This window comes from Vipera berus (genome assembly GCF_964194415.1).
Source record: "Vipera berus genome assembly, chromosome: 11".
NCBI classification, from domain to species: Eukaryota; Metazoa; Chordata; class Lepidosauria; order Squamata; family Viperidae; genus Vipera; species Vipera berus.
In genome coordinates, this window is record NC_138214.1 from 11,996,534 (window position 1) to 12,132,826 (window position 136,293).

Sequence of the window (136,293 nt, forward strand, 5' to 3'; positions counted from 1 at the left end):
AAGATAGGATCTAGAAAAGGATCTTAACTGTGTTCGGTCAGACTCGGACCGACTGGCTCTCCAAATGCTCTCTAGGCCCCTTCTCTGGCGCTTCATCTCCCGCAGGTCCTTGGAGAACCAAGGAGCGAGTCGGGATTTTCATGGTTATCGCCAATCTGGGGTTAAAATAATGACCTATTAACAGTAAGCTCATCTAAATAACCCCCTGTATGAATACTGTTGCGCTGTCCCCATGATTGAAAGTCTTAGTGTAGATCTTCCATCATGAGGAACAATGGTATCTTTTGATCCCATAACCGCAGTGTTCAGGAGAACAGCCCTGTGTTCAGAACCACCTCTACCTCCTCATTATGTTTTTCTTAACAAAGCCCTTGAGTTTCTTTCCCCCATCTTTTTAATTCCTCTGCAAACATTTCAAGAAAAAAACACCAATCCCTTACATTGAACGGTGGTGAGTCTTGACGTTCCCGAATTACTTGCAAAAGTGAGCGGAAATTTATCCTGCCAGCATTTGCAATGGAAATATCTACCCATTGTTGTTGGCTGTAATTGTCCTCTTTGCATTCAGAACCAGAAATAGAGGTTGAGTGGGAGAAAGATGACTACACATTAAGCAAAAGCGATAGCATATCCTGCTCCTTAGTTCTTTCTAAACACACCCTGGTCCTAAGCTAGCTTGACAAGTGCCTCCGATATGACTAACATTCTACTCCTCGTTCAGATATTTATACATTCAAATTCTACCCACAAAAGGAAGTTCCATGTTGGGTTACATTCCTTGTTCATTTCAGAAGGGAAACGGGGGGGGGAATTCACGAGAGGGAGGAACCACTCTCCAGATTGGGGCAAGAGAACTGGGAGAACAAATTTACTTCTCCCCCCCTCAGATTTGGGGGGAAAGGCCATTGCTCAACAATTACACAGAAGACTAGCAATAGTGGCGAATATCTGTAGCTCAGGTGTAGGATGAGGGTGAAGGTTCATTCTCTGACCTTGTGGGGTGGTTTCCAAATGTTTCATTACCAGTCTAGGTAACATCTTCAGTGGAGGGTTTGGCCTGGCACTTAAGGCATTGGGCTTGTTTGAGACCCAAGCACTGTGTGACAGGGTGAGCTCCCATTCTTGCCTCAGTTCCTGCCAACCTAGCAGTTCAAAAGCATGCAAACGCAAGTAGATAAATAGGTACCACTTAGGAGGGGAGGCAACAGCGTTCCATCTGCCTCAGCATATAGTCATGCCGGCCACATGACCATGGAAGAGTCTTCAGACAATGCTGGCTCCCTCAGCTAGGAAATGGAGATGAAACACCTCCCCCCCCCTGAGTTGGTCATAACTAGAGAGGGGAAACCTTTACCTTTTTTTTACAGTAATCAGCAGGGGAGGGAATAAATAGGAACAAGATGAAATATTTTATTTTTCGGATGCTTCCAAAGCCAAAATGTACATACAGGCAACGTTACTGGAGTTAAAACATGAGGATGTGTTTTCAGAAGGAAGAGCATCTGCTTGACTTTTCATACATATATATGTTCTACATAATTCCCACCTACTGGGTTAATACCAAGTTCTCTGCAGTTCAGTGCCTATCCTACTGTTAGTGCAGACAAGCTTCAGGGTTAAAAATTGGATTCACAGGTCAGGTCTCCTCCATTCGTAATAGTCTGGTCACTCATCTCCTCCTGTATTGGTGGCAGAGGAACTTTTGTTAGAGGGGTTTCGGTTTTAAAAAGGGAATCTGTTTTGAGATGAGGAATGACATAGAATGATTTCTGGAAGGATTCTGAAGTGAAGTAATAGACGAAAGGATCAAAGCAACAGTTGAGAGTGGCAATACACAGGGTGATGGGGTAGAAGGTTTTGGCGAATGTCTCCAGAGAACAGTTGGCTACGGCTTGAGAACGTACAAGGGCATAAAGGAAAAGGATGGAATTGTAAGGGACAAAGCACACCACAAAGATGGTGACATGCACAACTATCATCTTGAGCACTTTTTCTTTGTTTGTGCCAATCTGGGAGAGGGTGGCTGGTTTCCTGAGAGTCCTCAGAAGTAGCGATGAACATGTAAGGTTGAGCAGAAGGGGAATGATGAAGCCAACCACTTCAATAAATATTGTAATCTTGGATAAGTAGGTCTTCCATACGTCTTTGGGAAACCCTTCAAAGCATGTTGTTATGCCATTGGTGGTATTAGTTGTGGAAAACAAGGATGCCAGGATCCCTCCACTGAGTACTAAAACCCATACTCCTGCGCACACAATGGCTGAATTACGTCTTGTCCTGACCAAACGAGACCGGAAAGGGTAGACAATCGCGAGGAAGCGGTCCACACTGATGCAGGTGAGGAACAGCATACTTCCGTAGATGTTGGTCAAGAAGGCTGTTCCTGAGATCTTGCACAGAGGGTCTCCGAAGGGCCAGTTCCTGTTGAAATTGTAGAAGATCTTGAATGGGAGAGTGAACACAAAAAGCAAGTCTGAGACTGCCAGGTTGGTCATGAAAATGGTTGTCTCGCTCCGCATTTTGATGCGGAACCAGAAGACAAACAACGAGGCACAGTTGGTGATTAAGCCAAGGATGAAGACCACACTGTAGACAGCTCCATAGAGGTTGTACTTGAAGGAATCATCAATCACACAGGTATGGTTGTTGCTGTGATTTCCCATTCCAGCACTGCACTTGGCGAGGCAAAATTAAGTGGCATCCATGTACTGTAATTCAGGAATCCCCCACGGCTTCAAGAAGCACCTTCTGTGGGTTGAAAGCTTGCGGCCACAGAGTCATGATGTGAGCCTTTCTCCTGAAGAACACAAGAAGGTTGGGAAAGAGGTGAGACCTCAGAGACTCTATTTAGTCCTACACAACTAAACAAAAAAACCCATTTTTTAAAAAAATTCCATTTATATCCCGCCCTTCTCCGAAGACTCAGGGCGGCTTACAAGCTTAGCAGTAGCCCTCATTCTATGTATATGCCTGCTTATTAGGGCTTTCACACACACCCCCAAGCGGCATTATTACAAAGTCAGCTTAATTGCCCCCAACAATCTGGGTCCTCATTTTACCTACCTCGGAAGGATGGAAGGCTGAGTCAACCTTGAGCCTGGTGGGATGCGAACCTGCACTAATTGCAGGCAGCTGGTGTTACTTAAGGAGGCATTAGCCCACTGCTCCACCAAGGCTCTTTGATAGAAGAGAACATTTGTAGTTTAAGGTTGAACTGTTGGGTCCTTGGTGCTTTCTGGACATGGTTGTTTTCTTGCAGATGTTTCATTACCAACCTAGGTAACATTCACCTAGCACTGAGGACATTACCTGGCTTGGCAATGAAACATCTGCAAGAAATCAACCAAGTTCAGAGAACACCAAGGACCTCATAGAAAACGCATTCCCTGATGTTCAGTTACAACGTCCAGATTAAATGAACATTATTTTTTCTCTTATCCCTTCCTGCCTGTAAGGAACAGACACTTGAGTTGATGTAGTGGAGGAATTCAAACCCTCATTGACATTTCATTTCTGCTACAAGAGTAACTCTCAGAAGTATTTCTTTTAGACAAAACTTTACTTTTTTGTAAGTTTTTTATGGTTTTTTTTACTTGTAAACTGCTCAGAGTCGTTTAGACTCTGAGATGAGTGGTGTATAAATTTGATAAATGAATAAATATAAAGCTAAGTTCACATAACAAACCAACTTTAAAATGTCGTTGATTAAAATGTGTTGGTTCAACTGATGGTATAGAAACCCAGCTATGGGCTTAAGCATGCTGTGTGAATCAAACCATCGCATTAACCCACTGTACTTGTTTACTAGTTATGTAAACAGAGCAACTGTGTTTTATTAACAGATATCTAGTTGAACTCAGCCAGACCCTCAAGGTAGGCCAAACCCTCAATTGCAGCCAGACTGTAGCCAGTTCGTGTTTGCTATAGAAAATGTGCATGGACATTTTGAAAGTATTTGAACAGAATCAGTCCAGACTTTTGCACAGTGGTGTTCTGGACTCAAGTTTCTTATTGCAATGTTATTTGCTATAGAGCCTAACTGAGACTGAGCAATCTCTCTTAGAATATCTGAAGAACTGAAGAAGCTTCTTGGATGAGAAGCGAAATGTTTTCAAGAGGAAGTCCAGTTGCCTTTTGAAAAGCTCCTTTGGGATTCCATTAGGATAAGAAAACGTCTCATCTTTTTATCCTATTGCTAGATAATCATCTGGATCGGAACTGAAGGAATCAGCTTTTTTTTTTCTTCTTCTTCTGGGGAAACAGACCCTCCCACTCACCAAGATTGCAGAATTTATTCTCCTATTTGGCAGATAACCCCCACGTAATTTTCCTCCCCGTGTCAAGGACGAAAATGCTTCAAGCATCTGAAGGCAACGCTAGCAAAAGAGTTGGGTGACTGGAAGAAGGGAAACAAACATCTGGCGCACAAGAGCAGAACAGACATTCCAGCTGCTTGTTTCCTGTTGTAAGACAGGCTCTAACATCTGACCCAGTATGTAAAGCAGCAGAAGGGAGGGGGGGGGGAAAGAACCACGTCAATTGCCATCTGGAGGGATTTGAGGAGCAAATGTTAAGACAATGCAAGGCACCCAATATCTCCCAAAGAATTTGAATCATGAAAGGTTTGTTTGTAGTATTTAAACCCAGGAAGAAGCAAAACAACAACAAAAAAAAAAACCAACCCCACAACTAAGATGTATTCAGTTAAATCTGACATACCGGGAATCATTTTAACTTTATTTAAAAGCGGTATTAGAATAAGTGACTCTCAAAACCTGTGTATTGTTTAATTATTTCTTTTTTTATGCTTCTATGATCCTCTTATTCATGGCGTTTTGATGATTGTGAGTATTGCTTTTTAAAAATATGCCAGTTTAGTTTGCATGATGGATGGATGGATGGATAGACAGACAGACAGATAAGATAGATTAGATAGGTAGGTAGGTAGGTAGATAGATTCAGACAGTGCTTTTTTTGTAAAAGAAAAAGGTGCCGGAACTCACACAAGTCCTACAACCTGCCTTGCCTACCCTACAAGGTTCCATCCAAAAAAGGTGCCGGAACTCCGTTCTGAGCGTTCTATGAGAAAAAAAGCCCTCTATCTATCTATCTATCTATCTATCTATCTATCTATCTATCTATCTATCTATCTATCTATCTATCTATCTATCATCTATCTATCTATCTATCTATCTATCTATCTATCTATCTATCTATCATCTATCTATCTATCTATCATCCATCTCTGTCTGTCTGTCTGTCTGTCTGTCTGTCTGTCTGTCTGTCTGTCTATCTATCTATCTATCTATCTATCTATCTATCTATCTATCTATCTATACAGATAGCTGGATGGATGTAAATAGGTACATAGACAGACATAGATAGAGATAATGATAGATAATCTTGTATTTATAACTTTCACAAAAAAGGAAAAGACTTTTAGATTCTGGAGCAAAGGCGAACCATTTCTATCCCAAACCACATGGGGGTACAGAACTCTCTTTTATAAACTAAATCATGACCTCCGGCTGCAGTGACACCACTGAGTCTCTAGAGAAACGTTAAAAAAATACATTCTGTAGGCTGAAAATAGCTTTAATATAATTCCTGCCTAGGCAAGAACCAAGGTGAAAGTTTCTTTTCCTCTTAAGTACATCTCACCCCACTCTTGAGCTCTGAGCAAGAGACAAACATTTCTGTGTTCCATTGTTTTAGCACCGTTGATGTTGTTCATACCTTACTGTTGAGTTTTATTTTTTTGGAAAATATACCAGAACTCAAAGGCTTCCTTGTGCTTTTGCAATCTTTTGTTGTTGTTATTAAATTTATATATCCCACCTTTCTGCATGTACACGTACTCAGAGAGATTCACAAAAACACAATATATAACAATAATGATAAAATGCATCTAAAATTACTTTTTAAATAGTCCCCATAAAAAAAGCAGAGATATTTCCGATGGCCCAATAAAGCTAGGTATGTTAAGTCACGTTTTAAAAAATGCTTTTCAACTTGGCAGCCGATACATCTAAATCTGATGTCTGGAGAATGCTGGAATTAATTAATCATTTCTCCTTTTTTATTACATTGTTGTAATTTTTGATGCATCACATTGTTTTAATACAGTGTTTATATTGAAATTTGAAGTTTCAATTGTTGAAATTGTTTACATTCTATTATTTAGATAGCTTAAAGTATTGAAAATAGAGAAAGAAAAGTAAAAATTCTGTCAATATTAATTACAATTCAGGATGCCAATATTCCAAGCCCCAAAATACTTGCGTTTTCATCCAAAATTAAAAACAGCCAAAAAAAAAACCTGCTAAAATTCACATCAAATATTGTTATACAGTAATGTTTTTGATCTTAAGCTAATTACTTAATATTAAATTCTCCAATGTATTATGCTTGGTTGATTGTTCAATCGATCGATATACAGGTAGACAAAGAAGACAGATGAAACAAATTTAACAAATTAAAATATCTAAATATATTTGAACAAGGAAAAGAAGAACATTGGAAAAAAGGAGGAGAATTAATTTTTTATTTCCCTTTTTATATATTTGCTAATGCAAAATATTTGTAGCCACACATGTCTCCTTAAAAGCCAGACAATAACTGATGGCATTTACATTTCTACATTTTGGGAACAATTCTTGCTTAAATTTAGTTAAATCGATAGTTTTGCCACTGCTGCAGATTCTCTAAGTTTAACTTCCCAATCAACTGTTGTGTCTTTCTTCCAGTGTTTTGTAAAGTTTTTTTTATAGAACAGAAAGATAAAAACTAACAAACATAAATAGTTAGAGGGACAGATAGAAAGAATAAAAAGAAGAGAGAGGATAGCAGAAAACAAAAACTACAGGAAAAAACCCAGAAATATAAAAAAGTGACTTCCAACTTTTTTTTACAAAAGGTATAAATAAAGCTTAAATTATTTATTTTATTATTTTATTTATTTTATTTTTATTAATTTATTTTAAATTCAACCCTTAGTCTCTAAGACTACACTATAATTAATATACACTTTTCAAATGGACAACAGTTTTTATCAATCACTGAAACCTTCGGTTATAATTTGATTCCCCCCCCCCCTTTCTTGCAAAAAGTCCACCAAAAGCTTCCATTTAAAGTTCAGTTTTGCCAGCGCCTTTTCTCTAACGAGAACCGTTAATTTTACCATTTCTGCCAGTTCCATCACTTCTGTATCTTTCTTCCAAAATTTATTCTCACTGCTGTAAGCGCAGACCTCATTAAATTAGGATATTTATGGTTGAGCATTCCAAATCAACTTCACACTTATTGTGTTTCACAATAAATAAAGATGTCCCTTAATTACATATAGCATTCCAAGTTGAATCCACAGGGCTAAAGATTTTCTGGTTTCTATATAGTCAACCCCAGACGGGGTTCAAGTAAAAATGTTGGTTAGCAAGTCCTGCCTTTCTGTTTACAAACTACTTTATATGTGCTACCTAAAGACATACAAAAAGCCTATTCTTTCATTTTGGGTTCCTTTTGTTAGGGAGCTAGCACAATAACTGTCCCTTGTCTGTAGGCCTGTGTCGCTTTTTCTCTGTTGCCCCAGCAACGGAAAACATTCACAAAGAAATTCAGTGGCGATGGTAAACCACAAATGGGCACCCTATTAGAACTCAATTCGTCCGCTCTCTCTGTATATAAGTTCAGTGTGGCGGTTTTCAGGGACTTTGTACTTAAACTCGGGCAAAAAAACATATTTGTGCAATATTTTTGGTTTGCTGGTTGCGCATCTACAGCTCTATTTTTTAAGCATGAAAGTGGAATTATCACCCAAGACTTATCAGATAGCCTCTTCTGATTGCCATGCACGAAGCCTCCAAGAGTTGATTTGTCTTCCAATTGCCTGTGGAAAGGAAGACCAAAGGAAGATTATGTATGTATGTATGTATGTCTATGTCTATATATATGTATGTGTATATGTATGTGTGTATGTGTATGTGTGTGTGTGTATATATATGTGTGTGTGTGTGTGTGTGTGTGTGTGTATGTATATGTGTGTATATATATGTATATATCTTGAGTGTTTTGAGCACCTCGTCGACCCAAATATGGGTGAAATCTTTTGCCTGTATCAGCCCAAACTAGGGCCATCCACAGGCGGCAGTCACAACTGCGACAATTGTTTGTATTAAATACATTTGGATTGCTGACAAAGAATGAAAGGGGGAGACTGATATATCTATATCAGTCTCCCTTTAATTCTTTGTCAGCAATCCAAATTTATTTAATGTGTGTGTGTGTGTATATGTGTGTATGATTTTGCCAACAAAGAATTAAAGGGAGACTGACATAGCTGTTTCAAGCTTTTTTGCTCTCATCAGTCAGCCACACCCTTCTGAGATTCGAACCTGGGCTGTCAGAAGGGCGTGGCTGACTGGTGAGAGCTAAAAAGTTTGAAATAGCTATATCAGTCTCCCTTTAATTCTTTGTTGGCAAAATCCAAACTTTGGCACAAAAAGATTGTCGCAGTTGTGACTGCCGCCTGTGGACGGCCCTAGTTTGGGGGCTGATACAGGCAAAAGAAGAAAAAAGACCCATATTTGAGTCGACACAGGGTGTTTAAAAAAACCCACTTAAGACATATATCTATATAAAATAGCGACCCCCATGGACAATGTTCCTCCAGGCCTTCCCGTCCTCTACCATCTTGTAGAGTCCATTTAAGCTCACGCCTACGGCTTCTGTGACTCCATCCAGCCACCTCATTCTCTGTCGTCCCCTTCTTCTCTTGCCCTCAACCTTTCCCAGCATGAGGCTCTTCTCCAGTGAGTCCTTCCTTCTCCTTAGGTGGCCAAAGTATTTGAGTTTCCGCTTTAGGATCTGGCCTTCTCAAGAGCAGGGTAGGGCTACAGCTCCCTAACAAATATCCGATTCTGCATGGAGATGGTCCCAGATTCATTCCTCGGCTTTTCTGACAAGGATGGAAAAGCCAGGTCATGAAACTTGAACTCCACTACAATTAGTCCTCAACTTACGACCATTTCTTTAACCACCATTCAAAATTATGACAGCGTTGAAAAAAGTGACTTACGATGGATCCTTACCAGCCCATCTAGAAACACAACTCCAGACAGCTCACAATAAACAGACAAAAGACACAAAACTTTATTTCAGTCATTGACCCGTAAAAATACCACCAATACAACGAGAAACACAAAACTATCCCCTAACAATGGGAACTATAAGCAACCATTTGTGGGTGACCCTGAGACATAATGTAGCAGCATTTTGCTACCTTTGGAGAAATCAATTTATCTTGATTATTTCACAGGTAAAAGTTATTGGAAACTTAAAAAAAAGAGGGGTAATTAACTCTTGCCGAATGTTCCTGGCTCTGCAGATGAACACGGGCTATGTTCACAACAGCACAAGCAAAAAACAAACAGTGAAAACTATAAAACCAAAAACACCAACCACCTTTTGGGATACACCCAATGGAACCATCCACAAGTTCCCACTTTACTCTAAACCAGCATCTGGGAGGAGAAGAACCATCTCTTTATGGAGATCTAGTGGTTTGGGTACCTGCCGGATCAGGAATAAGGCTGTCCCACAGGGCAGGGACTGTTACGAAAAAAGTACACACTGTCTCTTCTACTCCAGCACCAAACGTGGTGGCCACTGTTGACTTTTTCTTTTTAGAATTCAGGGAAACCTTCCTGTCTAGTAAGGAGATCAAGCGACCCCCACAGTCAAATAGCCTGGGAATGTTATTTGTCGAAATACATGCAATCTGAAATTTAACGCTGCCCAAAACAACTAATTCCATGTCCTTAAATTTGTCTAAGAGGGCAGAGTTATCTTGTTTTCCAGCTAGAAAATAAGGTGAGAGAGCTGGCCCCTTCTGGTGAATGTTCTTCCTTTCGTGGAGTCTAGCAAAAAGAAAAGAGCATACTCACAAAATAATATAGCATTTTGCTACTTGTGTAAGAACCGTCTCTCCTTTTTTTCCCCTTACTCATGACAGCTTCCAATCTTTCACTTGAAAAGCAGTTGCAGGTAAATTGATTGTATGACGTAGAGCAGGGACCGGTTCCGTGTAGAGAGGTTTTTCCGCAGACCGGAGGGGGCGTGGTTTTGGGTGCTGCCTGCATCCCGCGGATGGGGCTTCGCTTGTTTGTGCGGACCAGCTGCTGACGGGCCGTGGCCCAGTACTGGTCCACTGTCTGGAGTTGGGGACCCGCGATGTAGAACTCCAGAGAGACCTCTGCTTTTGCAGTCAAAACAAACATAGATGGTCCTTGACTTACAATAGTTCATTTAGTGATCGTTCGAAGTTACAACAGCTCTGAAAAAAAGTGACTTATGCATCCCCAAAGTCATGTGTTCAAAATTCAGAGAATTGGCAACCATAACTAGGACGGTTGCAGTGCCCCGGGGTCATGTGATCCCCTTTTGTGACCTTCTGACAAGCAGATTCAAGAGGGAAGCCAGATTCACTTTAACAATTGTGTTACTAATTTAACAACTGCAGTGATCTACTTAACAACTGTTGGAAGAAGGGTCGTAAAAATGGGGCAAAATTCATTGAACAAAAGTTTCATTTAGCAACAGAAATGTTGGGCTAAATTGTGGTCATAAGTCAAGGATACTTGTGTATTCTTTATTTTTTCAGTCCCTTTGGCCAGCTTCAACATTTTCAGAGCTGTTCATTCCCTTCCTGCTTAACTCCCTGCAGAAATCATTGCAATGAGCAAAAAATGTTATTCAGCCTACCAAGCTCTTGTAAGATCCTGAACAGATCTGGCATTCTGGATCATAGGTCTCCTTTGGATTCAATAAACAATAAAATGCATAAACAATAAAATGCATTTGTTTTTAAAAGACTAGCTATAGCTGTCTCTTGGGAAATAAGACCCAATAAAATAAACTTGGGCAGACAAAAATCCTTTAGTTACACAGGAATGTGGAACATTAAGGCATTCTGTGTTTTGATATCAAAGCACTTTAGCATAATAACAATGAATTCCTGCGTAGCCTTTGGTTCCTCTTTTATTCTCAGGTTTATCGAGGGTGTTATTTTATTGTCTGAATTACTTCTTCCTAATGTTTTCAACGATCTGTTGTAAGTACAAGGACTTTCTAGAAGAGGTAGAGATTTTTACACATCCCTACATGCAAAACATTTAAATTCAGAGTGTCTCTTTAGAAACTGAACCAAATCTTTCCAGCTGCCCCAATAGCTAGGACTAAACCTGAAGGATGATGGCAGTTGTAAATACAGTAACATCTGGAAAGTGCAGGTGCTATGCTCCTGGATGATAGTATCCTGTACTTTAATGGTACTCAATAAATTCTTAAATATGATGAACAGCTGTGATCACTGCTACCCTCAGAAGAAATAGAAAGTCATGTGGCAGGACAAGAAGCAACGGATGGAAACTAGTCAAGGAGAGAAGCAACCTAGAACTAAGGAGAAACTTCCTGACAGTGAGAACAACTAACCAGTGGAACAACCTGCCTCCAGAGGTGGTGAATGCTCCAACACTGGAAGTTTTTAAGAAGAGACTGGTCTGAAATGGTATAGGGTTTCCTGCCTTAGCAGGGGGTTGGATTAGATGACCTCCAAGGTCCCTTCCATCTTCTTCTTCTTCTTCTTCTTCTTCTTTTTCTTCTTCTTCTTCTTCTTCTTCTTCTTCTTCTTCTTCTTCTTCTTCCTTCTTCTTCTTCTTATTATTATTATTGTAAAAGTGATAATAATAATAAAAGTAAAAGTAAATTTGTATTTACAGCAGGAACAAGCCATGTTGAATTGGCTGCAGAAGCTGGAGATGATACAAGCGGATTCAAGTTCTTTGCTTAACTTCTACAAGTAATCCTCGACTTATAAGTTTGTTTAGTGACCGTTTGAAGTTACAACGGCACTGGAAAAACGTACGCCTTATGACCATTTTTCACACTTAGGACCATTGTACCATCCCCCCAGTTACCTGATTTACAGTTACCGTGCTAATAATTCAATAACCGCAGTGATTCGCTTATCAAATGCGGCGAGAAAAGCCGTTAAAAGGGGCAAAACTCACTTAACAAACTTCTCTCTTAACAACATTAGTTTTGGGCTCAGTTGTGGCTGTAAGTTGAGGACCACCTGTATTAAAGGGTATGGTCACCTGAACATCTGCGTTGGTTTAAATCTGAAAAGATGGCAATTATTCTCAGATGGTTTGGTGTACGTGAGAAAAGCTGGCTCTGCTATACAGGCAGTCCTCGACTTACATGGAGGCCAACATTTCTGTTGTTAAGCGAAACAATTTTCAAACTCTTTCCTTCAGAGAGGGATGGTCTATGCCAGGGGTAGGCAACCTTGGCTCTTTTAGGACTCGTGGACTTCAACTCCCAGAATTCCTCAACCAGCATGCCTGGCTGAGGAATTCTGGGAGTTGAAGTCCATCAGTCATAAAAGGGCTGAGTTTGAAGACCCATGGTTTATGCCAGGGGTAGGCAACCTTGGCTCTTTTATGACTCGTGGACTTCAACTCCCAGAATTCCTGAGCCAGCCATGCTGAGGGGAAAGGGAGAGTTTCCAAACGGAGCCAGGCTGGCTCAGGAATTCTGGGAGTTGAAGTCCACGAGTCGTAAAAGAGCCAAGGTTGCCTACCCCTGGTCTATGCCAAATTTGAATGGAATCCAATACAGGTAGTCCTCAACGTACAACTATTCGTTTAGCGACCGTTCAAAGTTACAATGGCACTGGAAAAAAGTGACTTTTGACTGTTTTTGGCACTTAACTATTGCAGCATCCCCATGGTCACAGGATCGGAATTCAGATTCTTGGCAACTGGCTCCTATTTACAATAACAATAATAGAGTTAGAAGGGACCTTGGAGGTCATCTAGTCCAACCCCCTGCTCAGACAGGAAACCCTGCACCATTTCAGACAAATGGCTGTCCAGTCTCTTTTTAAAAACTTCCAGTCTTGGAGCATTCACAGTTTCTGGAGGCAAGCTGTTTCACTGGTTAATTGTTCTGACTCTCAGGAAGTCTCTCCTTAGTTCTAGGTTGCTTCTCTCCTGGATTATGACGTGTCCCAGGGTCATGTGATTTCCCTCTGACAAGCAAAATCTAGGGGAAAGCCAGATTCACTGAAGAGACTTGACAACTGCAGTCGTTAACAACTCTGGCAAGAAAGTCATAAAATGGGGCATTAACAACTGTCTCACTTAGCAACAGAAATTTCAGGCTCAGTTGTGGTTAGAAGTTGAGGATTCCTGAATTTATTAAGTCTTGCTTCTCCTTTGATCAGGCACATTGCTAGCAGACGCAACCTTAACTTGATTCCCACGGTACATCAATTCTCTTTTACTAGCCAGGAAACAGTCACTATTCTACTTTGTCCCAACTCTTATTATAACCCCGAGGCATGGGATGTTGCTTCTTCACGCATTACCACACTGAGGAATCCACTGGATTCCAGATCCCAGAGCCCCTGTCCAAACTTTTATGGCCAGTATGTTGGATGCTCCCTTAAAACTTCAGAGAAGTTAGACCCTTAGTGATTTGCCAGCTCTGGCCCTTGGCAGGCTAATGATGTTGTTAGCTGCGAAGTCGTGTCCGACCCATCGCGACCCTATGGACAACGTTCCTCCAGGCCTTCCTGTCCTCTACCATCTGCTGAAGTCCATTTAAGCTCACACCTACTGCTTCAGTAACTCCATCCAGCCACCTCATTCTCTGTTGTCCCCTTCTTCTATTGCCCTCAATCTTTCCCAGCATTAGGCTCTTCTCCAGTGAGTCCTTCCTTCTCATTAGGTGTCCAAAGTATTTGAGTTTCAGCTTCAGGATCTGGCCTTCTAAAGAGCAGTCAGGGTTGGTCTCCTCTAGGACTGACCAGTTTGATCGCCTTGCAGTCCAAGGCTAATGATAGTAATATCAATAACAGTAGAAAGTGAGTGTGGTCTCTTCAAAACATCTGCATGTATAGAATTTTCTTGAAAGACAAATGCCCCAAATCAGTCAATCAATCAGCATGGCCAGGAGCTGGCAAAACTGAAGCATTTAAGGCTGTAATCCTAAACACAGGGATTAGGAATCAAGTCCCATGGATTAATGGGAATTAATTGTGAGTAAACCTTTAATAAATATTTAGCTTTCTTCAGCTGGAATAAAAAAAACCAAAGCCTTAAGACCGATGCGTATCTTCTATATTTCAGTGGGAAAACAGATTGAAATGAACAGGGCCTTGTTTGAACTAACTAGACTATGACCCAGTATTAGATTACAAAACATCCAATTTTAGCCTCCACTCATTTTATTTGACCTTTCAAAAATGGCAGAAGATCAGTAGCTTTTACCTATACACAGATCATAAACAACAACAACAATAACAAAATAATAATAATAATAATAATAATAATAATAATAATAATAATAATAATAATAATAATAATAATAATAATAATAATAATAAAAAACCTGGTTGATACCTAGGATGCTGGCAGCATCCTTAGTGCCAGTCAATTTGAATGTCCAGTTGACTGAGGTTCATGTTTAATGAATAAAAGTTTTATAATAGCCAAGAAGTGTTTAGTTTGCCTCAGCAAAGTCTCATGAATACACACAAAAAGCTACTTAAGGAAAACAAAAGTTTCACTCAACTTTGCTTCTTTTTTCTAGTTGTTTGGGTTTGTTCGTTTGTTTTAAAATAGAACGTTAGGTTGCACAGGGCGATTTCTGTGCTGCAAAAACCTCCCTGTTCTTATGAAGCTACCGTAGGAACTTAAAAATTAGCATTTAAAGACTTTGGGAGGGGCGCTTCAGCAGGGGAGAGAGGCTAACCAGTGCAAGGCCTTCTGCAAAAACGGGATCCTGCCATTATTATTTGGATTTGCCATGGTGATAAATAGGAGGGGGGGGGAAGGAAAGGAGCAGCCTTAGATCAGCGTTTCCCAACCTTAGGAACTTGAAGATGCGTGGACTTCAACTCCCAGAATTCCCCAGCCAGCATAGCTGGCTGGGGAATTCTGGGAGTTGAAGTCCACACATCTTCAAGTTCCTAAGGTTGGGAAACGCTGCCTTAGATGACTATCCATCGTGGCTGAAATTGGATTTCAAGAATAGGGCGCTTAAGGAGATGAGATGGCCACTATTCTGTTTTCTAAAACTAACCAGCTTCAGAAAAAATATACAGTATTTTCTTGGGGGGGGGGGAATGAAGAAAAAAAAAAGCTGTTTTGCAGATGTGCCTTCCTTTTGCAAACACGAGAGCCCTTTTTTCCGATCACGATCCCCAACCCTTCCACATTCCGGGACGAGCGCGGGGACCCCCCCCCCCCGCAGTCGATCGAAGGGACCGCGGGGCTAGGAAAAAGCGCAGCTGAGTTTTTTTTTGGGGGGGTGTTTTTTTTTTTTTAGGAGAAATCTCGGGAAGAGCAGGAGAGGCCAAAGGAGTCGCTACCCTCCTCCTCCTCCACCACGGTTTTGTGTTTTTTTTTGAGGAGGGGGGAGAAAAAGCGGACTTCTCCAAGGAAGCCCCCACCAAGGCTTTTTCCCCAAAGGGTCTCCCCGGGAATCCGGCTGCGAGGCTCCCCCGCGCGCCCCAGCAGATGGCCCGATCGCCTTCCTTACCCAAACAAAGGGAAGCCGCTCCAGACGGGATCGCGGGACCCTGGCGGCCGCCCCTCCTCGCTCCGGATCGGCTGCAAAAAGAGGTTTCATGCCGGGCAGCGCCACCCATCCATCCGTCGCCGGGTTCCCACCCCTCCCCAGCTCGCGTCTCCGGCCAGGCCAGCGACTCTCCGGCCCCGTCCCGCTCGCCGCGGCTAGGAAGGGGAGACCTCCTTCATCCCGCTCTCCGGCCCGGAGGCAACCAGCCCGAGTTCGGTTCCTTTGTTCCGACCGGGAGGTGGGGGGGGCAAGGAGTTCCCCCGCCCACCCAACCACTCAACTCGCGGGAAACGGAGGCAGGCAGGCGAGGGGGCTGCAGCCGGGCTCGGAGGAGGGGAGGTGGGGGGGGGGGTGGGGAACGGACGGGGTCTTCGACGGGGATTGGATGGCGAGCGGGTCGTCTCGCAGGATCCGGGGTGGGGGGAGGGGAACCGCTGGCCAGTCCTTTCGGTTTTGCCTTCTTGCCCCCGCCCCCCGATCGGGGCTGAGCTGGGGGGGAGGGCTCGCGGAGGAGGAGGAGGAGGAGGAGGATCGACTTTCTCTCTTTCTCTCTCTCCTCCTCCTCCTTCCCCCCCCCGTCGGATAGTTTACTCCGAGGTTTCGTTGAGTTGCCCGTTGAGCGGGGAACCGACCCGGGGGGGGGGGAAGCGCAGTAGGCCAGATCGATCGCTTCGGGGAAGGGAAACGGGAGGGCGCTGCGGACTTGATGGGGCTCCGGTTTGCTTGATTGAAGAGCGATCGGCTGTTCGGGATCGGTCTAGCCCAGGGGTAGGCAACCTGGGCTCTTTTATGACTCGTGGACTTCAACTCCCAGAATTCCTGAGCTCAGGAATTCTGGGAGTTGAAGTCCACGAGTCATAAAAGAGACCAGGTTGCCTACCCCTGGGCTAGCCCAGTGCTTTTTCAACCCTTGGGAACTCAACCTGGGATCTTTTAAGTTGGGTGGACTTCAGCTCCCAGAATTCCCCAGCCGGCTGGGCTAGTTGGGGAATGCTGGGAGTTGAAGTCCACCCATGTAAAAGTTGCCAAGGTTGAGAAAGTCTGCTCTGTCCACTGAAACATACATACATACATACATTTCCTTGCTTCCTTCCCTGATCCAGAGGGGGATCCCCAGGGGGAGGGCGTTCTCTGTGGGCGCGCCTGCCCTATGGAATCAACTGCCAACGGAACTCCGGACTGCCCCCGACCTTCGTTCATTTCGCCGGGACCTAAAAACCTGGCTCTTTGAGCTATCTGGTCTGGACTGAGGGGTTTAATGTTTTTAAATTGTGATTTTAATTTTTGCAGCTAGACTTAATTTTAATTTACTTTTAATTTTATATTGTATTGTTTTTAAATTTTGCCTTGTAAACCGCACTGAGTCCTTTGGGAATAGGGCGGTATATAAACCGAATAAATAAATAAATAAAATAAATAAATCTTCATTTTTTCACCTGAACCCGCAAAGCAGTTACCCTTCCTTTCTCTTGAGGACTGGGTTAGAAGCACCAAGCGGGTCTGGGGCTGGCATGGCCCAAAGCCAATTGGCCTCCCCCCTTAAACATTCAGGGTGGTGGTGAGGAGTGTATTTCCCGTCTTCTTTCCTAGGACAGTCAGTCCCTCCTTAACGCGGGAGTGTTGAGGGTGTGCAGGAGAGTTGCCTGGCTCCACAGGCAATTTTTAGGTTGCCCAGTTCCGTACAGAGTCATCTCTCGCCTACTAGACCACAACACGCTAAACTGTGGTTAACAATCCATGTTGGGTGGCTTCAGGCATCTCACTAAGTCATTCTGATCCAAAACTGGATCTTCTCTAGACCCCTTTTCTCCAGTCCCTTCAGGTGTAAACAACCTACAGGAGGTAGGGCTGTGTGTGTGTGTACTGTATGTGTGTGGCGGGGGGGGGGGGGGGGAGCAAAAGACTCCAGACATGCAAACAAGCTCTCCTTTCTGCTTGTCCTCAGCAGCCTTTGTGTGCCTTTTCCTCAAGCAGCTGCCTCGCTGTTCTCCAGCAGCACCAAGTAATTTCCTAATTCTGTTTTACAGGAATAGCTTTGCTCTTTCCTGTACCTCCCCATCCTGTAAGGCCGGCTTCTTAAATGGAAGCAAATCGTGGACTGGTTTGTTTCTGTACAATAAAGGTGTATATTTCTATACAGTGTACAGTAACGTGAGTCTTATCCCTTTAATAGAATCTTTAATAAAATTATCCGGAGGAGCAAAAAAAAAGAGAGAGAGTTCCCTCAAGCCGAAGAATGTTAAGAGACTAATAAAGGAGAATATTTGTAGCTCAGGGTTGAAATGAGGAGTCCTTGGTGCTCTCTGAGCTTGCTGGTTTTCTTGCAGACGTTTCACTACCCAAACTAGGTAACATCGTCAGTGCTAGAAGAGAGGGAGGTTTTCAGAGAGGAGGAGGAGGAGGAGGAGGAGGAGAACTGTAGGGTCCTTGCTGCTCTCTGACCCTAGTTCTTTGTTTGCAGATGTTTCATGACCTAACTAGGTAACATCATCATTGCTAGAAGAGAGGGGGATTTGCAGAGTGGAGAAGAAGGAAAGGAGGAGGAGGAGGACTGTAAGATCCTTGGTGCTCTCTGAGCTTGGTTATTTTCCTGCAGATGTTTCATTACCCAAACTAGGTAACATCATCAGTGGTAGAAGGGAGGAGGGTTTGTAGGGTGGAGGAGGAGGACGACGACGACTGTGGGACCCTTGGTGTTCTCTGCGCTTAGTTGTTTCTTGCAGATCTTTCATTACCCAAACTAGGTAACATCATCAGTGCTAGAAGGGAACAGGGTTTGTGGGGAGGAGGAGGAAGAGGAGGAGGAGGAGGACTGTGGGGCCCTTGGTGCTTTCTGCGCTTAGTTGTTTTCTTGCAGATGTTTCATTACCCTGATAATGCTCTTGACGATGTTACCTAGGTTGGGTAATGACATTTTAAGAGACTCATGAAGGACATTGGACCAATGGGGTGACATCAGACGCATTGGGAGACATGGATTAATGCACGCCTTCCCAAGGAGAAGCTTGCTAGACAATTGTCTCCTAACCACAGGACCATTCCCCCACCCTACCCCACCCTTTCTCTTTAGCTTTGGCACCATTTGCCAGCTGTTCCAACCTTTGTTGAATTGGGGGGAATCTATGTGGGAAGTAGAATCCATGGTAAAGAAGTAAAGCCTTGCTGAGTTTGGGTTAGCCTTCATGCACTCATTTCCTTTTCAGATTAGTGAAGAGTTAGACTAGTCTTGCTCACGCTAAAGGGGTATGATCTACGTATCTATATACCGAGCAAGGTCAAAATAGGATTATATCACAGGTGATCCAAAAGGAAGAGATCATTTGCTGTACTGGTTGGTTCCTTCTTGGCTCTCAGTCATGTGTTTCTCTTCATCAACTCAAGGAGGGAGACTCAAGATACTTCGTAGGTCAGAGTGGGACAGAAAGCAAGGTTGCTTCTTTCCAACTTTTACAAATCCAAGCAGGAGGATTGATTGTGATGATGGGGAGTACTGTTTTCTGTATGGCAGATTAATTACCCCCCCCTTTCCAAAATGCAGCTTGGAAGGGTCTTGTTAAGCTTCTTATTCCTAAGAATATGACATGCCAAGCCTGAGCTTATAGTCTCATCATGTGCTTAACTTGAGTGTTAAAGATTATCAGGTTGTATAATCCAATAAAGGAGAATATTTGTAGCTCAGGGTTGAAATGAGGGGGTCCTTGGTGCTCTCTGAGCCTTTTTGTCTTGCCAAAGTTTTGTTACCCAAACTAGGTAAGACCCTCAGTGCTATCATTGACGACGTTACCTAGAATGGGCAATGAAACGTTTGCAAGAAAACAAAGCTCAGAGAGCACCAAGGGGTTGTATAATCCTTTAATTCTTCTATGCCCATCACAACAGCGCAGCCATGTTTTTCTGACAATGTTGCGCCGCACTGCAGAATAAGAAAAATATTAGTATATCTTGACTCTTGGGAGTTTTCTTTGTATGGAGCAAACAGCTGGCAGCTGAATTTGGTTCAAACACAGTTTGCCAGGATGCGACACTGGGTGGCAATAACCCTTTGTTTTATTGATCCTGCGTTTCATATGGTTTATTTTAGAAACTTCAGATGTTTTGCATAAACAGCCTTGGCAGGGCCCTCTTTTGTGAAATCTTTAGTCCTACTGATGCAACCAGGAGGGTGTCGGTCAAAAAAAATATGTCTCCAGCGCAGTTGCATTTATTAAACATGATGCTCAACCGCAATGGGGCACGTTCCTTGCTTTGTAATGGGGGGGAAAATGGTTTTCTTTTTTTTTAAAAAAAAGGACAAACAAATGGCAGATTTTTTCCCCCTCTATTGTTCCCTACTTCTCTCTGTAGCTTTCATCTGGGACCTTTGTCACTGAGTTGGGCAAAATTGGAAACTTGTGGACCTCATTAGTTCTTCAAATGTTAGTTGTATTCCTTTTGAAAATAAGGGAAAAATAATCATGAGACTAAATTTGCTTAGCCACAAAGTTTCCAGGGCCAAGAATACAGTCTGAAGTTGCAGTCCTGATGGTTTTTTTTTTAAAGCACTATAGCCTTTGATGACAACTGTAAATCAAAAAGAGATTGGCAACCATTTGCTTGAAATTGTATAGGGTCTCCTGCTTGATTTGGGGGGGGGGATTAGAAGACCTCCAAGATCCCTTCCAACTCTGCTCTTCTGTTAGTCTGAAATTTGGCAATGTCGATGGAGATTCTCAGTCATAGTTATCCCAAAGGTGCTTTTTCACGAGGCAACTGGACTTTCTTGTTTTTCTTTGAAGACGTTTTTGCTTCTCATCCAAGAAGCTTCTTTACCTCTTCTTGGATGAGAAGCAAAACGTCTTCGAAGAAAAACAAGAAAATCCAGTTGCCTCGTGAAAAAGCACCTTTGGGAATTTTGCCAATGTGATTGTCCCAAACTGCAGGGATTTTCCAATTTTTTTTGTAATGCATTATTTGTTATTACGAGTTTTATGTTCCCCCCCCCTAGATTGTCTGAGCAGTAAGGTGGGATCCCACAAAATCTATATACAAAGCCCAACCTAAAACTTGAAAAAAATTAATCAGATGTGGGTTAGTGCTGGAAAAAACGACCCAGAGACCTCAGCACTTGGAGGCTAAACTGGGAAATTCAAGCTAATTCTGAATAATCCACTTCTGTATTGTGGCTAAGAAAAATACATGGCTCTATTTTGTGAGTTCACTAGGAATAGAGGCCAATTCAAAGAAACTTTAAGTGGCTTAAAGAACTTCCCACTTCTTTATAGTATCTTCCAGAAGTCTGTGAGGAAACACATCCAAAATTCTAAGGCTGATTGGTATCAATAAGCTGTTGGCATCCAAAACTTTTATCTTTTCTTTCAAATGATACCAAGGAAACTATAACTGTTCCTTGCTTGAAAACAATGACAAGGCAGGAACACTTAGTAATTATGGTTTGAATGTACAGTGTGTTCTACACAGAGTTGCATTCCTTCTAAGGAAACAGATGAAGTCCTTCTGGATCCAGCATTGTTCCTAAAGATGCCAGATGGTTGTTGTGGCCAGGAGTGACTAATGCTAGATATGAGTAGTGTGTTAATTGTGTCTCTTGTTAGGAAAAACAAATCCAAGAGCATATACTCTCTGGCCCTATGGAGACAACCATATTGGCCCAGCTACTCCTTGCTTTAGATCAGGGGTCTTCAAACTTGGCAACTTTAAGACTTGTGGACTTCAACTCCCAGATATCCCTCAGTCAGCCCATTTGGTAGGGGGCTGTAGCCCCACCAGTTTGCCTTCTGTATCTTCCTTGTTCCTCTCCTGTTAGGGGATGGTTTTATTGTTCATTTTATTGGTTGTGTTTTTGTTGGTCAAGGACTAAGATAAAGTTTGGCCTGGCTGATTAAAGACAGTTACGGCTTCAGAATGGACATTCTTGTCCATGTACAATTTCTAGGACAAAAGAAAGGTAATGATTTTGCTATTTGCCTGGTATCTTTATATTCAACTTGTAGATCTCCCATTCTCAGTGGTGGGTCAAAGAGCAGCCCCTCCTTAGAATTATTTGCTTTCCCTTCCCCAGAACAAACCAGGAATCCACTCTCTTTAGGTCCAAAGACCAAGGATCCCCAGACCTACAGTGATTTCAATCTCAGCTAGACTTCAGCTGAGTCCTTTCTGCAAGCAGCTTTCAATGAAAAGTCTGCCAGTGGTGCAGGTTTCTTGCCTACATGCCTTCCTCCATCCACCAATGTCCAGACCATTGCATTGGGGTTGCCAACTGTGATATAAGAGTTTTCTGCTTGAGCAGGGGGTTGGACTAGAAGGCCTCCAAGGTCCCTCCCAACTCTGTTATTCTGATACTTTGCTCACAAATCATCAATAGAGAAAAGTCAGGAGCTTGAATCGGATTCAGAAATGAATTGACAAGTAATGTGATTGATAGCTGGGCCAGAAATTTCACTATTAAGTCCATTGTGAGGGATAGTGTAGGTAAGGATTCTATTCTGTTCTCTTCTGTTCTATTGTGTTCTATTATGTTCTATTATTTAAAAATCCGACTCTATTCTCAATAAAGATTCTATTCTATTCTATTCTATTCTATTCTATTCTATTCTATTCTATTCTATTCTATTCTATTCTATTCTATTCTATTCTATTCTATTCTATTCTATTCTATTCTATTCTATTCTATTTATTCCATTCCATTCCATTCCATTCCATTCCATATTTTCTATTCTATTCTATTCTATTCTATTCTATTCTATTCTATTCTATTCTATTCTATTCTATTCTATTCTATTCTATTCTACTCTTCTATTCTATTCTATTCTATTCTATTCTATTCTATTCTATTCTATTCTATTCTATTCTATTCTACTCTTCTATTCTATTCTATTCTATTCTATTCTATTCTATTCTATTCTATTCTATTCTATTCTATTCTATTCTATTCTATTCTATTCTATTCTATTCTATTCTATTCTATTCTATTCTATTCTATTCTTTAAAAATCCAACTCTATTCTCAATAAAAATTCTCTTCTCTTCTCTTCTCTTCTCTTCTCTTCTCTTCTCTTCTCTTCTCTTCTCTTCTCTTCTCTTCTCTTCTCTTCTCTTCTAAACAAATAGCTGAAAATCCCAACCCCACCCACTCCAAGATGTTGGTGGAGTATTTATGGCCATGTCTCCTATGGACTTTAGCGTTTGAGAATCACGGCTCTTAAAAGTGTGTTTCAGCTACTCCCCTCCCCATTCCTGGATACCAGCATTAGCCTTGACTTCTGGACCCTTTTTCCCCCTAAGCTGTTTTTTTACGAGGGTTTTAAAAAGCAGTGGTTGATTTTTGCAGCTGCTGAGCCTAACAGCAGATAGGTTGGCTGACCACCCTCCATCCTCCTTTGTTTACAATAAACAGCAAATCTGTTGCCTTGCTGGAGAACCTCTCTTCTTAAAAAAAAATAACCCAAATGGACAATCATGCTTCTGTTGGCATCGGCAGGATTTTATCCATTGAAAAATAGCAAAATGAACACTCATTAAGAAGTATAGAAAACTTAAATGGCATGATATAAAAACACAAATTCTATTGAATGTAACACAAGTAGTCCTTGACTTACAACCTTTCATTCAGTGATCAGCTGAATTTACAACAACACTGAACAATGTGACTTACGATTGTTTTTCACACCGTTGCAGCATTCCCATGATCACGTGATCAGAATTTGGACAGCTTGGCAACTGTCTCATATTTATGACGGTTGCAGGGTCCCGGGGTCACGTGATCCCCTCTTTGACAAGCAATGTCAATGCGGAAGCCAGATTCGCTTTAACACCCATGTTACTACTTTCTCTTTAGAATTCAATTTCAAAAAAGCTAACTCTATCCAAGTGTGTCTATGGATGGATTCTCCATCATCCAGGTCATGGTTTGTCCCAAAGGTGCTTTTTCCAAATGGCAAGTGGACTTTCTTAGGGTTTTTTTTTTATTTCTTCAAAACATTTCGCTTCTCATCCAAGAAGCTTCTTCACTTCTGAGAAGCAAAACCTTTTCAAAGCAAAGATACCAAGAAAATCCAATTGCCTTTTGTGGAAAAAAATACCTTTGGTCTCTAAGGGCGTATGAAGAACTCCTTCTTGTTTGTTGAAAAATATCCTGCAACCTGATCCCCATAGTTTAATTCCCATATAAACACTAGACCCGTGGCTTCGCTTCAGGATGGGTGGGACTTCTTGAAAACACTGTCGGTTTAGTCAGCTAGCAAGCTTAATTTCACTGCTGGGTTGTAGTTTAATTCCAGATCACATTTTCCACAGCAGAAACAATTGTCAGTGGTTTGTTGAACCCGTTTATAGATTACACTGTTGGAGCCGGTAAAAGATGGTTAGGAACTAGAAAATCAAAGAAAGTAAGGAGGGGAGAAAAGGAAATAATAAAATTAGTTCCAAATCTCAGGGGCTGCCACAAAGAAGAGGAAGCCAAGCTATTCTCCAAAGCATCTGAAGGCAGGACAAGAAGCAACGGATGGAAACTAGTCAAGGAGAGAAGCAACCTAGAACTAAGGAGAAACTTCCTGACAGTTAGAACAATTAACCAGTGGAACAACTTGCTTCCAGAAACGGTGAATGCTCCAATTCTGGAGGTTTTTAAGAAGAGATTGGACAACCATTTGTCTGAAATGGCATAGAGTTTTTTGCCTAAGCAGGAGGGTGGACTAGAAGACCTCCAAGGTCCCTTCCAGCTCTATTCTATTCTATTCTATTCTATTCTACCTTACCATATTCTATTCTATTCTATTCTATTCTATTCTATTCTATTCTATTCTATTCTATTCTATTCTATTCTATTCTATTCTATTCTATTCTATTCTATTCTATTCTATTCTATTCTATTCTATTCTATTCTATTCTATTCTTTGATCCTTGTCTATACAAGTCTTATGTTCTTAGCTGTGGAGAAAGAAGTGGACAGATAGTTCTCAAACCATGACCAGTGGTGGGATTCAAATATGTGAAAAACTGGTTCTCTGTGTGGATGCCGCTTCCACAAGTCCATTCTGGGCCTGGGCAACAAAAAATTAGCTAATGGTTCTGCCAAAGTGGTGTGAACCGGCTGAATCCCACCACTGACCACGACCAATAGTTTAACAATGGTTCAAAGTTACAATGACCTCAGAAAAAGTAACTTAATAGCCTGCCTTTGGAGTTATGACTGTCATACCACCCCATGGTCATGTAATTGCAAATCACGGCTTAGCAATCATCTCACAATTACAATGGTTGCAACGTCTGGCAGCCACTTGATTAAGATTTGTGAATTTCTCAGCTGGCTTCTAATAAGCAAAGTCAACTGGGTCAGCCAGGATCACCACAGTGGTTTGCTTAACGATTGCAGCAAAAATAGTAATAAAATCTGGTCATGGGATGACTCATTTTACGACTGCATCGATCTACGAGAGGAATTCTGGTCCCAATTGCAGATGCAAGTCAACTTGTCTATGAGCTGATTAGAATAAAAGTTGTATCAGGAGCTATAGGAAAATTATTGGGAAAAATAAACAAGCAAATAATTTGTAAGCTTCTCCATCTGTAAATATGCACATTCCAGCTGTTAGAGTCAAAATCACTGTGTACATATGGAACAACAGAAGGAAAACCAGCTAGGCTGGCATGCTTTATATCAGGGGTCCCCAGGCCATGGACCGATACTGGTTCCTATTGGGCCGCAGAAGTTTCATGCACAGGATCTAGGTGGTGTGCGAAACCACTCCACACGCACACACCCCCAGTTTTCCATGGAACTGGTCCCTGGTGTCCAAAAGATTGGGGTCTGCTGCTTTGAATTTGAAGATTTTAGCTCCACAAAGTGGTGGCTAAGATTACACAGTCAAAAACCCCCTCCCCTTTTTACTCATGAAAAAAGGGAGGGGCTTCAAATTGGCCACTCCCAGCAAGCCATCTTGAGTCTCTTTACTCAATGTAGATGCTTCTATTCACATTATTTATAATACGTGTTGGACTAATTCATATCGCACTAAATAGCAAATGTTACACAACGACAAAATAGGCGTGCTTAATAAAGGCAAGGAAGGTGTCTTCCAACATGGTATAAATCAGGCACAGCTGACTTTTCCCCCACCCTGTGGCTTCTCTTTAGTCTATTTTTTGTTCGTTTTATGATGTCTGACAGAGTGTGCTTATCATGTTGCGGCGTCATTAGAGAAGGCAAGACTAATATTTTCAGCCTTTTTCTTCATTGAAGGGGGGTTGGGGAGTTCGAACGAAAGGTTTCAAGAAACAGAAGTCTTCATACACCCGTTTCCAACATTTTTTTCTTTTTAAAACAAGCCAACAATTCCACTGCCAGATTTTCCTGATGATGTGAGGAGACTGCAAAGTGTGGGAAACCAATGTGATTCGCAACCCTGATTTGCCCACCAAAGCACTAAAACTTTTCTTGGCTCCCTCCAAAAATGTATTGCCTCTATGGATTTTGAAACTTCCATCCCATTGAACAGTACAGTGGCTTTTGTTATTAAACCCTGTCTTGTGTTAGGTCCGGCACTGTCATAATAATAATATAGTACATTTAACCCGCTGAATAAATGGAGCAGGTGTTTTTCCTGCAAAGTTTGCGGATTGTTGTGCTTTTGATGCAGACTTTGGCTTGCGTACGCACCTTCTCCATACATGATCTAGGAGACGCTAAAATAGCATCCATTGTTCTCTGCAAAGAAGGAAACTCATTTACCAAAGACGTGCCAGATCCCAAAGAGAGTTCAACTGCATATTTGTGCCAAGCTTATTCCTCATATTTCCTACAAAAGGGATTTAATCTCCTGAATGCCTTTATGCTCCTTTTAAGGAAGAATGACAGTATAACGGGGAATTCCTTTTCGAGAGGAAAACAACAGCCCACGATTCTTTGTCTCTGTTTTCCAAAGTTTGCGGGGTGGTGGTGGTTAAATTGAGGCAGGACAATTGTGTCTAAAATTATCCCTCAAAAGATTAAACTTTGAGACCATATGCATCTTATTAATCTCCCAAACTTTTTTTAAGGGAATACACACAGATTATTGGCTACAAAGAACACTTAACCAGGTGAAATGAAATCCTGAAAGTGGCATTTAGATTTTAAATTTAGATTTTATTAGATTTATATACCGCCCTTTCCCGAAGGACTCAGGGCGGTTTACAGGGCATTTTAAAATCATACCAACACAAAATACAAAGTCATTACCAGCACCTTGAATCTCACCCAGAGGGCAACCGGAAGCCAATGCAGCTCACGGATTAGAGGTGTTACATGGGAGTATCGGGAGACCCCCATCACAACTCGCGCGGCCGCATTCTGCACCAGTTGAAGCCTCCGAGTGGTCCTCAAGGGCAGCCCCATGTAGAGAGCGTTGCAGTAGTCTAAACGGGAGGTCACGAGCGCATGAGTGACTGTGCGTAGGGCATCTCGGTCCAGGTAGGGTTGCAACTGGCGCACCAGGCGAACCTGGGCAAAAGCTCCCCTGGTCACGGCTCCTATATGATCTTCAAAGTTGAGCTGTGAGTCCAGGAGGACGCCCAAGTTGCGAGCCCTATCAACGGGGGGTAACACCTCTCCTCCCATCATTAAAGGTGGAATAGTTTGGTTAGCCCGAGATGCCGATATGTAAAGCCACTCAGTCTTGGCAGGATTGAGACGAAGCCTGTTTCTCCCCATCCAGACCTGGACCGCCTCCAGGCAACGGGACATCACGGCGAGGGCATCGCTGGGTTGGTTCGGGGTGGAGAGAAAAAGTTGGGTATCATCAGCATACTGATGATACCCCACCCCGAAACCACGAATGATCTCGCCCAGCGGCTTCATATAGATGTTGAACAGGAGGGGTGAGAGAACTGACCCCTGAGGGACTCCACAAGTGAGAGGCCTCGGGGTGGATCTCTGCCCTCCCGTCAACACCGACTGCGAGCGCCACAAGAGATAGGAGGAGAACCATTTAGTTCCTATCATGGTTAATTTTGTGTGGGTTTATGTGTCATATGAACTGAGCCCTTTTCATTAGCTTGAGACTCCAGGCATCTCCCAAACCCAGAAAACAGGTTGGCGTAGATACTAGCAAAGGCATGTTGTCTGAATGCAGTCTGTGGTCTCCCACTGTTGAAGAACTGTGTAGCTTTTCTTGAGTCAACAGAAAACTAAGCTGGTGTGACTTGCGCTGTAACCATTGTTGATCCTTCTTCTTCCTCAATTTCAATGCTTTTCAAACTTAGCAACTTAAAGACGTGGGAACTTCAAGTTCCAGAATCCCACAGTTAGCATATATTTGAGGATGCCCTGGGAAAATTCTACTTTAAAACTGGTATAGCTCAGAGAAATGTAAGCCTGCCCCATTGAGGAATCAGGGACAATATGCAGGCAATGTCATGAGGACAGAGTAGATCTTTGAATTCGCCACAGCACGCTTGTGTAACAGTTATTGTAAGTGAGTAAAAGTCCTGAAGCAGAGGGGGAGAGTCTATGAAAATCAGAAATGTAGCATAAACAGAGATGGGTAAATCTTCTCTCCTGTCTTTTCAAGGTAAATCTTGTGATCTTTCATGAGCATCAGTCAATCAGCCTTTTATTACAGTCACAGACCAGAATTAAAAATTAAAGCATTAAATAAATATAACAAACAGAACAAGACATAATAGTACATTACAATTGGAGGCGAGTTCATTGATGGGCAGCCAAAATCTGCTTAATCTTACAGGTAGTATAGCAGAATTTAGCCACATACAGTACAAGGTGACAGTATTATACTGTTGCCAAGAGTAACAACTGTACATAAAAAGGATCATAATTTCCCAGATACTTTACCAGGAAAGAAGTTCTTGAAATGAGCCCACGAACCCTTTGTAGAAGGTGCAATAGAACAAGACAGAAGCTGAGGACCACAATCTCATGATCAAGTCTGGTGAGGTGACAGTTATGGTCTTGGGCTTGATTGGAAGAGAATTAGCTTCAAACGTTCTCTTTTTCTTCTGACTCCTGGCTGACCTTAATCAGCCCCTGGCTTTCAACCAAATCTGTCATAAGAGATGGTTATGTAAAGAATTTGGTGACAGGAACATGCATAATCTCCATTAACTGCTTGATTTACACCGTAAAGCTAGTGTCACAATTCAAATGGATGTGTGGGTAGGTGAAGTTGGTGATGATAACAGAATTGTATAACAATTAGGGCAATATATCCAACCCCATCCCTTAAGTTCTGCTATGCTGCCTCATTGGGGTGGGGTAAGGATGTTCCTGGGAGGAATGTATGAAGAAGGTTGGGTGGGTGTGCCCAGACTATATTTTCCTAGCAGGGTCAAGCCAATTGTTCAGGGAAATGAAGCATGCATAGGCCAGCAATGATATAGGAAGATGCTAGAAGTAGACCGTCACAGAGACAGTAGCAAAGGTATCATTTCATGCTGCGTGGAAGAAAGCAATGGTAAACTATTCCTGTATTTATCAATACAATCAAATGGATAGATAATATAAAGTGATTGATTATATAATGCTGAATGATGGGCCCCTTAAGACAGACAACATTCAACATGTCTTTAGAGTTGCTCAGTCACGAAAGGTTTGCATTACTTGAATTAATTTAGACCGACATCTGTCTATAATCCTATGTTTTGTGGAATTGTTTACATATGATGGCTCTTGCTCAAGAAAAATGGGCAAATATTTTTAAGTTTCATTTCAATTTGGCTCCGTGCAAACTACATGGCCTGAGATTACATATGCAAGCTTCCCATAACTCCATGAAGGAAAGGTGAATTATCCAATTTATACATCATTTAATATAGCAGTCTATGATTCTATGATGTGGTTATAAATAATCAATGTAATTGGAACATTTAAACTTTCATTAAAAAATCACCATGCTTTTCTTGGTATCTCAAGATATTTGTGGTTTTAACACTTTGGTGTCAACATCCTACAAGGCTTATAGTTTCCATTTTGTCACTTGGTTTGTAAAGGATGTTGTGGGGTTAAAAAGAACAGCAAGTACCGTGCTTTGATGCTAAAGTAGAAAGAACGTAATTACATAATTAGAGAAATGGAATTATAATCCCCCTTAAATACAGCATATCAGAGGAAGGAAATATGAGCAGTCCTAATGCCTGGAATAAAGATGGCAGTGAGTGCAATCTCTGAATTGTATTTGTGTTATAAATCTTCCATGTTTCCATACATATTTCCATACATATTTCTGTGGAAAGCAGGAAATTAAGGACCTCTTCAGTGCCAGGGAACTTTTTAGAACTTAAGCAAGTCCCCCCAGGAACAATTAAACAGAATTAATTTAAGCAATGTCTGGACAAAATAATTAACCATGTGTTTCAGGAAGTAATTGGAAATCCATGAATGGCAATACGACCCAGATTTGTCCAATAAAAGGAAGCCGAACAGTTGCTCAAAATCCCGCTGTCCTCCATCACAGTGTTTTGCAGGTAGACTCTAGAAACCTTAACTTACAATTTACAATACTGTAACCGTGAACTTTGCTCTGTCAATAAATTTAATTGTACACCCAGAAGACTATTCGGAGTGGATCACTAATTGTTTCTGATAAGCCCCCTAGGTTTACTTCCTGCTTCATTGCAAGTGCTTATTATAAACACAAAAGAGATTTTGTAACTGAGAAATGATTGTTGGAAAGCTACTTTATACCAGATGGATTTCAGGATTTTATGATCTTCTATAGGGATACAGTTTGGGAAATCCGCAAGGCAATTTTATTTCTCCATTTTGAAAGATACGCAGTTATCTGCAGGTTCACCAGTCATTCTACTGAACAGATATTTTGTAAAATAACTTCAGGTAGAATAAGGACAGAGCCCCAACAGGGTGATTCATATCAGGGTCTGGATTTAATTAATCTGATCTAATATTATGCAATAACAAAGTTCTGTGGACGGTATTTTATTTTCTCAAAATAAAACAATACAGGGTTAGCAACCACGAAATCAAGGATTGAAGGGTGTCATTAGCTTGCAGAACTAGGACCAATCTTATGCAAAACAAAAACAAAACCTCCACAGTCATATGATTAAAAAAAAGATTTGATTTGATGAAAAATAACCTGGACAAGGACTTATTACTGGATCTGTAAAGGAACGTTTGTAGACCCCTGAATGGATCTTTGAGATATGTATATAAAGTCAATGTATTTGATCAGGGTTAAAATAAGAACTATCTTTTCAAAAATTCTGGAAACCCTTTTGGACTTTTTGCTAATATTTGGACAGAAATGACAATGATTTTTGGAAATGTGATTGGATAATAGGATGGGGGTTTATGAGTAGAAGGGAATTATATATTTAATTGCTTGGGAGTGGGAAAATATTAATTTGTTTATACCTGTTGCAAGGAAGGTCAGGAGTCATTTTTTTAAATATTCCTTTTTTCTACCCTTTCTCTTTTTTTCTGTTCTTTTTCTGATATTTTTATTTGCATTTTGTATTTGTTCTCTTCTCTTTTTTAATTTCAAACTTTAGTTTGCATTTTAGTATTGTAAAATTTTTCAATAAAAGGTATTTTTAAAAACTAGATTTAATAGTACAAGCGACAAATGTTTAAATAGTTCTAAAAAAATACAATACCAAATGAATGTATTCATTTATTGTAATGTGTTTTAGTTATTCTTGTATCACAGTCACACAGGTTTAACCTGTTACATACCAACAAAAAAGGTAGATATTTTATAAACCATGGTTTATAGTAGTATCACATTTTAATCAGGTTTATGCAAAAAAACTCTTTATTAAACAAATGGTAGCATAAGCCATGTTTTTGAATGCCTTTCATGTCCTTTTTCTTCCTTTGGTAAACTTACTATGTCTTTGATGGAATAAATTGAGGCCAAATAACGAATTCAGAAGAATTTATCAAAATCCAAAATCCTCTTTCAGTATTAGTGTTCCTTCAGATGCAGAAATAGATTTCAAGTTAAACATATTACGGATGATTTATTAATTTCTTTGTCAGAATATAGCGGAAGGCAAGTTTAGCAGGACAGCTGCACAATGTTGCAGCTGCCAAACAAGGCCGTTCAAGTTATCATGGGAAGTTGCTGGCTTAATGATAGTAATTTAAGCAAATATAGAATTCTCAAGGTAGGAAATTGTTTTATAGGGGAGGGGTGGCTGAGTCACTTGATCAGAGATTACCAGATGTTCATAAGCTGGAGAGAAAGAATTTGGAAAATAAGGAACATGAATGTAGGAAGACAGAGAAGCCAAGATATTAATTCATATTAATTCTTTATTCTATTCTATTCCATCCTGTCCTATCCTGTCCTGTCCTGTTCTACCCTACCCTACCCTACCCTACCCTACCCTACCCTACCCTATCCTATCCCTTGTTCTGTTCTCTTCCTTATTCTATTCTATTCTATTCTATCCTACTCTACTCTACTCTACTCTACTCTACTCTACTCTACTCTACTCTACTCTACTCTATTCCACTCCACTCCACTCCACTCCATTGCATTCCATTCCATTGTTTGATCCTTGTCTTTAATAGAATCTCCACATTCAGAGATGATGTGGAACTGGCTCAAGCATGTCATGCCTGTGGTGATAATTTCATGAAACTGGTGGGAGGATCATAGCACTCCAGAATCTAGACTGGAGGTCCTATTCAATTCCAGTTGACCGATTCTTCATCTGGTTCTGTCTTAAGCTCAAGAATGGTTCCCAGACCCCTGTCCTTGAAGAGTGGCCTGACCAATGCAGAATAAACTAAATTATTCCCCCTGATTTAAGAATTTTACATTTGTTAACGCAACCTAGATTAGTAATGTCTCTAGCAATGTTATGTTGTTGACTTACATTCAACTTACAAGCCGTTCCAGAACCATGTTCTGTGCCGCTAGTACTTGCGGTTTTAAGACATGCTATAATATTTTTGCTAGCAGATGCCAAATTTGCTAAAGCAATAAATGTTTTGGGTGGTTATGGCTTTCACAGCAGTGGTTTTAATTAAAAACCTCTCCTGGAGGAGGCTGCATTGTAATCCATTTGGGGAGGAAAAAAACATGTCAAAAGCTCTTCTGAAATGGTTGTTTGATGCTGTTGAATGTTTTCTGGAACAAAAATGTTTGTAAGGAATTAAGCTGCAGCTTTTGACAAGTCTTTTTTCTCAATCCCTCAACCGTTCTTTGGTTCTTGGATTGTTTTTCAGTGATGAATAGGCAGCTGGTTGCCCAGCCTCTCTTGACACCATTCCCACAAACAGGCAGAGGAGCCTCCAAACTAAATTGAACCTTGCCCTCCATTACACCCTCCCTGTCGCACCCAGCTGATCTGACCCACAACCCTTGTTGTTCAGAATGTGTGTTGACCCACTGGCTGAGGTGGGGAAACCTCTAAGGGGCAATTTATGCTAGGCAACCTTGGCCAGCTCCACTCATTTCTTTTTCTTTGTTAAAAATATTTCATAACTAGTGTGTGGTATACCCATTAAAAAAATGTCTTTCCAGTTTTGGGGTTGTTCACTGTTTGAGACCCGGGCTGTGAAAACTCCATCCATTAAATTTATTTCCTTGGAATTTCTCTTGATCCCTTTCTCACTACTTGGAACAAGGTGGGAATTTATTCAGTAGGCTGGCTGCCATTCCAACAGAATTGGAAAATTTCCTATAATTCTAGCAGAAAGCTGCTGTGGCCTTCATTAGACTGATAAAGAAAGAATTCTCAATCTGACAGTTATCTAAGGACATGCAAAAGTCATTCACCCAATGAAAAGACACACCAGCATGACAATGGTAACATCTACTTAGTCTCCCACAAGTATCATGAGTTTTTCAGTGAAAATAACAGGAAGAGGAATAAGAAGAAACGTAATTCCTCTAGTTATTTTTCTTCTTCTAAATAGCTGTAGTTGGTCATCATCTGCCTTCTTGAGTAGCTTTGTCTCATGGCGATGAATAGTTCTTAGTCAACTCAGTCCATCATGAAATAGCATTGACCCAGGGCCAATCCACCTCAATTGACAACTTCAGTGTGCATGCAGGAATGTCAGGATCACTCTGAACCAGTAAATAGAGCAGGAAGCTGTTTTGCAGCATAGCTTCAATGAAACTCTTCAATCAAATCGACAAAGGAAAGAGTCCCTTTGATGATCTACACAGCTACAGTCATTGCAATTCTTAAATGAAAGGATCTATTTTTTTCCCTTTTCCTTTTTTTTTGTCCTTCAGATGTGGGTGTGATTCAGCCCTCCTCTTTTGCCATCAGGCTGCTGAAATATATGGACAGAAGAATCAGCAGTTAAGGCAAAAGTCACTGTGGCTTTTCCAAAGCCTTTGGAGCCTGTCCCTCAGCAAGGTCTCCTAGAAATACTTAGCAATCATAAAGGTAAAGTTAAAGGTTCCCCCGCACATGCGTGCTAGTCGTTTCCAACTCTAGGGGCTGGTGCTTATCTCTGTTTCAAAGCCGAAGAGCCAGCGCTTATCCGAGGATGGTCATGTGGCCGGCATGAGTAAACGCCAAAGGCGCACGGAACGCTGTTACCTTCCCACCGTAGTGGTCCCTATTTTACTACTTGCATTTTTACGTGCTTTTGAACTGCTAGGTTGGCAGAAGCTGGGACGAGTAACAGGCGCTCACTCTGTTACGCGGCACTCGGGATTCGACCCGCCAAACTGCTGACCTTATGATCGACAAGCTCAGCGTCCTAACCCACTGAGCCACCGCAATCATAGATCAGAATAAAAGGAACATTTGGAAGTTTGGGTCCACTTTATTGTATAACTTTGCCTATTTAATGGCATTGCAGTGACTCTATCAAAAGTCAGAATAACTAGAATGATGGCCCTTAGGAATAAGAAGATGTCCAGGGAATGAAATTATGGTTCTTCCATAGCATTTGGTGGACCTTGATGGAAAATAAATAATGGTTGACACAGTAGAGAAAATAAAAATGCCCATTTTATAACTAGGTGTTCATTGGAGAAAAAATAAAGACTTTGCTTGTTTACTACCATCCTTACATAAGGAAAGGATAAAACACAGAGAAATTGTCACAAGACATGAGGACAATTATGAATAAATTATAGTAATAACTAGATGGGACCTCCCCAAGACTTGTTCCATGTTGAATTCTACTCCAGTGCCCAATTCTAACTAGTTTAATACTAAAATTTAGTGCTCTGTAATTTAAAGATTGCATTTATGTCTTGTAGTTTTCAGTCTTTCCTTACCACCCCAGGCTATCTTCCTACCCTTTCCTCCAGTGTCTCTGCCCTAGGATCACAATAAGCAACAAGGGAGACCAACTGCTCTTGACCTCCTGCCCATCGATCCAGTTTTAGATAAGCATTCCAAACAAAAAATGGTTTCTCACTTAGCTTTCGAATTACTGATGTCCCTGGTGTATCCAGCACGGTACATTTCTTTCCCTCCCTTTCCTTCAAACTTGTTTGTTTCATTTGGCTGAATTTTCGTTCCAAGAACATGTGCACAACAATAGCCCAAACGTTGCTTTTCCTCAAAAAAAGAATATTTCTCCAGGTCAAAGTATTTCCCCTTTTAACGCAATCGGCTCCATTCCAACCTCCAGTAATTCGGGGTTCTCCAGGTGTATTAGTAGCCCAATTCCCATTACATGTGGAATTAGAGGGAGCATCCATCTGGGGGGGGGTCAGTTCTGGGCATCAAACGATGGATGATTTCTAGAAGACAGCAAAAAAGATGTAGAAACTCAAGCTCTTTCTTTGGTCAGGTGTGTTTGCTTGGATGTTTTGTAGAATGTAAGTGATCCCAAGTGATTCTACCTGGCAAAAGCCTTTTCCATCACTCATTCCTTAAGAACATAAGAAGAACGTTGTGGGATCAGGAAAACCCATCTTAACCCATCTTAATTCTGCAATGACCAACTAGAGTCCTCTGGGTGCTATTAGACAAGAGGCTCTTCTATCATTATTGCTCCTCTGCAATTACTATTTGAAGGCATGTCACAGAGATGGGACATTGTGTCTTCTAGGCCAAGAGTCCTTGTGGACCTGCTAAGGTAGTTAAGCAAAAACTACCTGTAGACCATTGTTTTTAGGATAAACAATTTAGATATATGTACTTTGAGAAAATACATCTAGAACAGGATTCCCCAACCCCCGGTCCGTGGACTGGCACTAGTCCACGGCATGCCAAAAAACGGGCCACACAATCAAGCAAAGCCCCATCCATGGGATGCAGGCAGCACACAAAACCACACCCCCTCTGGTCCACAGAAAAACCTCTCTCCACGGAACCGGTCCCTGTTGCCCAAAAGATTGGGGACCTCTGATCTAGAAGTTGTGTGTGTTTGTGTGTGTGTGTGTGTGAGAGAGAGAGAGAGAGAGACAGAGACAGAGACAGAGACAGAGAAAGAAAGGAAGGAAGGAAGGGAGGGAGGGAGGGAGGGAGGGAGGGAGGGAAGGAAAGAAAGAAAGAAAAGAAGGAAGGAAGGAAGGAAGGAAGGAAGGAAGGAAGGAAGGAAGGAAGGAAGGAAGGAAGGAAGGAAGGAAGGCCTATTTTGAATAGCTTCATTCGTATCCTTCATGTTTTTTCCTTTCAAGATTAACAACGCTAAATGTAGCTTGCAAAAGGGGTAAGAAGTAGTAAGTCAATGGTCTCTTGTGTTTAAATTTTGTTTTGAAATTAGAGACTAATATTGAAATGGGATGGAACACATAAGGAACTGGCCCAACTGTTCTGCTAAATTCCATCCTCTTATCTGTTGTTGCTTCTCTCTTCTGAATCAAGCAGTTCATCCTAATTCTTAATTCAGTTTATTGGTATCCATAGCTGGGTTTATTATACTTGGTAAACCCTAAATGAGGATTAAGGGGACGACAATGGGATTAAGAACACAGGTGTTACAGTATGTTCACGTAGCATGCTAATGATGATCTAGTTCACGCAACGTATTAAGAAAATGGCTAGGTTTCTTCCATTTACTTCATTTTAGCCCATGTGGTAGAAGTGAGCACATATTTGCAAAATGGAGATAGTCTCCATTTAGGACACAGGTCTGCAACCCGCGGCTCCGGAGCCGCATGCGGCTCTTTCAGCCATCTCCTGCAGCTCCCAGTCCTCTGCCATGTGCAGTTCAAAAAAAAAAGTGGGACTAAAAAAGTTAAACCAATCAATTCAAATATGCAGGGTAGGTGCATATCTCGCCTTGGCTCCACTCTTCAGTCACATTTTTTTGCGGCTCCCAGTTTTTCCTTTTGTGAGGGAACCGGTTCCGAGTGGCTCTTTCACTGTTTCAGGTTGCTGACCCCTGATTTAGGACAACAGCCGAGCTCCAAATTTATGTTGATCAGTTTTAGGTGAATTTTGCCCTATTTTATGACCTGTCTTGCCACAGCTGTTAAGTGACTCCCTGCAGTTCTTCAGTTAGTATGATGCTTGTTCAGTGGATCTGGTTTCTCCATTGACTTTGCTTGTCAAAGGTCACAAAAGGGGATCCCATGACCCTGGGACACAGCAACGGTCATAAATACGAGTCAGTTGCCATGCGTCTGAATTGTGATCGCATGACCCTGGGGCTGCTGCTGTGGTCATAAGTGTGAAAAACGGCCGTAAGTCACTTTTTTTCCAGTGCTGCTGGAACTTTGATTGGTCACTAAATGATCTGTTGTATGTTGAGAACTACCTGTATAACCCATGGATAAAACCTGGGCTGAGTACAGCTCGGAGAAGGACATTTAGAGCAGAGGGGCGATAAGCTATTCTCTCCTCCATCTCTCTTTTCTCTTGAACTTACTTTCTCATCTTGCCTCCAAGCCAGCTTGTTTGCTGCCTAAACCTCTCCCTCTTTGCTAGTGACACATGGTTTCACTTAAGGCGGGCTAAAAGAATTGCAAGTGGTAAGGCTTGCACTTATGCCTGCCAGAATAAGTAACCTCCGCTGTGAACATTAACACTCAGCACTCACAGTTTTATTTGTTTTCCTGGGCATCAGTTTTCCAGCCGCTGCCTTCCAATGTTGATGTTTCCTCTCCGGTAATTAAGAAATTATTTCCTTGTTTAACCTGTCATTCTGCTTCCCAGCCGGGAGGAGTTAACTCTGTGTTATTCCAACTGATAATTGCTTTCATACTGTACTTAATGGGTCGTGGCAAGAATATCATGGCACCCATAGCGATCAACCACCATCAAAAGGGGTCTTCATGCTTTTCCTTCGATATATTTGGATTCTTGGCTTTGCACCCAAGTCAGCTCATTATATTTCCCAGGCACAAACTATTGCCTCTACTACCAGGTTTACCATATGGTTCTTACCAAATGCTCTCCTGAGGGATCTAAAGTTCTGCCCATAAAACCCTAGCATTGGAGCACAAGTTAGATGCTCATGATTGGAAATTCCTTACGGACTTTTCACTACTAAAAAAAAAAAGTGATTTACGGATCTGATCATCAGGGTAGATTATCAAAAGAAGGAAATTATGATGTAATCTGAGAGAGAGAAGGAACATATAAGTGCATTAATTATTTAAATGTAAGAGAGGTGTGCAAAAATAAAGAACTCAGCTTGGAGGAATCACCTTGTGTCATTCTTGGTTTTGGACCCGACATCTCCCTTTCTCTGACCCTGTAATCCCTTAATTCGGGATAGAGTTTGGACCTGACATTAGTCTTGCCAAGTGGAGCATTTTACTCTCTGCATTTACAGTATATTCTGGGGTCTGTTAGGAAGGGGCTGTCTTCACCCTCTTTCTCTCACACGTAATATCTGGGCTGAGTTGCCTCTTGCTCCTCTGGAATGCAGCCTCTCCTTCCTGAGAATCAACTTCCTTACTGCATTCCATCACACACATCTTGGTCTTCCTGGCCGTTGAGTGGGTTGTGTCCTAATAAGGTTCAATAGGTGGCAATGGTCCTGATCCTGTCTGTACCAGTACTCTCTGCCTTATTTGGGAGGAAGACACACAAGCACAATGTCACGTTGGGCTTTCCTGATTTGCAAACTTTCCACAAAGGTTTTACTGTTCTTCTATGATCATTTCTGACTGTTCGACTGTTCTCAGCACTAGGCAGTTTGGACATGTCAAAGTGGAACAGCTGGAAGATATTGGGGCCGTTTATGATTCCAAACAAGAAGTTTCCATAAACTCTACACTCAGGAATGCCAAATCTTTTCTGCAATAAAATATTGCCATGATCGTTTGTTGGCAAGAGCTTCACACGAAAGGTTAAATGATCAGCCAAAGAGGAAAACTGGCTGTCAGATTGTCACACTGCTACTGGATCATCCTGAATAAAAGTGATCTTTGTGTTGCAATCTCACTCACGGAAACGATCCATGGGAAACGTGCAAGGCTAGATCAGGTTGGTTGTTTTTTTTTTTGTTGTTTTTTTTGAGGGGGCTGGGTGGAGTGAGAGAGAGAGCATGCAGCTGTAGGATGGAATAGCCAGGGATTGTTGACCTTGTATACTAAACATCAAGGCTTTAGCCAAATGGAACACTTGTTGAAAATTCGTTTCTGAGATTTAGACTGGCCCACTCTAAAAAGAAAGAATTTTGCCCCAGGCGAGCCAAGCTACTAATTCAGGGGATGGATCTAGCAGAACATTATGGAAACTGCACCCTTTTTTTAAATGATCCTGTCTCTTATTCAGGTTTGCTATCCAAAGAAATATCAGGAGTTAACTCAAAGCAGATCAGATGGTTTGGCTATCTAGCTCAGTATTTTTGATTTCTTAGAGTTTCAGAGAGAGGTCTACCCCACCAACTGCTTCTACTCATATTTTGGAAGGAGGGAGAGAGGAAAAGAACCATCGGGCTGTTCCAACAAACTTGAAGTTTTCTAAATGAAAAACATACTACCGCGCAGGAAAAGTCAGGCATCCATGAGCAGCTTCTTCTTCTTCTTCTTCTTCTTCTTCTTCTTCTTCTTCTTCTTCTTCTTCTTCTTCTTCTTCTTCTTCTTCTTCTTCTTCTTCTTCTTCTTCTTCTTCTTCTTCTTCTTCTTCTTCTCCTTCTCCTTCTCCTCCTCCTCCTCCTCTCCTTCTTCCTTTTCTCCTCCTCCTCCTCCTCCTCTTCTCCTCCTCCTCCTCCTCTTCTCCTCCTCCTCCTCCTCCTCCTCCTCCTCCTCCTCCTCCTTCTTCTTCTTCCTTTTCTCCTCCTCCTCCTCCTCCTCCTCCTCCTCCTCCTCCTCCTCCTCCTCCTCCTCCTCTATTGAAATAGTTTATCGGTCTTGATCAGTGTCTCTCTGTTGACTGCCCCAAGGCAAGATGTGATTTTTCCAAGTGTAAAATTTTTATCTACAATGCTCCTGAAGAAGAGCTCATTCAGGCTGATGTGCCCCATCTTCCTTTCTTCTCAGTCAGTCTGGTCCACAGTAGTACAAATCTATTGTTTCACTTTTTTGGACAAGAGAATTATCAGGGGTCCTTCGTGCTCTCAGAGCTTGGTTGTTTTCTCGCAAACATTTCATTACCCAAGTACTGTAGGTGACACCATCAGTGCTTAGCTAGTTTGGGAATGAAATGTCTGCAAGAAAACGACCAAGCTCAGTGAGTTCCAAGCACCCCTCCTTTCAACCCTGAGATACAAATATTCTCCTTTATTAGGATTATCAGGAGTATTCCTTTTAGCCCTGGTATAAATTCAGAGTAACATAAATGGAGGTTTCTTCCTGAACAGAATTTATTTTGACTGGTCATTCCAAATGGAAGTTACTGTATTAAGAACTGAGGGTCAGTTCAGGGTCATCTGTGTGTTGACTCAATGTCAACAGTCCCTCGTTTGAGAAGAGAAAAACTAACAGCGTAGGACATTTCACAAATGACAGTGCATCACAGGATTTTAAAAGAGGGAGCCAGGAACATGCCAGCCACTGACAGAGAAGGAACTTGCGTGGAAACAGCATTTGTAAAAGGTGAAACGGGCTCGGGTGTTTATGAATGGCCGTCATTTGGCCTTGGAACAGCTTTGCCAATTACCTTGCTGAGAGTGAATCTCTTCATGAGAAAATGCCTTGCAATGAAAGATCTCTTCAGAGTGTAAAACCCAAACCTTCTGCCTTATCCCCACTCCCCCTTCCTTCTTCCCCCCCCACAAGAGTCAGGTTATAAAAGGAAATATACTTTAGGACTGTTGGCTAGATTGCAAAGGGAAAGAAAGGAAAGGAAAGGAAAGGAAAGGAAAGGAAAGGAAAGAAAGAAAGAAAGAAAGAAAGAAAGAAAGAAAGAAAGAGAGAGAGAGAGAGAGGAAGGGAGGGAGGAAGGGACAGAGGGAGGGAGGGAGGAAGAAAAGGAAGGGAAAGGAAAGGAAACAGGAAGGAAGGAAGGAAGGAAGGAAGGAAGGAAGGAAGGAAGGAAGGAAGGAAGGAAGGAAGGATACACCACGTAATGGCATCAAGGAAAGTTTTTATGAAGATGCCAGAAGTTTTGCTTGAAAGAGGCTTTATTTAGTGTGATACAAGCGTTTGTAGTGTGATACAAACTGAATAGTCCCCTCAGACAAGTGCTCTGATTAAATAATGCTCACTGCTTTTCCCTGATTTCCTACAGAAATGTATCAGAAAGGGAAGTATGATCCTGAAGGTTGCGTGCCAAGGCTAGTAATTTTCTTTTACAAGCTTGCTGTGAGCTTATTTGTGTTTCTGCACTAAAAATTGTGCCAGAGAATAGAAACAGGGTGATTGCATTAAAAATATCAGGCAATGTATGCTACATAGTTATGTAAATGAAGGGAAGATGTATGGAAAGCGTCCATACGTTCTCAGATGGCGGAAATGTAATCAGTTACTAACATTTCCACGTTGGGGGGAAAAAATGCAGTAGGGAAAAAATGAACAAGTCCTGCTCTACTAAGTAAAACAATTGAAATAGGCAGGGTTGTGGTTTTTTTTAAATCTATTTGCATTTTAGCTCTAAATATAGCAAAAACACAACAAGAGATTTTATGGAAAGCAGATTTGCATTGTGAAAATTTCAGTCTTCTCTTGCCTTGAAGGCTATAAAAAGTGTGTGTGTGCTTTCCTCATGAAATGTTGAAAATTAGAGTTTGGGGTCTGGGTGAGACCAGTTCTCCCAGCTTAAAACTCAACAGTGCCCGAGGTGGTCTGGTAGAAAAAAGGGAAGAAAGAGAAACTCACATGAATTGGAAATCTATCAATCTCTGGTTAAGCAAGTAATCTTGAATGCTGTCAAGATTATTATTTCTGGAGGTTTTTGGGGTTTTTTGCTGTGGGGGGGGGCTGGATATGAAAAAATAAGCTTAGGCTCAATTTTAGAACAGAATAACAGAATTGGAAGGGACCTTGGAGATCCTCTAGTCCAACCCCCTGCTCAAACAGGAAACACCATATCATTTCAGACAAACAGTTGTCCAATCTCTTCTTAAAAACCTCCAGTGTTGGAGCACCCACAACTTCTGAAGGCAAGTCATTTCTCTGATTAATTGGTGTCACTGTTAAGAAATTTCTCTTTCTTTCTAGGTTGCTTCTCTCCTTGATTAGTTTCCACCCATTGCTTCTTGTCCTGCCTTCTGGTGCTTTGGAAAATAGATTGATCCCCTCTTCTTTGGGGCAGCCCCACAAATATTGGAACGCTGTTGTCATGTCATCTCTAGTCCTTTTTTCCCCACTAGAACAGACAAACCCAATTCCTGCAACCGTTCTTCGTATGTTTTAGCCTCCAGCCCCCTAATTATCTTCTCTGCTCTTCTCTGCACTCTTTCCAGAGTCTCTACATCTTTTTTATTATGTGTTCACCAAAATTGGACGCAGTGTTCCGAATGTGGTCTTACGAAGGCTTTATCAAGTGGTACTCATACTTCATGTGATCTTGATTCCATCTCTCTGTTAGTGCAACCTTAATATCAGAAAGCAACCTCAGATGGTTCTGCCTTTAGATCTCCCCAGATTCGGGGTTTTTCCAATCTTCGGGTTTTGAAGAGGTTGCGCTGGCCAGACAGATCTGGAGCAGAGTTTGGAGATCCCACTAGACCTGGGGGTCTTCAAAAGTGGCCCTTTTATGACTTGTGGACTTCAACTCCCAGAATTCCTCAGCCAGGCAGCGCACTAGACTATCGCCGCCTACTTAAAGAGCAGGTCACAGCTGTGGTTAGGCTTTTGTACAAATACATCTTGTGTGTTTTCATCTCTCTCTGTCCCTCTCCGTCTCTGTCTCTGTCTCTCTCTGTCTCTCTCTGTCACACACACACACACACACACACACACACACACACACACACACACAAAAACACCATAGTGGGGGAGTGTTGCAGAACAACTTTTACCAAAGTTCAGGGCTATCATATTGAGGCTATTAAAAAAAACTAGATGACTACTAAACGCAGCACATAGTTACAAGATGCTTTAACCAGAAAAAGAAAGAAGAGAAACCAATTTTTTCCACCCCTAAAGCAAATGGAAATTTTCTTGCAACCCAGAGTTTTCATTCCTCCTCTACAGCTGTTGTTTGCTGCATTTATTTACAAAGCGGTACAAATTTACTCAGCTATTATCCCATTCTGGGAACCAATTCAGTTCTCCCATAATGCTTTCATTTTTGGAGGGAAGTCAATAAGCAAAGAAGAAAATACTGAAAGTTCCAGATGAGTTTCTTATAAGCACTTTTATAAATACATCCTGACAAAGCCCAGAAAGTAATGATATTTAAATTAAAAATGGGGTCATGTCCTGCTAAGATGTAGAAGGCACGGATGTGTCTTCTGAAATGGGGAAAAGAATCTGAGGGATCCTTGGTGCTCTCTGAGCTTTGGTTATTTTCTTGCAGGCGTTTCATTACCAAACTAGGTAACATCATCAGGGCTAGAAGGGAATGAGGTTGCAGAGAGAAGGAGGAGGAGGAGGAGGAGGAGGAGGAGGAGGAGGAGGAGGAGGAGGAGGTGGAGGAGGAGGAGGAGGAGAACAACGACTGTGGGGTCCTTGTTGCTCTGACCTTGGTTGTTTTCTTGCAGACATTTCATTACCCAAATAGGTAACATCATCAGTACTAGAAGGTAGTGGAGCTTGTGGAAAGGAGGAGGAGGACTGTGGGGCCCTTGGTGCTCTCTGAGCTTGGTTGTTTTCTTGCAGACGTTTCATTACCAAACTAGGTAACATCATCAGGGCTAGAAGGGAATGAGGTTTGCAGAGAGGAGGAGGAGGAGGAGGAGGAGGAGGAGGAGGAGGAGGACGACGACGACGACGACTGTGGGCTCCTTGGTGCTCTCTGAGCTTGGTTGTTTTCTTGCAGACGTTTCATTACCAAACTAGGTAACATCATCAGGGCTAGAAGGGAATGAGGTTTGCAGAGAGGAGGAGGAGGAGGAGGAGGAGGAGGACGACGACGACGACGACGACGACTGTGGGCTCCTTGGTGCTCTCTGAGCTTGGTTGTTTTCTTGCAGACGTTTCATTACCAAACTAGGTAACATCATCAGGGCTAGAAGGGAATGAGGTTTGCAGAGAGGAGGAGGAGGAGGAGGAGGAGGAGGAGGAGGAGGAGGAGGAGGAGGAGGAGGAGGACGACGACGACGACGACTGTGGGCTCCTTGGTGCTCTCTGAGTTTGGTTGTTTTCTTGCAGGCGTTTCATTACCAAACTAGGTAACATCATCAGGGCTAGTGTTATGCGCTGGTTATGTTACCTAGTTGGGTCATGGAATGTCTGCAAGGAAACAATCTCTCATTTCAACCCTGTTCCAAATAGTCTCCTTTTTTTGGAAAAGAATCTTCTTTCTGAGCTCTCTCCAACTAACAATGATCTAAGTAGAAAATTGAAAATATCAGTGTCAGTGGCATAGAATAAACATGGTCAAATAAATATAATTTCATGTTTAGCATGTATTTCAAGGATCTTAGTGTTAATTCCACATGGATACTTTGGAGATTGACAAATTAATGATTAATTTTATTATGGAATATTCAAAACCGAAACAGCTTTCTGTCCATGATCTGACTCCTTTATGAACTTGGGGGCTTTAATTTTTCAGATTTTCAATATCATTGGATTTACCTATTAATTTGGAGGGGGGGAATAGAATTTTTATTTATTCGGTCAACAGATGTATTCTCAAGAACAACTTAAGGCAGCACCCAATTAAAATAAGAACACACTGAAACAGAAACAACAATAAAATATAACAGAACATGAATCATTCTTTCAAAGGCAGTTTAACAATAGAGTCAATCGTGGTGGATAAGTTCACAAATCCTTTGGACCTGGTGCAGGGGCAGAGGGAAAAAAAATCAATTCTTCGAAGTCTTATGAAAGAAAGGTAGGATCAGATCTGGATCAGATCTGAATCTCAGGAAGATTGCTATTCCATAAGATAGGCAAAACAACACAGAAGATACCTCTCTTGGACTCTATTATGCATTGGGATCTGGAGCATGTTCAGATGGCTAGAGATCATTAGATACAGGTGATCCCACAAATAATTTGTCTCTCTTCCTTAAAAGTTCCTAATGGGGAGTTTTGAATGGAAAGCACCTTGAATGGAAAGGAAGCCATTAAGAACAGAATAGAATGGGTGCAATTTGGAGATAACTACAGAGGAACTATTTGGATTTCCTCAAACCTTGGCAGGTATTTTATTCTAATTATGGTTGGAATCCTATTGTATTTCCTGGATTTAAGGCAACCAGATTTAATTGGCTGTTTAAAGTTGCTTCCTATGCCTTGGAAAGATTTAGTGTTTGGAATAATCCTTGTTTTAAAGTTTGTAAATAAAAATGATGGTAAAGGGTTTTTTGGGAGAAGTTGGGCTGAAGACAGACATAGTCCTTTCATTCTTCCTGAATTTTGGCTGGCTTATCACATCTCTATATGTTATTGCTGAGTTTGCATCAAACATGGAACTATAATTTAGCCAACTGCTTTTTTTTTTACTTATGGTGGTGTGCTAGCTATCCTATTTGGTTATGACTGAAGTCATGAGAAAATTGATTTAATTCCATAAGCCATGGTTCCAGTCCAACTACACCCTAGACTCTAGGGCCTAGAGCGTCAGGAATAGCATTATGAAAGAGCTCATGGCTAACTAGTTTCTTGGATTCCTGATTGGGAATATTGTATGCTAGAATATTTTATTGCACTGTCCGTTGGTATATCTTAATTTCATTAGTAGACCTTAAGCTGTATTTTTAGTTGTGAAGTCAAACACCATGACTCAGTTTTCTTCTGGGGCTAAGGACTAGAGGCTAGAGCCAGGGGTAGGCAACCTTGGCTCTCTTATGACTCGTGGACTTCAACTCCCAGAATTCTGGCTCAGGAATTCTGGCAGTTGAAGTCCACGAGTCATAAAAGAGCCAAGGTTGCCTACCCCTGGGCTAGACAGTCACTTGTCACTTCTCATGCTTAAGCGGGGGGCTGGACTAGAAAACCCCCAAGGTCCCTTCCAGCTCTATTCTATTATTACTATGGTTGCCTATATGATCTCTCACCGGTCCAATTGCAATTTTTAACTGTACTTGTTATATACTTTGTTTTGCATTTGTGGGTTTTCAGACATTCTTCTCAAAGGCAAACGCTACTCAGAAAAGCTGTGTCTAGTGTGAAAAAGTCCAAGCCTACTTGATTGGTTTGGTTTGGGTTTGGGTTTGGCTTGCATGCTATTCTACTTCAATTGATTCTGGGAGGCTCAGAGACTAAAGAACAACAAAGAAATAATAAAATACAATAAATTGGACCCAAACAAATGACAAAATTATAAGGTAGCAATCTAGACCACACATCAAAACCTTAAGAATATCACACTAGGGAAGTCTCATCGACCCTATCCCAAGATCTGGGACAGGGGTCTTCAAACCTGGCCCTTTTATGACTTGTGGACGTCAACTCCCAGAATTCCTCAGCCAGTGTGCCTGGCTCAGGAATTCTGGCAGTTGAAGTCCAGAAGTCATAAAAGGGCCAAGTTTGAAGACCCCTGATCTAGGAGAACAGACAGGTTTTCAGTTGTTGACATCCTTTGGGATGTTATTTTTCATTCTGGAGAATAGGTTGCGTAGCTACGTTGGTTTCTTGACATGGTTTCTGCTCATCAGCTTTTGCTACGTTCTTGTTTGGTTGTAATTTGGAATGGCGCTTTGTCACACTTGCTGTCTTTCATTGATCATATTGTAATTTTTTTTGTCACTTGGTCTCAATGAATTCTCATAAAATGTGCCTATCCCCAGGTCCTTGGTTAAGGGCTCAGTAGGTGGATAAAAATGCCCCATCCAGGCTAAACATGTAACTGACTGTAATTTGTGATTTCACCTTGTTGCTTATACAACAATGATACATGAATAGTGTCTGGTGTTACGTTATTTTGTGTTTCAGTCTAAAACTTTTGGGGGGAATTTCTTGATCGGCTCCTCTCCTCGCAAATTGCAACGTACCTCCCCATTTATGTCAAAGAGAAGTCTAGACAGTTAGTCCTGAGACTAAGGTGGTGCAGACCATTATTTGGGTTAAGGGGGAAAGAGCACCACAGACAATTTCAGAACCACACCAATAGCAGGATAGTTTATGCCCTCTCCTCTCTTTTTTAAAGGAACTAAGTTGCCACCCGTAAGGATTTTGTTCAAGTTGAAGAATTACATAACCCTCATTACAGTAAGGAAGAAAATGTGTTTTTAAATGTCTTTTGTTGAAACTGACTGCTTTCAAAAAAAGCGCCGCACGATGGGGTGAGATCCTGTTCCTCGCCCCAGCTCCTGCAAACCTAGTAGTTCTAAAGCACGCAAATGCAAATAGATAAATAGATACCACTTCGGTGAGAAGGTAACAGTGTATATAGCGATACTGACCACATGACTGTGAAAGCATCTTCAGATAATGCTGGCTTCCTCAGCTAAAATAACAAAAACAAAAACTGAGATGAACATCGTCCCCTAGAGTTGGACATGACTGATCAGGGGAAACCTTTACCTCTTCGTGACATCTTCAGTTTGTGCTCCCCCAAACCCTCTAGTTTTTAGCCACTCAGAGTTCTACTTGCTTTACAATTTTCTAAGATGCAAAATAGATCCAGGGAGCCTCCGTGAATCTTGGCCACCCAACGGAAGCAGCAACGACATCAGAGGGTTTAGTTAGCGTGTTGCATCCTGGTTCAGTGTGCTGCACAAATGATCCAACTACAGCTTATTAAATAAACCATAGAAAATCCAACTGTAGCCTAGTGCTAGTAGGTGAAGCTAATCAAAGGTCTCTCAACCTACCTCAGAGGTTGCTATGCTAATATTTGCAGGGAAGAGAGCTCTCATCGCCTGGAGGAAAAATGAACATTGTGAAATGTTCCTTGATAGGCCCGCAGGAAACACAAATCTGCCCCTGTAGGCACTGAGAGGAGTCTCATCTCTTTTATTCTTAAAAACCCGAGGCTGACGGTCCAAAGGAAGCCCACAAGATGTTTACTGAGCTGCTGAAAAGCTCCATGCAACCCGGGAAAGGCTAAATTGAGCCGAGCAGAACCCCACCGAAATCACAAAACTTCTCTGTTGAAGAACGTGGAAGCAGTGAGGAAGGAATGAGTTCACCAACACCAGTGATGTCACTTTGGGTTATTTTTTTGCCATTCAGCTTAGCAAAGTCAAAGCAACAACTGTGGAGCTCACTGGCTTATTCATTCCATCTCTGATTGCAAGCCTCTGTCATGTTTCAGCTTCAGGCCAAGAGTTTCTGAATGGAAGCTTTTTCTGCTCTCCCTGGAATCTAGTCTGTAATAATATAATTAGAGTCACAGTACACAGATTCCCTAGCACAAGGTTGACTGGTGGTTTGGAGATTGAAGGTTAAAGACCTCATCCCTCTGAGCTTTTGGGAGCTTCCTTCAATTCTCCTCTTCTGCATCTGACCATCTGGGGTGAGGTTTTTCTTTCCTTTCATAGGTGCCACCTGACTGATCTAGAGGTCTTTCTACATTCTACACTCCTACAAGCAACTTGCATCTCTCTCTCTCTCTCTCTCTCTCTCTCTCTCTCTCTCTCTCTCTCTCTCTCTCTCTCTCTCTCTCTCTCTCTCTCTCTCTCTCTCTCTCTCTCTCTCTCTCTCTCCTTCCCTCCTTCAAAAACTCTGGGTAAGAAACGTTCTAGATGTTCAATAATCAACCTGGTTGAAGTACTCATGCAGTACTTCAGAATCAATCCAACCACACCATTGTTTAAGCTTGGTGTGTTGTTCAAGCCAGACCATTGTCCAGTGATAGATATGTAACAAGGAAGTCATGGAAAGTCAACCTCGCATGAAGCTGACACCAGGATTAGTCAAAATCGAAAAAAGAAGCTCTCATTTCCTTTTCTGAAAAGAAGGTTCAATTCATTTTCTAAGAATTGAAGAATGAGTTATATTAGCAGCTGGTGGACTCCTCATGGCAAACGAGCTACATATTTATGAATTCAAGACCGCATCCCGGTACTTGCGATGATTCATCTCCAACCTATAGAGGCGTGCATTGCTAACAAACAAAGAATGCTATGAACATTTTTAACGAATTCAGATGGCCTGTCAAGATAGCGATGGATCCTTCTGCATTTTAATGAGCTCTGCCACCAAAGCTGCGGTCAGATTCTTTGTGGGCACATTATGGGACATGCTGAAGGCTTTTATCTATTAATTACACCGTTTCAGTATGATAAAGAAAAGTTGTCATCATTTTAAAAAAAAATGTTTTTTTCAAACGAGAACCACATTCTGGTAAAAACGTCTTGGCTGTGATGCAGAGGACTTTGCATTTCCTCCACTCAGACAGGAATCACCCTTGCAATTCCTATTTGTGTAATTTACTTTTTGCTGTGTAATCTTCCACAATCTACATACCCTGTGGATTTTTCATGCTTACATTAAATTCCGAAAGGAACAGAATGTGCGAAGAAGAGGGCAACAAAAAAGTTTAGGGGACTGGAAGGCTAAAAGAAATGAAGAATGGTTGCAGGATTTGGGTATGTCTAGTTTAAGGAAAAGAAGGGTGATGGGGTGACATGATAGCAGTGTTCCAGTATTTGGGGGACTGCCCCAAAGAACAAAGGGCCAACATGTTCTCCAAAGCACCTGAAAGGCAAGACAAGGAACAATGGGTGGAAACTAACCAAGGAGAGAGAAGCACGTTGAAATTAAGGAGAAACGTCCTGACAGAGAACAATCCACCAGTAAAAGTGGTGGATGCTCCATCACTGGAGGCTTTTAAGAAAAGACAGACTGGGACAGCCACTTGTCTGGAATGGCCTAGGGCAGGGGTCCCCAGTCTTGACAACTTTGTGGACTTCAACTCCCAGAATTCCTTAAGGTCATAAAGTAGGGCCCAACTCACTTGCTTAGCAACAGAAACGTCAGGCTCAATTGTGATCGTAAGTCAGGGACTACCTCCAATTGCTATTTTGCAGGCTACCTGCGTGTGCAGAATTCCTAAATCGCTTGACTCATTATTTTACTTGGCTTTCCTTAACATGCCAGAGGATGTGTCGGGCCTTGCCCATAAATTTGACATGAAGGGAACACCTTAAACAGTGTGGTAGAAATGGGAAGCCTGTGGCATTCTTTTAATCTCCCCCTTTTTTGCTCAACTAATGTTTGCTTTTTTACAGCTGCCTCCAGCATCTGTTTTTCATCTCCCCCCATTGCTTGCATCCACCCAGAGGTATCCCAAATATTACTCACTCCATGGTTCCTCCTCCTCCTCCTCCTCCTCTTCTTTTTTCTAAGGGGGCTTTCAAGTTTTGTCCAGCTGATTTTCAAATAACCTCCTCAGTTTGGTGCTTTCAGATGATTAAAGGATGCCCTAACTTACTTGTGTGCAGACAGGAGAATAAGGGATAAGGTCATCTTCAAATCCTACTGTACTGAAGATAAAAACACTTAAGCAATAGAGAAAGCTAGCATCGTATAGCATAAGGATAGACAATTTTTGAATGACCTAGTACCTCTCGCCATTAGACATGGTGGCTAGGAATTTCATGAAGCGATTGTTAGCGTAGGAATTGGAAAGAGGTTGGTTTGGATTTTCATGCAAATGTGAGTAACTCAAATTTTCCAAATTTGGAAAAATTCATCCAGCATCATTGCTGGATCAGTCCTCTTACTGTTCCACCCGGCTATGCCATGCCGCAGGATGGACATGACTGGCAGGCGGGGCGGGCGGTAGGAGCAAAAGTGACAAGACCAAAGCGGATGCCGGCTAGCACAGCGGAACCGGGATTGGTACAATTAACTATGGGAGAGCGAGAGGCGGGCAGATCTGTGATGCGCTCGATGACTAGGTCATTAGCATCCAAATGACGATAAGAACGAGCGCCTCCAGATACTAGCTCACACTTTGACAAGGTCGACAGCGGTTTGATGAAAGCTCAGTTTTTAAAATAACTATTGTCCCGGAGATCAGTGTCTTTGGCCGTTTCATCTACAGTATCTTGTCTTATCGAATTATAGGCCCAACTTGTTTGCAGCTTCATAAAATGTACAAAAATATCCATATGTTAGAACAGGGTGCATATAAAAAATGGTACAAAACTGGAAAAATACGTTCGTTAACCAAACCCTATGCAAATACATGCCCACAGGCAGAAAAGGCACAGAAAAATGAGCGCCCATTTCCATGCAGACTTTTCGAAATAAATTCAGAGACAGTACAGGAAGGCTGATATTTCAGGTTGAGAACCCCAGTTGATATTATTTTGCTAGCTTTGCTCGTCTCTAATACATGTAATGAAACCACTGTTAGATAGAATATTTATGCTGGTGGAACATCACCCCACTGGTAGAAAAGCCTAGGTGTATTGAATGGGGAAGACTGTCCATTATTTTATTTATTTAATTTATCAAACCCACTAAGACACAGGATCCATTTCTCGAAACATTCAACCTGGAACTGCACCGGTATATTTGCGGGAGAAGAAAGGCATCTATCACTACTTATGGTGACACCGTGGGTATTATGACATCGTAACCTCATGACGCAACTTGTGTCATTTGCGTCATTTGTACAAATGATGTCATGATACGTGTGATAGCCCTTTCTTTCTTCCACCCCGGAGTCCCATGAAGTGAGATTTCCCAGTGAGGCCATTCGACTGAAAGAGCTTTGCCGAAGAAAGCAATAGTAGGTGAGGATCAGAAGTCAAAAGAGGACAGACAGATAAAATGGACATTATATTAGATTGCTTTAAAAAAAACTTAACAGAATAACAGAGTTGGAAGGGACCTTAGAGGTCTTCTAGTCCAGCCCCCTGCTCAAGCAGGAGATCCTTTACCATTTCAGACAAGTGGCTGTCCAGTCTCTTCTTAAAAACCTCCAGTGATGGGGCACCCACAACTTCTGAAGGCAAGGCGTTCCACTGGTTGATTGTTCTCACTGTCAGGAAATTTCTCCTTAGTTCTAGGTTGCTTCCCTCCTTGATTAGTTTCCATCCATTGTTCCTTGTTTTGCCTTCCAGTGCTTTGGAAAACAGGTTGATCTCTTTCCCCCCCGCCACCCCTTTGGGGCAGCCCCTCAAATATTAAAACACTGCTATCATGTCTCCCCTAGTCCTTTTGTTCAACTTAAGGCTGCAGAACAAGCAGCTCACCCAGCACGAACCCAGCTTGCTTGATTACTCTGCAGTTAAACATGTTGTTGGTAGCCACGCCTTTCTTGCCACCCTATGTTTGAATACGCAACAGTTATGGTGAAATACCCAGTTGCAATGTATGGCAGTGAAAGCTGGACCATAAAAAAGGCTGAGCGCCAAAGAATTGAGGCCTTCGAACTATGCTGCTGGAGAAGACTCCTGCGAGTCCCTTGGATTGCAAGGCGATCAAACCGGTCAGTCCTAGAGGAGATCAACCCTGACTGCTCTTTAGAAGGCCAGATCCTGAAGCTGAAACTCAAATACTTTGGCCACCTAATGAGAAGGAAGGACTCACTGGAGAAGAGCCTAATGCTGGGAAAGGTTGAGGGCAAGAGAAGAAGGGGACGACAGAGAATGAGGTGGCTGGATGGAGTCACTGAAGCAGTAGGCGTGAGCTTAAATAGACTCCAGAAGATGGTAGAGGACAGGAAGGCCTGTAGGAACGTTGTCCATGGGGTCGCAATGGGTTGGACACAACTTCGCAGCTAACAACACCGCACTAGCTAATAAGGCCACTAGATGGCGCACTGAACCCAGAAAACAAGCCTTTTTCATGCTTCCTGAGACTGTATTTTTCTGGAATCTTTTTCACGTGTATATATATATAAGTTTCCTTTTACCAAGGGGGAAAAAAACCATTTCAAGGCTATAGGTTGGATCCTTTGAGCAGCTGCACCGTAGTAGTCATTTGCAATGTAATCAGGTTGCAGGATTGAAGCGTCTTCCATCCATTTTTCAGGCAAAATGACACATACTGTATCTCTGTGTACCACTCACTATGCCCTGCATTTGGGGAAAACAGCATATTGGCCTAGGAGTCCTCTGCGGCTTACAAAATTGTAGAAGTTTCTTCGTGGATGGCATAGGTTCTCCTGCTTGAGCAGGGGGCTGGACTAGAAGATCTCCAAGGTCCCTTCCAGCTCTATTCTATTCTAAACAGAGAGTTTACTTAGCGGGTCACCGGAATGTTAGATTGTTGTTACTTTAACCATTCAGTCATGTCCAGTTCTTGGCATGTGTTCTCCATGCTGCCTACATTTTCTTTCAGTGGTTGGATGTTCATTTTTGTATCAGATTTGATATTACCAAGCCAGCATGCTCTTTATTTGCCCTTATTTGTTCTTCTTGTTCCGCTAACCTTTCCTAGCCTCGCTGCCTTCTCCAACGAATTTCCACGCATGACGTGGCCAAAGTAGATGAGAAAAAAATAGTCTTGTGATTTGAGCTTCTAGTTTCTGGTTTTTAGCTAGATTAATACTGTGCTAAAAATTTCTCCTTCGTTCTCCTAGAGGTTCTGTTCCGATACAAAGCAGACTGCTCCTTTTTCAGTCTAATTTTCAGGGAACTTAGATTTTCTTTTGCAGTTCTTTCGGAAAGGAGGAATCTTAAGATTTTTATTTTTAGCGGGAAGGAGGGAAGAGGGCCGCTTCTGTGGGTTTCAGGTTTCTTCTTTCAACCAATGGAACCGCAGAAATTACGTAAAGGGTTCGGTTTTCTGCTGGTCTATCAACAGTCTTGTTGGAGCAGTGGGCTAATGCCTCCTTAAGTAACACCAGCTGCCTGCAATTAGTGCAGGTTCGAGTCCCACCAGGCTCAAGGTTGACTCAGCCTTCCATCCTTCCCAGGTAGGTAAAATGAGGACCCAGATTGTTGGGGGCAATTAAGCTGACTTGGTAATAATGCCACTGGGGTGTGTGTGAAAGCCCTAATAAGCAGGCACATACATAGAATGAAGGCTACTGCTAAGCACATTGGTTTGTGCTTAAATTGTAAGCCGCCCTGAGTCTTCGGAGAAGGGCAGGATATAAATGGGATTAAAATAAAATAAATAAAAATAAATAAACAGTCATTGATGTCTCTCTGAAACACTGAGCTGATCCTTCACGTTGCAACTTTCTGGATTGGTTTTTTTGATACCCCTGTTTATCTCAGACTCCCGGTCCTGGTTGAAGGGCGAACAGTAAGCTGAGTGTCTTTTCCCAAATCACATCCCTTTGCTTCTTCTTCCAACTATTAGCCGAATATAATCTACGAAATAGAAACAAAATTCATGTCCATTTCAATTTGCAAAAAATTTTGCCGAGCCATCAGACTTTGGCACAGATGCTGGTTTATTTGCACAATTACGAGTGCTTTGGACATGTCTGTGCAAACACAGAGCTAGGGAGCTCCCAGGTAAGGAAGTGGGATGGTGTGACAGTAATACTTTGCATCATCACTCCATTTTCAGTCTCCCCGCCACACACACACACCCCTCTTACCTTTGCTTTGAAAGATAATGCTGGGAAATCTTTTCTGACTGATTTAAAACGGCACATTTTATTCCCTGAAAGATATATGGCTCCCTCTTGTGTTTTCTGTAGATCTAGCTGGCATAATACTCTTTCCCCCCCCCCACCTTAAAAAGCAAGTTTTCTAGAAGCTCCTCAACCTTTTGCTTTATATTTCTAGATATTCCAAGCGAATATCCACAGCAGTTTATGTAACAACAAAGTCATTCTAGTCATCGAGGCCTAAAATCAAAGGTTTATTTTCACCTTAAGAGACAACAACAAAATTAAGAGACTTTTGTAAAACAGCCTGACTAGAATCCGCGCGTGAAGCAATCAATGCCTAAGTTTTAAAATAGTATCTAAAATTATACAAAATAGATAACATCTGAAATTATAAATATGTGAGCGTCTAAAATATAGGCAAAGCGCGATAATCTGCAAAATTATCCCCAAACTGATGATATCTGGGATTGCATAGAATAAGCAGGAACTGGGCCTCCAGTAGATCTTAAAGGTTTCTGGGCAAAACCTAGCCCCATGTACTGTGATAAAAGGCTGTTCATTCTAGTAGCAACATCTGGGCAGTGGCCAACTCTTAAAGATCAGGATATCTGCTGATCGGAAGGAGGATAAATCTGGTATGAGCGTCTCTGCAAAAGGATCAATGCAGAAGAACAATGCAGTTTCCACCTCTCCAGGATCACAAGGAGATTTTTATTCTACCTTTGTTATTTTTACAAACAACTCGAGGCAGCAAACATATCTGATACTCCTTCCCCCTCTTATTTCCCCACAGTAATAACCCTGTCAGTTGCATTGGGCTGAGAGAGAATATCTTTCCCAAAGTCATCCAATCGACTTTCGTGCCTAAGGCGGGACTAGGACTCACAGCCTCCTGGTGATTGGCCCAAAGTCAACCATTCAGCTTTCACGTCTAAGACAGAACTAGAACTCACAGCCTCCTGGTGACTGGCCCAAATCTCCCAGCCATCTTTCATCCCAAAGGGGAGATTAGACACCCACATCATTTCCTGGTTTCTTAGCTGACGCCTTAACCACTAGACCAAACTATCTCCCTTACTTTACATTTTAAAGCTTATCTAGTTTGGCATCTTTGAGTGACACAAACGGAAATTTCATTGTGTCCAAATTTGCATTTCAGGTTTTCAGATTCAGGGGAAACCCCCCCCACACACACACACATACACACACACAAAAAATTACAGGAGGGTAGGGTTGCAGGTCTGTGCAAGACAGACTCACAGACCTGGCCACACAGAAAGCTAGCATGAAAACGTAATTTACAAAATACAGTTGGGTGACTTCATCGGCGTTTTGCAATTCTTTTAGATGACAGGTGTCATTTTATTGTGTGTTTTTTTAAAAGAAATCTTGACAGGGAAAAAAAAAGGAATTCTGCCCTCTTTCTGCTCCTCTCACAGAAGTTTGCCTTGAAAGATCTGAAATGTGAGTTCCACCTGCTCTCTGATCTTACCTTATTCAGCTTCTCTGATACTGCGTCCCAGCCCAGTCCGTAAGTGCGAATCAAATCAATAATAATTATAAATTCTGGGTAGTCCTCGATTTACGACAGTTCATTTAGGGATCGTTCAAAGTTACAACGGCACTGAAAAAAAGGCTGCTCAGGACCGTTTTTCCCACTGCATTCCCACTGCAGCATCCCCAGGGTCATGGGATTAAAACTCGGACAGTTGGCAGCTGTTCATATCTATGATGGTGACCACGTCCCAAGATCCCCTTTTTTGACCTTTTGAGAAGCAAATTCAAATGTGGAAGCCAGATGTACTTCACTGTTTTACTAGCTTAACAACTGCAGGGATTCACTTAACCGGCGTGGCAAGAAAAGTCATAAAATGGGTACAAAATTCACATAGTAACAGAAATTTGGGGCCCACTTACGGCTGTAAGTTGAGGACCACCTGTACTAAATTTCAGCAATGGGGTTCAGGAGTCTCACAAAACCAGGTGTGGAGAGCTACGTTGCACAAAGCTGTGCCCAGTCCTCAAGATCTTCCATTGAAATTAAATGCCATAAAATTCATTAAGAAGATAAGATAAGATAAGATAAGATAAGATAAGATAAGATAAGATAAGATAAGATAAGATAAGATAAGATAAGATAAGATTTGTTGTCATTTTTTTACTGTGGGCACAACAGCACACATCAAAAATGAATAGAATATGGAATATGGAATATGGAATATGGAATATGGAATATGGAATATGGAATATGGAATAGAATAGAATAGAATAGAATAGAATAGAATAGAATAGAATAGAATAGAATAGAATAGAATAGAATAGAATAGAATAGAATAGAATAGAATAACAGAAACAGGAAATGGAATGGAATGGAATAGAATAGAATAGAATTACGGAATAGAATAGAATAGAATAGAATAGAATAGAATAGAATAGAATAGAATAGAATAGAATAGAATAGAATAGAATAGAATAGAATAGAATAGAATAGTTGGAAGGGACCTTAGAGGTCTTCTAGTCCAATCCCCTGCTCAGGCAGGAAACCTTATACCATTTCAGACAAAATATACCTTATTTGGTAGCATTTGCCAAGTCTTAACATATGTTTCCAATCTGGAAATGACTATTGGGTCTGTGATGGACAACTGAAGGAACAAGATATGCCTACTTTAATGGAAGAAAAGAGGAGGGGGTGATAAGATGTCAGTTCTCCAGTACTGGAGGGGCTGTCAGAGAGAAGAAGGGGAGACCTATTGTCAAAAGCACCTGAGCCTGAGGGCAGGACAAGAAGCAATGAGTGGCAGCTTATCAAAGAGAGATCCAACTAGGAATTCAGGAGAAATTTCCTGAGAGTGGTAACTGGCTCATATTTATAACGCTTGCTGTCTCCCGGGGTCACGCGATCCCCTTTTGTGACCTTCTGACAAGCAAAGTCAATGGGGAAGCCAGATTCACTTAACAACCGTGTTACTGTTCCGACCTGGAACCAAGGAGAAATTTCAATGATCAGGTATCTCTAATCTAGGTCGAGGATACAGCCTTCTCACCCTTGGTGATGCCAAGTAGAAATAGTAACCATGTAAGGTAACCGTGTAAGAAAGGCTTGTTATGAGTTCTCCAGAAATTACAGAAATATCACAAGAGACAGAGGAGATTTTAACTTTGGTTTCTACAGAAGTTGAAAATATAGTTAGTGGGAAATATACATACTTTGGAAATAACAGAGGTATCATAAGAGGGGGGAGGATTTTTGACTTTCAGATTTATTGTTCCCCCAGGAACAGTAAAGGCCTGGGTCAGCGTATAAAGGGAAATAACTTCAGGACCTTAAAATTCTTTGCCACGATTGAAGGCTAAAGCATTAGAAGGACATCAGCATACAAAACAGGATGCTGCACAGCCTTTAAACAAATGAAGTCAAACTGCAAGTGGAACTCTCTTAATGCATACCTAAAGGAAAGAACAATCTGAAAGGAGCTAATTTCAGGAGAAAAAGATATCCTTTTAAAGGATCAAGAGTTAAGGGATCGTGGAGTCCTAGTGGACAGTCACCTAAATATGAGGCCAGCCATGTGCTGCAGCTGCCAATAAAGCCAACACAATCATTGTCTTCATGTTGTAGATGGCCAAGAGTTCTTCAGAAATAACAACGATATCATAAAAGGCCCAAAGGAGATTTTGTCTTTATTTCTACAGAAGTTAAAAATATAACTAATGAGAAAAACATCTGATACAGTTGTTGGGAATTATTTATTCTCATCCCAAAAAAGTATAAATATTGGGGGAAAATACCTACAAGTCGCTGAAAGGAATGTTGTCCATAAAATGATCGTGGAAACTGGCAGTGAGCCCCAGTTTGTAAACTGAGATATTGTGGAACTGGGAGACGCCTTGTCTGTGTTCCACTGATTCAAATAATGTTTATTAAATTATAATACAGGCAGTGGTGGGATTCAAATACGGGAACAACCGGTTCTCTGTTGTGGATGCCACTTCCGGAAGTCTGTTCTGGGCCTGGGCAACCAAAAAATCAGCTTCCGGTTCTGCCAAAGTGGTGCGAACCGGCTGAATCCCACCACTGAATACAGGCAGTCCTCGAATTATAACAGTTCATTTGGTGACAGTTCAAAGTTACAACAGGATTGAAAAAAAGGGACTTGTGTTTAGTTTTTTGCACTTACGACTGTTTCAGCATCCCCCCCTCATCGTGTGATCAAAATCTGGACGCTTGGCAACTGACTCACATTTATTTATTTATTTATTTATTTATTTATTTAATAATATTTATATACCTCCCTTCTCCCGAAGGACTCAGGGCGGTGAACAGGGCAAGGATAAAAATACAAAGTTACAAAAGTTAAAAAAGAATTAAATATATGCCCACTAAAAACAGTAAATACAAATATTAAAATAACAATAAAAAACCCCACCAATCCCCCATCAGGCCAGGCCGGCTTGTTCGAATAAGAATGTCTTTAGATCGCGACGAAAGGAGCGAAGGTCGGGCGCCGTCCGGAGCTCAACCGGTAACTGGTTCCATAGCTCCGGGGTGCCCACAGAGAAGGATCTCCCCCTGGGGGCCACCAATCTACATTCTCTGACTGGTGGCACCCTGAGGAGGCCCTCTCTGTGGGAGCGCACAGGGCGAAGGGAAGTTGATGCCGGGAGCAGGTGTTCCCTAAGGTACTCCGGACCCCTGCCATGTAGGGCCTTAAACACCATTACTAGTACCTTGAATTTATGACAGTCGCCGTGTCCTGCGGGATCTGCTTTTGCGACCTTCTGACAAGCAAAGTCAATGGGGGTGCCAGCTGTGTGACTAACTTGACAATGGCAAGTAAATGGGGCCAAACTCAATAAAGCTTTCACTTAGCAACCGAAACATTGGGCTCAGCCGTGATCATCACATCATTTGAGGACCACCTAAAAGTGTATAAAGAACCCTTGCAGCATTTGTAAAGAGGAAAGGAAACGTATTCTGAGAGAGGGAACTTTATTGTTGTAGGAGGATAAAGAGGACCAACAAGGGATGGTCAATGGATGCCAGGCTCTCCAAACCAAGGAAGTTATGTCAAAGCCGCTTTCCTTTATTGCTCCTCAAATCACCCTGATCATTCAACTGGCTTTCATTGTTATGGTGGGACACACAGTATGCTTAGTTGTTTAGACTGGATTTGACATTTTTAACCACCTGGGATAGGCAGGTGTGGCTGTTTGATGGGTGTTCGAGATATTGTGGCAAGTTGTGAGCTGTTCCGGGTAAAGCTGCCTTTTGCAATGGACTGCTAGGGATGAAGTCAAGCGCTGATGGGGTTCAAGTGAGGCTCCAGATGTTTGGGGATTGCAAAACACCTGGACTGTAAAACCGTTGGTAGTACTTTGCTTTCTTTTGCCCCAGGCATTCAACTCTGTTTGCAGATAGAAGATTTGCAGATTTGTATTTTGTGATTTCCTTTAGTTCTTTCTCTTTCTCTTCATGCGTGCCTGGCTGAGGAATTCTGACAGTTGAAGTCCACAAGTCATAAAAGGGCCAAGTTTGAAGACCTCTGCTCTAGGTGCTCTCAAATCCACTATCCAGACTTCTTTGTGTCTTTCTGATCAACCATTTTTAAGCCTAGGATGTTACGTGGCAAGTGCTTGAATCCTGTTCGAAATCTTTAGCTTCCTCATTTACTGTTACTTTGTCTTGTGGTCCCATCACTTCTTGTAATGGCATTTCTTGCTAATGTTGCAAGATATTGCAAACTGGCCCCCATCACCCAACCGACTTTCATTATTATGGTTTGTCACACAATCAGCCAGTTGTTCAGAGTGGGTTTGACATTTTTATCCACCTGTCAAGTCCTTCCCAAGGACTTGGGGTAGGCAGATGTTGTTGTTGTTGTTTCGATATTATTATTTTATTCTCTTATTCTGCTCAAGATTCTGTCTGGGCAGGCTTGTTGTTGTTTGCAATTTCAGAGTTTGGGTAAAGGACACAGAGGGAGATTGTATTGTAGTTGTGTGCGAATCAGGAGTTAAACCAAGAGTTAGTGTAGTTTTATGTCTTAGACTATCTAGCAATGTTCAGGATATTCCAGAAAAGAGTGGGCAATAACTATTTATGTATTATTTATTTTTGTCTGGCTTACAGAGTGGCAATGAGATTTCTCATCACTTTGTCACTTTTTCCTATGCTCCAGAATAACAGGGAATTTGCAAGGATATTTTCCTTGAAATGAATACATGCAGCAAAGGAAGCATTTTCTGATCAGGATGCTTCAAACTCTGAATGACCCAGACCATATCTGGTGCCTTTTTATAGCTTCTGGAACTTCCCCCTCCTGCAACGTGCCACTGAAATCCAGCACTGGCAGTATAATTATTAGATTTTTTTTGACATTTGCTTTCTTTTATACGCTAAGAAGTTAAAATAGAGAATTGATGCCTGTGTTATTCAAAAGATTTGAATAATTTGGCTGTGTTCCACCCCAAACCCATCTGCTTCCTTGTTCTTCTGGAAGCCCTAAATGGTTAACATCCCTCAGGCCTGAAATAATTGCCCATTCGTCTCATCAGATCTAGAGTAAATAGATTAATTTTTGATCCACTTATATTCCTGATTTATTCAGTCAAGTTCCATTTGTCCCATCTCTGTATTGGAGAGGGTTATTTTTTAAATACTGTACAAAAGGATTGTATGCATTTTCTTCCCCTATTTTTCCTTATATTTATCATGCAATGCTGCCAAAGTGAAATCATTTTTGGCAACAATTTCCCTGCGTGCTACATTTGTGTGCCTGATTTCTTTACTATACACACTTGGTACAAGTTTGCCTTAAATGTGTAATCAAGGGTGGGGGGGAAGGAGGAGGAGGAGGAGGAGGAAGGATGATGATGAGGAGTTAAACTGTATTGCAAAATACAAAAAAGTGTAATTTTACTGTAACTGGGGATCAGTTGCCTACTTAAGGCTGTTGACTTTATAAAAAGTTGCAGGGCCCAATTGCTGTTCAAGTGTGGTTCATAATTCTGCTATAATCGGGAGGAATGACATTTTCAAACCTAATAAGTACAATCATGCAGACAGTCTGCTTATTATATAATTATTTAAGAGGATGGTTAGTCTAAGCAACCAGCTCTTTATTGCACATTCTTAATTTTGTTTTCCCTCAATTCCTTGAAGAACAAAACCAAAGCCAAACAGAGAAGGCTGAGCCAAACTTTCTGGGGTCATAATTTCTATTTTGACTGGTCATGGAAAATACTCATGTCCAGAAATACTTATCTACAAATATACACAACTTTTCTGCACCATTTGCCATATCAAACTTTTTCACTGCATTTTTTTTTCAACGATTCTTATTCAGCTTTTCCTTTTACTTCTACTGAGTTATGTCTTTGGATTTTGCTAAAAGTTTCGAGGAGGAGGAGGAGGAGGAGGAGGAGGAGGAGGAGGAGGAGGAGGAGGAGGAGGAGGAGGAAGAAGAAGAAGAAGAAGAAGAAGAAGAAGAAGAAGAAGAAGAAGAAGAAGAAGAAGAAGATGATGATGATGATGATGTGTCCAGTGATGTTTGAGAGCTATGCTGGTGATAATTTATCATATTGTTTCTCAACCTCAGCAAATTTAAGACCAATATTTGTTGATAAAACCTAAAAAATTCAAAACAAAAGAATGTGAATCTCTGTATGCTTGGATGAATAATAAGACGACCTATGAATTCCCTCCTAGAATGAAGGCTACTGCTAAGCTTGTAAGCCGCCCTGAGTCTTTGGAGAAGGGCGGGATATAAATGGAATAAAAATAAAAATAAAAAACTTACAATGGGCCAGCTGTAGTACTATTGGACAACTTATACATAATTAGATATATTTATTTTTTTGCAAATCCCAAGACCTTGAAACTCAGGAAGAAGAAAATTAGCCTCCCCAATTACTATGACTAACAATAATTATAATCAATTAATTATTGCTCCTCAATTACTGTAAGATTCTTAAGCAAAGAAGAAAATGTATTTCAAAGAACGTTCCCCGTGTAATGCTATGGTTTAAAATTATATATTAAATTTGCATTATTTTATATTCTGGTATTGAACGGCATCAATATGTGGTTGCTGGAAAAAATACAGAACTATTCCAAAACCCCACCTTAAATGAAATTCTGAAAACTTACATTTATTAAGAGAATCAAAATGCCAAGAAGAAAATGATATTGTCCTTTCAGATGAGGTTATATGAGGACTGGATAAAATGAGACATTTCCAGATGCCTCCAAATGAGATTCTGAGGATCCTTTCTTTGTCAGTTAATTTATCACCAGTTTAGTCCTACAATGTATGTACAAGGTTTTATTAAACTTTTTTTTTTTAAAAAATGGGAAAGTTCCAGGCTAGCTCTGAACGGAATCAATTTTACGCTTGCCTCAAAATCACTCATCAGCATCTCTCAATAATAACAACAACAACTTTATTGATTAGCCCTTGGGCCATATCAAAGTGCAAAGTTCCAGCAACAAATTGTTACTAAAATTTGATAAAGGCAATTTAAAATGGAATTTGATAAAATACAATTTAAAATGGAATTTGATAAAATACAATTTAAAATGGAATTTGATAAAATACAATTTAAAATGGAATTTGATAAAATACAATTTAAAATGGAATTTGATAAAATACAATTTAAAATGGAATTAAAATAAAATACAATTTAAGATGAAATAGGAATAAAATACAATCTAAAATGAAATTGTAATAATGTACAATAATTTAAGATATAGATAAAATATAATAACATTATATTTCAGAGTCGCCCTTGTAATCTTCCCCAGTCAGTCCCACATATGCAGATCTCAACCGGATCGGATCATTTTGTTTAAGTACTGTGCCACGTTAAATGTTATTTTCAAGTTCTGGCCAGACATAAGGTAAGTTATTTTGATATGGGGATCCCAATGGGTCATTTGTTTGGTATATAGACCAAGATACCTGTCTCTCACCCTCTTATACAGACAACAGTCAAATAGGATGTGAGCCAGGTCCTCTACCTCTGCCGCTCCGCAAATGCAGAGATGCTCATTGTACGGTATAGCATGAAATCTCCCATATCTGACCATTGTATCAAGCTGTTCGAATCCCACTCTCGTAAATATCTCCCTAAGATGTTTTGGGAGTTGTAACTTCAAATAACTGTCCACTTGAAAAGTACGTTTGTATTTACTCAGCCATTTCAAGTTACCCACCTTACTAAGGATAGCTATATCAGTTTGTGCTTCTATATCCTTAATTCTTTGGGCAACTCTTTTTTTAGATTGTTCTCCTGTTACGCAAGAGACGGGAAGGCCACAGCTTCTTACAAAATTTGTTAGTTTGGTGATCCAGGAGACTTGTGATTGTAGTTTTATTTGCTCTAGTAGGCATAATTTGGGGAGTCTATCAGTCTCCATTTCATTAACTTTGCACCAGTAGTTATAAGCTCTAATTTTAGATAATGCCTGAATTGTATGAATTCCCAATTCAGCTCTAACTGCTGCAGCAGATGTTCTTGGATCAACACCCAAAATACATCTCAAATGCTGGGACTGTGTTTGTTCTAGGACTGTGGTTGAGTAAAGACCCCAAATTTCTGCTCCATACAAGAGCATTATGGTAACCTTAGCCTTATAAACCTTGAGTAATGGGGCTAGGGAGCCTGGGTAACTATGGTTCTTTAGTTTGAGCAATAAATTCAAATGGGCTTTTGCTCTAAATGTATTCCGTTGATGATGGCAGGCCCAAGATCCAGTCTTGGAAAAAGTTACTCCCAAATATACAAAGGTATTAATTAACCTGCTCAATTGGTTCACCATCTAATTGCCACTTATGTCTCTGATGGTTTCTTCCAAACACCATTATTTTCGATTTAGATTTGCTAATGATTAGGGAGTTATCCTGGCAATAAGAGCTGAATCTTCTTAATAGCCTACGTAATCCTACTTGTGAGTATAATAATAATAATAATTTGGAAGGTACCTTGGAGGTCATCTAGTCCAACCCCCTGCTCAGGCAGGAAACCCTATACCATTTCAGACAAATGGCTGGCCAGTCTCTTCTTAAATAATAATATGATAATAAAATCATATCATCAGCATAAAGCAAGCCAATAATAAATAAGTCAACATTGCATGCTAATCAATCAATGTGATGCACTTGTTAGTACCAGTATTGGATCTAGGTTTTACACGAGTCTTGACCAACCTGCTTTTGTTCCTGAAATTCATTTGCCTTTTTTCCTCTGACCTAGGTCTGCACTAATCCTAGAGATGGAAAGGAAAGGCAAACGAGTTTTTCCTCTCCTTTATCCTCTTACTTATTTTAATTTATTTCCTGAGCTTATATTTGGACACAGTATGTGAAGACCCAACTCTTGGGAGAAGAGTGTAATGCGGGGAAAGAGGGAAGGAAGGAGAAGAAGAAGAGAAAGACCAGAACCAAGGGGGATGGACTCAGTTGCAATGGGCCTGAAAGACCAGATTAAGGACTGATCGTGATAGAGAGAATCTATCTATGGGGTTCACTAGGGGTCAAAAAGGTCTTAATTGCACATAGTCAGTCAATCAGTCAAAACTAGGCTTATATGTTGCTCTGACTGTAACTGACTGAAAGACAACTATACCTTAAACCGATAGAAGAGAATATTTGTAGCTCAGGGTTGAACTGTGGGGTCCTTGGTGCTCTCTGAGCTTGGTGGTTTTCTTGCAGACATTTCATGACCCAACTAGGTAACGTCATCAGTGCTACAAGGGAGAGGGGTCTGCAGGGGAGGAGGAGGACAGCTGTGGGCTCCTTGGTGCTCTCTGAGCTTGGTGGTTTTCTTGCAGACATTTCATGACCCAACTAGGTAACGTCATCAGTGCTACAAGGGAGAGGGGTCTGCAGGGGAGGAGGAGGACAGCTGTGGGCTCCTTGGTGCTCTCTGAGCTTGGTGGTTTTCTTGCAGACATTTCATTACCAGATTAGGGAACATCATCAGATGATATTCTCTTGTTTGGTTAATAAAACATCTGTAAGAAAACCACCAAGCTCAGAGAGCACCAAGCACCCCTCAATACCTAAGATTATTAAACTATATACTATAGCTTGGGAAACAAGTAGATTTCTGTACATCTTTAACAACTTGTGGGAATTATTGAAAGACCAAGCTGTCAACCCAAAAGTGCTTTTTCAAAAGGCAACTGGACTTCGCTTTTCCTTGAAGACGTTTTGCTTCTCACCCAAGAAGCTTCTTCGCTTCCAGAATTGAAGCTTCTTGAATGAGAAGCAAAAACGTCTTCAAGGAAAAGCAAAGTCCAGTTGCCTTTTGAAAAAGCACCTTTGGGACAACTGTGACCTGTCATGGAGGACTGAGAATCTCCACTGTTGTGTCTGTAAATAGTTGCAAACAGGGAGTATAGCAGGTTGCAAAAGCAGGGTTTTGAAGCGGGAGATTCTGGTGCAATCATTGGTTAAAGTAACAAGAAGCGGGAAAAGAGTGTTCGATGATTGGTTACAGTTCAAACAGTTCCACTATAAAGCTTGTAACATTTGACAGTTGCCAGTTGACTTATGTGTATTCAATAAACTCTTTCATTGTGAACCACTCTGAGTCCTCGTCTATCAGAACCAAACAATTGGCGACGAAGGTGGGATAGACGGTAGACCAGAGAAGGTTAGGCGAAACAGCTGCGCAAAGGCGGCAAATTTGAAAGGTGTCACAGTCAACCAAGCGGCCGCGGCGGAATAAAGAAAAATTCTCCGAATGGCGCAAATCGGGTCATTGAAAGAATTCGACCCAAACTTCCCAGAGGATTGGGAAGAATATATTGGACAGGTCGAAGGATTCCTGCTTGTGAACGGAATTACGGACGACCGGGAAAAGGCGGCAGCGTTACTAACAATTTGCGGCACACCAGTATATCGGATCGCTGTAGGACTTTGTCAACCACAGCCGGTCTCAAGTGTGCCGTATGCTGACCTGTTAGCCAAATTAAAGGTACATTTTATGCCTAGGAGATCCGAACTCTTTTGGCGTCGTATTTTTGAAAAAAGGAACCAGAGACCGGGCGAATCAATTCAAAAATTCGTCGCTGCCGTCAGGGAAGCCGCAGTACGATGCAAATATGACAATTTGGAAATAAGAATTCGGGACCGAGTAGTACTGGGCTTGAGAGACGAGCAGCTGCAAAATAGAATAATCGCCAAACCCACCGGCGATTTGCAAGAAGTGCTGGACGAACTTTTAACATACGAGTCCACCGGGTATCGCGACCCCCCCCGCAGTAGCATGGCCGTGTCTGCCGAGATCAACCAAGAAGGCTATGTGGACTGTGGGGAGGTGGACCAGCAATGGGAAGAAGACATCGCCGAAGTCTCCAGACGATTCGGGAAAATGGCGCCAAACTCATCCCGAAGTGAGGGGCCTGAACTGAACCGCCGTCACCAAACCGCAACACCGCAACGACAAACGATTGGGGCCCAACGACCTTGGAGAGACTCCACAACGAGACCGCGCGACAATGACAACCGGTGCGGCAGCTGCGGGGGCAACCATCCCCGCGCCTCTTGCCGATTCCGTACCGCCAGATGTAGAGCGTGTGGGAAGACCGGCCACATCCAGGCTATCTGCAGGAGTCGTGCACGCGACAACCGCCTTCATGAAGTTGATGTGTGGCCCGAAGGTAAGGTAACCCCTTACTATAGTGGCAAAGAGACCCCTAGACTGAGGGTTAAAATTCCAAACCGCGGGGAGGTGGCGCGTGTCAATCGCAGTAGGAAGGGTAAAAATAGCAATTTTCCAGAAGGAAAATTAAAAATCATAGTCCATTTGCAAGGGGTTCCTTGCAAAATGGAAATAGACTCAGGGGCTTCAGTGTCAATAATATCCAGTGAAACCCTTGAAAGGATTGAACAAATAAGTGGAAGAAAAATTCCACTTAGTTCAACAAAGATCCAATTAACTGATTTTCAAAAAACCCCAATTAAAATAAAAGGAAAGATTACCCTTAGCGTTAAATTTAAGGGGTTTAAGGGGTTTTTAGATTTAATAGTTACTGAGGGACAAAGGACTAGTCTAATTGGCCTTAACTGGTTCCCGGCCCTGGGCATTTGGATTGGGGGAATAAATTCAGTTATTAAAAATAAGACCCTCGAATCAGTCTGCAATGAATTTGCAGACGTATTCGATGGGTCTCTAGGTAAATACAAAGGGCCCCCAATTAAATTTAATCTAGACCCGTCAGTCAAACCTATCAGGCTTAAGGCCCGTAGGGTGCCTTTCGCCCTAAAGCAAAAAATCGAGGCCGAGCTCGACAAGCTTGTAGGCCAAGGCGTATTAGAACCAGTCGAGGGTGGTTTATGGGAAACGCCGATCGTCACACCCCTCAAACCTAATGGGGATGTGAGGATCTGCGCTGACTATAAAGCCACCCTGAACCTCGGAATGAAAAAACATGCTTACCCGGTCCCGACGGTGAAGCAGGTCCTCGCCACGATACAGGACGGCGCCATGTTTGCCAAGTTAGACTTGGCGCAGGCGTATTTGCAATTAACTGTTTCTGAAGAGGCTGCAGAAGCTCAGACGATAGTTACCCACAAGGGGGCGTTCCGAGTCCACAGACTGCAATTTGGTATTGCAGCAGCTCCAGGCATCTTTCAAGAAGTGATGGAGAGGACCTTAAAGGGCATACCTGGTGTATGCCCTTACTTTGATGATGTCTTGATAGCTGGGAAAAATGAAGAAATATTAGCTGAGCGGCTAGAACAGGTATTGGAAAGATTTAGGAGGGCTGGATTGAAATTAAAAAAGGAAAAATGTTGCATTGGGGTTAAGTCCACTGAATTCCTTGGATTCAGGATTGACAAAAATGGAATTCATCCTACCCCTGATAAAATCAAAGCAATTAAATTGGCTCCTGAACCAAAAAACAAGGCTGAACTACAAGCTTTCCTTGGTTTAGTGAACTTTTACCATACATTTGTGCCACACAAAGCTGCCATCGCTGAACCCCTCCATAGACTTTTAGATAAAAAGACCCCTTGGCAGTGGCTTAATAAACATAGAGTGAGTTTCCAAACTTTAAAGGACATTCTTTCCAGCCAATCAACAGTAACCCATTTTATTGAAAATAAACCAATTTATTTAGCATGCGATGCTTCACCATATGGTGTGGGGGCTGTTATCAGCCACTTAGACAACCAGGGTATTCAAAGACCAATCGCATATTATTCCAGGACACTAACCAAAGCAGAGCGGAATTATGCTCAGATAGACAGGGAAGCATTAGCAATCGTGGCAGGAGTAAAAAAGTTCCATGATTACCTTTATGGTAGGAACTTTACCATACTCACTGACCATAAGCCCCTATTGGGACTGTTTACCACGGATAAACAGACACCCCAGATCATGTCTCCCAGAATGCTGAGGTGGTCCATTTTCCTCTCAGCATATTCATTTTCCCTCCAACACAGACCGGGCAAGGACATGGGACATGCTGATGCCCTTAGCAGACTGCCATTAAATATCACTGAGGAAGACCCTGCCCCTGTGGGACAAATAATGTCCCTACTGGACATTCCTGACTGGCCTTTAACCGCTAAAGATATAGCTGTGGCAACAAATAATGACCATACTCTAAAGAGAATTATGGCCTGGGTCCTTAGTGGGTGGCCAAATACTAACCCGGATGCCAAGTACATTCCTTATTTTAGAAGGAAAGATGAACTGTCAGTTCATTTGGGATGTATACTGTGGGGAAACCGTGTGGTCATTCCCGAAATCCACAGACCCTCAATTTTATTAGAGTTACATGAGGGGCACCCGGGAATAGTACGTATGAAGGCATTGGCTAGGAGCCACTTGTGGTGGCCAGGACTAGACAAAGACATTGAAGAATGCGTTACTAATTGCTATTTGTGCCAACGTTCTAGGCCTGAGCAGCAACACACACGTACGCATAAGTGGGAGTTAGCCAGGAATCCTTGGTCCAGGATTCATATTGATTTCGCTGGACCTTTCCAAGGGTTAACCTTCCTGATAGTAGTGGACAGTTTCTCTAGATGGTTAGAGGTGGTACCCGTCAGCTCATTAACCTCAGGTAAAACAATACAAGTATTAAGGGGCCTCTTTGCCACTCATGGGTTACCTGATGTAATTGTGTCAGATAACGGGCCCCAATTCACCTCTGTTGAATTCCAGGATTTCCTCAGGGCCAACTCGATTAAACACAAGACATCAGCACCCTTCCACCCGTCCACCAACGGCTTGGCTGAACGAAATGTGAGGACCACTAAAGACGCATTAAAGCGAATCATCCGTGGCGACTGGCATCAAAGACTGGCCGAATTCTTGCTGACCCAACATACGACCCCATGTACGGCTACCGGTAAAAGCCCAGCTGAAATGAGGTGGGGAAAGAGACTAACCACCAAATTGGACAGATTACACCCTGATAGACTTTTACCAAGTGCGGAACTGGACATTCCAAACAGATCATTCAAAGTGGGGGATTTAATCTGGGCCAGGAATTATGCACAAGGGGACAAATGGGTCCCAGGGGTGGTCACTGAAATATTGGGTCCCTTGTCTTACACTATTGAGGGGGAAGGGAATAGGATCAGCAAAAGACATATTGATCAGCTAAGAAAGAGAACTATTGGCTGTGTGCCAGTTGAAGGGGATCAAAGTATACACGGGGGGTATTTTGCATCAAGGCTTATTGATAACAACACGCCAGATAGTGGGGAAGCGGAAACGCAAAATAACCCATCCACTGGTAACCAACAACAACATAGTCAAATTGACTGGGAAATGCCCCCTCTGAGTAGGCCAGCAATAGCTGATCTTCAAACACAACAACATCCACAAAGTATTAACAGAGAAGCGGCAGAGCCAGTTAACCAAGAGTCCAGGTCCACCAGAGTAAGCCAGCCAAGCAGACAATCAGATAGGAATGACTCTAGTATCCATAGCAATAGATACCCTTCAAGAGTCCATAGGCCACCCAAATATTTAAAAGATTATGTACATAAATAACAACAACTGGGGGGTAAGGGGTGTTGTGTCTGTAAATAGTTGCAAACAGGGAGTATAGCAGGTTGCAAAAGCAGGGTTTTGAAGCGGGAGATTCTGGTGCAATCATTGGTTAAAGTAACAAGAAGCGGGAAAAGAGTGTTCGATGATTGGTTACAGTTCAAACAGTTCCACTATAAAAGCTTGTAACATTTGACAGTTGCCAGTTGACTTATGTGTATTCAATAAACTCTTTCATTGTGAACCACTCTGAGTCCTCGTCTATCAGAACCAAACATCCACAGACATCGACTAAGCTGTTATTTCGTGCGCATGAAACACGCAAAATAGGGCATTGCTACCTAAGCATGCTCCATGTGCAGGAAATAACAGCTTGGTCTTTGGAGGTGAGTGCAATAGAAAAATCAACAAGAAGAGATAATGGAGTTGTTTGGGGAAAGGCATGGCTTTGTGGCTGATACCCTGAACCAGAGAATTTGAGCTCCATCCTTTCATTTTAGGTCCCAATGAGTTATTTTAAAAGATCCCAGGATGTAATAAAAATGATATAATGACATTGGATTTCTGCCATCTGGAATAGACTCTGCTTCCTTCATTGTTTATCTGACCTTGTTGTCTCCTTATATGGATGTGATTCTCCCTGGAAATGTGATTGTCTGAGGAATCTCAGCTTTCTTAAGACTTGGCAGAAACAGAGGTGTGATTCAAATGCCAACATTGTTTAGCAGACTGGAGATCAATCTCTAATACTCAGAGGTGTCAACTTCTACCTGCTCCAACATGGTGCAAACAAACAATAGTAAAAATGCCATATTTGCTATGAATGATAGAAATGTGTAGGGATTTGTAGGGATTATCCAGGGACAAATGTGATATGAATGGTATATTTCATACTAGTTCATCCAGAAGACCTTCTGCTGGGTAATCTTCTCTGATGTCAACGTGAAAGATAATGGAACAAGATGTTGAAAATCTGGAAAGAGTGCAGAGAAGAGCAACAAAGATGATCAGGGGACTGGAGGCTAAAACATATAAGGAACGGTTGCTGGAATTGGAATTATGTTGAGTTTAATGAAAAGGACTAGGGGTGGCATGATAGCGGTGTTCCAATATCTCAGGGGCTACCACAAAGAAGAGGGGCTCAACCTATTTTCCAAATTACCTTGAACACAGGACAAGAAGCGAAGGATGGAAACTAATCAAGGAGAGAAGCAATCTGGAACTAAGGAGACATTTCCTGAAAGTGAGAACAATCAGTCAATGGAACAGCTTGCCTCCAGAAGTTGTTGGTGCTCCAACATTGGAGGTTTTTAAGAAGAGATTGGACAATAATTTGTTCTGATTGGTATAGGGTTTCCTGCTTGAACAGGACGGGGGTGGGCTAGAAGACCTCCAAATTCCTTTCCAACTCTGTTATTCTATTAACATAAAGGACTCTATGCCGTGGAACAGCCTCCCACTAAAAATTGCATAGATTCCCTATTGTTGGCTTTTTATAAGTTGTTAAAAAGTGAATTGTTTCAGGGAGGATGAAATGGTGCCATCAGTTTATCATTCCTGTTCCTGAATTTATTTACTTTTTAAATTTATGTTATGGGTGTCTTGCTTATTTTTTTAAAGTGGTTTTATTATATCATTGATTGCCATACATCTCCAAGAGACTGTGGGTTATGGTAGTTATAAATTTAGTAAAGCAATGATTATATTTGCCATGTGCCATCTGGAAAGTAACACAACCCCTTTTAGAGAAGGATGGGCTTGGAAGAGTAATCAATGGGCTGCAGTGAATTGTTAGCAAAAAAACACTTCGCAGATGAAAAGGTCTGAATTTGCTTGGAGTTCGATGCCAACTGAGTTATCTGGGAAGTGACGGAATCCTTGGATTCTGCAGATTCTACCTGTATTCTGGGCATTTAAGAAAGCAAAAGACAACCTGTGCAGCTGGCTCAAACTCAACAGAACCTGTTTAACGATAGCTAATTTGGTTTGTTAAAAGTAAGATCCTTAGGTATACCCCATTCCTGCTTTGGGCACACCCACTGTCATCCTGGCTCCACCCACACATCCCTCAAGATGTTGGTGATGGCTCTTATCCCATCAAAACTTGCATTTCCTGGATCTAACAGATATAATTTTATCCTTTCCCTTTTTGGTTGTAAGCCCAAGAAAAGCTGCCAAAATTCCAAGACACACTGCAGGAAACCATGACTGTGTTACCTTGTCTTAGTAACAGGTTGTCACCATCATTCCCTTTTTTAAGGTGCCGAAAAAAATCTGCACAAGGCTCCAATGGTATACAGTATGTTCTCTGGAAGGCATTTATGGATTCCACTTACCCAAGCACGGTTTCCCGTTGAAGGGTGTTCTCTCGTTTAAAGTTTGACTCTGCTTGCTGCCAAACTAAACAGGATTAGAGCTTTAACGACTTATCATGTGTTTCTGTTATTTCCTTATACACTTTGGAAGTTGGACAAACCACGGTAGATGTGAGTTGTCCTTAAAAGAAAGAAATCAAGCAAGGGTTCTGCTGTGAAGGATTGCTTTCTGGTGGCCATAAATATTGGTTAATGTTGGCCACATCGGTTAAAGACCCCCTCCCCCCCATGGCAAGGATGCCTCCCAGTTTCTCTGCAAAACAAGATAAGACATTCCAAAAGACACGCCAATAGCCCAGGATGTCCTCACAAGCAATTTTGGCTGTTTAATATTAGCTTTACACATTCTGTATAGTTCATCGTTGATCTTATTTATGGTGTCAGTTTATGACACCAGCAAACCCCTCACATCTTGAGGTATCTGGTTGGTGAGGGATGCCTGAGCAGAAAAATAGAATAACAGAGTTGGAAGGGACCTGGGAGGTCTTCTAGTCCAACCCTCTGCTGAAGCAGGAAACCCTATATCGGGTAGGCAACCTTGGCTCTTTTATGACTCGTGGACTTCAACTCCCAGAATTCCTGAGCCAGCATGGCTCAGCTTGGAAACTCTCCCTTTCCCCTCAGCATGGCTGGCTCAGGAATTGTGGGAGTTGAAGTTCACGAGTTATAAAAGAGCCAAGGTTGCCTACCCCTGCCCTATATCATTTCAGACAAGTAGTTGTCTAATCCCTCCTTAAAAATCTCCATTGTTGGAGCACCCACAGCTTCTGGAGGCAAGTTGACTGTTCTGACTGCCAGGAAATTTCTCCTTAGTTCTAGATTGGTTTTCTCCCTGATTAGTTTCCATCCATTATTTCTTGTCCTGCCGTCAGGTGCTTTGGAGAATTGATTGACCCTCTCTACCTAATGCAGATTTTTTTTCCAACTCTGTAATATCCAGATGGGTTAGGACCCCAGAATTCTGTAACTTGTATGGCATTCTGGATCTATTGGACAAACGCTTCTAGAAGACATGAGTTAGGGAGTCTGGAATCAGGTCTTTTTTCTGATTTTTTTAAAAAAGGGCCCCCAATCTCAACCAACTTGCTACGTCTTTGCCAAAAGTTATTCTTAGTAGAAAAGAGACAGAGGCAATTCAGCATGGAAAAAAAATCAGTCTTCATTGCCATCTTTGGCCAGCATTTATAGATCAGATCCAGCATCTTTCATTCCCACAAAAATAACAAGGGATCTAAGAGGCAATAAGGGATGGTCTTGAAGCTCTGAAGTGGTTTTAAAAGGTTCAGCCACGCTTACTAGAAAATTTATATGGCCACTCATCTGAACAAATAACTCTAGGCAGCTATACAAAAAGTTTAAAAAAAAAACAGGTTTCATATTTTTTTTAAAAAAATGAAACAGTACCAATTCAGAATTACTCATAAGAAAATCTAATGGGCATAAAGGTATTTCAGTTTTAGTCACTTGGAAGCTTAATTGTTGTTAGAAATATCTATGGAGCTTCTTAGTCCTCCATGTCAGGGTTGTCCCCAAGATGCTTTTTCAAAAGGCAACTGGACTTTGTTATTTCTTGAAGGCATTTCACTGAAGAACTGAAGAAGCTTCTTGTATGAGAAGCGAAATGTCTTAAAGGGAAAAAAACAGAGTTTTTTTTTGAAAAAGCACCAACAGTTGCATAATACTAAACGATTGTGCAGAAGACTTAACTAAATAGTTGGGTCTTCTGAGGGAACTAATTGTGTAGGAAGACAAGGATTGCCACTCAATAGAGGTTTTAATTGGGTGTTCCACTCAATTCAAGGAGATTTGCAATGCCATCCTATTCAGAATAGGAAATTAAAAACAAACGAAGTAAGAAGTCAGTGTTTTTTAGCCTGACCAACAAAATCTACTTTTCTGTTATGGGAAAATATTTATCTCCAGTTGATTACATTTCAAACATTATCTGCAAGAAGCAGATGGTTAGTATTGCCTCAGATGTTTAACATTTTGCAACCTGGGAATGTTCTTGTGTCAACAGTAACAGTGACCTATGTCAGACTGAACAATCTGTAAAACTATAAATTGAATCTAGAGATGGCAGATCCTTGCTGAGGCTATATCTCTGGCTAGCTTTAGTCGAAGGAATTCTTACGTGAGAACTAGTAATCCTGAATAGGCTGTTTAGAATTAAAAGTTCATTTGGAACTCAGCCTATGTCCCATCACAAGGAGGAAGAAATGGCTAGTTGTAGCATGATTGGAAGTAAACTCCCATTCGCAGCTCCAGCGCAATGAATAAGCATCACAGAATGTGCTTGTTGAGATGAGCAACTACATCTTATTTTTGAGGGGCATAGGGTTAGATACCACCTAAAGATTTATTTATGATATATTCATTCATTAGATTTATTTCCCACTTCTTGTCCATAAGCTCAGTCCTGGAATTTCCTTCAGAATAACAAAATAACAGAATTGGAAGGGATTTGGAAGTCTAAACACCTGCTCAAGCATGAAGCCCTAGACCAGGGGTGTCAAACTCAATTTCACTGAGGGCCGCATCAGCACTGCGGTTGCCCTCACGGGGGTGGGTGGGTGTGGCCTGGGCGGGCGTGGCCTACTGGGTGGGCGTGGCTAGAGTGTGTATGGCCTACTGGGTGGGCGTGGCCAGCTCTACATCGTTCGCATCAAGGGTGCCTATGGGGGCCTGGGCAGGAGTGGGACAGATCTGAGGGTCTCTGGCAGAAGGAGGGTCTCTGGGCCAGGGCCAAGGCAGTGGGGGCTGTTCCCTCCCTGTTTCCAGGATGGCTTCGTGGGCCGGATGAAACCACTTTCGCGGGCCGGATCTGGCCCCCCGGGCCTTGTGTTTGACATGTCTTCCCTAGACCATTTCAGATAAATCGTTATCTTAAAAACCTCCAGTGTTGGAGCACCCACAACCTCCGGAGGCAAGTCGTTGCACTGACTGATTGTTCTAATTGTCAGGAAATTATTCCTTATTTCTAGGTTGCTTCTCTTCTTGATTGGTTTCCATCTATAGTTTCTTGTTCTACTTTCAGGTGTTTTGGAGATTAGGTTGGAACCCCCCCCCCTTCTTTGTGGCAGCCCCTTAGATATCGGAACACTGCTTCTCCATGGCATCAATCCAGTATTTTCCCCATTACACTGGGTCTTCTTTTGTCCTCCTCTTTTTGGTCCAAAATACAATAGTGTACACACGTTAACTGAAAACAGAAATCAGTCAACAAGCGAAGGTTCGAGATTATCAATGCTCATAACAAAGTGTCGGGGACGGGAAGAGTTTGCCTCAGGAGAAATACAGAGTTTGCACAAATACATTTGTTCCTTCACTTCTACTAAGAGCTGCGAAAGGCTGTAAAACTGTTTACAATCCTGGAGCATCACTGTGGATTGGAGCTGTGTATACATAACATGGCTCCGAGCAAATTACCTCCATTTCATGGACACCAACACCCTTCAGAGATGTCTTAGGCAATTGTGCAGCAGCCAAACATTAGCTACACAATTGCCCAAGAGGTTCAATGGAAGGAAAGGGGTCAGAAAAACCCCAAGACAGTAGCTAAGACTGTGCAAATGCCTGCCTCCTCAGGATGCCACTACAGGACATTGTATGCTGAAACAGCTAGACACAAAGACAGTTTTATTTCTCCTTGTGCCATCCCTCTGTTAAACACTCAATTCCCACAGCACGGTCTTCGGCCTAAAGATATTTACCGGTACTCATGCAGTAGGGTTGCATTGCTATTATCCTTCTTCTCTTTCTCATCTTTCTCATCTTGTCCTCTTTCCTACTACCTTCTCCTACTGGTATCTGATTATTTCTCACGCGTTGTTTGATTGTATCTTATGACTTATGAGCTATAACTTATCACTTTATTGTTTGTATGAACACTGAGAGCTTATGCACTGGAGACAAATTCCTTGTGTGTCCAATCACACTTGGCCAATAAAGAATATTCCTATTCCTATTCCTATTCCTATTCCCAGGCATGCTTTATTTATTTATTTATTTATTTATTTATTTATTTATTTATTTATTTATTTATTTATTTATTTGATTTATATACCGCCCTTCTCCTAGAGGACTCAGGGCGGTGTACAGGGCAATAAAATAAGAATACATTAGATAAATAATTTTAAAACCCAAATCCATCAGGCCAGGCCGGCTTGTTCGAATAGATAAGTTTTTAGATCACGCCGGAAGGAGCGAAGGTCGGGGGCCATCCGGAGTTCAGCTGGTAAGCGGTTCCAAAGGATTGGTGCACCCACCGAGAATGCTCTCCCCCTGGAGGTCACCAGCCGACATTCTCTGACCGGTGGTACCCTGAGGAGGCCCTCTCTGTGCAACTGCCATTTTGATTTTTTGACATCCACCCCTCCTCCCTCATCTCCCTTACCTTCCATTTCCCAGATTAGACTCTGAAAATCTGTCTTCATCCACTCCCCTCTTTTGTTTCATAAAGTTCATAGTATTTTTGTATCAAACTGCCAGAAACAGTGGCTATTCATTCATTAGCAATACCGGCTTTTATTAGTTCCATTCTAACTTACTGTCTCTTCCCAGATGTGGGACTTCAATATTTCTTTATAGGCAATTCTATTTGCTGCCTGTTGTTAAGCTTAGCCCTGATGTTATTATCTACCAAGTGCATTATCCGGCTTTACTTCTGGATTTCTGGAAAGCCTAAGGCTTTCAATAATTTAACTGTGTAATTAAGAAGTTTTAATTGAAAAGGGAGAAGAACCTGTGGTTATTCAAATGTGGGCCTTGAAGGAGGAAGGAATATGCAAGATCCAACCTGGGTCAGTCACTGGGATCAGAGATATATTCTTCTGAGCTTTCGGACCCAAACGGGAGCCCATCTTCAGGGAATTTCTACTGGAATATATGTTTTGGACTATTCTATGAGTCGTATTTATGTGGTACCTTCCTATTGGTTGATTGATGTGTTGGTGGCTGGCAATTGGCTGTTGTTTTATTATGCTACCAAGCCCTTGGCTCCTAAGTACTTGATCAGCTGGTGGTAAATCAGCATTCCTGTTGATCGATAAAGGGCCTATTTCAGTGGTGGGATTCAGCTGGTTTGCACCACTAAAGCAGAACCGGTAGCTAATTTTTTGTTGCCAGGGCCCAGAATGGACTTCCGGAAGCAGCATCCACACAGAGAACCGGTTGTTCACATATTTGAATCCCACCACTGGCCTATTTCCCAGGCTTCAATCATTCCTTGGCTGTTTTTGTGCCTGCTCATCCAACAATCTTAGTAGCTGCAAAATTGAATGTATGTCCTTGTTCATTGCAATGTGCAACACTGCAATTGCAACATTATCCCGGGACATGTCTATTTCATTCAGGAAGGAATATGTTTTATATTTCTACTTGTTTTCCAATCTTTGTCATCCTCCTCCTTTTCCTCTTCCCCCTCCTCTTCCTCATTATTATCTACCTACCCACTACTTTGCATAGTTCTCTCTATTAACCACTATTTAGTCCCTTTTTACTCTATTCTGAAAGGATAGTCAGAAAACTTTGGAAATCTCTGTTTCTCCTGTGCACAGATCTCATGTGCAGGTAATAGGAAGTTAAATTGGCATAGATTTTGGTTATCTGGTGAGGTGTTTTTTTAATTTTTTTTATTGATGTTACCTAATAATATCAAGGAGAGCCTTCCTGTTATTTTGCATTTTCTCTCTCTGTGAATGTATTATGTTGGCAAATATGTTTGGCCTTATTATGAGAAATATATATAAATAGAGCAGGGGTCTTCAAACTTGGCCCTTTTATGACTTGTGGACTTCAACTCCCAGAATTCCTCAGGCATGCTGGCTGAGGAATTTTGGGAGTTGAAGTCCACAAGTCATAAAAGGACCAACTTTGAAGACTATATATATATATTTAGAGAGAGAGAGAGAGAGAGAGAGAGAGAGAGAGAGAGAACTGTTCTTTCTTGGTAAAAGTAGATCTGCAGAAAATCACATACATGTATGATAAGGATGGGGTGCATGTAGCAAGCAACAGACTCTCATGGACATTCAAGCAGACAGTGGAGGAATTGCCCTGGGTACCTGAAATTGGAGAGGAACTTGGTTTGGGGGGGGGAACACCCCACTTTTTAATGCAGAAGTTCGAGTTTGTAATTTTCTTTCATGAAACAATTATGTTCATGACACTGGAAAGTGTTGCTGTATTATCCAATGTTTTGTTTTTCTTTTTGTCATTGACCTGATTTATTTAGACACTCCAAAGTAGCAGATATTTCTACTCAACCTTCAAGATATAATCTCACAAATTGGTAAATGTCTTGGACTTTAGGTTTCCTGGCACCAGAATGCCCATTACTTGTAAACCACCTGAAATGGGATCACTGGGCATGCAAAACCTCAAATTGTATCACAGATGTGCTGATAGTTTGTTAGGATATAATAAGAAGAAATTGCTTAGTGACCCCATATATCTCTTTTAATTAGTTCAATTTGTTGAGCTAACAAGATGTATGTGCAATCTCGCTTGTATGAAAAATGGAGAAATATGCAGCAAAAGAAATTTAACTTGACCAGGATCATTTTTAAAAAAATATATTATATATCCCCTTGACTTGGATCATTACTGCCAATCATAACATGATTTCACTTGAGATTATTCCAAATTTCATCTTATTCTTAAATTAGTGTCATGTAGTTTAGGAGCTTGAAACATCCCTTCCTTGAATCTTCTGGAAAATGTAAATGAATCCAGCCACTGTTACCTTCCATTGGAAACTTTTTCCTTTTGATTTACAATCTCATTGAGTTAACATCTAGCAGTTTCAATGATTGAATAGCCAAATAGACTTTATTGTAGGAGATGACCAGGCTGAGCCCGAGGGAGGGGTCAAAGGCATCATTAGTTATGAGTCCCTGTGTGCCCACAGGAGATCTAAGACCAGCCCATCTTGAATTCCTGTAATTCTTATCTACCTCCAATTTCAGATTCTTATAGAGAGTTTAAGCTTGCAATAAATCTTTATATTCATTTGAACTGCCTGATTCTCCTCATTTCCCCAGGCTTCATAAACAGGCAGTCCTCAACATACAACTGTAATGAAGCCTACTCTTATGGCTGTGTGTTATGATGGCCATGAACCTGATTTTATGACTTCTTTGTGGCAATCGTTTTGAAGCATGATGCCCTCAAATTAGGCAGAAGGGAGAAGAAGGGTTCCAGTTCTGTGGTGTTGTATTGTGATTTGGTGAAGATCCCAAGGAATGAGTGCCAAGTTTCATGACTGTCCTTAAATCTCATCTTCCAATGAAAGCAGAGAAATGTTCTCACCATCTCCAAGCCCGTCTTTTGCTTCTCTGTAATCAGTTCCAATCTAAGAAAATCAACTTACCCTTTTTCCAAATTTGTAGTTCTGACTATTTCTTTGTATTGTTTTAACAGATCTCACTTTGGGTCAAGGAATCTAAGGGGAGATTCCCCCTATTCCCTTTTCAAGGTACTGGAGATCAGTTCTTTGGAACTGAGATTTCTCCCGAAAGAGAGGTTTCTCAGGGATTTCACGACATAAACTTAATTAATGTGACTGGGAAGCTTCCCGTTGTCTATTTTCTCCCTCTATTGAAAATTGCCAAGAGATTTACATGTGGTTCCAACAAAAAAATATCTGTAGCCCAGGGTCGAAGAACTGTGAAGTTCTTGATGCTTTCTGAGCTTGGTTATTTTCCCGCAGATACTTCATTACACAAACTAGGTAACCTCATCAGGGCTAGAAGGAAGTGGCCTTTGCACTCTGCTTATATATAAGGGGCTGTTGGAACCAGTGATGGGATTCAGCCAGTTTGCACCAGTTCGGCAGAACCGGTAGCTAATTTTTTGATGCCCAGGCCCAGAATGGACTTTCCGGAAATGGCATCCAGACAGAGAACCGGTTGTTCGCATATCTGAATCCCACCACTGATTAGAACTGTTTATCTTCTATATAAAACCAGAGAGCAAACCCCACTCCCTTCTAGCCCTGAAGATGTTACCTAGCTTGATAATGAAATGTCTGCAAGAAAACAACCAAGCTCAGAGAGCAACAAGGAGCCCACAGTCCAATCATGAGCTATAAATATTCTCTTCAAAACAGTCACTGGTCAAGTTAGAAAAAGGTAGTGTCTTGGTTCTTTTCCATTTCTGGCTGTATACAAATATCTTGCTTTTTCAGTTTCCTAACCTCTGATTCGAAATTATTTCTACACTGCTTCTTGGACATATCCTTCCTTTTTGCACACCATTCTGTGTAGGACAATTCAGCACTAGGTTGCACTGGGGTTTGTTTTAAAAGTGGTTTCCCACAAGTGTCATAAAGATGGACTACATGACACACGTGGTCCCTTCCAACCCTACCTGTCTATGATCCTGTAAATACTGTACACTACATTTGATGGGTTTAGAAAAGGCACTGAGCTAGAATTAGAAAACAGGCAAAGGTTATGGGAGATAAATGCTAAATTAATGAAAGCAGTGGCACATAAAGAAAACTTATACAAAATGTTTTACAGATGGCATTTAACATCAGTGAGATTAGCGAAAATCTTTAAAAATACTTCAAACAAGTGTTGGAAATGCAAACAAAAGCCAAGTACCTATTACCATATCTGGTGGACATGCCCTAAAGCTATAAGATTTTGGTCAAAAATACACTTATGGTTGGAGAAAATGACTAAAAAACAAATAGATTTTAAATTACTTTTGTTAGGAATAAATAGGAGCAAATTATGAGAAAGACTGTATATATTTAATTTTACATATACTAACTGCAGCAAGAATTGTATTTGCCCTATATTGGAAAAAATGAAAATTTACCAACTGAAGAAGAACTAATTAAGAACATTTTAGAGTGTGCAGAAATGGATAGATTGACTTTAAAGATAAAAGAGAAAGAAGATTCTCTTCTTTCTCTTTAGAACATGGGATATTTTTTATCAATGGCTAGAAAAACGAGTTAGAGAGAAAGGAATGTGATATGTAACACTGAATATATACTAATAAGATTATTGGGCGATTAATTAACATATTGTTTATGATAATTACTATTTGGTTTTTTAAAAATACATGAACCCAGACAACATGCTGTTTGCTAAATATTACGAATGTTATTTTAAAAAATCCTAACCCTAACCCCAACCCCAACCCCCACCCTATTCCTAATCCTATAAAAAATTATATATATATGAATTTATATATAAAAATTTATAGCTCAGTGCCATATACATACATATATATATGTATGTATATATATGTTTGTGCATGTGTGTGTGTGTGTGTGTGTGTATAAAAGGGAATTGTGCTTTGATACTATGTGCTCAGGGGAGTGGAATTCAGATTTTGGCTTTGACTATGTAAGTGCCGAAGTTATGCTACTGGAATAAAGATTCTTTAAGGTAAACAATGCCTCAAAGTTCTTTGAAGAGTTTCATCTGTCAGAACCATGACACGTATATTTTATAGAGAGAAGGCTGCAGAACTCAAAAGTATTGACTGGTCCAAAGCGCTGGGGGAAAAAAATGATGAAAAGCAGAGAAATGGAATGGTGATGATAGAAGAACATGATTTGTTGACTGAAGAGTTTTTAATGCATAGCAATTTAAACTCTTGATACTTGGTTTATCTTATTCATAAAGCTAAATGTGCTTAGTGTTGAACAAAGAAGCAAATTTATAGGGGAGAAATCCTTATCCATCTCTCTTCAAATCATGCTATGTTTTCTAGTTTCTGATGGTGATGTCACCGGTTTATTTACTGTAATAGTTTTTTTACTACTTCTACTACTACTACTACTTCTAGAATAAAAGGGCCATAGCAACTCCATTTGGGAAAATTGTGGTAACTTGGAAGGCTGGGAACAGTAACATTGGTTATGATGCAAAATACTTGTGTAATAGGCTTTGCAGCTGGCTGCTTCCGATGCAGTGATTGGAAATTTTGCATGTAACTTTTTTAGAGGGATGACCCTTTGGTCAACATGACCTAAATAGCGTCATAAGCAAATTGTGTTCCCACAGAAATTGCACGTGCATGTGAACCTAAGGCTGAAATTGGAGATGCTGGGGAGAAGAGAAAGGAGGAGAAGGGGATGGAAATAAAAAGAAAGGTTAAATGTTAATTAAGATTGTCTCTCTTTGGAAAGATCAAAGAAGCTAGATTAACTACCATGGAAAGATACTTTTAGACTCTAATGATTGTGACTAGGAATGCATCTCTCCCATTCCTATAAAAGGAGTGATTTATGTGACAACATTTATGTAATGATGCTGTAATTTAACTAGATATAAATTCTAGTGAGGAAAACTATAATTTGATTGATTTCCCATGGACTAATAGTTTCTTTGCTGATGGCCAGCTTCAAAGTGTCCTTTCTTCCTCCTCTTTCTCCTCCTCCTCCTCCTCTTCCTTCTTCTTCTCCTCCTCCTCCTCTTTCTTTTTCTTTTTCTTTTCTTGTTTTTTCCTCTTTTTTCTTATGAGCCTAGGTATGAAAGGTCTTTTGGAAAATGGGATGCATAGCTCATCTGGATGAGATATCAGTGACCTTCTCTGGGAGTGTCTTGGTGGCATTATCTTAAAATAGACGTTAGCAATCTTTTCATCATTGTGCTGTAATAGCTGATAAATATGTGCTAATATAGAGGGATGCGGTGGCTCAGTGGGTTAGGACGCTGAGCTTGTCGATCAGAAGGTCAGCAGTTTGGCGGGTCGAATCCCGAGTGCCGCGTAGCAGAGTGAGCGCCTGTTACTCGTCTCAGCTTCTGCCAACCTAGCAGTTCGAAAGCACGTAAAAATGCAAATAGAAAAATAGGGACCACTACGGTGGGAAGGTAACAGCGTTCCGTGCGCCTTTGGCGTCTAGTCATGCCGGCCACATGACCACGGAGGCGTCCTCGGACAACCGCTGGCTCTTCGGCTTTGAAACGGAGATGAGCACCGGCCCCTAGAGTCGGAAACGACTAGCACGCATGTGCGGGGGAACCTTTACCTTTACCTATGTGCTAATATATTCACATACATTGATGTCTCACTGCTTATACTAGGAAATAAGTTGCTCAAGTGCAATTGTCATGCTGGCTGTGAGAAGTTTGGTTCTTCCTTTCCAGGTACTGCTGTTTGGTAGATTGGCCTATGTACCTATCATGGGATCAGTCCCCTCTCTTCCTTAATTCAGTTGTAGTGACACCCCATAAATGAAGCATGCAGCCAAGAGAGCGAGTAGCAGCAGCAGCAGTGTGTTTTGGGAGAAAAATCATCCCCATGGGTGCTTTGCAGAATGCTCTCCTCCAGAGAACAGTATTTGTGGCTTCCACCTAATTGAGATTCTGTAAGTAGTGAAATTATCATTATTGCAGTGAGCTTTTGGCCCCAAATGAGTGGTTGAGCTTTGGGTTGGATTTTATTTTCATCTTGGGACTTAGCTTTCGTTATTATGCTTTTCCTTAGCTAAATTGATTTGAGTTTCCTCCTTGCACACTGCCCAGGATCCTTTGTGACTGGGGTGGGTCATAAGCACTTGTTTCAGCAGAAGGAAAAGCTTCAACAGAAGCTTCCTTCAACAGAAGGTGAAGCCATGGAGTCTTCCAGAGCCCATAAGCAAAAGCTTCTTGTCGATGAGACTGTGACAATAGTAGAACATGCGTTAACATGCCTTAACATGCGTTCTTCATCTCTGGAAGTTTTAAAAAGGAGATGGATGGATGGATGGATGGATGGATAATTGGTTATGTCTTATGACCAAATCAAAATGAAAAACCAAAAGAAAATACAGGATTTAATCCCAGGGTAAAATAGATAAAAGACAATACAGCAATAGGAGGAGGAGGAGGAGGAGGAGGACTGTAGGGTCCTTGCTGCTCTCTGAACTTGGTTGTTTTCTTGCAGACGTTTCATGAGTGGCACTCATCTCTGTTTCTTAGCTGAGGGAGCCAGTGTTGTCTGAAGACATTTCTGTGGTCATATGCTGAGGCACATGGCACTGTAGGAGATGACCATGTTGAGTTTGAGGGAGGGGTCAAATGCATCATAAGTCATGAGTCCCTGAGCACCTGCAAGAGATCCAAATCCAGCCCACCTTGAATGCATCTCTTATCTCCTGGTCATTTCCCTTAACGGCCAGTTGGTCAGATTCTTGTAAAGAACTTAAGCTTGCAATAAATCTTTATACTCATTTGAACTGCCTGAATCTCCTGGTTTCCCTGGAGCCTCACAGGAACGCTGTTACCTTCCCAACCAGAGTGGTACCTATTAATCTACTTGCCTTTGCACACTTTTGAACTGCTAGGTGGCAGGAGCTGGGGTAAGGAACGGGAGCTCTCCCCACTGCGTGGCGCTCAGGTCTCATACCAGGCCCGTCAGCTTTCCAGTGGACAACTCAACATCTTTAACTGCTGAGCAATAGTGGTAAACCAGGGCTCCCGAAGCAGAGGAAGGAAAAGAATAAAAAGCAAGTTCAGATCCCTTCCGAAGAGATAAGTTCAGCTGTCATGTTAAGGTGAGCCGTGCTCTGTCCCATGACGAACAGCCATACAATCAAGAATGAAAACAGTCTGTACCAAAAGGGGAAAGAAAAGTCTTTGTGAGAACAATCACCAAGAGGACACAGAAGAGGAAAAGCATTCTGGAGAACAAACGAGGCTGATGAGACTCCAGAGGGGCTGAAATTTCCTGCTAAACTTCCTGACTTTTCCAATAAGGAACAGCAACAGATTTTTTTTTTAAAAAAATATTTTTTTCCAAAGCATGTATCTTGGTATTGCTTCCATTCTTTCCTCTCCAAACATTTGGCATTTGCTCATTTATTGCAGGTGGCATAGGTTTAGCAGTTGAGAGGTTTCCTGTAAAGCTGATTTTCAGGATTAAAAAAAATATTCCAAGATTTCACTTTGTCATCTCAAGGCCAAGAAACACAAAATAGTTTTCTTTGAGGCATCCAAACTAGGTTCTCAATCGCGAAAGAGATACTTGCATTTCTTAGTTCCAAAAATGTAAAGACTGTCCACTTATCTTGCACTGGATGAGTTAAGAATAATTTCATGAGGTGAAAGCTCAGTTAAGATTACTTTGGAAAGGAGTTCATTGCTTCATACCATCTGGGTGGGCTTCTGCTTATCAAAAAATGGAGACAGCAATGTGCAAATGGTAGTATAATTGCTTTTCCAATCTCCTAGCTGAATGTCTGAATGCGGTGGGAGTCTTATTCTCTCCCTGATTCCAAGATCTCCCATATTCTGGCAAATGCCCATGGAAGGATTGTGTTCCATCTGTGGTCTTCCCAAGTCCTTCTGCCTTTGAAAGGAGAACAACATCTTCTTCTGACACCTTGTCCCTAAACTGGGAAATATAATCACAGCAAAGCTAAACAGGTTAACTTGGCATGTAAGGCAAGAAATTCCCACAAAGAGCATTACAAATGATTTCTGACTGGATGGATAATTGATTAGTCTTATAACCCTATCAAGATGAAAATCAAAATGGGTGGGTGGGCGGATGGATGGATGGATGGATGGATGGGTGAGTGGGTGGGTGGGTGGATGATGGATCTATGGATGGGTGGATGGGTAGATGGGTGAATAGATGGATGGGTGAATAGATGGATGGGTGAATAGATGGATGGGTGAATAGATGGATGGATGGATGGATGGATGGATGGATGGATGGATGGATGGATGAGTGAGTGAATGAGTGGATTGATTAATGAGTGGATGAATGGAATGTCATCGTTGTTTTCAGCTTCTTTCATCATACGTAAGCCATTATTTTCCAGTAATAACTGACTACCTTTTTATGTCTAACCAGATGCCCTTTCTGCCTAATTTTATTTATTAAATACTTTTATATGACACCCATCTCCCCAATAGGCAACTCCTAGACTCTATTAGTAGTCTAGGACTAAAGACGTTTGTGTTTGATGCTCTGAGACGATTTGTTCCATTTAGAATTTTTAAGTTTACATTTTCCAAATGCTTTCAAGTTGCCTAAATTTCAGGTCTCTGTGTAGCCACTTTGTGAGAGGGAGGGAACTCTCTTTGCAAAACATAAAGATGAGTTGTCTGAGTAAATATTTTAATGTAGCAGATGCAGTTAATTAGTCTTTTGTGGCATTCCAGAGATATAGTTTTCACTGCATATTAATTGGCGTACTTCTGCAGCAACTTTCAGGGTGATTCACCATAAAAGCATAGCAACAAATTCACCGAAATAAAAGTTAAGGGATTAATTAAGATCATCAGTTGAGAGAATGCTAAATTTCTCAAGCATCCCTTTCAGATGTCGTGTGACATCTAGATGCCGTTAAAGTAAACAGAAATAAAAAGCCAAAATTGTGTATTGAAAAAAATATTTTTAGCCTATTAAAGTTTTTCCTTATGCTGTCATATCTAACTTAGGGCGATCTCTTAGGGTTGATGCCAAACATAACTACCGTCACCTAGAAAACTGGCATGGATAGTTGTAAAACCTAATTTTCTCACGTTTCCACTTTTCCTGAATGACTATTTTTGCCCCCATCAGTATTCCATGTCCTTAACAATTTTGGAATTAAGCAAAACATTTAAAGAATTTTTTTTAAAAAACAAACCCCTGGATCCACTGAATTTTCATGACATAAACATATTACATTTGGGGAAAGGTGTGAAAAACAGACAAGAGAAGATGTAGCAAAAATATGGACCCCTGATCCATGGAAGCGTTCTAGAGACATTTTCACCTCTCTCCAGGTGATCCAGCATAACATATAATAAATGGATTAGCTTTTAAGGTGCCACAGGAATTTGAGCTGTGCCTAGTTTAGTTTCCTAAACAGGACAGACCTACCTACCTCTCGTGAAATGAATAAAGTTATATTTATTCTTATTCCAATATCTTCCCTGCCTATCCTACAGGAGCAAAATATCATATACATAAAACCTCCTCTTCCAGTTCCATTTTCCACACAACAATAATCCTGTGAGCCAAATTGGGCTTGAGACAAGTTGGTTGTCCCAAAAGTATCTGGGGAAAATCCACACAAATTCCTTGCCCTGGTGTAAGGACAGCCCAGTAGTCTATTCTCAAGCACATGTCTGTATCACTCCAGTTGTACCTTAGTCTTCTTGAACACATGAGTCTGCCCAAAGAAGGTTTAAGATGTGTTCCCTCATATTCCACCTGCAGACATTGGGTCTGTAGGCACTGTAGGAGGCATTGATATACAATGACGAAGTGGGCCTGAAATGATATGCTCCGTGCTATATAATTACTTCATCATCATCATGACAGTTGAAAGGGACCTTGGAGGTCTTGTAGTCCAACCCTCTGCTCAAGCAGGAAACCCTATACCAGGGGTCTTCAAACTTGGCTCTTTTATGACTTGTGGACTTCAACTCCCAGAATTCCTCAGCCAGGCACGCTGGCTGAGGAATTCTGGGAGTTGAAGTCCACAAGTCATGAAAGGGCCAAGTTTGAAGACCCCTGCCCTATACCATTCCAGACAAATGGATGTCCAATCTCTTCTTGAAAACCTCTAGTGGTGGTACACCCACAACACCCGAAGACAAGCCATTTGACTGGTTGATTGTTCTCACTGTCAGGAAATTTCTCCTTAGTTCTTAGTTCAATGAGTTCTGCCAGTTTCTTGGGTGACCATCCATCTGGTCGTCCATCTCTTTGTCAGTTTCGGTCTCTTTTAACTGCAAAGGACAAAGGAACCTGGACTTCTGCAACCTTGTTTCCTTTCCTTTTTTAATTAGGTGGGTTGGCTTGTCCACTGGCTGAACTGGAAAGTGCAAAGCTTTAGAAGTGACCGGCCCATGTCTTCCTTAGCTTAGAATTGAAATTGTAGTTGAAAAGGACTCTTGTGCATCTGTATAATGAATAGGCAGTGGCTGCTCTTTCTAGGGAATCCCTTGACTTCCCCTCCTCACAGTATGTCTTCAAGGTGCAACTCCCACATCAATCCTCACAGTTGAATTTTCTCAACTGTCCTCCGTTCAAGAGCAGCTATCATTGGTTTTGATGCCTTTGGTTGTTCCCGTGTTCTTCCTAAGTTGTGGTCTACAATAAAGGTTCCCTGTCTGATTTAGGGCATGGTACTCATCTCCGTTTCTTGACCGAGGAAGCCAGCGTTGTCTGAAGATGCTTCCATGGTCATGTGGCCAGCATGGCAATATGCCAAAGGCACACGGAATACTGTTACTTTCCCACCAAAGTGGTACCTATTAATCTACTCGCATTTGCATGCTTTCAAACTGCTAGGCGGGCAGGAGCTGGAGCGAAGAACAGGAGCTCACCCTATTGCATGGTGCTCAGGTCTCAAACCAGGACTGTCAGCTTTCTAGCCGATAAGCTCAGCATCTTTGACTACTGAGCCATGTTTCCTGGGGTCTACAATAGTACTATCCAAATTGGTAATCTTTGCATATGTTGATGGAGATATTTGTGCCTTCAAGTCAGTGTTGACTCATATCGCCACGATTCAGTCCTGACAGTAAATCAGTTTCACAGGAGCAAGGGGGGAAGAAAATTCTCTATGTTAAAAACAGAAAATTGGACATAAGCAAAAGGAAAACTATTAATAGGGTGTTTCCTCTGAGGAAAGTCTTAGCATGGGTGAGAAAAGCTGGTTTTTAGAATGTGATACTGTATCATCCTTAAACAATCTGGGGGGGGGGGGAGATTCTATTTATAGCATTCCAGTTCTTGTATCAAGAATCACACCTAATGCATTTCTATATCTTTCCCCATTAAAACGAAGGCTGCTTTTTCCCCCCTGCAAGTCCTACAGTTTTACTCTATTATTTATTTATTGCTTACTTTCCGTGCATCTCTCTGTGAAGCAACTCTATTCTTTTCCTTGTAAGATAAACTTGAGAGTTGTTATCCTTCTCGTATTAGAGTCAGCTCAGAACACAGCACTGGTAAATTGAGAGACTGACTGTGAACCTTCATCTTCGTGCACAAACCTGGTTTTGCAGATGTGTTCTGGAGCCCAGCTGAGATTTAGCTTCCATCGCAGTTTTCCCCAAACTCCACCTGTTTGGAGGGTAATACCCAGATGTATCAGGACCAGCAAAACTGTACCAATGGGCTCCAAACAACAATGAGGGATCAGCTGGCATCCACAGTGTTGTGTACTGGGTTTCTTGCAAGCAGGAGGCGAGACGAGAGAGTTCAAACAGGAACATTTCTTTATTGAATAACAGGAACCGAACTAGTAACCAAGGCTTCTATGCAGCTACTTATACTGCTGGCCACTAGGTGGCGATCAATAGGTTTGAAGGAACCAATTCCCGCCCTAGAGCCAACCAATGGTCGTCCTGGAGACTGCATGTCTGGGCAGCCTGCGACCGTTACACAGACTCCCTGATTAAGCAATCTCAAGCAGCATTCAAAGACACTTGGAAACAGTTCAAGTAAAACAGGCCCAATACATTACACACAGGACCCCCGATGAAATAATCTGTGGATCCAAATTTCATGACACTGTCAAGTTTCACTAGGGTTCAGGTGACAACGTTAACATCTTCTAAAGATGTTTGAAAAAGAGTTTTCGCTCAGTGTTGTTCCCCTAGTTTTCAGTCTGGCCTACATTGCAGTGCGTGCTTGTGCGTGCATTTAAATATTTTTTAAAATATAAAATACAAATAAAGATAAAAATAATGGACAAACGGGAAAGAAAAGGGAACAGGGGAATAAATGAGGGAAGGGGAAGAAGAAATGAGAAAGAAACAAAAAGTGACTTTTTGCATATATACAAATTCATTGTAAAGTTAAAATATCAACTTTTTAGCCATGCCACTAGTCAACAATGCCGGCCATTTCTATAACAATAACCACTTAATTATGAAAACCCAAAGTTTCATTCCCCCCCCCCTCTTTCATGGAAAAAGTCCAGAAACAGTTTCCAAATAACTGCAAAACTATTTACATTCTTGTCCCTAATTCATGTAGTCAGCTTTGCCATCTCTGCCAATTCCATCATTTTTTCAGTCCACTCCTTCATTGTGGAGGTTAGGCTATTGCACTATGTTCTCGAAGCTGCCTTTAATAATGATTCAAAAACTTCATTTAGTGCAGAATGCAACCTCTAGGTTATTAATGGGTAAGACACAACAGTTACTACAATTTTGCAGTGCATTCTGGGTACTGCATTAGCTGGCTATGTATTTCCCAGCAGAATTCAAAGTGCTAGCTATTATTTAGGAAATCTTACATGGCTTTGACCCAGATTTCCTTCCAGACTGTCTTCTCCATATAGGGTCTGCCCGTCTTTTGGAATTAAACCAGGACCGGGAGGTGTCGGATCCCTGCTTCCTCAAGATCCAGGCAGTAGACCTTTTCTGCAGCTGCTTCAGTTGTGTGAAATGGGTTAATTTTAGCTTCATTATTGCCTAAACATTGTACTAATATAAAAGATCAAAAAAGAGAAGCAAGAAACAAGGAAGATAATAGTACAATGAAAAAATACACAGTGAGAAAGAAGTGTTCATTGGCACACTCTTCTCCTTTCTATTGCTAGTTTTCTCCTAAGAAGCTACTACCTAGGTATTCATATTGGGCTTTAAGCTTTATTGCTTACATTTATTTGAGTCATTTGTTCTGAATTTGAATTTTTTGAATTTTATTGAATTTATATACCGCCCTTTCCCGAAGGACTCAGGGCGGTTTACAGGGTATATAAAACATCTATACAAAAATTAAGACCAATTTAAAAAGATTAAACTAAGTCCCTGCAACATGTAAAACCCCAGTTAAAACCCCAATTAAAACTCAGCCTGAGCCGGAAAGCTCGAAGAGCCAGGTCTTCAGGTCTCGGCGGAATGATCGAAGGTCGGGGGCAGTCCTCAGCTCCACGGGCAGCTGGTTCCAGAGGGCAGGCACCCCCACAGAGAAGGCCCTCCCCCTGGGTGTCATCCGCCGGCATTCTTTGACCGGCAGCACCCTGAGAAGACCCTGTGGGAGCGCACTGGACGAAGGGAACTTGATGCCGGCAGCAGGTGTTCCCTCAAATATCCTGGACCCAAGCCATAGAGGGCTTTATAGGTCATCACCAGCACCTTGAATCTCACCCGGAGGGCAACTGGAAGCCAATGCAGCTCGCGGAGCAGAGGTGTTACATGGGAGTAACGGGAAACTCCCATCACAACTCGCGCGGCTGCATTTTGCACCACTTGAAGCCTCCGAGTGGTCCTCAAGGGCAGCCCCATGTAGAGAGCGTTGCAGTAGTCTAAACGGGAGGTCACAAGCACATGAGTGACTGTGCGTAGGGCATCTCGGTCCAGATAGGGTTGCAACTGGCGCACCAGGCGAACCTGGGCAAAAGCCCCCCTGGTCACGGCTCCTATATGATCATCAAAACTGAGCCGTGAATCCAGGAGGACACCCAAGTTGCGAGCCCTATCAACGGGGGGTAACACCTCACCCCCCATTGTTAACGATGGAATAACTTGGTCAACCCGAGATGCCGGTATGCACAGCCACTCAGTCTTGGCAGGATTGAGACGAAGCCTGTTTCTCCCCATCCAAACCCGGACCGCCTCCAGGCAACGGGACATCACGGTGAGGGCATCACTGGGTTGGTTCGGGGTGGAGAAAAAAAGTTGGGTATCATCAGCATACTGATGATACCCCACCCCAAAACCACGAATGATCTCGCCCAGCGGCTTCATATAGATGTTGAACAGGAGGGGCGAGAGAACTGACCCCTGAGGAACTCCACAAACGAGAGGCCTCGGGGCAGATCTCTGCCCTCCCGTCAACACCGACTGCGAGCGGCCCAGGAGATAGGAGGAGAACCACCGTAAAACGGTGCCTCCCACTCCCAACCCCCTGAGACGCCACAGTAGGATACCATGGTCGATGGTATCAAAAGCCGCTGAGAGATCTGTGACCAACTTCCCTCTTTTCTTCAAAATCCACAATCTAAACACGTTAGCTCGCCTTGCTGTGGAATATGTCTTAGGTAAGGGAGCCATTCCTGATTGGATTTAGTTAGAGTTCTATTGTGCATTGTAAAGTTATTTGCCCCCTGAGATCTAGCAGCCTATATCAAACTTCTTAGCTTTTTTAAAAAAAAAACCCTGCAAAAATCTGTCTTTTCCCACCTCTGCCTTTTGGCCTATGTTTCATGGCTGATGTAGTTAATTTTTAATTGATAGATTAAAGTTTTATTGTAATTTTGTTTCGGCTTTTGGCTCTGATGTTTATTTTCTTTGGAGGGTTTATTGGAAGTTGCTTGGAATCCACTCAGGCAATCGGGGATAAAGCGATGAAGTAAAGAAACAGACAAATAATTTCAGGAATTAACAGAACTCTCTGAAGTGTGCAACTGACATTTTATGAGATGGCCCAATGGTGTGAGATTTCAGACAGGTTTATAACATTATTCTTGGATCGGTACTCACAAGAGTAATAAAACAGATATCTCAGGGAATAATCCTTTGATGTTGAGGATGAGTCAGATAAGAAGAAGGAGAAGAACCCAAGAAGGAAAGAAAGAAGGAAAGAAGGAAAGAAGGAAAGAAAGAAAGAAAGAAAGAAAGAAAGAAAGAAAGAAAGAAAGAAAGAAAGAAAGAAAGAAAGAAAGAAAGAAAGAAAGAAAGAAAGAAAGAAAGAAAGAAAGAAAGAAAGAAAGAAAGAAAGAAAGAAAGAAAGAAAGAAAGAAAGAAAGAAAGAAAGTCCAAGCCACTTGCAAAACTTCTTGCTTTGTCTAATTCTTGGAGAGGACTTCGGCTCTACAGCTTGCTAAGAAGGGTCAGTGCCAAAATTGGGCTGCAGCCGGATCCCCTTCTCACTTTTTCCGTTGTCATGTTAGAACAGGGGAAAACAAGGCAGGCATTCTTTGAAAAAGAAAGAAAACCAAGGTGCCGTGATGCCTGATGTTTTGAAAAGAGAAAGGAGGGTGGGGGGGGGAAGATAAAATAGCAGTTTCCACGAATGAGAAGCTGCCCCACCCTTCAGCTGTGAAGGAAATGCTTCAAAACAATCAACTCAGGTTTCCTCTAAGATTATATATAGCACAATTTGAGCGGCATAACCTGTCTAGTTCGTTGTCTTGGATTTGTAGAGGCCTCATGATGGCCTGGCAATATAACAATAATCGAGCTGGAAGGGACCTCGGAGGTCTTCTAGTCCAACCCCCTGCTCAAACAGGAAACCCTCTACCAAGTTATTGTCCAGTCTCTTCTTAAAAACCTCTAGTGTTGGAGCGCTCACAGCTTCTGGAGGCAAGTCATTCCACTGATTAATTGTTCTCACTCTCAGGAAATCTCTCCTTAGTTCTAGGATGCGTCTCTCCTGGATGAGTTTCCATCCGTTGCTTCTTGTCCTGCCTTCAAAGCGCCTTGGAGAATAGAATTCTTCTTTGTGGCAGCCCCTCAAGTATTGGAAGATTGTTAATACTGCTATGCAAAGAGAAGGCTCATTTCAGATCAGAGCGTTTTTAATGAGTGGGCAAGACACTAGAAAGTCCAACAAGACCCAATTATACATTAGATTTTCTGTCTGAATCTACACATTATATCGCTTATTGATGAAATTAGGACTTAGGGACTTCTAAGCCAGGGGTCTTATAGAGAGACTCCCCTTTTATATCCCTTCACGCAGCTCCTCTTTGTTCTTTCGCCTTCTGAAGGAATTCTAGGAGAAGGGAGGAGAACGAAGAACGATGGATACAAGCATTTGATGCATCACTGTTGGATGCATCAGGATGGTTTTTGAATGCATTATAAATGCAAAACCACACATTTTACATCATTTCACATAATGATGTCGCGACACGCATGACATCGCTTACCTTCCCTGGAAATACCCATCAGGAAGGTTAGGATCTGATGCATCAGATTTCTTTTTTTATGTATTAAAGAATTTGAAGGGTTTCTGAGTTTTTGCCTGTAAATAATCACCATTTTCCGGCTGGATTCATGCAACAAACGAATCTATCTTTAACTTGAACCGTCTTTCGCTGAATCAATCCAGTTGCCAGGATGCACAAAACTCACGTGGAGTCATTAAGCAGCTAAGCATTTTTTTTTACTCCTGGACATTCTCTGTGAGATTTATATTTTGCTTTTTTTTTGGTTGTTCAGGAATTCAAAGCTGCACACGCAGAACTTCCTTCTCCTATTTTTGTCTACAACCTTGTGCGATAGTTTGGGCTGAGAGGGAGGGACTGGCACAAAAGTCACCCCGGAGTTTCCAGGGGGAGGCTAGATAGACCTTGGGTGTCCTCGTTCCTTGGTTCAGCTCTTTAACCACTACACCACACTACTACATGAATCGAGCCTCTCCCTTAAGACTCAGAAAAACCTTGTCTTCTTTCTTGCCAGACTTCCAAATGCAAACAACAACAGCCTTAATACAATTAGGCAGCCAACAAGTGAAGACAGGCATGTTATGTGAAGGCACTCAGGCACTCTGCACTTACCCGAAACATGTAGAAACATAAAAGGAGAAAGTATGGCTGAATGAAGCAATCCACTCTTACTACTTACTACATGGAATAAGCTATCTTTCTTGAAAGGACTTAGCCCCTCCCTTTCCAAGGGAATAAGGAGGGGCTTCTGTGGTTTTTCTTTTTAAACGGAGCTAACTGCATCTGCTGGTTGATTCTGTATGGAACTTTCTCTCTTGCTGGGACTAAGGAAATAGCAACTTGTTTTTGATGCCCAGCTAATTCTGCCGATTTCTTTCTTATCAGATTCCATTCTTTCTAGGGGTTTTTTTTCCCCTCCACCTTCCTGGAACTGAAGTCATTTTCCCCGCGATATCACTTTGTGTGTGCACGTGGAAGATCACCTGCGTAGCTTGGAGGGGTCAAGAAACTTCAAGGGACAACTGTCCAGAGACGTTGCAAGTAAGTCGTTTTGCGGGAACGAAAATTCCATGTGTCCAACTAACCCTAACCCCCACCCCAAAAAAAGAAGTCTTCAGGGCTTTTGAATGCCATAAAAGATAAGCTTTATTCAGTGGTGGGATTCAGCCGGTTTGCACCACTTGCTAATTTTTGGTTGCCCAAGCCCAGAATGGACTTCTGGAAGCGGCATCCACACAGAGAACTGGTTGTTCACATATTTGAATCCCACCACTGGCTTTATTGAATACTCCTTTTTTGGAGTGTGTGTGGGGAGAGAATGTGCTGGGTGGGTTATGTTTCCTCACTGACATTTTTCCTTGCAAAGTAGAATCGGTTCTATTTGGTCCATTCCTCTGCCCAGTGGTGGTTGAGATGACCATCAAGTGATGCAATGAATGAAGTAGACAAGCAGAGAAAATTGGGGATCTTAGCAGAGGCAAGGTGTTATGTTATCAGTTGAATTTCTCTGTTAGTGCTCTCATTGGTGCATTATCCTCCCTGCAAAAAAAGAGCAAGCATTTTTAAAATCGGGTACTGACATCTTATTATTAGGAAGAGAGGTGCTTGTTTGTATCTTTGACTCTTCATCTGGAGAATCTCCAGAACAATTTAAGCGCCTGGAGGCACTTTGGAGCACGTGAATGCCTGAAAACTGCTTTGCATAGGATGAGGATGCTTGCACAACCGTTTTTATGACTGCTATGCCACTATTCCTTTACTGCATGAGAAAGAGATATTCCTCTGTCTTCAAATACACAAGTTATGAATCAGTCATATCACCCCATTATCGGTGCCTTATGGCTTGATTCAACTCAATCTGATTAATATTATGAATCTCATACTTATCCTATTTGACATGACATTAATCTGTGGCCATGTTGAGTGGAAAGAGAAGGGATGCCAAAATGTTTGCTTAGCAAGCTGACTCAATGATAGTGCTTTCCCCCTTCGTATCTGAGGGGGCATGGATCTTGGAAGCTGAGCAACTCTCCCTTTGTATATCCCCATGGGTACACAAGACAAAAACTTGTTACCTGGTTGGTTAGTTTGTTTTTGCCTACCTTTAACTTACAGACTTACCTGTTTGCCTATATTAAACGCAGCTTGGGTCCTTTGACATTCTGCCCATGTGGATCCATTCGTTCTTTCTAGAAATATTTGTTGACTTACTGGGTGTGAAGAGGAAGGTCAAATAATTGAAGGTGTTAGAAGGTGCATTGTAAAATAAATATTTCTGGAACTCAGTCTGGAGTTCTAAAGCTATTCTCTAAGGCAGGGTTGTCCAACATTGGCAGCTTTAAGACTTGTGGATTTCAGCTCCCGGAATACTCCAACCAACTCCATTCTGGGAGCTGAAGTCCACAAGTCTTAAAGTTGCCAAGGCTGGACACCCTTGCTCTGAAAGCTGATAGGGAGGCAGAAAAGTAGGATGAGATTCTGAAACAACTGGACATCAAGGTGGGAATAGATGGTGCCTCAGTGGGTTTGCCGCTGAGAGACCTGTTAGGATTTTCATCTGATCATTAGAGGGGAAGCACAGAGGACTTGCTTTTTTGCACATAGACCTAATCTGGATCAATGGAGAAATAAGACCCCTTCAGCAATAAGTTATCCTTTTTTTTCTGGTATAACAGACAAACACAGCTGCACGCTCCTGTTTGAAAGCCACTACGGTCCAATGGAAACATGTTTGGTTTCAACCCAGAAGGTCTAAGTTTGATTAATTCCCAACCCAGCCTTGAAGATTATTGGACGGAGTCTTTACATTTAACTAATCTAGCAGGATGCAATAAAAATTTGAAATCAGATTTATTTGTATTGGTAAGAACCAAAATGGTAGACCCTACTTTCTGATAACATACTGGAGAGGAGAGACATTTGTCTTAGATTTTGACATGTAGTTTGGCTAAGTCTCAGACCAGACCAATTTGGTCCAATTCCAGGACTTCTCAAGACTACAAATTGCCCCAAACGGATTGGGTGATACCACGATACTTTGAAAGTGTTTTTTGATTTCCAAAAGCTTCAGAAAGCCATACGTTGTGCCAAAGTTAGAAATCATGTTATTTTCAGCTTTTTTTTTCCTTCTTTAGATGGAAAATTGAAAGGGAAAAATGGAAAAGACTGGTGCACATGTGTTCATCTTTTATTAGGCATTCTCACATTTTAATAGCAACTGAGTAAATTTTGCCTGCACAAATCCGTGCATAGGCTGATTTATGAAAGTGGGCCATCATTCAACATTTGCATTCCTCTAAATGATATGATGCAATTCTCCAGTCAAAACCTGCAGAGCAAACTACATTTCAGTAAAAATAACATCCTGAAATATTTTAGGGAAATTGTGGGTGTGGGTACTGTATATACATGGGTGTGTGTTTTCCACAAAAATACCTCTGCAGAGAGATGGTGAAGAAAGCTTTGTGCAAAAATAGAGAACTGAATGACAGTTCACACTGAAGAAGAAGAAAAAAGCAAAACTAGAGGTTTTATTAATTCTTTTATTTATGCATTAATAAGTTAAGGAATTTAATAAAATAATTCATTAATAAACCTTAATGAAACATCCTGTAAAAAGGTTAGATAGTTGCCCAAATAGATTTCTTAGCATTTCTTTGATGCAATCCAGCTCTAATCCAGCAATTGCTTAATCCAGCTATTGCAACATTTTGTGACTTTAAAAATCAATGTGATCTCTTCTGCATTCATCCCTGATCTTGCCTTGGGCAAGGCTTTCCAGTTGACATCACAGCTCCTGAGAATACATGAGGAAGTGAGAAAGCATTATACAGGAAAAGTCTAACGTTGAGCTTAGGGACCAGAGCATGTGTACCTGTTTTAGAATCATAGAATCAAAGGGCTGAAAGGTCTTCTAATCCAGGGCTCTTCAAACTTGGCCCTTTTATGACTTGTGAACTTCAACTCCCAGAATTCCTCAGCCAGCCACGCTGGCTGAGGAATTCTGGGAGTTAAAGTCCACAAGTCATAAAAGGGCCAAGTTTGAAGACCCCTGTTCCAGTCCAATCCTCTGCCCAAGATAGAGTCCTTATACCACTCTAGACAAATGGTTGTCCAATCTTGTCTTGCAAACCTCCAGGGATGGAGCACCCACAACTCTTCTTGCCTTACACGTAAAATCAAACAAATTATGAAAAGCAATTGGAGGATTTCCACAACTTAGTTTTCCCTACCTATAAGTGTCACCTGCTGGTGGGGAAAACAACCGTTGGTGATTCTCCTTAATGTTTGAAGAACAACAAGGAAATTAAGAGGGAGTGTCTATTTACTTGTCAATGTGCCTGACTAATGAGTCTTTGGCACAGAAGTTTATCATAACAAATTCCCAACCCAACCCAATTTAATTTTTTATAACTATTTACAGAACTCTTTTCTCTTCACTGTGTTTAGAATTGCATACTTCTTCTACCTGTATCTTTTCACCTTTAAATAACGGATGGGCTTACCTTGTTCACGGTTTGACTGTATATTATGTAAGTTGTATTGTTATCCTTTCATAGCTTTATTTAGTCTACAGTTGTGTCTCTCTTTTTTTTGTATGTTGTGATTGACTCTGTTTTTCCTTGAAGCCCGTCTTCAATCACCAGCTTCAATTATCATTTTTAACAATACTGATTCTTGATTTGTTCGTTAATTGTATGCATATCCAAGCATCAAAGTAGTATTTAAACTTTAAAAAAATACACAAAAGAGACAATGTCAAGCAAACAAACTAAAAATGCAAGCCAAAAAAAGAAAAATAAATAAAAATCTCATTTTCATATGTATCAATATCCATTGATTTACTAATGAATACACTATTATAAACCTGTTAGTACAAAATATTATTCTATAATATGACAAATATTAACTACAGTATCTTCGATCAGTTTGCTACCTTCCTTATTCTCAATCTGGCTGCCCGTTTTTTGTAAATCTACCAGTTTGCGCTGCCTTCATGTTCCAGTATGATTGCCTTTTCTTTTTACATAGTTTCACAATTGTCATTTGTAATCCTTGCTACAGTCCGCCACTGTTTTAACTTACTCTTAGCTTCTTTGTTCTCATATTAGTGTCTTATACTTTTAATATTTAACTGAAGAAGTGAGAAGAAAACAACTTTGAGAGGTCCAAGATCCTGTTTAAACTTGGTCATTTTCTTGCAGGTGTTTCATTACCCAAACTAGTTGACATCATCAGTCCTAGTCAATGTTACCTAGCTTGTTCTCTAGTTCTAAACATCTACAAGAAAACAACCAAGCTGAGGGAGCACCAAGGACCCCTCATGTCAACCCTGAGCTACAAAAAAAAATCTCCTTTCTTGAAAACAACTTTTTCCATTTGTTCCAGTGGACAAAGCCTTTTCATGCTAAGACACTGGGCCAGAAGCCATTCTGTCTGCTTCGTGTTTGGCTTGTCAGACGTGACTCTTAGCTGCAAATAGTTTATCTGTTCGGACTCTAGGAACATATTTCTTTTGTCCTGTATCGGCCAACTAAACGAGGAGCGGGAGAACACTTTTTCAAATGAATAAATGGAAGGGAATCTCTAGGTTGAGAGATCTAAAAAGACAGAGGACCGAAGGGGAAGGGGGAAAGAAGAGGAATGAAATTCCTATCATGAATAGGAATAACAGTGATGATGTAATCAAGAAAAGGAGAAGATGCGTAGAAGGAAAGCTATTCCTGTTGACGTCTGCTGCTCCATCTACCCGACAGATGACTTAATAGAGGAGAATATTTGTAGTTCAGGACTGAACGGTAAAGTCCTTGGTGCTCTCTGAACTGGGTTTTCTTGCAAACATTTCAGATGTCTTATATATAAGCAGCGAGCACATCCCACTTCCTTTGAGCACTGATTTTATTTTATTTTATTTTTTATTTATTTTAATTCCATTTATATCCCGCCCTTCTCCGAAAACTCAGGGCGGCTTACAAGCTTAGCAGTAGCCTTCATTCTATGTATATGCCTGCTTATTAGGGCTTCCCCCCCCCAAGCGGCATTATTACAAAGTCAGCTTAATTGCCCCCAACAATCTGGGTCCTCATGATGTCTGTAAGAAAACAACAAAGCTCAGAGAACACCAAGGATCCCACAGTTCTCGTCCTCCTCCTCCTCCTCCTCCTCCTGTCTACTAGAAAATAGCCAAGCTCAGACAGCACCCAAGACTCCATATTGACAGATGACTTGCCCAAAATTATAATCTTCAATTTAAAAAAACCTACCAGTTTACATTTTCCATATAGCAAGGTCAGAGTCAGCAGTAATCTTTTTTCATAGACAGAGGGCCTCTGAGTTAATGTCACAGTATAGATAACACCGAATTCGATGTTTGGTTTGGCTTTTTATAATCTCTTCTCATCTCCATTTTAGGACGTTTTCTTCAATGGTAAAACAGTTGCTTTTAGGGGGGATGTTTAAAAAGACAACCTGTGTCTTTCCAAAGTGGCAGGTCTCATCAATTACCTCTTTTGACCCCTGGGTTAAAACTGAGGACAACAGTTGGATGAACATCTGGATAACCACTAACTGCTCATCCCTGAGAAATTACAAACTAGTTCACGCTTCTGGCTAACCCATTTACTGGGCTCCAATAACGTGCTTAACCAGATCAGTTACAAACCTAATGATTTAGTTTGCTTAACAAGCCTGGCTTGATTTAACCTTAATCAGGTCAGTTTCCAATCCGATTGGCTTACTTTACTCAGCGTAGCCAGCTAGGCTGATTGTTCTATTGCTTGAGATGTGCTGTGAAACTAGAAATCTGATTAGCTTAATGATGCTATGTGGGCAACCAGAAAATAGGTCAGTTCAGTAACCAGTTTAAGCAGGTTGCCGGAACACACCCACTCTGTAAACTCTTATTTACATCACCCGAGGGGATATCCAGACCACAAACTATAAAATCTTCCAAAGTTGTGGGTGCACCTTCTAAAGAAATTGCAAAAGTTGTTACCACATTTTCCTTTTGAATGTGGCAGGAGAAAGCCAGCAAATATAGGACTCCTTGGTGGAGCAGTGGGCTGATGCCTCCTTAAGTAACACCAGCTGCCTGCAATTAGTGCAGGTTCGCATCCCACCAGGCTCAAGGTTGACTCAGCCTTCCATCCTTCCGAGGTAGGTAAAATGAGGACCCAGATTGTTGGGGGCAATTAAGCTGACTTTGTAATAATGCCGCTTGGGGGGGGGTGTGTGAAAGCCCTAATAAGCAGGCATATACATAGAATGAAGGCTACTGCTAAGCTTGTAAGCCGCCCTGAGTCTTCGGAGAAGGGCGGGATATAAATGGAATAAAAAAAATAAATCCTTTAAACTGCAGGTAGTCCTTACAACAGTTCACTTAATGACTGTTTGAAGTTACAACAGCACTGAAAAGACTGCCTTATTATGATCGTTTTTCACACTTATGACCATTGTAGCATCCCCATGGTCACGTGATCAAAATTCAGACAAACTGACTCATATTTGTAACCGTTGCAGTGTCCTGTGGCTTAGGCGATCCCCTTTTGCGACCTTCTGACAAGCAAAGCCAGATTCGCTTAGCAATCGTGTGACTAACCTAACACTTGCAGTGATTCACTGAACCACTGTAGCAAGCAAGGTCATAAAGCGAGGCAAAATTGACTGAAATGTCTCACTTAGCAACAGAAATTCTGGGCTTAATTGTGAATGTAAATCAAGGACTACCCGTATACCTAATTTCAATTAGATTTAGAAGTAAGATAATTTTGGCAGATTTTAGTTGCTACTTTCTAGAAAACGGCCTCTAGAACTCAAGAGCCGTGTGCCGCCTCTGTCCCAGTTGCACACCCTGGAAGTGACCCTTCACAGATTGAACCATGAGTGGCTTTAGTCTAAGGTTCTGCTAAAAAATATTTGCAGTTGCTCAACTGTGTTATTTCCCTGCAAATCTCCTCGACATTAGTCTCTGGATGCTTGCCAACTTTTTCCCCCCAAAAGTCTCTTAGTCATTTTTTCAAGTGGACTTTATCACTACTCATATCTGCAAATAGTAATTCTGAAAGGGTGGCATGGTTTCACCCCTTGCCAAAAATACACTGAATAATACACACACAAATACACATGAAACAGGCATTGATCATCTGTCAAATTAATCTTTACTATGGTCATAGGTCATCTTAATAAAATTGTTCATATATACAGGTTCTTATATGGTATATATCTGGACTATTTCTCAGCAATCTTTTAGAGTTAAGCTTTTCTAAAGCAGCATTGCTCAATAATGTAAAATACAATAAAAATGTGTTCAAGAGTTCACGTTGGATAATGAGTGTTTTTACAACTTCAAAACACTTGTAAATGTTAACACTTATAACTTATCAGTGTTAACACTTATAACTTTAACTCTGTAGTAGATAATTAACCAGCATCAAATCTGATTCTTTGTCATGGTGCTTCATGGTACTAAACTTAAGAGACTTTTCTTGTCTTTCCATCTAAAGGTTACTTTCTTTGATTTTGAAATCATGCTGTCAAAATTTAATTTTAACTATATGTCTGTATAAAAAAGTGGGGGAGAGAAGGAAAATAAAAGCATTCTACATCCCCTACTGAAGTTATTAAAAGTTAATTGTATTTGAGATAGTCAAATGTCTATGAAGATTCTCAGTCACCCAGGTTATCGTTGTCCCAAAGGTGCTTTTTCAAGAGGCAACTGGACTTTGTTTTTTCTTGAAGACATTTTGCTTCTCATCCAAGAAGCTTTTTCAGTTGAAGAAGCTTCTTAAATGAGAAGAGAAATGTCTTCAAAGAGAAGCAAGAAAGTCCAGTTGCCTCTTGAAAAAGCACCTTTGAGACATATGCAACAGTCAGAATTCTAAACAATTCAGAGAATATGTTTCAAATGGGCAATCTTATAAGTGTACAGGCAGTCTCCAGGTTAAGAATGTCTGACTTACAAATAACTCGTTCTTACAAACAGACCGCCATTCAAGCCTATTATATTTCACAACTGAGTTAAATACAATGGTTCATAATAAGGAATGTAAGCTCTACATTCTGACACTTATGAAAACATTGCGTGGCTTCAACAGTTCAGGGAGGACAACACCTGGGTGGGCGTGGCCAGCTCTACATCGTTCGCATCAAGGGTGCCTATGGGGGCCTGGGCAGGAGTGGGACAGATCTGAGGGTCTCTGGCAGAAGGAGGGTCTCTGGGCCAGGGCCAAGGCAGTGGGGGCCGTTCCCTCACTGTTTGCAGGATGGCTTCGCGGGCCGCATGAAACCACTTCACGGGCCAGATCCGGCCCCCGGGCCTTGTGTTTGACATGTCTGCAGTAGAGTATAGTGGAGTATAGTTACTTACTTTGCATCTGTCTGTTTTTATCTATCTATAAAATAGCTAATCACAGGTTATTCCCTTTTGTCTTTCTTCCCAGACAAATAAATGCATAGAGAGCACATTCTGGGGCATGTCCTCCTGATAGGATAGATCTACTTAGCTGCTAAACTTTGCTGATCTCTATGATGTATTTGCTGAAAATAATTTTTCTTTCTGTTCTTGTTTTAAAACTTGCTTCAAGATTAGATTCTGATGTGAGAAAAGACTTCCAAACTCCCACAGCAACTGCCCCATAAATCGTAACATGGTTAAAGCAAAATTATAATCAAGCAGGAGAATAATATTTCCAATATAAGATACTCCTGTCTATCTCTGTCGGATCCCTACCGTTTGGCCATGGGTATCATGCACTGGGCATGTTTTGAACAGATGTGGGGAAAACATGAATATCTTCATACAGTATTTATTCTCAGTTGATCAGCTACACAGATGTCACAATGTGTTTTGTTTGTTCGTTTTATTTTAGTGGTCACTTTAGTGCTCCAAAATTCATCTCTACTTTCCTTCACAGGGCAAAGAATCTTCCATTTTTACTGTGCAGGAGAGGGTATAAGATATGGCTGAAAAATTTAATCAACCAGATTTCTTTCTCTGCTATTTTAATTGTACACAGGTAGTCCTCACTTAACAACCTATTGTTCACTGACCATTCAAAGTTACAATGGGTCTGTATGTTCCGTCCCTCAAAGTTGTGGCCGTTGCAGCATCCCCATGGACATACGGTCATGTTTCAGGTGCTTGGCAACCAAATTCCAATTACGACGGACACAGCATCCCGCATTCATGTGATGACCATTCACATTCATTATCACATACCTTCAGTGCTCACAATGGGGAAGCCAGCAGGAAGTCACAAATGGCAATAACATAATTATAGGATGCTGTGGCTGTGCTGGATTCACCTAACAAAGGCAACTGGGATTACAGGAGCTGATGTCATAAATCATTCTGCCTTAGGCCTGTGTCTCTTAGCAACAGAATTACCAATCTCAATTACCATCGTTAAGTGAGGACTACCTGTATTTATTCTATTATAAAAGTATTTTTTTGTATCCATAGGAAGTGAACCCCATTGATTGCATTAATGTTGATTTCCAGTTAAATGCATGTAGGAATACAATACATCCTAAGCTTATTCTTTAATTTTAACGGAGTCTCTTCTAAGTAATAGAAAATTTGGAATCCAACATGAAATTCATTCTGGTCACATAGATATTTTCCCAGTCTACCCTTTCAAATTTTATTCTATGTTTATTTCTTTTTTTTTTCCAACGGTTTGGTTTCTAACTTTTTTTTTAAGATTGCCAAACTGTTTTCACATCAAGCACTGGTGGTTGTTTTTTTTTAACTTTACTCATTTCTGGATTTCTTATTCAAATAACTGCCGGAGTTGCTTACAACAGAGATCAAAATCAAGTTATCGGGAAATTAAACAGCAGATAGTAATGCACGTAGCCAACAGATGTACCGTTTAGATAAATTTCTGAGGAGCCAGGTAGATTTAAAAAACTAAGCAAATAAACCAAGCATGAAGCATTTCTGGATCCGTCTTAAACTTTCCATAAAACAATTGTGGTGTTTTTTTTAATGTAACTGGGAAGGCGACATTGGCGACATTGTTCCTGCAAGATGCTATTCCGGGTTTTCACTGTTGTTTCAGCTGGTCAGAAGGACATGTCCCAAACATCTTCCAGCAAAGCCCCTGCTGTGTTTCTAGGCTATAATCAGCAACATCCCAAGAAGCCAATTAGGAGCTGGAAAGCTCTTTTGAACCAATCAGATTAGTCTGTGATCTAATTGAAACCAGGAAATGAGACTGTGCAAAAACTCCACTGAAATCCAAGCTCATAATCCAAAACGTTGCTGCATTAAAATATATGTATGTGTGTATGTACAGATAATCCTTGAATTACAACCATTTGTTTAGTGACTGTTTGAAGTTAACGACAGCATTTTAAAAAAATGACTTATGACTGTTTTCACACACGTGACTGTTGCAGCATCCCCATGGTCACGTCATCAAAATTTGGCCACTTGGCAACTGGTGTGTATTTATGACGGCTGCAGTGGCTTTTCCAAACTTATGAGAGGCAAAGTCAATGTTGAAGTCTGATTCACTTAACAACCGTATTACTAACTTAACAAATGCAATGATTTGCTTAAGAACTGTAGCAAGAAAGGTCATAAAATGAGACAAAATTCCCTTGACTCTCTTGCTTAGTGGCATGGGCTCAATTGTGGTTTTGTAAGTTGAGGACTACAAGTATGTATGTATGCATGCGTGTATGTATGTATCTATGTAGATTCTGGATGAAGAAGTGGTTTGAGGAAGACCAAAGCTTAAATTTGATTTAATAGAATTTAAATTAAATTAAATTTAAAAATGTCATCAACTATCAGTTTAATGGAATGGTCTCCATCTGATTATTCTCCATGGATGTAGTAATACTGACCCTCTGTCACATTGCGAAGTACACTCTGCAAAACTGGGTGAGTCACTTTGCAACATGCAAAGTGGGGTCAGGCTCTTTAGCAGCAGCTTCCAAACAATTATAATTCTTTCCAAGCACAAAATCTTCTTTGACAAGATGTATTGTGATGAAGAGGATGGAGTTAAAAGAACTTCAGCTGTTGACAATTTCACAGTGGGAATCCATTTATTTCCCCAATAACCGTATTCCAAGAATATCAATAAAGGGCAATTTTACATGAGACTGTCTTCCTTTTGGAGATGTCCTTGGTGCAAAGGCCTATCCAGACTCAAACTGTCTAAAAGATCAAGGGCCGTGAAAAGGTAGCATGATAAAGAGCACACCCTTTATCTGGTCATACACTTCTCGGCCTCAGCTGGATAAATGTTGTTTCCTTTCAAAATCCCAATAATTGTTTTCCACTTGTTCCGATACCTGTAAATTAATAGCTACTGTTTTAACAATCCAGTAGTCTTTTTTGTCTGTGTTTTTGGTGATACATTTTTGACCTTAAGAGTGATGTGTTACTAAGGGAAAGCAATTAATGAATGGAAAAGCTTGCCTCCTTGAGCTTTGGATGCTCCATCACTGGAGATTTTCAAGAAAAGATTGGATATCCATTTGCCCAGGACCGCTGTCTTGGGCAAGGGCTAGAAGACCTCCAACATCCTATCCAGCCCTATGATTCTCTGAGTGTTGTAGTTAATCATACATCTCCTTTTCTATCTATCCATGATCAGAGTTTTACACACACACACACACATACACACACACAAAACACACACACACAATATAGATTTTTGAAATATAATTATTCGCCTCTTTTTTCATTGTGTTTTTTGTTCTTTCTTTCAAGGAACAACAAGACGACTTTAGATGCCTCCGTGATGACCGCACAATTACTCAAGTAGACTTCTTGGGTCAGTCTTTCAGAACGGAGCCTTCACCACCATCATCAAATTAATCCCAGCAAGTTCAGAGACCTTCTGAAGTTGAGCCGTTGGTATGAAAACTCTCACTGAAGAAGAATTCCTGATGCCTTGTTTTAAAGTATACCATGGCAACATATTGCTTAAATTAGAATCAGCAGGAAAATCAAATGCCGGCTAGTAATAACGAAAGAACTGCACTTGACAAGCAGAAGTAAACTATGCGATAATGTGTTCTTTAGAAAAGTCAGCTACCCTTGGGGAGGTTTCTTATAAAACTGCTTCGACCAGTCTGAAACTAAAGTCAGGCCAAATATGAAGTCAGATTCTTTTTTTTTTTTATAGCTGTACTATCAGCAGTGTTAAGTTCTCCAGAGTTTCGCCAGTTCTGTTGTAGGTTTTGTAGATGAACTCTAAAACCTTCAGCCTTGGATCCAGACAACACGCCGGTCAATGTTAAAAGGGAAGTTTATGATTCAGCATGGCTTAAATTGGAAGAAGCTTGCACAATCAGTGCAAACAAGGGACTTTAAACCTAAATAGGGTTTGCAAGTCAGGACGTACTCAGTTCAGAATACTTTCCCTTTATCCACCCCTCCTCCAGTTTCTTTAATGGTCTCACCAGGGCTTTTTTTTTGTCATAGAACGCCCAGAACGGAGTTCCGGCACTTTTTTTGGATGGAATCTTATAGGGTAGGCGAGGCGGGTTGTATGATGTGTGTGAGTTCCGGCACCTTTTTTTTTTTTTTACAAAAAAAGCACTGGGTCTCACAAAGATGTCAAGAAAGCAGTATTCTATTGAGCTAGTGGATCTGCTGAGCAACTACCATTTAAGACATCAACATTTAAGCCAGAAGCTTTTTTTTTAAGCATCCTGTCACAGATGGCTTTGCTACTGTGATCCCTGGATAGGAGCTGGCTTCTGATTTTCGCTATGTTGAATCTTTCCCCCCCCCCCTACATTGCTTTTCTACAGAAATTACACGAACCTACACAAACACACAAAGACGCAAATGCCCCATCTGAGTGACTCGGAGATAGGTTCAAGGATTTTTTTTTTCTTTTAGCCTCTCTCTTGGTCTGTAGCCTCCCTAAATCCCTCCCCCCCATTCAGTAGAAGAAAGAATGGGGGGAAGCAAAAAAAATGGAGAGATGGGTTGGGGGTTGGGGGGATTCAAGGGGGAAGCAACTTCTTTTCCGCATCAACTGCAGAAAAATAATGATAAATAAATAATTCTGATGAAGGAAGGAAAGTTGGCTCTTGAATCTTGTCCGAGTGGATTCTAAGCTAAAATATGTTATGCCACTTCCTCAAAGATTTTTAACCCCTGAATCCTCAGGGGTAGAAACATTGAGGAAATGGGCTGACACATTTTAGCTTAGAATTAGTCCGGACATCCTCTTTGCCTGCCAAAAAAAAAAACCAAAACCCAACAACAACAACCCAAAACCTCTAGAAGTGTGATTGTGCGGCAAGAGAAGATGCTGTCAAGGTGTTCTTCTTTTATTTCATTTTGCAACTTCCTCTTTAATAGGATGGCAAGGAAGGGAGAGAGAATTTTGCATGCAAATAGGCAGCTAGGTAGGTGCTCCTTGACTTACCATACACAATTGGGACAGGAATTTTAGTTGTTAAGTCATGATGGTCGTAAATTAAGACACCCATGTGGCTGGAACCAATGACTTTTTTTTTTACAGTAGTCATCCACTGAATCGTAGAGTCAGAGAAAGTCCCGAACCTTTTCTCCTGGGTGGTCTCTTTTTGCTAGAAGCGGGCAAAAAATGGTTGCAAATTGTAGTCATGTGAGCCTGGGATGCTGCAACCAGTTGTAAACTGTGAGTTGTTGCCAAGTGCTCAAAAATGTAGTTGTGTGATGGAAGTGTGTGTGTGTATGGAGGACTGGCAGCCCTAGATTTTATGATAACTGGAAGTAATTTTACAGATAAATAGAAAACAGCCTTTCTGAAGCCTATGTGATTCTGATTGGCCATTAAAAAACTGGGTCGTAAGTTGATACCTTTGACAAATAAAATAAAATACCTTTGATACATAAAATAACAAAATAAAATAAAACAATAAATAAAATAATAAATAACATAAAATATAATGTAATATAAAATAAAATAAAATAAGGGTTATGGCACTGACCATCTATTCTTCCCCCCAAAGGCATGCAAAATGTTGTTAACCAATTAGTATTAATAAAAGCAGGATGCAAGTGAAAATAATAATAATAATAATAATAATAATAATAATAATAATAATAATAATAATAATAATAGCAATTAGAAAATGGCCACTCAAACTACACTGGGAACAACTGTCCACCTAAGCAGTTCCAAATGAAATGATTGTTTCCTCCTGGAAACTGCAACAAAAGTATAGCATTTCAAGCCTAAATCGCTGGTAATAGAAGAGTTTGTGGGGGTGTTTTTCTGTTTGTCACTATATATTCTCCCTGGGATGTTTTTGCCTCTTGAGTTTGTGTATAGCCTTGCAGGTATGTGTGGAGTCTGGTGTGGTTGTGTGCATACCTGTTGGGTATTTGAATGCATGTGCAGCCCCTGATCCATCAACCATCACTGCATATGCATAGAAGCTTAAAAGATTTTCTGTTGCTGTATTGCAGAGATGCTTTTTTTTTCAAGCTGAAGGTTGTGATGTTTGTGCTTGAATCAATTTTGGCAATTTAATTTGGTAATCTTCCAGGAAGCACTTAGAAAAATGTGATTAGGAGCACTTATTCCTTAACTACATCTCAAAGCGGTAATTCTAGAAAAAAAACAACACTTTCCCGGACTCCAACTTACTGAAAAAGATTTATTGCCTTCTCAATCTCTCTCTCTCTCTCTCTCTCTCTCTCTCTCTCTCTCTCTCTCTCTCTCTCTCTCTCTCTCTCTCTCTCTCTCTCTGTGTGTGTGTGTGTGTGTGTGCCTACATTTTGCAGAGTATTTTTCCCCATCTGAATGACTGCTTTCCTCAACAGGGCTAGAGGCCTTTGGTCCACTTCTCAGCTCTGCCACATCTTCCTGGACAATCTCATCTCAGTTCTGGAAGTGGAAATCTACAAAAGGATGTGAGTAGAACTTAAACAATTGTTTGGCTTGGAAAGAGTACACAAAGGGCTCCAGTAAAAAGCTATATTTGTACTTCAGGGTTGAAATGAGGGGTCCTTGGTGCTCTCTGAACTTGGTGGTTTTCTTGCAGACGTTTCATTCCCTCACTAGGCAACATCATCAGTGCACTTTGCACAGTTGGGCTAATAAAACCTCTGCGGGAAAACCACCAAGGACAGAGAGCACTAAGGACCTCTCATACCAGGGGCTGTATGTCCACAAATGTTGAACAGTGGCCCCCTCTTCAAAAGGCTATAGCCTTGCCATCTATATGTGATTCATGGTTTATCTGTCCATGGCTAGCTCAAGAGATGAGACAATCCGTGCCCTATTGGGTGATCATGTCCGAGATATTTCCTTACTTAAACAGAGAAACAGAATGACCACCGGCGGGCAAAAAAGCCGTGGGAGCAAGAGAGACTTCTGATTTCCTGCTGGCTTCCCCATTGAAGATTCCTTTGGGGAACCTGGCCAGGAGCATCAGAAATCTTCCTTCCCTTCCCTTCACTTCAGGCAGGTAAGTGGCTGCTGCTGGGTAAGAGAGGGAGCAAGGGATTGTGAGACTGGCTTGGAAACTGTCATGGAACATTAAAAGGAAGATCACATGACTGCAGCAGCGGCCAATAGCACTGAAGCAAAACTTTGCCAAGCTTCTTGCTTTCTGGAGTCGTAGATCCCAGAGTTTGGACACATTAGCCCATTTGAGGTAGTTTCATTCAAAAAGTGTTGCCCTATGATGCACTTTTGTCCAGTTAAAGGTCACGACAGTGAGAGTTTTAATAATTTTAATAAATTTATGGAGTTTAGGGTCATGAATTGGCAATTAGTAATAGGATTTGAGGGATTCTGAAATAGTAGATCCACTTAACTGGGATGAATGATTTGCAATGAGGATGTATAAGTGTAGGGTTGATATTCCTAATTTTTCTGCATAATACAGCTACTTGAAATGGTTTGGAGACTCATTCATTAAGCGATTTGATTTCTTGCTCAGTAATATAGCAATTTAGGATGTACACTTTGAGGTTTCCCAAAGTGAAGAATGCTTTTCTTTTATTTCTAATGGGGCATTATGTTTTTAGTTTCTTCTGCAGCTACAGTTTAATCCAATTATCTTTGAAAGAAATAAAGATGTTATGAAGGAAAGTGGTGAACATTGGCTCATCCAGTGCGGCATTGTCTACACCGCCTCCTGGGTTTTAACATAAATCTTTTTTTTCTTTTTTCTTTTTTCTTTTTTGGCTTTAGTTGGGGATGTCAAGGAAAGAGAGGCTGGATTTTCTTGCTACAAAACATGGGCTTTTCAACTAACTTTCCATCAGTCAATAGTGTTTCAGGGCATCTAACCATCACTTTTTAGATTCCAGAGGTACCCCAGATAAGGTCTTTTCAATTCCACGGAGTGGGCTAACGCCTCCTTAAGTAACACCAGCTGCCTGCAATTAGTGCAGGTTCGCATCCAACCAGGCTCAAGGTTGACTCAGCCTTCCATCCTTCCCAGGTAGGTAAAATGAGGACCCAGATTGTTGGGGGCAATAAGCTGACTTTGTAATAATGCCGCTTGGGGTGTGTGTGAAAGCCCTAACAAGCAGGCATATACATAGAATGAAGGCTACTGCTAAGCTTGTAAGCCGCCCTGAGTCTTCGGAGAAGGGCGGGATATAAATGGAATTAAAATAAATAAAATAAATAATTCCAAACAGCAAACATGAGGTTTTAACTAATCAGAAAGAAACATACACCTTTCCAGTCCAGCACATCACACCATTTTTTCCGTAGGACAATTCTCTCATTTCCCCCCCCCCCCCCATTTATTATTGCACCAGTTGCCTTTTTTTCACTTGAGGCCAGACTGAGAACATAGTGAGTTCTTTTACTTAGCCACGTAGCCTAATCCTTTTTAACCAGGATTGCCCCCTTCTGGTTATCTTATTATATTGTCTTCCATGGAAATAAATAAAAGTCTCACTAGACACAGTGCTGCAGAATGTAAGGCAGGAAGTGATACCGAAGGGAACTTCTAACTAAACAATTGAATTCATTTCTTTGCCAGATATGCAAATCAGGACAAGGTGCTAAGACTTTTATGCGTGCTATTCCTCTTCTGTCTTGACAAGCAGCCTAGAAGAGAACTCTTCATAGTCTTTAGAACTTCTTTAGATTGTCTTTGGGTGATGTTCTGAACTCATTTCATACACACTAATGCAGAGGTCCCCAACTTTTCGGTCACCAGGGACCGGTTCCGTGGAGAGAAGTCTTTTGTTTGTGCAGACTGGTTGCTGGCATGCCCTGGCCCGGTACTGGTTCACGGACTGGGGGTTGGGGACCCCTGCGCTAATGGACAAGTGATGGCTGTGAAGGTACTAATTTTTTTCCTTTTTACAGACAGTCCTCAACATAAAACCATAACTGAGCCTGCCCATCATGGTCAAACATTATAATGGTTGTAAATTGGGTCAGTCATGTGACTGACCAGATTTTTATGATCTGTTTGGTGGCAGTTGCTGAGTGAATGACGTGGACGTTAAACGAATGCCACGGTCATTAAGCAAACCCACTGTTTGCTATGGCACAGTCTTGCTCAAAACCAGATGTAACTAAAACCATCATAAGACACATTTATGTGACTGTGGGAACACAGCAAACTGCTGTAAACATAGCCAAGTTGTCAAGCTCCTGAAGTGGGACCTATAACCGCAAATGGAAGGGCAACCATCAGAACTGGGTCATAATTCACATTTTTCCCAAGCAGATTGTAACTTCCAATGGTTGCTAAGCAACTGGTTGCAATTCAAGAATTACCTGTACTCTCCATCTTCCTTGGCTGCCTTGATCATTTTCATCGGGATTGTTGTATGATGAGCCAGGGAGGCTGCAAACTACCAGAGAAAGTCAGACAATTGCATTCATTCATCCATCAACCACTTTGTCTAGGGGTCTTCAAACATGGCCCTTTTATGCCTTGTGGACTTCAACTCCCAGAATACCTCAGCCAGCATGCCTGGCTGAGGAATTCTGGGAGTTGAAGTCCACCAGGCATAAAAGGGCCAAGTTTGAAGACCCCTGACCTTGGCACTAAGGTTATGTCAAGAACACATATCACAAGAGCTTCATTGATTTTTTTTGCCTACTTGGAACATTAAAAAACCTCCCTTTTTTACAACCCTCTAGTTCCTATTCCATGTAGAGTTGGGGTGACTGGATGGAGCTGAGTGTTTACTGGGTGGATGCCCTTCCTGATGCCATGTAGAGTTTGCAGCAGATTTTTTTTTTTTTTGCGCATTAGGAGAGAAAGATCTTCAAACTTCGAACGTAATATCAAGTACCAATTCTACTCCATTAAACTGAATAAGAAATTCTTGGCACAACACTTTTTTCCCTACATGATTGTCCATGAAAGACCAGATCCACGTATGAATAACAATATAGCAATAGCACTTAGACTAATATACCATTTCATAGTGCTTTACAGCCCTCTCTAAGTGGTTTACAGAATCAGCATATTGGCCCCAACAATCTGGCTCCTCATTTTACCAACCTCAGAAGGATGAAAGGCTGAGTAAATCTCGAGCCGGTGAGGATCGAACTCCTGGCAGTGAGCAGTGGGTTAGCCTGCCATATCGCATTCTGACCACCGTGCCACCATGAAGGTTCAATTAAACTGATTTATTGCTAACTCTTCTCAACTAACGGCACCTGCTTGGAATTAAATAAGGGTCAATGGCACCCAAATGGGGTTGGACCTAATTCGTTTGTGGCTACAAAAGGATCCCTCTTTTCACTCTGTCCTTCTCCCACAATGAATTAAGAAGAAAACTGTATTTTGAGCTTCTTAGTTGGTAGCATCTTTACATTTGAATCTCATTCTGAGTGCCTCATATCTTCTTTCCCCCCTTTTTGTCCTCTAGGAGTTGAGTATGATCTCATGACTTCTCCTGCAAACACAATGAAAAACATGTCATGCAATGCCACCATTGATGAGTTTCGGAGTCAGGTGTATCCCGTGGCATACTCCATAATCACTATCCTGGGATTTATGGGAAATGGCTTTGTGTTATGTGTCCTCATCAGGACATACCAGGAGAAGACACCGTTCCAGATATACATGTTCAACCTTGCCATTGCAGATCTTCTCTTTGTATGTACTCTGCCCCTGCGAGTGGTCTATTACCTCTATAAAGGCAACTGGTTCTTTGGTGACTTTTTGTGCCGGATCAGCTCCTATTCCATGTATGTCAACTTGTACTGTAGCATCCTGTTCATGACGGCGATGAGTTTCTTCCGTTGCATCGCCATTGTTTTCCCGATTTGGAATATCCAATTTATCTCCCGGAAGAGAGCCATCATTGTATGTGTTAGCATTTGGTTCTTTGTAACCCTGACCACCACCCCATTTTTGCAGAAAAGTGCTCAGTTATCTAATGAAAATGTAACCAAATGCTTTGAGCCACCAAGGAACAAGGATGTGAGGAAGCTGATGGTTCTCCACTACATTTCATTGTTCGTTGGTTTCATCTTTCCTTTCATTACCATCACCATCTGCTATGCCATGATCCTAAACAAGCTCCTGAAGAATCCCATGCATAAGAAAGAAGGAATTCGTAGAAAAGCCATCTGGATGATCATCATTGTGACCATCGTCTTCCTCGTGAGTTTCACCCCGTATCATGTCCAGCGCACTGTCCACCTCCACTTTATGAAAGATAACACTTCCTGTGAGAAGAGTCTCTACATGCAGAAATCTGTGGTGATCACCTACTCCCTTGCAGCCTTCAACTGTTGCTTCAACCCACTTCTCTATTACTTTTCTGGAGGGAACTTTCGTAGGAGACTTTCCACTTTCCAAAAAGGCTCTATTTCCAGTTCTCATAACCGGAAGATGTCCTCAAAGATAGAGGAAGTGGTGAATGGAAACGCTGTGGAACATAAGGATTAGTAAAAGGGCTTCTTCATCTGTCCCTTGGCAGAAACATGCATTTTGGAAGTGACAGGAAGACTGTAGGCCTAGCACCTTGTAAAACTGAAAATATGAGCCGGCATGGGCAATGCGCTTGCAATTATACCAACTTCTCAGATGCCAATCTGAGATGCCAATTATTGTGTCGATGGTTTACCTAGTTTCTCAACATGGTGCCCAGAGAAGCAAGTGTGTATATAGACATTCACTTGGCATCAGCCAGATTTCCTTGCTTCATCTGTTATTTCCAAATGTTGCCTCTGGGACCTGAATAAAACTTTAAAAATATCATAAGAGATAAAAACGATGATGTAGTCAATCCAATGCTTTGTTTGGAACTGTGCCCATTTGCTCAGAAAAAGGCAGTGATAAGCAGGGGAATAGGGCAAGAGAAGGAACTAAAGAAATTCCAGGTAGATTTGAAGCTGATGCCAGTATGATCTAGAGGTTAGGCCACTAGGCTAGAAAGTGGGAGATCATGAGTTCAAGTCCTGTCTCAGCCATGAAAGCCATCTGGGTAACTTTGGGCCAATCACCAGGAGATGGTGAATTCTAGTTCTGCCTTAGGCATGAAAACCAGCTGGGTGACTTTGGGCCAAACACCAGGATATGGTGAATTCTAATCCCGCCTTAGGCATGAAAGTCGGCTGAGTGACTTTGGGCCAATTACCAGGAGATGGTGAATTCTAGTCCCGCCTTAGGCATAAGCTCAGCTGGGTGACTTTGGGTTAGTCCCCCTCTCTCTCTCCCCAACTCACCTCACAGTTGTTATTGTGGGGAAAAGAGGAGGAAGAAAGTGTGTTGGACACGTTCACATCTTATTTGTAAAAAGTTGGTTTCATAGTAGCGCTTTGCTTGTTCTTCTTTGAGACCCAAGATTGCTTGTGCTTGAACACCTTTCTGCATCCCAAGCTTATAAGAAACAAACCTCTTCAATCTTTCTGCCCAAACATGGAAGAGCAAGTTGAATATATATTGGTTGTGTTAGTACCACTTTATAAATCTTTAGAAAGGCCACACCTGGAATACCGCATCCAGTTTTGGTCACCACATTACGAAAAAGATGTTGAGACTTTGGAAAGAGTGCAACTAAGATGATTAAAGGCCTGGAGACTAAAACATACGAAGAACGGTTACAGGATTTGGGTATGGCTAGTCTAGAAAAAAAGAAGGACTAGGGGTGATATGATAGCAGTATTCCAGTATTAGAGGGGCTGCCCCAAAGAAGAGGCGGGGGCAACTTATTTTCCAAAGCACTTGAAAGCAGGACAAGAAAGAATGGATGGAAACTCATCAAGGAGAGAAGCAACCTGGAACTAAGGAGAAACTTTCTCATGATGAAAACAATCAACCAGTTGAACAACTTGCCTTCAGAAGTTGTGGGTGCTCCATCACTGGAGGCTTTTAAGAAGAGCCTGGACAGCCACTTGTCTGAAATGGTATAGACTCTCCTGCTCGAGTAGGGGGTTGGACTAGAAGACCTCCAAGGTCCCTTCCAGCTCTTGTCTGAACTGAACTGAATTGATTTCTAATGTGATATTATGGCTGCCTACCCTTGTTGTGATATTCTCAACTCCAGTAGTACCTAATTGTTCCTTGGTCAAGCATACATGGATTGCTAAGATGAACTATATGGGGGGGAGCCATATTTTCCTAACTCGGGGATCTCCTGATGAATTGGCCTTTTAAACTTCTGGAATCCTTTGTGCTGGTTAGAGTTTTTAGTCATTTCCAGTGTAATGTGTGTCAGGGAGAATACTGATTTGGGGAAAACTAAGGTCAAACCAAGGCTTGACAGTTATAAGAAAGTGAGTTTTTCTTTCTTTGGCCTAGAAATGTTGAATGGGGAACACTGGGCTGAGTCAGCTTGAGGACATCCTTTTTGGATCACGGGCCACTTTTCTCTTCGTCCTAAAAGCAAGCTTTTCTCTTTTTTTGATGTGGAGAAGGAAATTGAGCTTCTTATTTTAAACTGGGAGGCGCAATCTGCTATTAAAGGAAGAGGCAATTATGGCAGAGAGCTAAAAATACTGACAGTGTGGGACCGAGAGATTTTGGAGAAATAAGGAGAATCTCTTATGAAATATTGGCTTTTACCCTAGTCTTCAGGTAAAAAAATGGAAAGAAAACTGTTGTTCAACTTTCAGGAGGAGGAGAAAAGAGGAAACTGTATTTTCTTAAACTACGACATCATAGTAAATGAATATTAAAGTTTGGAGGACAATCTAATTCCAGTTTTAAGGATTAAACAGGAGGGAAGAGCAAATCTATTTCTAGGAGATGGGAGAGGTGTTTTTTGGCATATTTATTGATTCCTATTTGTGACAGTGGCAGCATCCTGGGGTCTTGTCATCCCCTTTTGTGACCTTCTGACAAGCCAAGTTCATGGGGAAGCCGGATGCAATTAACCATCAGGTTACTAATCTAACAATTGCAGTGATTCACTTAACAGCTATGGGAAGAAAGATTATAAAATGGGGGGAAACTCACTTAGTAACTGTCTTGCTTAGCAACAGAAATTTTGGGCTCATTTGTTGCCGTAAGTCGAGGATTACTTGCATTGGAGAGCCACATCTAGCTAACATGGGCCATGATCTACAGCAACAATAACTGTAGTCAAATAAAGGGACGGTAAAGAAGAGCGGGCATCTTTTCTTTCGTGCAGAAATAGCTCTGTATATTGGAGAAATGGTATAACGGGCGTACATCCCATTTCCTATCCACTTCCATCCCATCCCACATATATATTTATTTTAGGTTGGGAAGGAGAGGTGTGAAAGCAAAATGCCCATAGAGGAAGAGTGTCTAGAGAGGCCCTATGTTTCTCTAGTCTAGGACATCTTGGTAGATGTAAGGATTAGTTAATTCTATGGTCAACCGTTTTAGCGACTCGCATGGCCAGCAGGAGTTTATGTCATCCCAAGCAAAACCCTAATTCCGGGAGAGATCTGGCTAATTCAACTCAAGTAAATGTAACGTAAGCTCAACCTTTTTACATTACCATCCCAAAGAGTTAAGGGCTCCCGTGAGGCGATGAAATCCCATATGCAAAATTACAAAATTCTTCTATTGTACCGTGTGTGTTTGTGTGTGTTGGCAAGTTGCCATGGTGATTCAGTCAACGCTGGGATGTCCTTCTGGGAACTGGATATGATTTAATATCCTGGTCACACAAGTGTAAGCCTGCAGCCAACTTGGTGACAAAATGAGCTTTGGGGTCATGATATTCTGCAACTGTTTTTGACAGGGTGGCAGAGAAGACCTTAGAGAGTAGAGGCGGACACGCGGTGGGTGAAAATTAAAAAATAGCCAGCCTTTTCTTTTTTCGCCCTCATCCAAAATCCAATCATGTCGGCTAAACAAAGCCGTAACCCCCATGACTTCCCACAATCGAGGTTTCTGGTTTTTCAGCAGCTGGATCGACCTCTTTTCAAGATCCCAAGAACTGTGGCTCAGGGGGAAGGAAAGGGGGGGGGGAGAGATAAACAGAGGCCGAAATAAATCTGAGCAGTGGGAAAGCACACAACACATTCCTTCAAAGGGGACAGTGGCTCAGCATTGGAAAATGTAGCCTGCTGAGGAACTAATGTCAACAGCCTTGGAATCTCTGGGCAAGGCGGCCTTTGGGCAAACTTTCAAGACATTATTAATTGCCCTGCTAGTGGGAAATGCAAACATTTGCCGTGGTGGGAATGGGCAGAGCTTCTGCGAACAAGAGAGAGGTAGCAGGAGAGAGGAGAATGTGGACGGAATCTTCAAAGAGCATGGGTTTTGTAGTTGCACGGAAGCTAATAAAAAGTCAACCCTTGTATCCAGTGCTCTGCTAGTTGTACAAGCTAAGTCATCGTTCTGTGATGCTCTGTGGAGATCTAACCCATGCTCAGCTCCTTGGAATCCTTCCTTCTAAGAAAATTAGTAGATCAGACCAATAGAAGGGCTGTGTCACATGTTTTGTACCAAAGGGATTCTCTTTTCCTAAATGTCCATGTGGTTGCAAACAATGTTTCATTATAAGCACAATGTACTTGGTTGAATGTAATATGTAAGCACTTATGTGCGGTACCAATTTTTTTGTTATGGCACTGGCTGAATATATGTAGCATTTCCTTCCTTCCTTCCTTCCTTCCTTCCTTCCTTCCTTCCTTCCTTCCTTCCTTCCTTCCTTCCTTCCTTCCTTCCTTCCTTCCACTTCCTCCCTCCCTCCCTCCCTCCCTCCCTCCATAAAATGAATGCAAATTATAAATATGTTGATGATGCTATGTGTGGGGCTTTTGTTTTTTTATTGTTCTTGCCATGTTATGAAATTGAGTTGCATTAAAAAAATTTAAAAATGCATTTTGTTGTAGAATTGCTGCCCACCATTGAATGCTGCCTAGAGCTGACAGTGTGTCTGGAGACCCATAATACGCCATTGTGATAGACACAGATTGCCGAGTTGTTCACATGTGCTGGATATCCTTGTCCATCTTCCCCATCCAGCACAGCCATTGGCTATGATGAGTGCCAAGGAAAGTAACTGGGTGTTACTGTATCCAAAGAGCAGCAAGTTGGAGAAGCTGGCTGTGTAAGTCATCCATTTAATGACCTTCAAAGAAAATGTGGAAGATACAGGCACTTAAACTTTATCCATGTCTTTCGAATCTTTCCAAATCACTCTTAGCAGCAGTGTTTTGCACCAGTTGAAAAGTTGGCATGAGAAATGTACTTCTGTTCAGAATAACAGAGTTGGATGGGATCTTGAAGGCCTTCTAGTCCAACCCCTTGCTTTGGAGAATAGGTTGATGCTCTTTTCTTCGTGGCAGCCCCTTAGATATTGGTTGGGTGCTATCGTGTCAAGATGTCTGTGGAAGACAGTCTTTCATCTTTACAGTATATGCATAGCTATCCTCGCCAGATTACTGCAACAATAAAGAATACATCAACTCTAGATTAGCAGGGAAAAATACAGCCCCATGTTGCATTGATTAGCTCCCCCTGCCTTGTTTGGAAGTTGACATTTTATAAAGAACAACAGTTGAAAAATCCAGATAAGGAAAAAAAATTGGAAAGAGATATAATATCTGAAGTGGAGCAGATTTCTGGTGCAGGTTGATGCTCTTTTCTTCGTGGCAGCCCCTTAGATATTGGTTGGGTGCTATCGTGTCAAGATGTCTGTGGAAGACAGTCTTTCATCTTTACAGTATATGCATAGCTATCCTCGCCAGATTACTGCAACAATAAAGAATACATCAACTCTAGATTAGCAGGGAAAAATACAGCCCCATGTTGCATTGATTAGCTCCCCCTGCCTTGTTTGGAAGTTGACATTTTATAAAGAACAACAGTTGAAAAATCCAGATAAGGAAAAAAAATTGGAAAGAGATATAATATCTGAAGTGGAGCAGATTTCTGGTGCAGATTTGCTTTCTGTTGGTCTCAGAGGTCAGGATAAAAGCGAGTGGAAGAAGATTTGGATTAAAGATTAGGAAGACCTTAGAAATTAAATGCTTCTGCAGGTGGCAGCATTTAGCTGATCAAAACTGATCTCAGAAATTAAGTAATGTTGGGCCAAGATAATACACGGATGGCGTACGGTATCGCCTATGAATTCCAGGGAAATTTAACAAAATCTTAGGAGGTGGTGACAATCTGCTTCTATAATTCTACCAAAAGAAATATTCGAGAATGCAGTTATCAGGAGCCTCATCTCTTTTTGCTTTATCTCCTAAATGAATAAAAGTTGAACACCATACTTAGAAGTTGGTGAATTCTCACAGCGAATGCTTTTTGTGTCATAGAACTCACTGGAACGGAGTTCCGGCACCTTTTTTGACAGATTTTCCAAGTTTTAAAAGTAATTTTAGAAAATTTGATGTTTGGTCCAGATGGACTTGAATCTCCCTCTCGAGCATATCGGTGGCAAAATCACTAAAACAGTGCATACAGGCTGCTTGTGTGTCGAATCCAACGCACATGTACTTCGTTCAGCTGCTCAGCTTGTGTCCCTGCTCGGCTTGTGATTGGTCATGTGGTCATGCGCTGAGTGCTTCCTACAGGCGACCGTTACGTTTCATTACACAACTGACGTGTGTGGGTGTGTGTACAGTGATTGACTACGTGCGAAAGGTAAATAAAAGATTAACAAAATGCCAGTTCCGGCACCTTTTTTCTTACAAAAAAGCACGGCTGTCATAGCTATTTAAGGAGAAGCTTGGTGTCCATCTTTCTACTGTGGTTGTGTTGCTCACTGCAGCTCGTCCTTTATGCAGGGGAGTAGACTGAGGGGATAATAGCAGTGGTTCCCAACCTTTTTTATACCCTGCACCCCTAGAACGCTTCTGATATATTCTCGCACCCCTTACAAAAGTTCGAAATAATGGCAACAAACTATGCACATACACTATAATTTTGTAAGCCAAGTTTTCGCGCCCCCTGGAATATTGTCTCGCACCCCTGGTTGGGAACTCCTGAATTATAGGATATGATACAGCATTCATGGCATTCACTATTCAGATGACAAGTACAGGAGGTCCTCGACTTGCAACGACAACTGAGCTTAAAGTTTCCATTGCTAAGCAAGACAGTTATGAAGTGAATTTTTGCCCCATTTTACAACCTTTCTTGCCCCAGTTGTTAAGTGAATCTTTGCACTTTTTAAGTGAGTTGTTAAGTGCATCTGGCTTCCCCATTGACTTGGCTTGTCAGAAGGCCACCAAAGGGGATCACGTGACACTGCAGCCGTCATAAATGTGAACCAGTTGCCAAGCATCTGAATTTGGATCGCATGAACATGGGGATGCTGCAACGGTCGCTAAGTTTGAAAAACATTTGTAAGTCCTTCTTTTCAGGGCTGTTGCAACTTCGAACGATCAGTAAATGAACAATTGTAAGTTGAGAATGCTACAGGCCTATGCCCTCTTTTCTTGAGTCATGTAATATTTTCTGGGCTCACACAACACACTCCACATAATTTAATAATTTAATTTAATAATTTGATTTCTATACCGCCCTTCTCCCGAAGGACTCAGGGCGGTGAACAGGGCAATGCTGTTGAAATAATTCATTTTTTTGGGGGGGGGGGGTTGGGCAATATTGTCTACAAGAGCTGAGTTTGCACAACAAAATAGGTCCCCCCCAAACTAACCAAGTGAATATCTCTGCCATGGATGGGAACTAATCAAGGAGAGAAGCAACCTAGAATTAAGGGGAAATTTCATAACAGTTAGAACAATTAATCAGTGGAACAACTTGACTCCAGAAGCGGTGAGGTTTATGAGAAGAGATTGGACAACCTTTTGTCTGAAATGGTATAGGGGAGGGGTCTTCCTCAGCGTGCCTGGCTGAGGAATTCTGGGAGTTGAAGTCCACAAGTCATAAAAGGGCCACGTTTGAAGATCCCTGGTATAGGGTCTGCTACTTGAGCAAGTGGTTGGACTAGAGGACCTCCAAAATCCCTTCCAGCTCTGTTATTCTGTTATATTCATATTAATTTTTAATTAATTATTATTGACAATTAATTCAGCGGCTACATTTGCCACATTCTGGGATAAGATAAGCATACGAACACAACCACACTGTTGGAAGCTTGAGCGCGGGAAACAGGGACAAGAAACTTGACCCAAATCAGTATTCCCAGAACATGTTTGATGATTGTGATACACTTTTCACACCAATTTTCTCCACCATTGATGCCTTGGCATTCTAGATACAAACAATGTAAGGAGCCAGGACAGAGTGCTCAGCAAAGGTTATCAAATGAATAAGAAAAGAGATTCTGAAAATACGTGACATTTTCCCATATCTCCTTTTGGCTTTATTTTCTGTATATGAATGCTATGGTGTTTGTTTTTTTTTAATTCCAATCAGTTATCCCACGGCAACATCTGAACTACTGAATAAACAATGTGAGAACAAGCATCCATGACAAACAGCAATGGTGACTTACAGAGACATTCTCACAAGATATTTTTTTAATATTTATATTATGGCCTCTTGCGGCTGTCATCTTAAGAAAACCTCCCTCAATTGAAAGTTCTCTCTTCAAAGGACAAATAAATTAGAGGACTGAAATGCACTTGGCTAATGTGTGATCATGATAAACTCTACCATCCATCTGGTTTTTGCATTCTTTCTTGAGAACGCCATTACGTTGGAGAAGACACATAGAATAAACATGACCAGTAGGTCATGTGATAGGCCCTCGTAGAGATAGGTTCCTGTAATGTAATAAAAGCTCAAAACAGAGAGGGGGAAAAAGATGAAAATTAACATTCGTACTTTTTTAAACAGAACTTGGTAATCTGAAATCCCCCAGATCACTTTCATAGGCTCCCAACCACAGATTAACTGCTATTATTAAAATAGAGGTGGTAATGGTTTAAAATGTAACACATCCATGGTTATTATCAAAATTCAGCCACAAGCTGTACCAATGACAGTTCCTCTGTTTGTCCCTCTCCTCTCACTTTCCCCTACTCCAAGCGAGAGAGGACTAACTTATTCTCTCCTCATGGAAGTCCACACCATCTTATTTCCTACGACAAGCAGGGATGAATCAGTAAGAAACCTCATAAGATATTCAAGAACTTCGGAGAAGTATTATAAAAGAAAGTTGGGAATCCATAGGTAAAGATTTTTGGCTGGCTTTCCTCCTCCTCCTCCTCCTCCTCCTCCTCCTCCTCCTCCTCCTCCTCCTCCTTTCTCCTCCTCCTCCTTCATTTTTACTGGCTCTGTGAGAACTAACTCACACAGAGAATGGAAGCCTTTTTGCGACCTAATAAAAGGTCAATTATTCCAAGCAGTACAGTGATGGTCTCCCATTATGAGGATGGTTGTTGAAAGAAGAGATCGTGGGATGCACAGTGGGAATGTGCCCACATAGTCAGCACCAGAATAAGCCCAGGAAGAGGACACTGAGAGAGGGGGGGAGATGGAGAGAAAGAGACAGAGAGAGAGATTACCAATTTGCACCACTTCAACCCACCTAGTTAGATACCACCCCAGAGCACATGCCTAAAATAATTTTAAAACAGAAACCTTCCACTCACAAAATATACCATTAACCTGCTGCCATCCCTGTTTCATCCAGTCTTGCTTCCTCTTGTGGTTCCAAAATGTTAATTGGATTAGGACATATTTTCATTAATATATAACAAAATTTACGACAGGTGACCTAATAACCTCCTGATTTTCTGGCATACAACTTGGACAATTTGTCATTACCACACTGATTAAGATTGAAGTAGGAAGTAGGAAGAAGAAAAAAAAAACATCTGGAGAAACTTCCACCGCGATCCTAACTAGGAATTGGATCTGTTGAACAGATTATCACTGAACTATTTTGAGAATGGGAGATTTATTGAGGCCATCCAGTAGTGACTCACGAAAGGAATTAAAATGTTCTTTAGTGAATGATAGGAAATAATACTGAAAAGTAGAAAGCAAGGAGAAAGCATTTAGAACACTACTTGGCATCCAGGACTCTTAGAGACGTACAGTATTATTATAAGGATCACAAACAGTGGTGGGATTCAGCCGGTTCGCACCACTTCGGCAGAACCAGTAGCTAATTTTTTGTTGCCTGGGCCCAGAATGAACTTCCAGAAGCGGCATCCACACAGAGAACCGGTTGTTCACCTATTTGAATCCCACCACTGATCACAAACATAAGGTGGTGTTTTTTTTCCTGCCACTCTGCTGTCTGCACCAATTCCAAAGGACATTGTGGATCTTCCAACAGAAAAGATCCTTGACAGAAATTCTCTCTGTATGTCTTCCCTTGGCACAGAATGGAAATCTGAAGTTCTTCAAACTGCTGGAGGGAAGATTGTACAATGAAAGGCAAGCATTTAATTTGCCCACCTGGTCATCATTGGACCACTCTACACTCTACTAACAGAATTTCATTTAAATTCTCTTCTTCTCTGGGATATATCTACAAAATCAATTCTCTGTCAACCACTTAAAGGAAGGCTGGTGGAAAAAAGTGTGATGGAATTTTCCCACCCAACACTAATTTACAAAGATGGCCTTTCAATCTCTTTCGATCCATCTTCTTCCTTCTTCCCATTTTAAAACTATCCATGCATCCTTCATAAATTTAGTATGCATGCAGATGTCCAGTTCTGAAGATTGCCTGCACATTGCCCACAGTTAGTAGGTGCTCAGGAATAAAAAATGACCACAGCTTTCTACATTGGTTAAGGCACCTAATCCAGAATGAACAAAAGACCCATATCACCACATTTTGTTCCCCCATACTCGCCCGGGACTTAGTTATTTCATGAAAATAGTGCTTATTTGTAAATAGTGCTTAGAAGTGGAGAAAGGACATCCAACCTGCGGATCTTCTTAGTTGCTTTGTCAATTCCCCTCAAAATAGGGGTCCACTACTCCATCATGAAGCTAGAGGGCGCTGCTTTGCAAGTTGAACAACTTGTAATTTACTACGTGGCATTCCCCTTGCACTGGACAGTGCTGTATTTCAAGAGATTATATGATTTTCTAAAGGCTGGATTTACCTTTGGCAGAATGAAGCAATTAATTCAGGGAGAAGATTGAGGGAGGTGATAGATGATACTGGTAGATATAGATAGATAGATAGATAGATAGATAGATAGATAGATAGATAGATAGATAGATAGATAGATAGATAGATAGATAGATAGAAAAACAGACAGACAGACAGACACAGACAGATCATAGATATAAAGAGAGAGATGATAGAGAGAGAGATGATAAATGACATATAGATAAAGAGAGATGATAGATAGATAGATAGATAGATAGATAGACAGACAGACAGACAGACAGACAGACAGACACAGACAGACAGACAGACAGACAGACAGACAGACAGACAGACAGACAGACAGACAGGATGATAGATAGCTAGATAGCTAGATAGCTAGATAGATAGATAGATAGATAGCTAGATAGATAGATGATAGATAGATAGATAGATAGATAGATAGATAGATAGATAGATAGATAGCAGTAACAATAGCACTTAGACTTCTATATGCCTTCACAATGCTTTACACCCCTCTCTAAGCAGTTTACAGAGTCAGCCTCTTGCCCCCAACAATCTGCGTCCTCATTTTACCGGAAGGATGGAAGGCTGAGTCAACCTTGAGGAGGTGAGAATCGAACTGCCGAACTGCTGGCAGTCAACAGTCAGCAGAATTAGCCTGCAGTACTGCATTCTAATCATTGCGCCACCACGGCTCAATGATAGATAGATAGATAGATAGATAGATAGATAGATAGATAGATAGATAGATAGATAGATGATAGATGATAGATAGATAGATAGATAGATAGATAGATAGATAGATAGATAGATAGATAGATAGATAGATAGATAGATGATAGATGATAGATAGATGATAGATAGATAGATAGATAGATAGATAGATAGATAGATAGATAGATAGATAGATAGATAGATAGATAGATAGATGAGAAAGAGAGAGGAGAAAGAGAGAGGAGAGATAGATGAGAGATGAGAGAGAGAGAGAGAGAAAGAGAAAAAAGAAGAGTGAAGGGTTTATGGTATATATTGTGATTTATACAATTCTTGAATTTTTACTATTAGGAAAGTAGAGTGAGGCCCTTGTGGCATTCTCTGCCCCAATGCAGATTAAATCAGCATAGGATACTAAATCCATCAAAACTATAGTTTTACTGATTGTACGATTTGCCTGCCAAGCAATATTTTTTTCCCTGTAATAATAAGAAGCTTAATTTCATAGTCTGACCATTTATGAAATAAATTGCCGTTGGCCCATATTTTGAGGAGGGGAGTCTCAAAATATATTTATTTTTCAAGGCTGTCAGGACCACAGCTGAAGTTCCAATTAAACTGATTCATTGCTCATGCCTATGCACAGGAATCTACTCAACTACTCAATAGTTTAGCATTATTTTGGTTCTAGATAAAGGCTAATGGAATTCTAAGGGGGCTGGACTTAGACCGCTTGTGACTATCTGGAGACTCCAGGCTGATTTCTCTTTTGACTCCGCCCCCCATTTCTGCCATTTCTTCTCCTACATCAGCATTTTAATACCAGTGTTTTATCTCTGCAGTGTGATCATTCTTGTTCTAATTTCGAGAGGAATGCTTGTGTCATTTTAATCATCTATCTTCTGAAAGCAGACAAGATTTTTATCTCTGTTTCCTCCTTCAAATGTCAACTAGTGTCACATACAGACACATTTTGTTTAGCATCAGTTGGACTATATCTTCAGTTATGCAGGTTTTATTTCACTATAATGGAACATCCACCAGGTATTTTACATTATTCTGATTTTTAAAATGCTACTGCAGATCATCACCACCTGGTTTTATGATCCAGGCCCTACAGGCAAAAACCCACACAGCCTAAATTATTATTTTTTATTAGGTTTTTATATTAATGTAATATTTCCTCATTCTTTGTAGTGACTCATATTTTTAATGGATATTGATTATTATTTTTACTGCACTTGACAAGCCTCCCCAAATTGTTAAAGAGATGGAAAGCATTGCATTTGTATAAATAAATAAGATAGATCTAGATTTTTTTTCATTTAAGAATTTGTTCCCCCCACCCCCACCCCTCTACTTCATCTTTCCTTAGAAACTTTCTGCATCTTGCTCCTGAGTTGGTTTCAGGCTGAGTTTCTGAAAGTAACACCTGGGAAATAAGCATACCATCTTGAACAACTTTTTGGAGCTGCAAACTCAACTTCCCCTTGCAAAATATTTCTGCTTCTTGGAGAATAGCTTTGATTTTTATTTTTAAAAGTTGGCATCCCTGGCTTTTGTTGCAACAGTGGTTGCTTCCATAAAAAAAATGTCTTTGGTCAAAATGCTTTTTGGATTGACCAAATAAAGCTCTTCTCTTCTCTTCTCTTCTCTTCTCTTCTCTTCTCTTCTCTTCTCTTCTCTTCTCTTCTCTTCTCTTCTCTTCTCTCCTCTCCTCTCCTCTCCTCTCCTCTCCTCTCCTCTCCTCTCCTCTCCTCTCCTCTCTCTTCTCTTCTCTTCTCTTCTCTTCTCTTCTCTTCTCTTCTCTTCCCTTCCCTTCCCTTCCCTTCTCCTCTCCTCTCCTCTCCTCTCCTCTCCTCTCCTCTCCTCTCTTCCCTTCCCTTCCCTTCCCTTCTCCTCTCCTCTCCTCTCCTCTCCTCTCCTCTCCTCTCCTCTCCTCTCCTCTCCTCTCCTCTCCTCTCCTCTCCTCTCTTCCCTTCCCTTCCCTTCCCTTCCCTTCCCTTCCCTTCCCTTCCCTTCCCTTCCCTTCTCTTCTCTTCTCTTCTCGCCTTGCCTCGCCTTGCCTCAAATGAGGCAGGAGTAAAGAAGTAGAGCAAGACCATGGTTATAGATGAGCTCTCTAAGTCCTAATAGTTGTAACTTTCTTCACTGCAGCTACAGAATTTTGTCCCCCCACCCATATTTGCAAGGAAAGAACCACATAAAGACTCTAATATAAGCCTGGGGCATTTATAATACTGTTTTTAAGGCACTACAGTATACCAGTCAACACTCTATGGAAGCGAAGGTTGGACACTGAAGAAACAGGATAGAAAGACTATTGAAGCTTTAGAATTTTTAATGTTGGAGGAGACTCCTGAGAATACATGGATAGCTAAGAAACAAAAAAAAAGGACCTTTGAATATCTCAGTTCAGAGTAGTCACTTAAAATACAAATGATTTTGGACACGTTAGGTGGAGACCTAACCTTCTTGAGAAATCTATAATTCTGAGAAAGAAAAAAAAAGAAAGAGAAAGGAATGATAGCTGCAAGGTGGATGGCTCAGATTACAGCAGTAGTAGAAGACCTTGTGTCGGATGCAATAAGTCAGGAACCAGGATAGTGTTCAAAAATATTACAGGTTTATTTCATGCTAGCCATACACAAAAATCTGAGCTACTAAGAGCCAAGATGAATCGGCACCAGATAAGAGTTAATGGACTTCAAAGGGGTGTGGGGGCTGGTGCTTAGAGATACCAAACTGATGACACATTTAACCCTACTCTTACACTTCAGCTTGGTTGTCTCCTACATCTGAAGGTCCAAGTTGGAGCAAATCATTCTGGAAAAAGTCTATTTATGTGGCCAATAGGAGTCAACATTAGTGTGTGTGTGTGTGTGTGTGTGTGTGTGTGTGTGTGTGTGTGTGTCTTCAAGTCAGTGTTGACTTCTGGTGACTATCTGAACAAGTCCCTGCAGTTTCCTTGGAAAGATTTCGGAGGTGACTTGCCATTGGCTCCTTCCTAGGGCTGAGAGAAAGTAGCAGGCCTAAGGTGGCTTCATGTCTAAGGTGGGACTAGGACTGTCAGCCTCGTGGTTTCTGGTCTGCTTCTAAGTTTGGTGCCTTAGCCACTGCACCAAACTGACTCTCCAACACTCTCGGGGTCTCTTCTGAAATGACATCTCTTCTCAAATTGGATACAGAATTTATCCTAATGTTGTATCCAGATCCAGAAAAGGCAAGTCAGGATATTTCTCCTTTGATACCGTTGATACTGTTCAGGACCCGTTTGGCATATTGGGGTAGAATTGGGTACGTCTAGTCCATGGGTCTTCAAACTTGGCCCTTTTATGACTTGTGGACTTCAACTCCCAGAATTCCTCAGCCAGCGTGCCTAGCTGAGGAATTCTGGAAGTTGAAGTCCACAAGTCATAAAAGGGCCAAGTTTGAAGACCCCTGGTCTAGTCTAATGAAGAGAAGGGCGAGGAGGTGACATGAGAGCTGTGTTCCAATATCTCAGGGGCTGCCCCAAAGAAGAAGGAGTCAAGCTATTCTCCAAAGCAGCTGAAGAAGCAACGGATGGAAACTAATCAAGGAGAGAAGCAACCTAGAACTAAGGAGGAATTTCCTGACAGTCAGAACAATTAACCAGTGGAACAATCTGCCTCCAGAAGCTGCAAATGCTCCAACACTGGAAGTTTTTAAGAAGAGACTGGACAGCCATTTGTCTGAAATGCTATAGGGTTTTCTGCCTGGGCAGGGGGTTGGACTAGATGACCTCCAAGGTCCCTTCCAACATCATCATAATTATCATCATCATTTCTTATATGTTAATTCTTCTAACTGGGAATGCTCTTCAAGCATCTATCCCAAGATGTGTTCTCCATGTAATGGGCTTTAAATATCCTTGCATTATAACTCTCTTTCTTCTCAGCCAGCTTGGCTCTTGTGTAGGGGAAAAATAACCTGCAGCCACCAAGCCATTGGGCTTCCTTCCATTCTGCAATTACCAAAATGTTGGAAGGCAGCTTCCAATTCTAAAGAAATGCAGCAACGTAGATGAAAAGAATTCGGTTTGTTTTCCCCCCAGATAACTGTGGCTGGAATTAAATTGAATCTCAGCTTTGCCCGCAAAAATGTTGCTTTTGTTTTCTTACTTCAAGATCTGAGGGTTAAAAATAGCTGCTGTTTTTCATCGGTGTCTGGCCAGATGTTTTCACACAGGTACTTGAGGTCCCTGGGACAGTCAGATTTCCTACATTGAAGGTTAACAGCGGTGAGATTTCACCTTCACCAAATAAGAGATCCGATGGGAGAAAAGCCAGTATATTTCTACATATCCCTTATTTTTTTTATTTTGAAAAGGACATTCCAAATCCAACTGCTTGGAGGCAGCAGACATGGAGGAGTTCACAATTCCCCTATATTATTAGTTTCCTTGTCAAAATGCTTTTACTTACCAAGTATTGCTTAACATGTCACCATACTCTGCTCGCTTGCCTGCCTGCCCGCCCGCCTTGTAATTGAGATCAGTTTTGAATCTTAGCAGGCACGAGAGCATGCACAGAATGAATCGGTTTTGCAAACTGATTTAAAATATGCAATCTGCAATTAAATTCTGTACTGAATCCTTTTTTAAAAAAAACATTTCTCTGGCATTACATTCTGGGAGAAAAAACACACGTTATTATGGTCTTCCAATATTCCAGGGGAGAGTCAATTCGGTTAGCCTTGGTGGCGCAGTGGGCTAATGCCTCCTGAAGTAACACCAGCTGCCTGCAATTAGCGCAGGTTCGCATCCCACCAGGCTCAAGGTTGACTCAGCCTTCCATCCTTCCGAGGTAGGTAAAATGAGGACCCAGATTGTTGGGGGCAATTAAGCTGACTTTGTAATAATGCCACTTGGGGGTGTGTGAAAGCCCTAATAAGCAGGCATATACATAGAATGAAGGCTACTGCTAAGCTTGTAAGCCGCCCTGAGTCTTTGGAGAAGGGTGGGATATAAATGGAATTAAAATAAAAAATAAAATAAAATAAAATTAGGCTAGGAAACCTGGCGACCGTGAGTTCTAGTTCCAGTTTAGACACTCAGCAGAAACGGCTGGGTGACCCTGGGCCAATCCCCCTCTCTCATCCCTAGGAAGAAGTCAGTGACAAACCACTTCTGAAATTTTCCCAAGAAAATTCCGGGGGCTTGTCCAAGCCTGACTTGAAGGCACCCCAAAAAGGTATGCGAGGGGTTCCATAACAGATCAACCAAATCTTCTCTTCTTAGGCTTTAATCACTTGGTTCCCTTAACCTCTTCCTTCAGAACTTAGTTTTCCCTAAATCTAACTTAAAATGGGAGGGGGGGGAGAGAATAAAAATGGGAGTCCAAAATCATCTTTTAAACTAAATATTGTGTAGTGGGTTCTCGACCGCATGGCAATACGATGGACAAAGGATTCAGCATGGCAGCTCTTTATTAGTGGAAGAAGTACTGAACAGAACAATAGGGGTTACCTGTGCCCCTTATATACCTGGCCAGGTGCGCTCACGGCCAATCCCTTTATCTGGTTTTCCCGCCAAGCGCTAGCCAGCCAATCCTGTCACAGTACAGTGCCACCTGGTGGTGTCAGTGAGCCGCTGCTTGTGTTCATTCATCCCCGTACATAACACTAAATGTTCCAGTTATTCTTCAATTGCGATTCCCATGGTTCTAGACAACATGGCCAAGACGCAAGGATGGCGGGAGTTGTAGTTGAGCAGCTTGGAGGAGGCAAAGTTGAAACACTAAACTTAAATTGGCTGCAAGTCTCCTGATTTTTAATCTCACAGTAAATGCTCCCACAAGATCAGAACTACGTTTGAGAAGTCCCCTTGACAAAATACTATCTGATAGGTTCCCTTTTGATGTTCCCATTTAGAGTTACATTTTCATTTTCTTTTCTTTGGATTGGTTTTTTTTTTAAAAAAAATATATATGCCGTGCATTTCCAGGCAGGTCTTGACTTTCTAAATCTTGGAAAATAAGCATCATAAAAATTTCAGCCTTATCTTTTGAACAGATCATTTACCACTTCTTGCTGCTCTTTTTTTTTCTGGCTTGTGAATTGGGTGCCCTTTTAAAATATCAGATTCTTCTGAAGCCACACCAGCCAATGGGGGGAGGGAGGGAGGGGGGAGGCAGGCAGAAAGCCACTTCCGTCCACTCCACAATGTAACCGAGTCAAATCGGAGTAAATCCTCTCCTTGCTCAGAATGGACTTTCTGATGTGGTGTAGCAAAGCAGATTTAGTTTCATCATCATCATCATCGTCATAAATCGGATCGAGAGCATATCCTCCTACCCATGATGAACATGAACAAGGGAAAAGAACTCTTTTTAAGAACTCCTGGAAGGGCTGATTTTGCCTGGGAACAGATTGCGGTGTGTGAAAATGAATGCATTCTCAGTGTTGATTCCATTAGGTGCCTGATTGCACAATTTCCAGTTTTCTTTTTCTTTTCTTCTTCTTCTTCTTCTTCTTCTCTTCTTCTTCTTCTTCTTCTTCTTCTTTCTTCTTCTTCTTCTTCTTCTTCTTCTTCTTCTTCTTCTTCTTCTTCTTCTTCTTCTTCTTTCTTCTTCTTCTCCTCCTTCTCCTCCTCCTCCTCCTCCTCCTCTTCTTCTTCTTCTTCTTCTTCTTCTTCTTCTTCTTCTTCTTCTTCTTCTTCTTCTTCTTCTTCTTCTTCTTCTTCTTCTTCTTCTTCCTCTTCTTCTTCTTCTTCTCCTCCTCCTCCTCCTCCTCCTCCTCCTCCTCCTCCTCCTCCTCCTTCTTCTTCTTCTTCTTCTTCTTCTTCTTCCTCCTCCTCCTCCTCCTCCTCCTCCTCCTCCTCCTCCTCCTCCTCCTCCTCCTCCTATTGCAACTGTAACTTGAGGACCAGTGCTTTTTTTGTAAAAAAAAAAAGGTGCCGGAACTCACACACATCATACAACCCGCCTTGCCTACCCTACAAGGTTCCATCCAAAAAAGGTGCCGGAACTCCGTTCTGAGCGTTCTATGAGAAAAAAGCCCTGTTGAGGACTATAAATAGACTGGACTGGACTGGACTGGACTGGACTGGACTGGACTGGACTGGACTAGACTAGACTAGACTAGACTAGAATAGAATCCATTATTGATAAGAAAGTTCATCCTCCAATTTTCATGTTCTTAATACACAACAGAGCAGCATTCATTTTTATAACAGCTCCTCCAAACAAGCACATGAATTATTAGCATTTTTCCCCAACAGGAAAAAAAGCTTTAAAATATCCACAGTCTAACCTTTTACTTGAAGCCAGGGACGAAGAAAATGTGTTGAAAGCTATCATGACACAAGGCCCCTTTTGACATTCTTCTCATTCCCCTCCTCCCCTTTTCTTCTCTGTTTTTCCAGGATTTATCTCATCCTGATGATTGACCCTCTTTGGCAGCTTTTGAAAAACGGGGGATCCTCCGGTGAGAAAAATTCAAAGGTCCCACAAATGAAAGCATGAAGAAATGTTTTTTATTGAAGGGCTTATGGACTACTTACAGTATTCTGAATGCCATTTGATGTTGTGAGACAGAGCTCATGAATCGCACCCGCAAAAAATGTGAAATCAAGCCCGGAATTTGATCCTGGCCTTCCATCTTTTTTTTTTTTTTAAAAAGCAAGGATTATCTGTGCTTGAGATCCTGAGGAGATGCTGCTTGGAGAAAAATAACAGAATAAAATATTTCATTGATCACATTTATGCCAATCAGGGCTCAAGCCAACAAGACTATATTCTTCCTTGGAGTCCCGTTCCTTTTTGATCGTCACAACTCCATAAAGCTAGTTGAGTATCTCTGAGAAAGAACAATTATTGTAGGCCAGGTCACCCTGATTGCAAAATGGGGAACTGAACTTAACAGAATAATAGAGTTGGAAGGGACCTTGGAGGTCTTCTAGTCCAACCCCCTGCTCACGATTTCAGATGGATGATCGTCCAATTTCTTCTTAAAAACCTCCAGTGTTGGAGCAGGCACAACCTCTGGAGGCAAGCCATTCCGCTGATTAATTGTTCTGTTAGGAACCTTCTCCTTATTTCTACGTTTCCCTGAAATATAAAGTCAGAAGGGGTGGTTTAATTATTTTTTGGGAGATTTCAGACTATCTGAATATGGGGAACTTGATCAGGTTTCTGTCCCCATAACAGTGGACACGATCAGCACACGGCACCTCCTTCTGAAACATCAAAAAGTACAGTTCTGGATTTTATCTTTTAGAATACAGAATGACAGAGTTCGAAGGGACCTTGGAGGTCTTCTAGTCCAACCTCCTCCTCAAGCACGAAACCCTAGACCAGTGATGGTGAACCTTTTAGAGACGGAGTGCCCAAACTGCAACCCAAAACCCACTTATGTATCATCAGGTGCCGGGTGGATGTGGCCCATTGGGTGGGTGTGGCCAATTGGGTGGGCATGGCCCATTGGGTGGGTGTGGCTGCAGTGGTAACGGCAGACTGGGTGGGACTAAAAAGTTCAATCAATTCCAACTTTGCGAGATTGTTTTTTTTTTACGAGAAGTTGAAATTGATTGATTTATTGAACTTTTTTTTTTGCACACGGCGGTGGAGGCCTAAAGCGAAAAGGTTTTATAAAACCCAGCTGAAGGCCTAGGACTGGGGCGATGGGGCAAGTGCCCACAGAGAGGGCTCTGCGTGCCACCTGTGGCACCTGTGCCATAGGTTCGCCACCACGGTCCTTTGCCATTCCAGACAAGTGGCTGTCCAGTTTCTTCCTGAAAATCTCCAGTGATGGAAGACCCACCACTTCTGTAGGCAAATCATTCCACTGGTTGGTTTTTCTCTCTGTCAGGAAATTTCTCCTTAATTTTAGGTTAGATCTCTCTTTGATAAGCTTCCACTTCTTATCCTGGCTTCAAGTGCTTTAATAAATAGGAGAATAGTTTCATCAGAAAGCAAAGATACCACACTCACAAAAAAAAAATTCGGGTTAGGTTGGTGTTATTCTATAGGATAGCCCTGAGAGTATCATGTGCTGGTGTGCCAGCATTACTGGCAGCTGATTAAATAGCAATACACCTGTTGAATTCTTGAATAGTTCTTCATAGAGGAAGCTAGAGAATGTATTTATTTGTTTATTTATTCAGTTTTTAGGTGCTGTCCAACTTCCGGGCAACTTGGTGGTTTGTAATCTGACAGACAAAACAAAATTACAATATGACCAAGTGGCAAGATAAATAAAGAACAAGGATGGAGACCATAATCACACAGCAACTAAATTTGCTAAATATATACTGCTCAAAAAAATAAAGGGAACACAAGATAAGACATCGTACGATTAAATATAGTACATTGTGTTGTTTAAGTGTTCCCTTTATTTTTTTGAGCAGTATATATAGCATTGGAGGCTTCCTTGCGATATTGTTGCTATAGTGAAACCAAAACTAAATTTCGCATGGAGATTGTTGCCTGGAATTGAAATGGAATGGTTTTGCTCACCCAATAGGCTTAACCCAGTCACTTAAGGCCAATGCTTTTTATGTAAAAAAAAAGGTGCCAGAACTCACACACATCA

General features: G+C 41.4%; 2 protein-coding genes across 3 annotated transcripts; one reads left to right on the forward strand and one right to left on the reverse strand.

Annotated features, from left to right (window-relative positions):
* Positions 1-993: 993 nt before the first annotated feature.
* On the reverse strand, positions 994-15,889 carry LPAR4 (lysophosphatidic acid receptor 4). Its single transcript, XM_081336653.1, has 2 exons — positions 15,607-15,889; positions 994-2,797 (listed from the first exon to the last, which is right to left on the reverse strand). The coding sequence occupies exon 2, from the start codon at positions 2,661-2,663 to the stop codon at positions 1,617-1,619; it is 1,047 nt and encodes a 348-aa protein (XP_081192779.1). The 5' UTR covers positions 2,664-2,797; positions 15,607-15,889; the 3' UTR covers positions 994-1,616.
* Positions 15,890-33,807: 17,918 nt separating this feature from the next.
* On the forward strand, positions 33,808-119,846 carry CYSLTR1 (cysteinyl leukotriene receptor 1). Of its 2 annotated transcripts, XM_081336843.1 has the most exons (5): positions 33,808-34,007; positions 95,545-95,684; positions 107,371-107,517; positions 110,431-110,520; positions 114,469-119,846. In XM_081336843.1, the coding sequence occupies exon 5, from the start codon at positions 114,486-114,488 to the stop codon at positions 115,494-115,496; it is 1,011 nt and encodes a 336-aa protein (XP_081192969.1). In that variant the 5' UTR covers positions 33,808-34,007; positions 95,545-95,684; positions 107,371-107,517; positions 110,431-110,520; positions 114,469-114,485; the 3' UTR covers positions 115,497-119,846. The 2 variants fall into 2 exon arrangements, with proteins under 2 accessions (XP_081192969.1, XP_081192970.1); XM_081336844.1 differs by lacking the exon at positions 33,808-34,007 and having other exon boundaries at positions 95,460-95,684.
* The last annotated feature ends 16,447 nt before the right edge of the window (positions 119,847-136,293 follow it).

Coding starts and splice junctions, on each gene's coding strand:
- LPAR4 (XM_081336653.1), bottom strand. CDS start 2,663: ATGGGAAATCACAGCAACAACCATACCTGTGTGATTGATGATTCCTTC.
- CYSLTR1 (XM_081336843.1), top strand. CDS start 114,486: ATGACTTCTCCTGCAAACACAATGAAAAACATGTCATGCAATGCCACC.